General features: G+C 41.6%; 5 protein-coding genes across 11 annotated transcripts; 4 read left to right on the top strand and 1 right to left on the bottom strand.

Annotated features, from left to right (window-relative positions):
* The first annotated feature begins 26,145 nt into the window (after positions 1-26,145).
* On the top strand, positions 26,146-43,097 carry GPRC6A (G protein-coupled receptor class C group 6 member A). 3 transcript variants are annotated; one of them, XM_084624797.1, is made up of 6 exons: positions 26,146-26,361; positions 31,364-31,667; positions 34,523-34,732; positions 37,599-37,811; positions 38,880-39,003; positions 40,957-43,097. In XM_084624797.1, exons 1-6 carry the CDS (start codon positions 26,168-26,170, stop codon positions 42,078-42,080), a joined length of 2,169 nt encoding a protein of 722 aa, XP_084480923.1. In that variant the 5' UTR covers positions 26,146-26,167; the 3' UTR covers positions 42,081-43,097. The 3 variants fall into 3 exon arrangements, with proteins under 3 accessions (XP_084480923.1, XP_084480921.1, XP_084480922.1); XM_084624795.1 differs by having other exon boundaries at positions 34,523-35,350; XM_084624796.1 differs by lacking the exon at positions 31,364-31,667 and having other exon boundaries at positions 34,528-35,350.
* Positions 43,098-53,239: 10,142 nt separating this feature from the next.
* Positions 53,240-61,033, top strand: FAM162B (family with sequence similarity 162 member B). Its single transcript, XM_084623342.1, has 4 exons — positions 53,240-53,583; positions 55,332-55,443; positions 59,537-59,645; positions 59,936-61,033. Exons 1-4 carry the CDS (start codon positions 53,427-53,429, stop codon positions 60,029-60,031), a joined length of 474 nt encoding a protein of 157 aa, XP_084479468.1. The 5' UTR covers positions 53,240-53,426; the 3' UTR covers positions 60,032-61,033.
* A 72-nt stretch (positions 61,034-61,105) lies between these two features.
* Positions 61,106-90,325, bottom strand: KPNA5 (karyopherin subunit alpha 5). Of its 2 annotated transcripts, XR_014710850.1 has the most exons (15): positions 90,184-90,325; positions 88,520-88,653; positions 85,988-86,089; positions 85,806-85,905; positions 85,144-85,238; positions 83,597-83,728; positions 82,387-82,475; positions 80,361-80,460; positions 76,259-76,422; positions 74,635-74,713; positions 72,451-72,576; positions 70,347-70,474; positions 66,615-66,793; positions 64,698-64,994; positions 61,106-63,748 (listed from the first exon to the last, which is right to left on the bottom strand). XR_014710850.1 is itself a non-coding variant. In XM_084623341.1 (14 exons), exons 1-14 carry the CDS (start codon positions 90,185-90,187, stop codon positions 64,807-64,809), a joined length of 1,620 nt encoding a protein of 539 aa, XP_084479467.1. In that variant the 5' UTR covers positions 90,188-90,325; the 3' UTR covers positions 61,106-64,806. The 2 variants fall into 2 exon arrangements, 1 of the variants encoding a protein (XP_084479467.1); XM_084623341.1 differs by having other exon boundaries at positions 61,106-64,994.
* A 187-nt stretch (positions 90,326-90,512) lies between these two features.
* On the top strand, positions 90,513-105,697 carry ZUP1 (zinc finger containing ubiquitin peptidase 1). Of its 4 annotated transcripts, none has more exons than XM_084623481.1 (9): positions 90,516-90,924; positions 93,648-93,758; positions 95,082-95,203; positions 96,711-96,879; positions 98,937-99,125; positions 99,508-99,676; positions 101,736-101,887; positions 102,276-102,496; positions 105,490-105,673. In XM_084623481.1, the coding sequence occupies exons 1-9, from the start codon at positions 90,681-90,683 to the stop codon at positions 105,535-105,537; spliced, it is 1,425 nt and encodes a 474-aa protein (XP_084479607.1). In that variant the 5' UTR covers positions 90,516-90,680; the 3' UTR covers positions 105,538-105,673. The 4 variants fall into 4 exon arrangements, with proteins under 4 accessions (XP_084479608.1, XP_084479605.1, XP_084479607.1 ...); XM_084623480.1 differs by having other exon boundaries at positions 95,079-95,203; XM_084623482.1 differs by lacking the exon at positions 102,276-102,496 and having other exon boundaries at positions 90,513-90,924; positions 95,079-95,203; positions 105,490-105,697.
* A 653-nt stretch (positions 105,698-106,350) lies between these two features.
* Positions 106,351-109,484, top strand: DHRS1 (dehydrogenase/reductase 1). The gene has a single exon (XM_084622984.1). It carries the CDS (start codon positions 107,389-107,391, stop codon positions 108,373-108,375), a length of 987 nt encoding a protein of 328 aa, XP_084479110.1. The 5' UTR covers positions 106,351-107,388; the 3' UTR covers positions 108,376-109,484.
* The last annotated feature ends 368 nt before the right edge of the window (positions 109,485-109,852 follow it).

The following is a 109,852-nucleotide window of genomic DNA, read 5'->3' as shown; positions in this document are numbered from 1 at the left end:
GGTGGGAGATTGAGAATGACTGTTATAGTCCTCAGAAATACACAGCAATGTCTAGGTTAACAGCTTCCTGTGAAGTAATGTAATAACAGACAATGGGGCAACAAGACAGCCTCTTTCTTACTTTCTGTTTATGACACCAGACCACAAGGTACAATATCCCCTTAGTCACAGCCAGCCTCAACTAGTCTATTCCTTTAACTGGAACTCCTTAAGTACCACCTGTTCAGTCTGGAAGTGTTTTGAAAACATCAGAGAGGCCTTTACTGTGTCTCATCAACAGACTAAATGAATGGCAGATTTGTGCCGGATAACAAATTTAACAGTACAGCCTGCTGCAGCTGGAACCTGATGTACTCTGTAGTTATAGGCCATTCGTATCATGTTGTAATTAAAGGTATTTTTGTGCTTCAATCTTCTGAACTGCTGTTCAACTCTGTGCCTCATAACAAAACAGTACATTTAGTGGGGATTTGTTTTGTCTGTCACTGGTAATCACAAGAGCTCCGCAAAATGTTTGACTCAAACCTCAAAATCATAGGTGGCTTGAGTCTGGCCAGTAATTCATCAACATTTTTATCTGTCTGCAAACTGTGTGTCAGAGCTTGCTAGGGACATTTTTTGATTCATAGTGAAGAAGGATGAGCTTGCAGTTAAGGTGCTAAACTGGGAACTCAGTTCCATTCTTGCCCCCACCACGCACATCCTGCTTTCTTTCCGAAAAGTCACTTTATCTCTCTAGTCCCCATTTGTAAAGTGTCGATTTAGTCTCCCTTTTGTCTGTCTAGCTTGTAAGCCTTTTGGGGCAGGAATTGCCTCTCAGGGTATGTCTACACTTTGATAAAAGACCTACAGGACAGCCGTGATTGGCCCAGGTCAGCTGACTTGGACTCACAGGACTTCGGCTGAGGGCTATCAAATTGGAGTGTAGACATTCAAGCTCGGGCTGGAGCCCAGCTCTGGGACCCTCCCCTATTGCAGGGTCTCAGAACCCAGGCTTCAGCTGGTGCCTGAACATCTACAGTGCTGTTTTATGGTCCCACAGCCCAGCCCTGTGAGCCTGAATCAGCTGAGCTGGGCCAGCTGTAGGTCTTCTATTGCAGCATAGACATACCCTTGCTATGTGTATGAACAGTGCCTAGCTTATCCTGGTGGAGGTCTCAAGGTGCTAATGTAATACAAATAATAACCAATTACAATGTTGCTTGATATCTGTGAAAAGGGACCATGACATTTTTTTTGCCCAAGAAAGAGAAAGACCTTTTTCTTTACAAACAAAGGTTAATTGATATAGCGGCTGGAGGCATCAAGGACAGGGGTGTCCTACATGCCAGTCATTATAAAACTAATTGGCAGCAGTATGGGGAGAAAAGGGATGTTAGCAGCAACACTGATCATAACAAAACAAGGTACGTGAAAAGGCATTGGAAGAGCCTGTCCTCACACACGTGGCCCCAGAACTCAAGGAATCTGCAGAAGACAGAGCATTCAGATGTTGGAAATGTATCTTATGGCTCTTCTGTTGCAAAAATGAGCACTCACCGATGTGAGTAAGGGCTGCACAATATAACCCACAATAATTTTATATGAATGATTTAGGCAAGGAGTTCTCAAACTGGGTGTTGTGATCCCCCAGGTGGTCATGAGTTTATAACGTGGGGGTCGTAAGCTGTCAGCCTCCCCCACAAAACCCCTGCAGCACTTATAACAGTGCTAAATATATAAAAATGTGTTTTAATCTATAAGGGGGGGTTGCACTCAGAGACTTGCTGAGTGAAAGGGGTCACCAATACAAAAGCTTGAAAACCACTGATTTAGGCTGACCTAATTGAAATCAGGAAGAGCCCCCCATAATCTCCTTTGTTGTTCACATAAGAACACTCTTCACTTTCCTTCTGGGGATAAGACATAGTAACCAAGATCAGCCATCAGCAAAACCTAATTCATTGATCTTTTTTTTAAAGAGGCAATTATTCAAAAGAAAGCGTTTGATAGCTTTTCCGTCTTATACTTTTTCAGCATTTTTTTCTTATATGTAAACTTGCTGCTAACAAACACTGATTTATATCCTGATTTCTCTAGTTCCAGTTCAATGTCACTTCATTAAAAAGGAGGCATTTCCAAAGTCATTGTTTACCAGTTTAAAAGAATATAAATAAAACAGACTGGACAAGTACTAGGCCTGGCGAACATGAAAGCTGTCATGGGAATGAAGCTCATGGTGGGAAACTCAGAGGATGGGTTCAGCCTCAGACTCTCTGAAAAACTCATAGCACAAGGACTCACACTACCATTTTGACAGTCTGTGAATCTTGATTTTGAAATCTGAGGAAAAAGAGGGTCCCAAGAAAACTGTGTGAGGATTTAAAACGTGGCAAAAGAGCACTGGGAAATCATTGTAGCAAAGTAAAAAGCTGATTGTTTTATGAATTGAATTATACATAATAATATTAGCACTTTACAGCTTCAAAGCAATGCAGATGCTCTAAAAGGTTAATCCTCACCATCTAGTACCATTATCCCATTTTTACAGATCAGGAAGATAACCCATGCCATGGGCTAAATCCCCTCTTAGGCTGTGTTGACACTACAAGCGAGGAGTGTGACTCCTTCTTCGTTTACACATACTCATGCTAGCTCTCATCCAGTTAGCACAAGTATAAATAGCCGTGTAGTTGCAGTAACTCTGGTAATAGCAGTAGAGCCAAAGCTGAGCTGTGCCAAGTACAAACCTGCCTGAAACCAGTGGGTATATACTCAGCATGGTGCTACCTGTGTTATGGTGGCTACTCTGCTATTCCTACTAGCTTGAGGAGAGCTAGTGTGAGTATGTGCCAATGAGCAGAGAAATCACACCCGTAGCTTGGAGTGTGGTCACAGCCTGGGTTACATCTTTGCAATTCCATTGTGATTTTCCCAAGGTCATTCAGCAAGTCAGTGGTAACATTGAGGTTAGCACTGTGGAGTTGTTGATTCTCAGCCACATCCTTAGATCACACTGCCTCTCATTTAGAAAGTATCTAATTGCACTTTGTAGAGATGGGAGTGGGGGAGCCTAGCACTCTTAGTTCCTTTATTTTTAGACGTTGAAATGAACCGAATGCTTAAAAAAATGCTGGATGGATGAGATTAAACATAAGGGAGCCAAATTCAGCCCTAAATGCATAGATGAAGCTCCCACTGAAGACAGGCATGTGCATTTTTGGAAGATTTTGCATGATGTTTTATTTACCACACAACAGGCAGTGATAGATATGGAAATAATAGTCTCCCCATAATTCCCCACCAAGCTCTCTTTAGCCCAGTTCTGGAGAGACACCTCTATGAGTGAGAGAGCTGTCAGTTCTCCAGGGCCCATGTGAAGGCTCTCAACAATGGTGCCAGCTGTATGTGTCTGTGTGTCCATGTGCAGTTACCAGAGAGACAGGGAAAAAGAGACAGTCAAGGTCAAAGCATCTGTGTTGAATCCTATCAATCCAGTTGTCCATTCAAGGGAGCCTCAGCTGAGATGATTTTTTTCCCCCATCCCACGGGATGATGTTAGAACATTGTTTTAAAACAATTGATATTAATTGCAAACTACTTCTTTATCCAGAGCCTCTTTGATTTTGTCTTGTTTCATCTCTGGCTTTTAGAATCATAGGATATCAGGGTTGGAAGGGACCTCAGGAGGTCATCTAGTCCAACCCCCAGCTCAAAGCAGGACCAATCCCCAATTTTTGCCCCAGATCTCTAAAGGATTGAGCTCACAACCCCGGACTTAGCAGGCCAATGCTCAAACCACTGAGCTATCCCTCCCTAACTTAGTGTCTGAGTTGCCTGTGGTTCCAGTGCCAGAGAATTCGGGAGGCAATGCCCAGCCTAAGAGTGTTTGGAGTTGGGAGTTCCCAATGCTACATGCTATTGCAAAATTAATTGGCTCTTAGTGTTGGTAGTAGTGTCCTTGGCACTGATCAGTGCCAAAGAGTCCCAAGTAAAAAGACACTGCAGTTGTGCATTCTAGCAGTGTTACTCATTGTTATGACAGGGTGGTGGTGGGCAGATAGAAACCCAGAGGTGGATTAAGATTTAACAGGTCTCTGTTTGCATCCGATGAAGTGAGCTGTAGCTCACGAAAGCTTATGCTCAAATAAATTGGTTAGTCTCTAAGGTGCCACAAGTCCTCTTTTTCTTTTTGCGAATACAGACTGACACGGCTGCTACTCTGAAACCTGTCTTTCTGCTCAAATATTCCCACAACGGTGTCATGCTATTTGGTTTGCCAACACTGTACTGGAAGGTGTCAATCCAAATAGAAAACTGCTTCAGTGGAATTTAAACATAAAATGTCATGGCAATGTTTCTATTGCTGTTAAGTTTTGTAAAACCCCTTGCTTTTTATAAAAACTACATTTTAGATTTAAATCAACCTGCCAATGACCCTTTGGGTATGTCTATACTACGAAATTAGGTCGAATTTATAGAAGTCAGTTTTTTAGAAATCGTTTTCATATAGTTGATTGTGTGTGTCCCCACAGAAAATGCTCTAAGTGCATTAAGTGCATTAACTTGGCAGAGTGCTTCCACAGTACTGAGGCTAGCGTCGACTTCCGGAGTTTTAGAGTAGCAGCCGTGTTAGTCTGTATTCGCAAAAAGAAAAGGAGTACTTGTGGCACCTTAGAGACTAACACTGTGGGTAGCTATCCCACAGTTCCCGCAGTCTCCACCTCCCATTGGAATTCTGGGTTGAGATCCCAATGCCTGATTGGGCAAAAAACATTGTCATGGGTGGTTCTGGGTACACGTTGTCAGGTCCTCCCTCCGTGAAAGCAATGGCAGAGAATCGTTTTGCGCCTTTTTTCCTGAGTTACCTGTGCAGATGCCATACCACAGCAAGCATGGAGCCCGCTCAGCTCACTGTCACCGTACATCTCCTGGGTGCTGGCAGAAGCGGTACTGCATTGCTACACAGCAGCAGCAATCTATTGCCTTGTGGCAGCAGACGGTGCAGTAGGCCTGATAACCATCGTCATCATGTCCGAGTAGCTCCTGGCCACCTCGGTAAGGTCAGTCAGGAGTGCCTGGGCAGACATGGGCGCAGGGACAAAATTAGGAGTGACTCAACCAGGTCATTCTCTTCAGTCCTGCCGGCAGTCATACTGCACCATCTTCTGGTGAACAGGCAGGAGATGAGGATGGCTAGTAGTCCTACTGCACCATCTTCTGCAGAACAGCCAGGAGATGTGGATGGCTAGCAGTCCTACTGCACCGCCTGCTGCCAGCCAAAGATGTAAAAGATAGATGGAGTGGATCAAAACAAGAAATAGATCATATTTGTTTTGTATTCATTTGCTCCCCCCTCCCTCCCTCCGTGAAATCAACGGCCGACAATCATTTTGGTGAGGTCTGTCAGGGGCACCTTGAAAAGTTTAATGGAGATTCAGTTCTGCCTGAAATACCAGGGGGAGGGATAGCTCGGTGGGTTGAGCATTGGGTTGAGCGTTGGCCTGCTAAATCCAGGGTTTTCAGTTCAATTCTTGAGGGGGCCATTCTGTGTGACAGTTGTTTTTGATTCTCCTTGATAGAAGAGGACAGGACAAGGAGTAATGGTCTCAAGTTGCAGTGGGGGAGGTTTAGGTTGGATATTAGGAAAAACTTTTTCACTAGGAGGGTGGTGAAACACTGGAATGCGTTACCTAGGGAGGTGGTAGAATCTCCTTCCTTAGAAGTTTTTAAGGTCAGGCTTGACAAAGCCCTGGCTGGGATGATTTAATTGGGGATTGGTCCTGCTTTGAGAAAGGGGTTGGACTAGATGACCTCCTGAGGTCCCTTCCAACCCTGGTATTCTATGATTCTATGTAAAGCCACCCCCTTTGTTGATTTTAATTCCCTGTAAGCCAACCCTGTAAGCCATGTCGTCAGTCGCCCCTCCCTCCATCAGAGCAATGGCAGACAATCGTTCCGCGCCTTTTTTCTGTGCAGACACCATATCACGGCGAGCATGGAGCCCACTCAGATCACTTTGGCAATTAGGAGCACATTAAACACCACACGCATTATCCAGCAGTATATGCAGCACCAGAACCTGGCAAAGCAAAACCGGGCGAGTTGGCGACGTCAGCACAGTCACGAGAGTGATGAGGACATGGATACAGACTTCTCTCAAAACACGGGCCCTGGCAATGTGGGCATCATGGTGCTAATGGGGTAGGTTTATGTGGTGGAACACAGATTCTGGGCCCAGGAAACAAGCACAGACTGGTGGGACCACATAGTGTTGCAGGTCTGGGACGATTCCCAGTGGCTGCGAAACTTACGTATGCGTAAGGGCACTTTCATGGAACTTTGTGACTTGCTTTCCCCTGCCCTGAGGTGCAAGAATACCAAGATGAGAGCAGCCCTCACAGTTGAAAAGCAAGTGGCGATAGCCCTGTGGAAGCTTGCAACGCCAGACAGCTACCGGTCAGTTGGGAATCAATTTGGAGTGGGCAAATCTACGGTGGGGGCTGCTGTGATGCAAGTAGCCCACACAATCAAAGATCTGCTGATATCAAGGGTAGTGAGTGTGGGAAATGTGCAGGTCATAGTGGGTGGCTTTGCTGCAATGGGATTCCCTAACTGTGGTGGGGCCATAGATGGAACCCATATCCCTATCTTGGCACCAGAGCACCAAGCCGGCGAGTACATAAACTGCAAGGGGTACTTTTCAATAGTGCTGCAAGCACTGGTGGATCACAAGGGACGTTTCACCAACATCAACGTGGGATGGCCGGGAAAGCTCGCATCTTCAGGAACTCTGGTCTGTTTCAAAAGCTGCAGGAAGGGACTTTACTCCCAGACCAGAAAATAACCATTGGGGATGCTGAAATGCCTTGGGGACCCAGCCTACCCCTTAATGCCATGGCTCATGAAGCCATACACAGGCAGCCTGGACAGTAGTCAGGAGCTGTTCAATTACAGGCTGAGGAAGTGCAGAATGGTGGTGGAATGTGCATTTGGACGTTGAAAAACACGCTGGTGCAGTTTACTGGCTCGCTTAGACCTCAGCGAAACCAATATTCGCACTGTTATTACTGCTTGCTGTGCGCTCCACAATATCTGTGAGAGTTAGGGGGAGACGTTTATAGTGGGGTGGGAGATTGAGGCAAATCGCCTGGCCCCTGGTTACGTGCAGCCAGACACTAGGGGGGTTAGAAGAGCACAGGAGGGTGTGGTGCGCATCAGAGAAGCTTTGAAAACCAGTTTCATGACAGGCCAGGCTATGGTGTGAAAGTTCTGTTTGTTTCTCCTTGATGAAACTCCCCGCCCCTTGGTTCACTCTACTTTCCTGTAAGCTAACCATCCTCCCCTCCTTCCTTCGATCACCGATTGCAGAAGCAATAAAGTCATTGTTGCTTCACATTCATGCATTCTTTATTAATTCATCACACAAATAGGGGGATAACTGCCAAGGTACCCCGGTGAAGGAGGAAACTACCAGTTGGGGTGGTGGAGGAGGGAAGAACAAGGCCACACAGCACTTTAAAAGTTTAAAACTTTAAAACTTATTGAATGCCAGCATTCTGTTGCTTGGGCAATCCTCTAGGGTGGAGTGGCTGGGTGGCCGGAGGCCCCCCCACCGCGTTCTTGGGCGTCTGGGTGAGGAGGCTATGGAACTTGGGGAGGAGGGCGGTTGGTTACACAGGGGCTGTAGTGGTGGTCTGTGCTCCTGCTGCCTTTCCTGCAGCTCAAACATATGCTGGAGCATATTAGTTTGATCCTCCAGCAGCCTCAGCATTGAATCCTGCCTCCTCTCATCACACTGCTGCCACCTATCATCTTCAGCCCACCACTTACTCTCTTCAGCCCGCCACCTCACCTCCCGGTCATTTTGTGCTTTTCTGCACTCTGACATTGTCTGCCTCCATGCATTCATAGAATCATAGAATATCAGGGTTGGAAGGGACCCCAGAAGGTCATCTAGTACAACCCCCTGCTCAAAGCAGGACCAATTCCCAGTTAAATCATCCCAGCCAGGGCTTTGTCAAGCCTGACCTTAAAAACCTCTAAGGAAGGAGATTCTACCACCTCCCTAGGTAACGCATTCCAGTGTTTCACCACCCTCTTAGTGAAAAAGTTTTTCCTAATATCCAATCTAAACCTCCCCCACTGCAACTTGAGACCATTACTCCTCGTTCTGTCATCTGCTGCCATTGAGAACAGTCTAGAGCCATCCTCTTTGGAACCCCCTTTCAGGTAGTTGAAAGCAGCTATCAAATCCCCCCTCATTCTTCTCTTCTGCAGGCTAAACAATCCCAGCTCCCTCAGCCTCTCCTCATAACTCATGTGTTCCAGTCCCCTAATCATTTTTGTTGCCCTTCGCTGGACTCTCTCCAATTTATCCACATCCTTCTTGAAGTGTGGGGCCCAAAACTGGACACAGTACTCCAGATGAGGCCTCACCAATGTCGAATAGAGGGGAACGATCACATCCCTCGATCTGCTTGCTATGCCCCTACTTATACATCCCAAAATGCCATTGGCCTGTGTTCTGTCAGTGTGGGAGGACAGCATGAGCTCAGAGAACATTTCATTGCGAGTGCGGGTTTTATGCCTTCTAATCTTCACTAGCCTCTGGGAAGGAGAAGATCCTGTGATCCTTGAAACACATGCAGCTGGTGGAGAAAAAAAAAGGGACAGTGGTATTTAAAAAGACACATTTTATAGAACAATGTGCACTCTTTCACGGTAAATCTTGCTATTAACATTACATATATAGCACATGTGCTTTCATTACAAGGTCGTATTTTGCCTCCCCCCACCATGTGGCTAGCCCCTCCTCCCTCCCCGACGCTAACAGCGGGGAACATTTCTGTTCAGCCACGGGCAAACAGCCCAGCAGGAATGGGCACCTCTGAACGTCCCCTTAAGAACAGCACCCTATTTCAACCAGATGACCATGAATGATATCACTCTCCTGAGGATAACACAGAAAGACAAAGAACGGATGTTGTTTGAACGCCAGCAAACATACATGGCAATGCTTTGTTCTACTATGATTCCCAACTATGTGCTACTTGCCTGGAATTGTAAAGTGTCCTACCATGGTGGAAGGCTGCCCTTCCCAGAAACCTTTTGCAAATGCTTTGGGTGTACATCTAGGAGAGCCACGAATGCCAGGGCAAATTAATCATTAAACACACTTGCTTTTGAACTATGTATACTATTTAAAAAGGTACACTCACCAGAGGTCACTTCTCCACCTGGCGGGTCCGGGAGGCAGCCTTGGGTGGGTTCGGGGGGTACTGGCCCAGGTCCAGGGTGAGAAACAGTTCCTGGCTGTCGGGAAAACTGGTTTCTCTGCTTGCTTGCTGTGAGCTGTCTACAACCTCCTACTCCTCCTCATCATCATCTTCCTCGTCCCCAAAACCTGCTTCCGTGTTGCCTCCATCTCCATTGAAGGAGTCAAACAACACGGTTGGGGTAGTGGTGGCTGAACCCCCTAAAATGGCTTGCAGCTCATCATAGAAGTGGCATGTTTGGGGCTATGACCCGAGCGGCCATTTTCCCCTCTGGTTTTCTGGTAGGCTTGCCTCAGCTCCTTAATTTTATGCGGCACTGCTTCGGGGCCCTGTTATGGCCTCTGTCCTTCATGCCCTGGGAAATTTTGACAAATGTTTTGGCATTTCAAAAACTGGAACGGAGTTCTGATAGCACGGATTCCTCTCCCCATACAGCGATCAGATCCCGTACCTCCCGTTCAGTCCATGCTGGAGCTCTTTTGCGATTCTGGGACTCCATCATGGTCACCTCTGCTGATGAGCTCTGCATGGTCACCTGCAGCTTGCCACGCTGGCCAAACAGGAAATGAAATTCAAAAGTTCACGGGCCTTTTCCTGTCTACCTGGCCAGTGCATCTGAGTTGAGAGTGCTGTCCAGAGCGGTCACAATGGAGCACTCTGGGATAGCTCCCGGAGGCCAATACCATCTAATTGCGTCCACAGTACCCCAAATTCAACCCGTCAAGGCCGATTTCAGCGCTAATCCCCTTGTCAGGGGTGGAGTAAGGAAATCGATTTTAAGAGCCCTTTAAGTTGAAAAAACTTAAAAACTTTGTCGTGTGGACGGGTGCAGGGTTAAATCGATTTAACGCTGCTAAATTTGACCTCAACTCCTAGTGTAGAACAGGGCTTTGATAGTAGTTTGTGGTTAGTGTATGTGTGTGATTTGGGGGTCAGGGACAGAGTGCGGTAGAGAAACTGCTTGTTGTAAATATACTGAGCCATGCTATAGGGTTATAGAGTACATGACACAACAAGCATGACAAAAGAATTTTGTAATTGTTTTCTTTGCTGCTGCTGAACTAGCCACTTGAAAAAAATGTAATATAATACATCCATGTTGCTCTCTTGCTTTTTATTCTTCCATAGCATTTATATCTTGAAATAATATCAGTGTTATGTCACCATATAATAAAAAGCTATCTTCAAAGTCCATCTTAAATAATTAGATCATATTGTGTTTTGGGTTGCCAACTCTGGCTGGATGAATTCCTGGAGGTTTCATCACATGACATTATCTTTAATTAAAGATTAATCTTCAGTTGCTGGAGATTCACAATCCTGGAGGGTTGGCAATCCTAGTTGTGTTTTGAAGCCTGGTGAGGGAATGTTTGATCTGTTCTGCAATTCACTGAACTGTTTTACCTTCATGATCCCAGTATAAATCTCTCAGGTCCAATGGTGCAAGGTGATAGGCACTCACAACCCCCAGTGATATCAATGAGCATTGAGGATGTGCAATACCTTGCAGGATCAAACCCTCAGTCACTCTGCTGTGACTAAGAGCAGAATTTGGATGGCTGTTTCCTAACTTCCCACTAATTAATGAAATTATGAGCAGTAGCAGACTAGCTGAAGCATAAGTGCTGGTGTTTTCTTAAAGATCCAGCTCCTGGAGTCATGTTGTTATGTGAGAATTTCAGCTTTCATTTTTTTAAAAAAGTAAGTTTCTAGACCTCGTACTTGCAGAGAAAAGCTTGAAAACATGAACTCTGAAGGTTCAAACACCAAAAAGCAAATAAAAGAATCTCAATGTATTATTATTATTATGCATCTCAGGATTCATCTCACCAAAAATTGTGAATGCCACAGCTATTCCCTCCAATGTGATTTCTTTATCACTCGTGATTTGTGCTGGCAATACTAAAGTTAACACTTTTAAAAACACAAACGTTATCGCAGTCAATCCATAAATCTTTTCAATTTATAATGTGTCCACATGCAGGCAACTCAATTCTACCATCAATTTATATGAATTCAGGTAAAAGATCGTTGCACCCATGTAAATGAGAACCAACTTTGGCCGATAATATTTAGGAATCAAAAAATATTCTCATTACAATATATCTGAAGTAGAGGGAAAACTTAGAACCAGTAAAGCCACTCATGATTAGTGTAAAGGCCAACTTGGCTGCCCTTGGTTGTGAAATCATAATTGCAGTTTCATTTAAATCAAAGGGTTTTGTTTCAAGTTAGAATATATTTACAGAGTCTACATACTGCCATATGATGATACTTTCTCCCACCACTGGGAACAAAACAAAAATATGAAGTTCCCAAGTAAGTGTTAGAAATCAATGTAAACAGCCATGAGTGTGAGAAGATGGAAACCATGATGAGCTTAGGAGAACAGATGGCCAAGCACCCGAGTCCAGCAATCACCTCTGTTGTTGGGTCAAGTTACTTATGCCCAGGCCTCTAACTTCCAGATATTTTTTTTCTCAATGCTTCTCTGGTTTATGAATCTGCCTGTGAACTCCATTTGCTGCAAGAGCATGCAAACTCTTTATAGCAAATTGCAAAACAACTGGAGGATGAAAGCTTTTTGCACATAGCTACAAATTGAAAAATGGGCCCATTTTGCAGAAGATATCGTTAAACTAAGTGAATCTTCTGAGAAAAATCAGGGATTAAGAAAATGGGGCTATTTTTATGGGGAAACGACTTTTGCGTTAAAAACATCCAACTTCTTGACATCAGAATAGTGACTATATCTAAATGTCAGGGGTGTGAAGATGCATTAACTGAAATGGTGAAAATTTTCAGCCAAATTTTTGTGGAATGAAAATTGTGAATGCTGCACAGCTATTCCCTCCAATGTGTTTTCTTTATCACTGCAACTCTGTCCATCACTGGTTCTAACTAGTTCTTGTTATCTTTTGGTTAACCTGTCAATACAAGGAATTGCATCTTCTTCCCTGGCTTTGAATTTCACCTTACAGGTTATGAATGTAATGCTGATGGCTCTTCCACATATAATAAACACAGGAGCATGGCTCCAAACAGATGCAATACCAAGCTCCAGAGTAATCCAAAGGTTCCACACCTACAGGTCTGTGACTGAATCTCTAACTAGTATGTGTTTTACCATAACCAGTATATCCTGAATAAAGGAGGATACATTTTCATTAGTGGTTTTATTTATTCCTGTAACTGTGGCTTTGAAGGGAATCTCTTATTAGTTGCTATTTAGTAGAAATTAACTAACTCAACAACCTGTAACTTATACTATGGCTAGCCAGAGGTAATACTGAAATATTTCCTTTGTGTGAGCAATTAGAGCTCGCCAGTACCTGCACTCCAAACAGATGTAGAAAGTTAATGTGTTAATTAATGGCTTAAAATAATCTGTGTTAAGTCAGAGCATTTGAACAGAAGACTATCTACTGATTTTTCCCCATACCTCCCTCTCTTTGTAGTCTCTTAGCAGAATGGTTTCCTGCAGATTCTTTGTTTGTTTTTTTCCAGGAAATGTCTACGTACATTATCTCAAAGGAATTTTTACTGGGGTCACCTGCTCTCGGTGTATGCTGTTTGCAGAAGTGTGTTTATCCTTATAACACAAGCCTTATTACCTCACCTGTGTCTTTTCAGTTCTTTTTAAAAAAAATAGCATAAAGGTAATAATAATGAAGAACTTGGGTCAAATTTTGAGAAGTGCCGAAGTGATTTAGGGGTCTAAATCCCATTCTTCAAAGTGACTTACACAGCCCCAGATTTTTAAAGATATTTAGGCTCCTAACTCACATTGATGTCAACGGGAGTTGGCACCTAAATAACTTTGCGGATCTGGGCCTTAGGATCCTAAGTCTCACTGAAGATCAATATGGATTAATTTGCAGGGTTGGGCCCTCTGTGGATGTTTCAAGGAACAAGCACACTTGGTATTAATTTGTTTTTGTTCTGAGAAGAGAGGAGATAAGGTAAAGTAAATAAAATTGGGTGATTTATTCTAAAAAGAAAACAGTCAAATATCTTGTGTTTGAGTCACATCTGCCACGCCTAGATTTTGTGGGCCATATTTGTAAAAACTGGCTTCCATTTCTCCACCCATTGCTATCTGAAGGTGACTGGTGTCCTCTTAATGTGTCAGGACTCATGCAGAAAAAAATAGAATGTGCAGAAAAAAATAGAATGTGTACCCATGCTTAAAGGCTGTATCACAACACACCTATATTTTGCACAGCATGAAAGCAACCTTAGTTTTGGAGCATCCTAGTTTTTGAGTACTTGACTTTGCCGCTCAGATAACATTATATTAACTTGCTTTTTGTACGTAATACATAGAGAAGAAAAATTACAAATGGCATGTGAACTTATTTAAAACATTGTTTGACCTTCCGTCATATCCTTGGTATAACCTTTCCCTTTTAAAGGGCCAGAATCGTTCCCATTAATGGAAGTTCAAATTGTGCCTCCCTTCGTTAGCGAGGGACACTGCAATTGGTAGAGGTGGGGTTTATTTTTATCACTGTCTTTCCCCCCAGTGGTTCTGTAAAGGGAAAGTTTTAATCTCTCACAGCTTCATAGAAGCCTTATCAGCACTGTATCAGCACATGTCCTGACTGCATCCCTCCCCAGCCAGAGCAGACCACTTTTGAGGCTGCACAGGACAACTACAGGCCCAGCCTCACCCACAAAAAAGAAGATTGACAGCTCATAGCATTATTAGAACCCTCCATTGGGCAGACGTTCCACCAACCCAGCCTTCCACAGAGTCTACTGTAGCAAAAGCATCATGGATCATGGGTGATTCCAGCCCACAGACTGCATTGTGTTAGCATAGATATTACACTACTAAGTCTTCAAGGACAAAAAATATACATTTTCCCATTACGTAACTCATGTGACAGGGGCCAAGAGGACAAAACTAATTACCTTGAAAACTGAGTTTGTTTCTTTAGGAGTTAATGTGTTTGGTTTTCAGCCAAGCTCCATTTGACTGTGGATGATTTTTTACTTTCTATGACTGTGATGACCCTAAGCTTTTTCTGTTGGCACAGTCTAAAAAGCAAAAGAGGAGAGGTGACTCACACACCTCTCCTCTGCTCATGCTAGCTTGATGAGAGCTAACGTGGATATAAATAGTGGTGTAGCTGTGATAATATGGGCAGCAACTGCATGGGTCACCCATGCTGAGTAAAGAGAACAGGAGGACTCGTGGCACCTTAGAGACTAACCAGTTTATTAGAGCATAAGCTCTAATGGCTCCAGCCCACTTCATCAGATGCATAGAATGGAACATATCGTAAGAGGATATTTATACATACAGAAAATATGAAAAGATGGGAGTTGCCAGACCAACTCTAAGAGGCAAATTAGTTAAGGGGAGTGATTATCAGCAGTAGTGATACTCAAGTTGGCCCATTTCAGACAGCGGACAAGAGGTACATGCTGAGTACTTACTTACCCAAGTGGATTTGTACTCAGCATAGCTAAGCCGTGCCACCACTGCCACTCCCTATGTTACTACGGCTACACCACTGTGTCCACTCAAGCTAACCCTCAGCAGGCTCACATGTGAGCTCGTAGTGCAGTAGATACAGCCTTAGACACATATGAACGTTCATGTTTCACCCTGACCTTTTCTCCCTTATCTTCTCTTCACTAGACTCAAGGCTATGACCTTCGGACCTGTATCTGTGAGGTACTGAACACCTTCTGGGAGACCCGGAGTACCCTCAGCTCATAGTGATTTCAGAAAGACCTTGCAAGAGCAGGTCCTTTAACTTTCACTGCTTAGGAGCCTTTCAGGTGAGCTGTTCACTCCTCAGTGATTTCAGAAGGCCCCTGTAAGGAAGACATCTACGCATTGATAGTTTGCTGGCCAGAGAAATGATAGGGACACCAGTGGAGTGAGATGTAGACAACAGCACTCACAAGTTGGCATTTGTATTGAATGAACCTTTAATGGATTAGGGATTATGAAACCACAATATTTACAGTACTCTCAAGATCAAGGGAGTGATGTAAGAAGCTAACACTTTTTTTAAACAGACCCTTTGAAAGGCAAAACATGTAGGGTGGTGGGAAAATAGCCTATCTTTAACCCTGCTCAAATGCAAACATGCATAAAAGAACCATTTAATCTCCGCCCCCCCTTTGCGGCATTGATTTACACCAGGGCCTGGATCAATGTGTATAGTTTCTCTTACCACACTGTTGTTGTTATTATTATTCTTATTTATTATCTTATTAAAATAGATGCTAGAGGCCCCATTTGAGTTGGGGCTTCATTGTACTTTCACATAGTGAGGGACAATCGCTGTCCTCAAAAGCTTGCAATCAAAACGGACAAGACAGATGAAGGGAAGTATTATTATACCATTTTGCAGCTGAGAACTGAGGCACAGAGACACTAGGTTTTTAGTCACCTAACCCCCATTGAGGTCTGGGTCTAAGTAACTTACCCAAGGTCACAAAAGAAGTCTATGGCAGAACTAGGAACTGAACCCAGCTCTCCTGAGGCCCAGTCCAGTGCCTTAATCACAAGACCCTCCTTCCTTTCTTGGGGTGGTAATTTTCGTATAGGAACAGACACAGGAGAGATGTCAGTGGATTTTGATCCCTCTCAACTCAGAAGAACATTAGAGTACAAATACATGACGAGATTTTCTTTTTCAGTGACTGCTGTGTTCCAAAATATGTTAAGGGCTCACCTGGGCCTGGGCAGCACAGCCCTGAATGAGAGATGTCTAACCAGCTCCTTTGGATGGCGAGTAAGGAAAATGATCAAGGGCCTGCCTCCTTTCCCATTCTCCCATATGCACTGAGCATAAGCTTGGCTTAGCTGAGGATCTGGAGCTTTATTGCACATTGTTTTGTAAAGAATGAAATTAAACAGTGATTATGTTTGAAAGAAAACGGTATTAAAACATGTCTTCCCACAAGTCCTACAGTATCTCATAGGGTGGACATTACAGAAAAGAATCCAACATGCTCTGTAGGACTCTCCACTGTTAAAAGCAATTGCAAGGGCAGACAGATACTGCAAACTTATTGTTGTTTGAGCCCCTGCAACATAGTCTCTCTCTTTTTGCTGACACAATGTACCTCCAAAGTTATCGCTAGATAAAATTACCTTCTGTATAAGCACCAGCTCAACCCTGCAGTTGTGGCCATGGACAAGACGGAAGGAGCAGAAGATCAACATGTGGGATCAACATTTTTCAGAGTAAGCTGAGGCTGCATCTAACTGGCACCATATCCAGCTCCTTCTGACTACACAGATACTCTTCAGAGTGAACTCCACATAGTCACTGCCACAGTTTTTGGGAGTGGAGTGCATCTGGACAAAGAGGGTTTAATGGCATTTAATGGCAATGACAATGAAATGGATGCTATGTAAATCTACAAGAAAATATTTTGCAGGAATTAATGCTGATCTTGCCTGCACTATCTCCCATGGGAAACATCTGCCCTTCAAATCCCCTTGGAAAGGAAGTTGGGGCTCAGGCACAGATGGGAATACAAGTGAGGAACCATATTGCTATGGTGATGGAGAACCTTGAGGGTCAGAGAGAGGCTGGCCTTCCACAAATGTTCCAAACCTCAGAATTTTTTTGTGGCCTCACCATGTCTTCAGAATTGGTAAGTCATGTCTTCTGCTCCTCCACAGGCTATTAAACCCAGCCTGCCATGGAGAGTCACGTGGTAAAAACAATGACTTTGGCTCTTGCATAGCTTTTTAAGTACAAGAGCATCATATGACCATGTATTTTTTCTAAGACAAAACAATTACCAAGGAATCCATATTATGCAAATAATGTAGCAAGCCCAGTGATATGACTGGAATGTATCAGAACAACAAATATTTTGCAATATATATTTCATTTTTATTTAAAGAGCAAAGAATCACCTACTCTTAGAACTGCCTTGACCAGCTGAGTCAGCTGCAACCAGTCACAACAGCAGAGCAGGGAAGAACTTGCTCTCTCAGATTTTGGTTTCTGTTGTTCTCCAGTCACTGCTACTTCAGAAGATCATGTTCACAGGACAGATAAAATCTAGCAGAGCTCATGTACAAGGCCACAGTGAGACAAAGCGTACTTGTCATCTTGACCTCCCTGGTTTATTTATGATTGCATGTCCAGACTGCACTCATCCAAAGTGGAAACATTTAACACTGACAGATTGTTGGGGCTGGCATAAAAGAGCAGAGCTAATCACAGCCATGTACAAACATAGAATCTGTGCAGTGACAGTTGAGAGGTGACACAGTCTGAGCTATCAGAGGAATGGGCTGGATCATTGTAGGAATATGCTGAGAGGGGATCAAATGTTCAGGTCAGCCACAGTACCCGCATTTCCCATCCACATGAACACTGACTGGGTTCAGAATGAACCAATATGGATAGAGGAGTTTATAAAACTTGCTAAGAGGTGGTGCAATTGGTCACACTTATGAAATGGTATAGGACCACTTGTGTGTGTGAACATGGAGTGTCTCACAACTGCTCCAGGTGATTGCACCATTACTGGAAATGCCCAAATCCTCTAATTCTACACAAGCAAGAATAAGAGGAGATAATCAAACTGAAGGAAAGCCACTCCTTCATAGACCAGAAAAGCATTTCAAAAGCATTCCATTAATTACTAGCCTGTATCTAAAGCTATTTCTGTCAGAATTACCAACAGACTTTTGGATCACCTAGGAGACATCTGGGTGTCTCTTCACATAACATGGAGAATCCCCTGTGATCATCCCTTTCTTCTTTCAAATAACTCCAAGGAGCAGATGTTTATCTTAAGTTTCCAGCATTTTCTTAGGGTCTGTCAGGTCATTCCAGCTTTCCCTTAACTCTTCTTCTGCCCATCAGTGAGGAAGGGCCCATCTTTTCCCCAAGCACCTTGCTTGAGTCCACGGTTCACAATTCAATTGGCTTCCAGAGTCAGATCACAAAAAAAGGTTCTTTGAATGAGCATCACTTTTGTCGAGGAGATGCAATGAGAACACCTTTACAAATCTTCTAGCTTGTAACTTACACCTTTCTACACCAGAAATGGGCTTGATATTTCTTAAAGAAACCTTTCCTGTTTCTCTGCAAACAAGGAATCTCTTAATGCTATGATACAGAGGGGCTTCATGATCTGATTTTCACCTTGTAAATTTCCAGTTTATAAATATTACAATGCATCAATGAAACAGGGATTTTTCAACTATTTAACTGATTCTACACTAGTAGATTATGTATATTTACCTGGTCTGACAAAGCTCTGTCCTTGCCTCTGTGGGTCCTGCGTTTCCTGGCAGATTTTGCTAGCCTCAGAGATTCACTGTGACCCTCCATGTAACCCTTCTCTCTCTAGAGACAAGGGTCACAGTCTATTGAGCCATTTTCATTATAAGCCAGCGAGGGAGGTGAGGAGAAGTTATCCTTCCTTGCACAGTCTCTGTTGTCTCCCAGTCTCAGTGATTAATCAGGGGGCAAAGGGAGGGTGGGGGGAGCCCAGGCCCACCCTCTACTCCGGGCTCCAGCCCAGGGACCCTAATAGTATCAGCTATGGTAGCTGACCTTTTATAAACATGACATGTACAATTCCCTGGGCTACTTCCCCCACAGCAGCCCTCACTTCCTCAAGCTTCACTTCACCCTTACCTCAGGGCCTCCTTCCTTGTGCCTGATATGGTGTGTACTACTCAGTCTCTCCAACAGCGCAACTTCCTCCCACAGCTCCTGACATGCACACCCACCTGACTGACTGGGAGGCTTTTAACTAGTTTCAGCCAGCCCCTGATTGGCTGCAGATGTCCCAATCAACCTAGCATTCTCCCTGCCTTCTGGAAAGTTCTGAATTGGCTCCAGGTGTCTTAATTGACCTGGAGCAGCTGCCATTTCACTTATCTTGGTACCAGGGATTTGTTTAGCCTGGAGCTAATATATCTATCTCCCACTACTTTTCTATAGCCATCTGGTCTTGCCCCGTCACACTGACTAAGGTATTTTTAAGCACCTAGCACCTTGGTATCCAAGCAGCAACAGATAACCAGTAGTAGGATACAATGCTAGATATAAAAGCTTAACCCAACTATCCACAAAAATGTTTTACACAGTATTGGTCCAAGGGAGGAACTCCAAGCAACTTAGGTTATTGCTCACATCATTTCAGGATATTTTTATAAATAACATCAAATTATGCACAAATTATGTGTAATGTTTATTCTGTCAACTTCCATTTTCCAAAATGAGGCAACAAGGATTTTGTTTTCTAAATCTAATCCTCCTGTGTAAAAATGACTAGCTTGTTGCAGTCAGGGCAGGACAGAAATTCCAGCTCTCACCTGCTTCTAAACCACAAATCATAATCGCTAACAAGTCTTGAATGATCAAAACTGTAATCTCATTGTATCCTTGATGCAATAGTCAATGTTAGGCCCTTGAAAGTTAAATGTGTAAAGTGTCCATGTGTTACACTAGAGACACTTGAATCTTTCTCACTAGCTTCTCAAGGGAATGTCTAGCTTAAATTCCAAGCTGTTTATATCTCAGAGGATATCATTTTGGTAAGAGATTTACAAGAACATGTATATAAAACGAGATGGTGGATGGCATTTGCTGGTGCAAAAGGCTATGTAATGAACAGTGATTGCTCTATGAGTTTGCTTGGGGAAAAAACCTGATAGAAATCTCTATCAGTATGTGCTATGCCATCAATGTTTAATAAGCATGCATGTAGGAACACGGAATATTGCATGGGGTTGGTTAGTCCCAAAGTGGGGGTGGTCCACATGTAAACCAGCATAAGTACACTACCGTCAAACCTGATTGACAAATCCTGCTGTGCACAGCATCTGAGTAAGTTATTCCATTTCTGAGATGGAATTACTAGCAGTGCTAAGTGGATCCACGCCTCCACTTATTTGCATGCTGATATTTGGCTTGATTCTGATCAGATTCTGGTCACAACGCAATATTGTGCTAAGTGGCTATACTTACGTCACTCTTGGTGGGTGAATACCTAAATTGTTACAATAGGTTGCCAGAATTTGGCAAATAATAAAAAAAAATATTCAGCCAATTTATGTTAGACACCCACATACAACCCAGACAAATATAAGATACATCCATATGCAATTTGACCTACAAAATGTATTGAATAAATGCTTGTCCCAAAGAGAAAAAAATTAAGTTAAGATTCACCTTTAACAAAGAGATTTTAATTGGAGAATGCAGTGTACAAAAGCTGCTAGAAGGTAGAGGATAACCAGACACAATATTACCAGGGACACAAAGGTTTCAGCAACTGATGAATATGGAGACATCACCGAGTTATACCTTTTCTTTCTGTCCATCTCCTGGCTTTCTCAGTGCCTAGCTGAAATCAGCAATGGGATGAAGAGTAGTAATCCATGTATCTGTGACCTCCAAGCTTGATTGCTGCAACTCAGAACTAATAATGAATCTACACACCCGCATAAAGCTCCATAAGGATTGTAATCTAAACATCACAGGTGAAAACATCTCTGTGGCTGGTGCTTTCCAGCTTGCAGTACAGACTACCACATCACTGAGGACGGTTGTGGCAAATGGAAACACTCAATCTTGAATCTGTATTGACAAACCGCAACTTGATCACAAGTCCGTGTTGCACGTTTCCCTCTATATATGGAGGTATATATACGTTTCCCTCTATATATGGTACAAAATGTAGAAGTCCATCTGTTTAGAAACATGGGTCACTTCTCTCTCTGCAGTAGCTCCATATTCAATACAGAGTCTAGTTCAGGGTCTTGGTCCTGATATTCAAAGCCCTCCACGAAAATAGTCCTAAATTGTGTTGCTCCACAACCATGTCCTCCCATGATAGCTACATTGCTCTGAAATCGTGAGAGTAACACAGGGGGATTCCTGGGCCTGGAAGACAGAACTTCATGGGCCTGGGAGACAGTGGGACCTAGGCTATAGAACTCGCTAGCTGAAGAGGAAAGAATGACCATAGGTCAAAGAAAGATTCACCAGATGTCAGCAAATATAGAGGGAAACGTGCAACAGGGACTTGTGATCAAGTTGCGGTTTGTCAATACAGATTCAAGATTGAGTGTTTCCATTTGCCACAACCGTCCTCAGTGATGTGGTAGTCTGTACTGCAAGCTGGAAAGCACCAGCCACAGAGATGTTTTCACCTGTGATGTTTAGATTACAGTCCTTATAAACAGAGCAATGGTACTGCATTACACCAAGCAAATGGAGGTGGATCATAATATCATTATTTATGATTAAACACAATTAAAGGCTGCAACAGATATATAAGAATACCTATGCAAAATACCAGGCCAACACAGCTCCTAACTCAGGGCTAGATTCAGATATCACTTAGAGTCATAGAATCATAGAATTCAAGGCCAGAAGGTCCCACCAGATCACCTTGTCTTACCTCCTGTATATCACAGGCCCCCCAACACCACCCAGCACCCACATGCTAAACCCAACACCCAAAATTAAACCCAAATATTGCAGTTCTCAGGAGACTAGACTATTGTGTCCACAGGCAGATAATAGGTGAGACCGAGGTGCACCAGAACTCAGGCCCCTGCAATGGCAGGGAAATGATTGAGTGAGAGACACCCAGAAAGGCACCCAGAAATCCTGGCAAGTGACCTGCACCCACATGCTTCACAGGAAGGCAAAGAATAGTCAAGATCACTGCCAATCTGACCTGGGTGAAAATTCCTTCCTGACTTCACATAACGCGATCAGTTAGACTTGAGCATGTGAGCAAGAACCAGCCAGCCAAGCACCTGAGAGAAAGAATGCTCAGGGCCACCTCAGAGCTGTGGCCTTCCCCATCTAGTGACCCATCTCCAAACATGGCCATCCCTGATGTTTCAGAGGAAGGAGATAAAAACAAACAAACACAAAACAGAATACAATGGGAGTAGGGGAGGAATCCCTTCCTGATCCCTGCAGGTGGGCAGCTGAAACCTTGAAGTCTGAGCTTTTAGAAACATAAGATATAAACAGAGAGTGAGCCCCAAGGCTGTCGAGTGCTAGCCCCTACCATCACAAGCAATCCTGTCATAGAATTGCACTCATAAACTTGTCCATCATTCTTCAAACTAAGTTGTTTGCCTCCACAATGCCTTTTGGGAGGCTGTTCCAGAACCTTACCCCTCGGATGGGTAGAAACCTTCTTCTCATTTACAGCCTGAATTTGTTCAGTTAAACTGTTCCAGTTTAAATTAATGCTTCTTGAACATGAATGATCAGAATTTTACACACTATTTTTAATGAGCCCTTACCAGTGCCTTGTACAATGGTATTATTACTTCTTGCTCTCTCTGGAAATGCCTCACCTGATACATCCTGGGATTGCATTTGCTGTTTTTACAGTTGCATCACACTGTTGGCTCATAGTCACTGATTGACCCACACACCTAGGTCTCTCTCCTTCTCTGTTGCTTAAAATTGATGAGCCTCCTTCTTGGAGCAGAAATTCTTTCTTATTAGACCCTAAGTGCATGATAATTTCATCCCATTTCTGTCAATCTGGTCTTCAAGGTCATCCAGATCTCCCTGAGTAATATTCCGATCCTCCTCTGTGTCGACAATGCCTCCCAACTTTGTATCAGTAGCACATTTCATTACCACACACTCCTTTTTGTGCCAAGGTCATTAATAAAAATATTGACTAAGATTGGTTGCAAGAACGATCCTTGAGGAACTCCACTGGTAACCTCCCTCTAGCCTGATTATACACTTTTCAACACAACCTGTTGCCTCTTCCCCTTTATTCAGTTCCTAGTCCACCTGGCATTTATTCCAGCCTCCAAGACAGGAGCTGTGCCCACCCTCTCCCAGAGGGGGCACTAGAAAGGTATAGCCTACTACTGTATCCCATCACACTGAGGAGTCCAAAAGGAGTCCCCGATAATGTCACGGCAAACCTGGTGGCGGAACTTTGTGACTTTGTCCTCACCCATAACTATTTCACATTTGGGGACAATATATACCTTCAAATCAGCGGCACTGCTATGGGTACCTGCATGGCCCCACAATATGCCAACATTTTTATGGCTGACTTAGAACATCGCTTCCTCAGCTCTAGTCCCCTAATGCCCCTACTCTACTTGCGCTACACTGATGACATCTGGACCCATGGAAAAGCAGCCCTTGAGGAATTCCACCACGATTTCAACAATTTCCATCCCAACGTCAGCCTCAGCCTGGACCAGTCCACACGAGATCCACTTCCTGGACGCTACAGTGCTAATAAGCGATGGCCACATAAACACCACCCTATACCGGAAACCTAATGACTGCTATTCCTACCTACATGCCTCCAGCTTTTACCCAGACCACACCACATGATCCATCGTCCACAGCCAAACTCTATGATACAACAGCATTTGCTCCAATCCCTCAGACAGAGACAAACACCTACAAGATCTCTATCAAGCATTCTTACAACTACAATACCCACCTGCTGAAGTGAAGAAACAAATTGACAGAGCCAGAAGAGTACCCAGAAATCACCTACTACAGGACAGGCCCAACAAAGATAATAACAGAACGCCCTAGCCATCACCTTCAGCTCCCAACTAAAACCTCTCCAACACATCATCAAGGATCTACAACCTATCCTGAAGGACGACCCATCACTCTCACAAATCTGGGGAGACAGGCCAGTCCTAGCTTACAGACAGCCCCCCAACCTGAAGCAAATACTCACCAGCAACCACACACCACACAACAGAACCACTAACCCAGGAACCTATCCTTGCAACAAAGCCCGTTGCCAACTATGTCCACATATCTATTCAGGGGACACCATCATAGGGCCTAATCACACCAGCCACACTATCAGAGGCTCGTTCACCTGCACATCTACAAATGTGATATATGCCATCCTGTGCCAGCAATGCCCCTCTGCCATGTACATTGGTCAAACCGGACAGTCTCTACGTAAAAGAATAAATGGACACAAATCAGATGCAGTAGCATCACTTGGATACTGATCCACAGTAAGTAGGATAATGAGTAGTTGTGATACATTAACAGAGAGCAACCATTGTAGAACACACAGAGAGCAACAGTATGCTAATCATTAATATTTCTTTATCAAAAATAGCTTTTTAAAATAAACTTTCATCAAAAATGATTTTCTAAATTTTATGAGGTTTATGAAAACTGACAATCCAAATTTTGTTTTTTTCCCATCTTAGCCCATTTTTTTCCCTTTTCAGAATGGAAAGGGGGTGGTGAAAAAAGGTGGGGAAAGAGAGAGAAAACTGGAAAACAAAAATTTTAAATAAAAACGTTTTGTGAACTAAACCGAAAAAAAAAATCAGTTCTGTTTCCACAACTTTGAAATGAGCATGTTTTCAAAATTTTCAAAAATTTCATGATTGATTTATTTATTTATTGCCCATCTCTACTAATCATATACAAATGGCCAAAAATTCTAGAAGTGGAGTGTATGTAACTTCCTCCTCCTCTTGACACCCCTTCATCGGGTGCGTAGGACCCACACTACATTTGGGGGTGGGCAGGATCTTGAGGGGATCTACCTGAAGCTGGGTAGAGCCAAGAAACAGCCTTTTTAGGTCTCCTTAATTCATCCCTGTGGTATATGACCTCCTTGGCAACCTGAGGATTTTCTGACAGAAAACCTCTCCAAAATGAATGCTACTGTTTACAGCATACATTTCTCTGTGACTTTTACCACAGAGCAAGGATTAGGGCACAACAACAGACTGAAACCATTGGCAGTGTAACTACTCTGAGAATCATGGTGGGAAAAACAAAATCCAGGCTGCCACTCCAAATATTGGTCCAATAATGCCCTCCTCACACAAAGTCCATGGAAGGAAGGCCCAGAAAATTCAGAACAGAGTTTCAAAATGAACCTTCTAATTTGCGTGGGTTTTTTTTCACAGTCATGGGCAATTATTGATGGTAGCGACATTTACATGGAGGTTCAGTGTCTCTCTGCTGTACATTTGGCTACCCATTGACATGAAGTATTTCATGTGATATAGTTCTGTGGATTTGGCAGAAAGTGTTGTTGGTGAGAGTGGCTATTCCCTGCCATTCACAATCAGAGCCATCATGTTCATGGAGGTTATTTCTGCAGAGTCAAACAGAGAAGAGATGATACGCCCATTCCATCTAACAAAATATAGCTCAGACCAGCTTGTTTTTCACGGATTTATTGCCTTTCAGGCTCAAAAAGCAGAGGGCATGATCTGGCCCTTTACTTACTCAGCACGTGATCCAAAGCCCATTGAAGTCAATGGAAGCCGGGCTTTGGATCAAGCCCATCCAAACACGTATTTTATACCAAGATGTTAAACAGTTCTCAGAAAATGGCTGTGAGGAAATGCAGTCTGGAAACAACTTCTTCTTTCAGGGACTGCTCCAAAGCCCACTGAAGTCAATGGGACTCTTTCCAATATCTTCAATGGGTTTTGAATCAGGCCTTTAAAGCTTTTTGTGACAAAATTTTGGACATGGTATTTCTACTAGTATTTTACATGGTTTGAGATTCATATGCCTTGGGTTAGAAGATATTCAGGATATGCTTTTACAGAGTATTCCAAATTTACATCAAAATATTTGACATATGTTTCATATACAGCCCAATAATATATTACTGTAAGTACACAGAATTTTTGTGCCCAACATCCCATCTATTTTATTAAATCTATTTCAGGGCTCTCTCTCAGCTGTTTGTAAGAGTATTGCATTAGTGGCATCAGGGAAATACCATGAGCCATTTGAACTAAACACAGGCATCTGGTGAGGTGTGACGAGCTTTCAGTGCAGCCCTTTTCTTTTGCTACTGTTTACAGGTGAAATAGGAACAGTGTTGTTGGCACTGTAGCTAGCTTAATTGACTCAAGGCAGCTAGTAAGCAAGTGAAACAGAAACATGGCATTAGTTGCTTTGTTGATCCCCTGCTTTGTGATCAGCTTTGATGTCACCCACTCTTGCCAGAATGCTGACAATTTTGTGGGTGCCAGTTCTCCTGGGGACATTGTCATTGGAGGTTTGTTTGCAGTTCATGGCAAAATGCTACATCCAGAAGAACACCCCATGAGACCAGTGATTCAGAATTGTGCTGGGTGAGTAACACTGCAAATAATACAAATGAAATACCGAGACGATATAACTGAAACTACTCATGAGCAGACACCAAAAATGCTTGATAAATTGCATTTCTGAATAATTATTTCTTAAAAACAGGTTAGTCTTCTGAATCCTCCCAGTAAGGGGGGGGGTGCATAGCACAGTGTAGTGTAATAATATGCTCCCCAGAAGATACTGTGACCAGTTGAACTTGGGGATGACTCTTCCTCTGATCACCTGGATCTATTTACCCCTGGAAGCAAATGGCATTGGAGGTTGGGGATGACTCTTCCTCTGATCACCTGGATCTATTTACCCCTGGAAGCAAATGGCATTGGAGGTTGGGGATGAGCAATCTTTTTCATTTCAATTATAATTTTAGCTCTGATTTGTTTTTATTTGCTTAAACAGTACTCTAATGTATTATTATTTATTATCAGTAGTGCCTAAGAACTCTAGTCCTGGACCAGGACCCACTGTTTTGGGGTCCTGTACAAACACAGAACAAATAGACAGTCCTTGTTCCAAAGAGCTTACAATCCATCGTAGTACCTTGCTGACAACCTATAGTAGTACCTTACATCTTAAGTACTGGCCATATAATAATATATCATTTGAACATGTTGTACTGGCCAGCACTCTAGATTGTATATGTTCTAAATTATAGTATATTCTTTTTAATGAAGGTGGAGAAATTGACTAGGGGAGAGGCTGTGCTAGATTTGATTCTAATAGGGAGGAACTGGTTGAGAATTTGAAGGTGGAAGGCAGCTTGGGTGAAAGTGATCACGAAAGGATAGTGTTCATGATTGTAAAGAATGATGGAGAAGAAAAACAGAGTAAAGAAAATGGACTTTAAGAAGGACAATTTTAGCAAACTCAAAGAATTGATAGGTAAGATACTATGGGAATCAAGTCTAATGGGGAAAAAAACTTTAGAAGAGATGGCAGTTTTTAAAAGAGACATTATTAAAGGCAGAAGAGTAAACTATCCAAATGAGTAGGCAAGATAGGAAGAGACCGCGCTGGCTTATCCAGCTTATCCAGGAGATCTTCAATGACCTGAAACTCAAAAAAGAGTCACACAAAAAGTGGAAACTAAGTCAAATTACAAAGGATGAATATTAAAAAAACAACACAAACATGTAGGGACAAAATGAGAAAGGCCAAGGCACAAAATGAGCTTAAACTAGCTAGAGACATAAAGGGTAATAAAAAAACATTTTACGAATACATTAGAAGCAAGCAGAAGACCAAGGACAAGGTAGACCATTACTCAATGACAAGGGAAAGACAATAACAGAAAACACAGCAATGGCCAAAATGTTAAATGCCTTTTTCTTTTCAGTTTTCACCAAACGGGTTATCAGTGATTGGATGACTAACAAAGTGAATATCAGTGTAAATGGGACAGGATCTGAGGCTCAAATAGGGAAAGAACAAGTAGACAAGTTAGATGTCTTCAACTCGGCAGAGCCTGACAAAATACATTCTAGACTGATTAAGGAACTGGCTGAAGAGATCTGTGAGCCATTAGCAATTATCTTTGAGAGCTCGCAGAGGCTGGGAAAGATCCCAGAGGACTGGAAAATTATCTATCGATAAAAAGGGGAATAAGGACAACACAGGGAATTATAAATCAGCCATCTTAACTTCGGTATGCAGAAAGATAATGGAACAAATAATCAATAGTCAAACAATCAATTTGTAAGCATCTAGAAGATAAGGTAATAAGTAACAGTGAACATGGATTGATCAAGAACAAATCATGTCAAACCAACCTAATAATCTTCTTTGACAGGGTAACAAATCTTGTGGACAGGAGTGGGGGAAAGCAGTAGATAATATGATATTTCTCAACTTTGGTAAGGCTTTTGATACTGTCTTACCTAACCTGTTCATAAGCAACGTAGGGAAATACAGCCTAGACAAACCTACTATAAGATGGGTGCACAACTGGTTGGAAAACCATACTCAGAGAGTAGTTATCAATGGTTCACAGTCAAGCTGGAAGGGCATATCAAGGGGTGTGTGCAGGGAGTGTGGATCCAGTTCTATTCAATATCTTCATTTGGATAATGGCACACAGAGTACACAAATAAAGTTTGCAGATGATACCAAGCTGGGAGGGGTTGCAAGTGCTTTGGAGGACAGGATTAGAATTTAAAATGATCTTGACAAACTAGAGAAATGGTCTGAAATAAATAGGATGAAATTCAATAAAGACAAATGCAAAGTACTACATATCAGAAGGAATAATCAATTACACAAATACAAAATGGGAAATGATTGCCTAGGAAGTAGTACTGCAGAAAAAGATCTGGGGTTATTGTGGGCCACAAACTGAATATGTTGCAACAATGTAATAGTGTTGCAATAAAAGCAAACATCATTCTGGGATGTATTAGCAGGAGTGTAGTAAGACACAAGGAGTAATTCTTCCACTCTACTCAGCACTGATAAGACCTCAGCTGCTGTATTGTGTCCATTTCTGGGCACCACACTTTGGGAAAGATGTGGACAAGTTGGAGAAGAGTCCAGAGGAGAGCAACAAAAATTATTAAAGTGTTAGAAAACATTACTTATGAGGAAAGATTGGGTGGGGGGGAAGGGTTTGTTTAGGCTAGAGAAGAGAAGACTGCGGGGGAGACATGATAAGACGTTTCAAGTACGTAAAAGTTTGTTATAAAGCGGAGGGTGATAAATTGTTTTCCTTATCCACTGAGGGCAGACAAGAAGTAATGGGCTTAAATTGAAGCCAGGGAGATTTAGGATAGATATTAGGAAAAAATTCCTAACTGCAAGGATAATCAAGCACTGGAACAAATTACCTTGGGAGGTTGTGGAATCACCATTGAAGGATTTTAAGAATAGGTAGACAAATACATGACAAGGATGGTCTAGGTCAGGAATCAACAACTTTTGGCATGCAGCCCACCAGGGTAGGCCCCCTGGTGGGCCGGGTTGGTTTGTTTACCTGCTGCATCTGCAGGTTCAGCTGATCGCAGCTCGCACTGGCTGCGGTTTGCCACTCCAGGCCAATGGGGGCTGCGGGAAGTGGCAGCCAGCACATCCCTGGGCCCGTGCCGCTTCCTGCAGCCCCCGTTGGCCTGGAGTGGTGAAGTGGCCAGTGGGAGCTGCGATTGGCCAAACCTATGGACGCGGCAGGTAAACAAACCGGCCCGGCTTGCCAGGGGGCTTACCCTGGTGGACCAAGTGCCAAAGGTTGCCGATCCCTAGTCTAGGTAATACTTAGTCCTGCTTCAGACCAGACTAAATGACCTATTGAGGTCCCTTCCAGTTCTATGATTCTATGATTTTCACTTTTGCAGCCTGAATCTTAATATCCTTGCTCAGTCCTTATTCAGCAAAAGTACCCACTGAGAACTTTGATTAGTGAAGAGCTTCAGTATCTGGCTATAGATTTGGGGCAGAATTTTGAAAAGCACCTGAGGGAGTTAGGAGCACTTGTCCCATTGAAAGCTATTTGCTCCTAATTCATTAGGTACTCTTCAAAATCCCACTCTGGGTCTTTTATGAAATTCAATAAAATACTATTTCAAGGATCTCATTTTGAATATATAAATGATAAAGAAAAACCAGTACTTTATGTTTCAAACACACATTATTTGGGTTTCAAATACATATTTTTTACATGAAAATGGATTATAATTTTACACACTTCAAACACCTACTTAATTTATGCATTTATTTTGCTGTTTGTTAATGTTCTATTCATAATACTCCTAGTGGCTGTTTATGACTACAACTTTGTCAGACCGAGTAGTTTTCCTTCATGCTTTTTTTTTTTTAAATCCTGGTACAAACCCTCAATTTTCACTTTGAGTTCTAGGTTCAAAAGAACACAAAATCTAAAAGTGCAAAGCAGTTGAAATATTCAGGTTTCACCTGGTTTTGCTTCACAGTTATACAACATTTCAAATTTTGATCAATTTTGATGTAAAATCATAAATTGTCCCAGGTCCACTTGAAATTGATTCCAGCTTCACTCAAAGCTTGGCCAAGTGTGGAGATGAGGTAGTGTTATTGTGAATATTTTGTACATCGCTACTTATGATTAAGTGTCTGATCCAATGGGAATCTTTCCACTGACTTCAGTGGGCTTTGGATCAGGCCTTAAGATCATCCACCCAAATGCTATATGGGTTTCAGATTGGGTCTCAGAAATGTTTATTTCCCTAGAGTCTTTTCTCTTTTCTGTTTAAGACCATAAGAACATAACAGCTGACACACTAGGTTAAACCAATGGTCCACCTAGCCCAGTATCCTGTCTCAGACAGTGGCCAGTACCAGAGATTCAGGGGACATGCACAGAACAAGGCAATTTTGGAGAGATCCATCCATCTTCCCCTCCCGGCTTCTAGCTGTCAGAGGTTTAGGGTCACCCAAACATCTCTGACCATCTTGGCTAATAGCCATTGATGAACCTATTCTCCATGAACTTATCTAGCTCTTTTTTAAACAGTTATATTTTTGGCCATCACAACATCCCACAGCAATGAGTTCCACTGGTTAATTGTGCATCGTATGAAAAAATACTTTCTCTTCAGGCGTATGTTTAAGGATAATGCTTCAAATAGAAAATTATGCCCAAATCCTCAGGTGATGTACATTAGCAGAGAGCTCTGAATTCAACAGAGCTCTGCTGATTTACACCAGCTGGGAATCTGGCTGATTAATGTATATAGTTTGACAATTGAGTAGCAAGGTATATTCTGCTTCTCCATGACATGCTAATTCTTATTTACATTGTATTAAAGGTTTTGTGTTGGCTTCCTAAATCTCACATTTGAATGTGAGACAAAACAATCTAAATTTAATATTTTCCTCCCAAACCAAACAAATCACACATAATAACAATTTTGACATTTCATTTTAGTAAATGTCAGGGGCTAAAGACGAGGGTTGGGAACTGCCTTTGTTCCAGCCTTGATTCTGCAAATCTTTACTTAAAGTAACAATTCTGTTTCATGACAGTTTCGAAATTCAAGTGTTTCTTCAGACTCTTGCGATGATACATGCCATTGAAATGATCAACAATTCAACTCTGTTATCTGGAATTATACTGGGCTATGAAATCTATGACACTTGTGCAGAAGTTACAAAAGCCATGGGAGCAGCTTTGAGGTTCCTGGCTAAATTCAATGCTTCCAAGGACACAGTAGAATACAAGTGTAACTATTCAGACTACATACCAAGAATTAAGGCTGTCATAGGATCCAGCTACTCTGAAATAGCAATGGCAGTTTCAAGGATATTGAATTTGCAACTAATCCCACTGGTAAGTTTGGGGCAGTATTTTTTATTTTGAATAGAGGACCAAATGTAGGAGTGGTATAAGTAGGTGCTGCGCCAATTGAAATGAATGATAGTTGCACATGCTTATGCCAGAGTGGGATTTGGCCCAAAGACTATCTGTTGTCTTCAGGAATCAAAGAGGGAAAGTGCTTCAGGGTTCCCTCTAATTTTTCCCATGCATGTTCAAAATGAATTTTGTGATGTGCACTATCACCTCCATATTGGTGCACGTAACAAAGTTCACGTAGTGGGGGTGGGACCGAGGGGTTTGCAGTGTGGGAGGGGGATCAGGGCTGGGGCGTGAGGGCTCAGGCTGGGGGTGTGGACTATGGGGTGGGGACAGGGATGAGAGGTTTGGGGTGCAGGCTGCCCCAGGGCTATGGCGGGGAGAGAGGACTCCCCCCGCTCTCTCTCCCCACCACAGCACCTGGGCTGAGGGGGAGAGGCCCCTTTCCCCACCATGGCAGGTACGGGGCTGGGCTGGGGCCGGGGGGAGGGGCACCTCTTCCCCGTCTGTAGCAGGTCCAGGCTGGGCTGGGCTGGGTTGGGGCACCTCTCCCGCAGCTATGGCAGGTTTGGGGCACCGCGAGCTGAGGTTGGGGGAGGGGCGCCTCTCCCCCCCAGCCGCAGCAGGTCCGGGGGCTGGGGGAGAGCGTCTCTCCCCACCTCTCCCCACCGCAGCAGCTTCAGGTTGGGGCCGCAGGATAGGAGCCTCTCCCCCAGCGCAGGTCCGGGGCGGGGCTGGGCTGCGGCCGGCAGGGAGGGGCGCCTCTCCCCACTGCAGCCCTGAGTGCCTGCGTGGCATTTAATAGGCTGCTACGTGGCGGCATGGCTGCGCAGCTTAGAGGGAACTTGGGTGGCAACCTGCCAGCGCTGACACTGCAGTCACTCTCTTTCAGTCGTTCAATGGAAGGGCATAAAGCCAGAGCTCTGAAGGGAGTTGTTCATTTGCCCTCTAAACCACAGAGCAGTGGCACATGATGATTTGGCCCAATCTGTCTAACTAGAGGGGCTGGGGAAACTGAGGGCCTGATCCAAAGCTCACTGAATCAATGGGTGTCTCACCTGGTCTTGGGTGACTATGTTAGTGTCTTGTCCTGTGCTGGAAAAAGACGAAGACCTAGTTTGGGGATAAATCTGGAAATTCTCCTCTCCCGTTCCGTAGAGCATCCAAGGATTGGTGGAGCACGTGGTGCTCCAGCCACATCCTCCCTGCAGCCAAATATCCTTCTCCGTCCCTGACATGGAATCCATGAAACTGGAATGGAATCACAGAGACTGCTCACATGTTTAAATTTAGGCGCATGCTTCAGTACCTGCCTTTGGGATGCTCCAGTGGTGCAAAAGGGGTGGAGTTGGGGCCAGGATCTAGTCCTGAATGCACTGCTAACAGTACGGAACACATCACTTTGACTATAGGATAGGACATAGTAATTAGAGAGCTAGGAATAAGATATATAAGATCACTAAATCCCTCCTTCTGCAATGATAGGAAGGGATCATGTTCTCCAATTCCCCTATTGGGCACGTAGCATATATTAAATTGATCCTAAACTTGATCTTAATCAATAGGCAGGTTATAGGAAAAAATCATACATTGGCACAGGGGAATGGGAAAGATGACCTAATAGAGGCTTTTCCCATCACTAATTTCTATAATCAGCTAACAATTGTAATAGTTGGTATCAAGCAGCCTGGTCATCCTTCCCTTGTTGGCAAGTTTGGATTTATTGTGACAGTTAAGATGCCAATATTATGTGCAAAGGAATATGTGCAAAGGAAAATCCCAAAAGACAAACGGATTAAAAGCTACTTTGGTTTAAGTTAAACTTTTCCACTCATAGATATCCGAGTTATATTCCATGGCATCAGTGCATCAACCAGTTTTATAAAAGAATTTGTCTCACTCTTTCTGGGACTACACTTTCCAACTATTTGCTACTATTTTCTCAGGGATGTTCCTCCAGTAGATATTGAGATTGTATATATTTTTTAAATTAATTAAAGTTCTGATAAATGAATATGTATCTGTGCAAATTGTTCTGCCAGGCTTGATGATAGTGTTGCCCTACAAAGACTAAGGATACCAAGAGTCTGAAAAGTAACTATTTGAATACTTCCAAAAATTTTGATTAACGTCTTTTAATAGGAGGTTGATGTCATCTGAACAAAGTTTATCTGTAAAATAAAATGACAGTACTAGTGTAGTTGTCATTTCTTCTTTTAAAACCAGATCCTCAGCCATCATTAAGATCCCTTTGTGCTACCAGAATAGGACAAAGGATCAGAACTGCAAAGGTATTTAGATGCCTAAAGATGCAGATAGGTGCCTAGGCACTGTTGAAAATCCCACTAGGCACTTGTCTGCGTCTTTAGTTCTTTAAATACCTTTATGAATCTGGCCCAGAGTCCTCACACCAGCCCTAAATAGTCAGCTCATCTTTCCCCTGACATGGAGGAATCCTCAGCAGGCTTTGTATCACCCACTCCAACTGTCTAGCAGACTGGGAATGTTGGGGACAGGAAAGGGGTAGGGAGGAGGGAGGTCCAGGTTATGACAGGGTGGAGGTGGAGTGTGATGAACTGGGTGATCCTGGGCTGCTGGAAATGTCTCTGAAGCCCCCAGCCAGCCCCAGGATTGGGGGAGGCACAAAGATGGCTTAGAGCCACCTTTGCCTCTCCCATCCTCAGCTGCATCAGGCTCAAACTTGGCACACCTGAGGATTAAACCTTTAGTACAAAGCACATGTTCAAAGAGCAATTTTTATAGCTTTGGATCCCTTGGCATCGACTCAGAATTCACAGTTTCTGTAACCGAAACGTTCTGTCCCTTCCTAGGTTAGTCACGCATCAAGCGCTGAAATCCTCAGTGACAAAATCCGCTTTCCTTCCTTTTTACGCACTGTGCCTAGTGATTTTTATCAGACGCGAGGAATGGTCCGCTTGATCCACAGGTCTGGATGGAACTGGATTGGATTAATAGCCACCGATGATGACTATGGGCGTTCTGCTCTGGAGAGCTTTGGGATACAGGCCATGGCGAACAAGGTCTGTATCGCTTTTAAAGAAATGTTGCCAGCCTATCTCTCTGATGGCACCATTAATGCCAAAGTTAATCAAGCACTCGAGAAGATTGTCAAGGAAACCAGAGTAAATGTAATCGTTGTCTTTCTCAGACAATTCCATGTGACAAAACTATTTAAAAAAGCAATTGAGAGGAACATACATAAAATCTGGATTGCAAGTGATAACTGGTCAGCTGCCGTCAAGATTACTAGCATTCCCAACATCAAGCACCTTGGAACAGTTGTGGGATTTGCATATAAAAGTGAAAACATGTCTACTTTTCATGATTTCTTGAAAACCCTGCATTTGCAACCCACTGAAAACAACATGTTCTTAAAAGAATATAGCATACTTTTGTCAACCTGCGCACATGTGGAGGACCAGGATTTGAACAAGTGCATTTCAAATTATTCTCAGGAGAATCTGATCTACCAGGCTGGGATACGCAGTCAGATCTGGAGAGATGATTTTCTGATGGCCAACATTGAGCCAGGATTTATCCAGAGTACTATGCTCGCAGTCCATGCTATTGCATATGCTGTACGGGAGCAGTGCAAAGACAGAGACTGCAAGAATCCGGTTGCTTTTGCCCCCTGGGAAGTACGTTTATGATACTTCTGCATTTCCTCCTCTATGAACACCATTCATTCCCTAGTTCTTCTTTGTTGCCCATATTCACTAGCTGTGCACTTCTGTCCTCTTGTTACTATGTAACCTACTCTCTCCCACCAGAAATCTGTTCCCTGAATTGAGGTACGTTTAGTCCTTCCTTCACCACTGCTGTGCCAATTTAAACCAAAGTTTGTATACTAGAGATTGGTCAGACATCTTAGATACAACCAGAACGATCTAATCAATTAAATTTTTAAGAAGGTAAACAGCCACTACTTTAGTATCTGAACATCTCCCAGGTACTAAAAACCCAGAGGCTGCATACCAATTTAACAATATGCAGTGGATGCTCTTGACGATTATTAGAGAAGAAGGAAGTTCTTCAAAGCATTTACCACTTCCTCCCAACATTACTTCCATCTTCCCTGGGTTCAGTTGTCTTTCATCTGACATGAACCGTCACCTGAAAGTCAAACTGAAGCGAACCATTCTTTTGTGTGTATGTGTTAATCCTGATTTTACACTGGAGTGAATGGCAGAGAAAGCAGGCCCTGGTGTATTTGGGATGGGTGAAGTATTCTGCCTAATACCCATCTGTTTTGGGGTGTGGGTAGAGTAGGGAAAGAGCAGGAGAAATCAGACAAATAAACCTGACCTGACCTTTTACCTGAAGTGCCTGGTCAGGCCTATTCACTTCTACACACTTTTACTGAGATAGTTAAACAAAGCTCATTTAAAAGGCAAACAAACTCTGAAGCACCCTGACCTGTTGTGACCTGTTATCCCAGGTCAGGGCAGGTCAAACCAAGATAGAGATTGAAGAAAACATCAACTTTTTACATACACTTGTAAACACAAAGGACCTGGTATAAGTGGCTACAACTTTATTAACTGCAGTGGAATTGCATTCATATCAGAGCTGAATTTATAGTCCAAAACCTATATGGCATCTGAATAAACCTGTTTAGAGTCCAAGACATAGAGGGAGTTGCGAGAGTTGACTAAATATGCACTGCTTTGAAAATGTATCCTTCAGGGTTCGTGCTTAAGCCCCACAAGCAGGCATATTCAAAGTTTAGGCTGAAACGGAATCTTTAGCACATCTCCCTGTACTGAGAAACCACAAGGTCAGTGGAGATTCAGTCTTTGCAAGTAACTGGTTCCAGTTGACATATGATCCTAGACAAATCAGAAAGAGATAATTATTCAAAAGTGGTCTCTAATTTGGGATTTCTCTGTTTCTGGGTACCCTGCATAAGACATCAAAGGCCTGATTTTCAGAGGAATTGAGTTCTGATTTCATCTGGATTTCTAGGCACTCAAGTTGGACGTCAAAAAACCCGAGGCACCCAAAGTTAAAGGCTGCTTTTGAAACTTTGCCCTCAGCTTCTTAGTAACTTAGGGCCTGATGCTCCTCTCACACACACCAGTGAAAATTAGGCATAACTCCATTAAAGATAAACTTTGCACTTACACCAGTGTAGCATCAATGAAGTTACAGTTACATTAGTGTAACTGAGAGCAGAAACTGGCCTAACACGTTTGCATTTGAAAGAATGGTTCTTTGATTTTATTCAAGTAGAAGATGTTTGTATAAGAAAATGTAATGACTTGAAAAGTTGTTAACTTCAAAATTCCCTCTCGGCCCCATACTGTAACCATGGCATTAGATGACTGTCTTAATCAGAGTCGCAGTTGAAACATATTAGAATTGGATATGGATCTGAACAATCCCAGAGCTTTGGGAGAGTTTGGATCTGGATCCATATCTGAGTCTAAACTCTGTCCATCTCTACCTCAGATACAGCTGAACAATAATGGCTGGCATCAGCCAGGACAAGCTCTGTACAAGAGGATCATTCTTGAAGGCCTTCTCCATTGCTTGTCAGCAGGATCTTCTCCTTTCCGCATTGTACCAAATTGTCACAAGCTGGACACGCAATAACATGAGCATTTGTGTGACTATATAAAGTAATGATAAGAAAACTGCTTTTTATGTATATAGGTCAAAAGGGACCTGTACGATTGTCTTGTTTGGCCTCCTGCCTAATGTAATTCTGTGGCCTGTGTTATGTATGTCATATGAGATTATCATAATGGCTGCTCCTGATTTTAAGATTTTTATGTTCCTAAAAGCAGTATTTCTTATCTTTATGCAACCATATAAATGATAAACTATATCAATTTTACCAAACTGAAATGATATTGTTGTGTTTTCTTATTTTTACTGCTTCAGCTGCTTGAAGAACTTAAAAAAGTAACATTCACTGACAATGAAAAAGAAGTTCATTTTGATGCCAAAGGAGATCTTAACATGGGATATGATGTGCTCCTCTGGAAGGAAATCAGTGGCCATATGGTGATCACTGAGATAGCAGAATATGACCTGCAGAAAGATGACTTCATCTTCAAGGATGAGGGGAAAGAAATAGAGTTTTTGAATTTTAAGGTATCTGGAGGACACACTGTGTTTGTATTGTAAAATGTGAAACTGTTAGTGAACAAAATATGGTTTGGGAAGTTTGTTCCATGCCCTTGCCCTTCTCCTGCAGGATCTAGCACTTGGGGTATGTATTTAATATTCACCTCTCATGTACTTAGTATTATTAGTGAAGACTCCTCCCGGATGTCAGAGTTCAAATGCTCCATTACTTTAGGGACAAATTCTGTCACCCTTGTTTACTCTAATACCTTGATCTGAGAATGGTCTCAATTATTTCAATTGAAACACTACTGAGATCCAGCTCCTCCTATCGATGCTTTCATATTTCACAGTTTACAAGTTACATCTGTCCTAAAACTTCTGTTGATAGTGTGGTTCTAATTTAAAAAGTAATTATGTAGAAATGTCAACGTCTTATGCAACACATCTATTCCTTTTGTTTATGATCACTCTAGTGACAAAATAATCCTTTGTTGCTCTTTGCTTCTACTAGCCCCAGAGTCAACACAGCTAAAAGAGCGTGTGCTAAAATTATGTTCCCTCTGGTGCCTTATCGATAGAACTGTTGTCCAACCCCATTGCTGTTTTTGGGGATTGTGCGGGAAACAATCCCAATCAGTTACATCTGGACAACATTATTATCTTCAGTGGAGTTGCCAGATGACACGGAGGGCAAAATTTGATTGCCCAGCTGAGACTGAACACCTAATCTGATATAAACCTTTATTACTGATGATGATGATAAAGAAAGTACCCAAAGGTCAGAATCCGGGTCAAATTTTCAAAAGCATCAAAATGACTTAGAAGCCCAAGTCCCATTAAAAAAATGACTTATGGGATTTGCAAGATTATCAGTTAGAAACTCCCCCATCTTTTTACTTCTAAAATGAGTACATATAGAAAGTATGGAGACAATAAACATGGAGCCCTACAATGCAATTTTTACAGAGTCATTCATAGGTTGCATTAAAATGTTGTTTAATAGCAAAGAGTTTGATCAAACTGTAGAATGTTCTAGATGTGTTCTAGATGTGCCTCATTTGTGTTTTGTTTGTTTTCTCCATAACATTGCAGAAAGTTAAATCAACATGCTCCAGGAAATGTAGACCAGGGCAAATGAAGAAGGTTTCAGCCAGTCCACACACATGCTGCTATGAGTGTGTGAACTGCCCAGAAGACCATTACACTAATCAGACGGGTAATTAATTAGGATCCAGATAAAACATTTGTTTTATTCATGTACAATATATGTTTTGGCAACCTGGAAAAGAATTGTAATGAGATAAATATATTTGTCTACATTCAGTGCCATAAATACACAGGGCAGGAGTATTCGGCACACAACTCAGTTTAAATTATTTCTTTTAAATCAGTTCTTCCAAAGCTAAGGTGATTAGATGCCCCAATTCACTGGGTTTGTGAGACAGTCCTGCTATCATAGATGGTTCTATTTAAGGTAGAAATGGCTTGAATCCAAAATCTGGATCCAAACACCCTTGAACTTCAAGAAAATTCAGACCCAGATCTAAACTTACCCTTTATCTAACCCTGACCTCTCTGGACTGAATCAAATCTCCAATCCAAATAGCCCCAAATTTAGGATCTGATTCTACAACTGGATCCATGTAAGTGGATGTCTTTTGACTTCATTAAGGCACCACTTGGGAACAGGGGATTAATCACGTGGATCCAATGATAGGATCAGGGCCTAAGTTTGCATCTCTGGATCACTTCTCCTTAAAACTAGAACAGGGTCCTCCTGGTCGTTCTGCAGTACATCCATGTCAATATAAGTACTGTGGGTATTAGTTTTGGTTACCAAACACATGTTTTGTCTGTAATGGGAGTACTGTCAGGTTAGGGTATAAAATAATATCTCCTAGATGCACGAAGGATGAGGACTTCAGTACCTGCTGTCAGTACCAGTACCTAGTGTTAATAAAGCTTTTAAACATGGGGAGTGAAGAGTAGAAGAGGAAAAGGAAAGAAGTGGGCTTAAGAAAGTGTTCAATACCATACGTTTTGAACATTCTGATAGCAACCAGCAGTAAACTACAATCCACCCTCTTTTTATGCTGTTCATAGAAACCAAAGCATTTGCAAAATTTCTCTGCAAAGAATTTTACAGGTATGTTCAACAGAGCTGTGCCAAAAGGTAGCCCAGTTACAATAAAGTTAGACTTTTAAAGGGCAAACTACAGTAGCATCTGTCTTCACTATTGTATTTTGAAAAGGTGTCTGTAAAATGAAAGTTACTGTAGGTGTAGTGGGGTGGTCAAAGGGGTTAAAAGCAGCCAGGGAGAGGGCTGCTGCTGGGGAAAAGCTGATTGGCCAAGCAGCCACAGCTGTAGCCAGTGCATTCAGGGCTCAGTTGGCCCTTATAAGAGGGCAGTGAGCCAGAAGGAGGAGGGCACTCTCTCTCTGCCTTTAGAGGGAGAAGAGCCTGGCTGCTGGGGAGTGTACCTGAGGTAGAGCAGGGATTGGGGAAAGCTAGAGGAGCTGGGGAGCTCTGGCCTGGAAACCCCCCAGGCTGCAGGCTTAGGATAAGACCACAAAGAGTACTAGGGTTGCAGGGGGCAGCCCACGGGTAGGCAGAGGCAGCAGGTTCAACCCCCCCCCTTGCCTGTGATGAGTGGCTTATAAACTGCAGTCTGACCCAGTGAAAGGGGGCTAGATGGTGACTGGGCAGTAGCCATATACTGAGGCAAGGTGGGATAGGGGGTTCTGGGTTCCCTGGGGAGGGGAGACCCAGACCTGTGGGAGTACTACCAGGGGGCAGCACCCTGACCTGAAAGGGGCACTGGGGTCCAGGAGGGACTTGGGCCCAGCAGCAAGCAAGACACCGGTGCTTGCAGAGGATGCTCTGGAGGCTGGAAGAGCTAATTCCCTCAGAGACCAGCAGGAGGCACTGCAGGGGTGAGTCTCACACCATGACAGCAGGGTATTCAGAAGTTTCCTACACAGAAGAAATAGAATGTCTAAAGGAATGATAGTTCCAAGTATACAGGAGGTAACAGGTTTAATTTAAAGGGTATTATTTTGGGTCCCAGATAAAACATTTGTCCTGTTCTAGAGCTCAGAACAAACCACCTATCTCTGAAAACCAGGCTACTTTGGTCTTGCTCAGTAATCTCCACTTCTCTCCTTTTAGATATGGATTACTGCTTTCTGTGCAACAACAAAACTCACTGGGCACCTGTGAACAGTACTACATGCTACAAAAAGATAGTTGAATACCTCAGCTGGAATGACTGGTTTGCTATTTTGCTAATAATCCTCTCTGGCCTTGGAGTTGTGTTGATTTTTGCAATCAGCACAATATTTACTAGAAACCTGGATACCCCTGTCGTAAAAGCATCAGGTGGTTTAACTGTTTGTTATGTTATTCTCCTCTGCCACTTCTTCATTTTTGCTAGCACCGGCTTTTTCATTGGTGAGCCAAGGGAATTCAAATGCAAAAGCCGGCAAGCTTTCTTTGGCATCAGCTTTGCACTCTGCATCTCGTGTATTTTAATGAAGTCACTGAAAATTTTACTGGCCTTCAGCTTTGATCCCAAATTACAGAATTTTCTGAAGTGTCTCTACAAACCTATTCCTATTGTGGTCACCTGCACTGGAATTCAAGTTGTCATTTGCACTTTTTGGGTAATATTTAGAAGCCCATTTGTTGAGCAAAAATTCTTTATTCGAAGAGTTATTATACTGGAATGTAATGAAGGTTCTATTGTGGCTTTTGGGGTCATATTAAGCTACATAGCTGCTCTGGCCTTCATTTGCTTCATATTTGCCTTTAAAGGCAGGAAATTACCTGAGAATTACAATGAAGCTAAATTCATAACCTTTGGCATGCTCATTTACTTCATAGCTTGGATTACATTCATCCCTGTCTATACAACTACGTTCGGTAAATACCGGCCAGCAGTTGAGATCACTGTTATTTTAATATCAAATTATGGAATTCTATGCTGCAACTTCCTTCCTAAGTGCTACATCATTCTTTATAAGCAAGAAACAAACACAAAATCTGCATTTCTTGAAATAATTTACAATTATTCTTCCAAAAGTGTAGGCAGCCTTACTGTTAACCAAATTTCTTTGGAGTCTAACTGTACAAACCCCCAATATCCCATCACAAACTCTTGTTGTAAATCTGAAAAAAACTCTGTGAATGGCAACTGCCACTTTGAAGTCTCCAAACATAGTCTGATAAGAGAGAAAGTTCCTCCGAAAAATGCTGCTGGACCAATATCAAGGAAGAGATTGTCTAGCATATGACTGTGTAGCACTGGAGTAGCTAGATAAGGAAAGAGTAACTTCAGTAAGCCAGATCTTCTCAAGGTCTCCTGCCCCTTGGCTCTCCCCAAGGCCCTGTCCAGCCCACAGGGGATGTGGTCTTCTAGGATGCATAAACAGCTGCATATTGGTATGACAGTTCAGGAGAAGCTTCCCCCTGCCCCAAACAACAATAATAACCCAACACAAAAACAAAACACCACCAACCATCACATCCTATCCTCAGGCAGAAAGAGGAGAGTGGAAAATGCTCAGACACCAGCGTGATAAGTAACCAAAGTCAAAGAGACAGGCCTGTAGCAAAAATGAAAGCCTTCCCCACAGTTCTCTATCTGCATTTATTGTCAGTCCCCTTCTCTCCCACAAATCCTCCCACACAAGGCTGTAACTCCTATGCATGAGGAGGGAAGACCGTGTCAGGAGAACCTGTCCCAGATTGCTTGTCCAGAGGTGTTGACCTTTTCCAAATAAGGGAAAACACTGTGTTAAAACATGATAATAGCACTTACTTCAACATTAAAGAATTCCCCTATCTCATTTGGATAAATCATTCGATGGCTGGGATCAATGAAAAATGTCATGAAAATTTTAGCTTTTATAATACTAGTAAAGAAGTCAGATCTTGAAAGAAAAACAACAATGAACTCTTTCTGACACCAAGCAATAGCACAAAGTTTGACTGAAATTAAATAAGATTGTAAAGAATACTTAGTTATACCATTAACCTGGAAAATATCACTTTATATTTTAACTTCTACACAATGGTAGTCCAAAATTACACAGATTTTGTAAATATAACTTTTGGATAGTGGGCCTGATTCTCACTTTTACTGCCATAAATCTAAGTAACTTGAAGACAAAGAAGATCAAAATCAAGCCCACTGATTCCAGTGTCATTTTACTTACATCTTTATTCACAATCTACTAAACATGAAAATGAATACTTTTATATTGTACTTTTGTAGTGTTTTAACAGTGTATATTAAAACAAACCTTTGATTTTTGTGCTAAAATAGGTAATGCAGTATGTTATTTTTCTTATTATAGATCCCTTTCAACAATAAGCATATGCTATACAGTGATTTTGACATGAAAATGTACACTCATTTATGAGTGTGAATTATATGGGTGCAATTTATGTACAGGAATGAGCAATTGTGAGTACAATTTGAGCCTGATTAAAAGTATATATGTATATATGATTGTCATGTATGAGCAGCAATGTGTTAAGAGTTCTGTTCTGAATGTAAAACATTTTGTATTGTAAATCTGAAATTGCTGGAGTTTAGCTGCTTCTGCAACAGCAAAACTCATGAAAAAGAGAAAAACAAAGCTCATACTATGCTGGTCATTTTTTAGCATCTGGCCAGTCAAAGGAAGCAATTGGATAGACCACTGTAGGCATATATGTATGTTGCTTTCAGAAATGTTAAGATTAGAATATCTTGAACATATAAGAAAATGATATGATGTAATAAAATGTATTATTTAAAACGGTGTTTGTTTGCTTTATTTCCTTATCTCTCCCGTGGAACTTTTGCTCAGCTTTGAATAAAAATAATATTTAGCTCCAATTTATTATTAATTATTATTAGTTGTATTTCCATAGTGCCATGGGGCCCTAGTCATGGACCAGGACCCTATTATGCAAAGTACTGTACAAACACAAAACAAACATAGAAAGCCCCAATGCTTTCCACATATACATCTCAATGTATTTTATGAAGATAGGCAAAATATCGTATTGTCTAAAACCTGAATGTGGTTGAGGACGAGGCCAGGTGTGGGGGTAGGAACAGGCCATGAGGGAAAAACGCACTGAACCATAGAAAACAGAGAAATGTAGGGCTAGAAGGGATCTTGAGAGGTCATCTAGTCCAGTGTTTTTCAATCTGTGGGTCATGACCCAGTACTGGGTTGCGGCATGTCAGGCGCTGGGTCGCCTTGCTCTGGTCAGCACCGCCAACCGGGCTATTAAAAGTCCCATCGACGGTACTGCCTGGCTAAGGCAGGCTAGTGCCTACCTTTCTCAACACTGCGCTGTACCCTGGAAGCAGCCAGCAGCGGTCCGGCTTTTAAGCAGGGAGGCCAAGGGGCTCCATACGCTACCCCCACCCCGGGCACTGGTTCTGCACTCCCATTGGCTGGCCCATGGGAACTCGGCAGGGGACAGTGCCTGCGTGTGAGAGTCAGGCAGAGCTGCTTGCGTGCCTCTGCCTAGGAGCCAGACCTGCTGCTGGCTGCTTCCATGGCGCAGCGTGGTCCACGGTGCACCCCGGCTATGTCGCTGAGTGGGAGCTGCCGGAGGTGAGTCCGTGCCCGCTTCCTAATCCTCTGCCCCAGCCCTGAGCCCCTCCAAACTGGGAACCCCTTCCTGCACCCCAAACCCCTGTCCAAGCCCTGAGCCCTCCTAAAACCAGGAGTCTCTCCTGCACCTCAACCCCCCTGTCCCAGCCCAGAGCTCCCTCCCACACCCTGCACCACTCATTCCCGGCCCGACCTCACAGCCCTCACCCCTGCATCCCAACCCTCTGCCCCAGCCCTGAGCTCCTCCCAAACCCCTCATCCCCAGCTCCGTTGGGTCCCGGGCATCAACAATTTTCTTCAATTGGGTCCCCAGAAAAAAAAGTTTGAAAACCACTGATCGAGTGCACTGCTCTGAAGCAGGACCAAGTAAAACTAGATCATCCCTGATGGGAGTTTTTCCAACCTAGTCTTAAAAACCTCCAACGATGGGGATTCTTCAACCTCTCTTGGAAATCTATTTCAGAGTTTAACTACCTTAGAGTTTGAAAGTTTTTCCTATTACCTAACTTAAATCTCCCTTGCTGCAGATTAAGCCCATTACTTCTTGTTTGACCTTCAGAGGACATAGAGAACAATTGATTACAGTCCTCTTTAGAACAATCCTTAACTTATTTGAAGACTGTTATCAGGTTCCCCCCACAGTCTTCTTTTCTCAAGACTAAACATGCCCAGTTTTTATACCCTGGTCTTATAGGTCAAGTTTTCTAAGCCTTTTCTCATTTCTGTTGCTTTCCTCTGGACTCTCTCCAATTTATCCATATCTTCCCTAAAGTGTGGGACCCAGAATTGGACACAGTACTATCTCTGAGGCCTCACCAGTGCTGAGTAGAGTGGGACAATTACCTCCCAGGTCTTACATATAGCACTACTGTTAATACATTTCAGAATGATATCAGGCTTTTTTTGCAACTCCATCAAATTGTTGACTCATATTCAATTTGTGATCCACTATAACTCAGATCCTTTTCAGCAGCACCACCTGGCCAGTTATCCCCATTTTCATAAAATCACAGAATATCAGGGTTGGAAGGGACCTCAGGAGGTCATCTAGTCCAACCCCATCTAGCTCAAAGCAGGACCAATCCCCAACTAAATCATCCCAGCCAGGGCTTTGTCAAGCCTGACCTTAAAATTTTCTAAGGAAGGAGATTCCACCACCTCCCTTATTTTGTAGCTGTGCATTTAATTTTTCTTCCTAAGTGAAGTACTTTGCACTTACCTTTATTAAATTTCATCTTGTTGAATTCAGACCACTTTCTCCAATATGTCAAGGTCATTTTGAATTCTAATCCTATCTTCCAAAGTGCACGCAACCCCTCCCTCCCCCCAGCTTGGTGTCATCTGCAATTTTTATAAGCATATTGTCCACTCCATTATGCAAGTCATTAATGAAACTATTCAATAGTACCAGACCCAGGACTGACTCCTGTGTGATCCCACTAAATATGCCCTCCCAGTTAGACAGCAAACCATTGCTAACTACTCTTTGATTACTATCTTTCAACCAGTTTTGCACTTTATAGTAATTCTATTTATACCACATTTCCCTAATTTGCTTATAAGAAGGTCATGTGGGACTGTGTCAAAAGCCTTACTATATCACATCCACCGCTGCCTCCCACCCACTAGGACTATCAAAGAAAGAAATTAGATTGTTTTGGCATGATTTCATCTTGACAAATCCATGTTGGCTGTTCTTTATAACCCTATAATCCTCTAGGTGCTTACAAATTGTTTGTTTAATAATTTGTTCCAGTGTCTTTCCACATATCAAAATTAGGCTGACTGGTCTATAATTCCCCAGGTCCTCTTTGTTCACCTTTTTAAAGATAAGTGCTATGTTTCCCTTCTACGGTCTTCTGGGACCTCACCTGTTCTCCAGGAGTTCTCAAAGATAATTTCTAATGGTTCCAGGACTGCTTCACCTAGTTCCGTAAGTACCCTCGGATGAATTTGATCAGGCCCTGCTGATTTGAACACATCTAATTTATCTCAGTATTCTTTAATGTGTTCCTTTCCCTGGGGGCTGTGGGAGAATTTGGGAGCAATATGTTCTGAGGGGCAGGTCATAGTGGTAATATGTTTGGAGCATGGGGCTGTAGGTGTGGCAAGCATCCATTCTGGGAGGCAAAGGGGTGGATAGGGATGTGGCAGATTTTTATGGGGAGAGCATAAGGGAGATGTGGGGCCTGGGTGGCCAAAGAGGAATGGAGAGGAGTTGTACCCTGATGAACCTCCAGGCCTCAAGCCCATCTACTGCTCCTCACTCCAGGACCATTCTCCCACCACACACATCTCTGTTCCACTCAGGCACTGAATCCCACATCGTGGCCTTCTGCTCCTCAGCCCCATGACTGCCTCCCTGGCTCCCCAGTCCTGTGCAAGGCACCACATGTAAGTCCAACAATGTAGCTGATAAGGCTTGACAATTCTGCTGGCTATTCTTAGCAGAACTAGTAGAGGATATGCCAAATTATGTTAAGTGATATGTAGAAATGTCCCGAAGCAGTATGTCTGGGAAAAGTCATCAGACCCTACTTGTGTGTGCCGTGCAGAGTTTATGGAGACTGTGGTCCCTTAGCTAGGGGGAGCTGAAAAAGGGGGAGATACTGAGGGTCCAATTTCAAAAATGGAGTATTTTTAAATGTTTCCTCTGCCAAGAGCAATGTATAATAATAATTAATAATAATGTGTATTCCCATAGCACCTAGGAACCCCAGTCATGGGCTAAGAGCCCCGTTGTGCTAGGAGCTGAACAAACTCAGAACAGTCTCTGCCCCAAGGAGATTGCAATGTAAGTATAAGACAAAAGACAACCGATGGATACAGATGGATGGGTGAGTACAAGGAAACACTGAGTCAATATTGGGGGTGGGATTAGTTAAGGGGGGATCAGCTAAATGGAAAGAGAAGGGAAGGGAAAAGAAGGGGGTGAGGAGGACAGGGCAGGGGAGAAGACAGTAAGAAGGGCATGTGTGGAGTGAAGCTGAGATGAAGAGACTGGAGGGAGAAGAGAGGGAAGGTTGGAGCAAATAGCCAGTCAGCACAGGGCAGAGAAAGAGAATACTCCACAGTTTTGACTGGAAAGTCTGAAGGTGAAAAAGGTCCCTCCTTCTATGGCTACTGGCTAGATTCTGTGGCTGGCACCTCTTCACAGTTCTCTGCCAAGGCCATGTGGTTGGGGAGGGAAGGGAGGCACCACCTGGATCCCAGAAACAAACAAACAAAAAACCTACAGAACATTCAGTTGTCCTAGGAAGACTTAGTGTGTCAGTTCTGGAGGTGCATTTCCACCACGAAAGTGTGAAAAACAGGGATTTTATTCCTAAATCAAGTCCAGGTCCTCAGCACAACCTTAACTATGGAGTTGTTATCTGTGTGTCCGGCTGTGTGGTACTGAACAGATTGTGCTGTTTATTTTGAAACAACCTCTACTCTCTTAGTGTGGAAGGACCCTGCCATTCATTGTCACAATGAGAGCTGATGTTTTGGGATGCTTTGAAAAACATGAACTTGTAACAGCAGCAGGAGTTACACGCACATACACCCCTGCCCCCACCCCTTAAACATTATAATGACCACAGAAAGCTCCAGCATGGAATTTTCATTGCTTGAAGTTAGCGGGACGTTGTTCTGTTAGGGGAATGAAATAACAGCTAATTTAAAGCAAGTAATTAAATGACAAAAACTCTTTTAGCTTATTATGATAAGCACAAACCATGAAATAATTGTCATTTGGAATCATATATAATCACACAAGATCTCGGGGTGGGAAAATAAAAAACAAACAAAAACCCCTTCAAATATACATAATGTATATTGTATAAGCTACATGCTACCTGACTAAACTCTAATTGGGAAATAAAATTGACTCAGATACTAAGGCATTTCATGTCTCTTTCCCTTAACTATAGATGGATGCAAAAACAGCTGTTCATGTTGACATGTAGGATAGGGGAGGGCAAGTACTCAAGAACTATGACATGATCATTCAAAACACTGCACTGTTATGTCAACAGGACAATACAAGAAAAATTGTACCTTGGAAGCTGTCCATTTTGCTGAAGATCCTAATACCTACTCCAGTCAGCATTTCAGACACAAGGTTCAAATAAAGTTATTAACCTGGAAAACTCATAGAAAAGCTCCATTTAGAGTGGATTTTTGTTGTTTCTGTGGCCCCCATTACTGCAGGATATGAGAACTTCATAATCTTTGATATTTTTATCCTGACAATACCTCTGTGAGGTAGGAAAGTACTAGTATCCCCATTTGACAGATAAGAAAATCAGACACAAAGGTCTACAACCTCAAAGGCATTTAGGCTCTGAATACCTTTGAGGATCTTGACTTAAGTGACTTGTCATAAATCACCCAGGAAGTCTGTGGCAAAACAGGGAACAGACTTGGATTTCCTAGGCTAGTGCCCTAACCACTGCAACATCCTTCCAACAGATGAGTGTTTCAGCATGAGGAATTCAATTTTGTCCAGCCTGGGCCTATCTGAACCATCTAGAGCTTTCTTAGTCAGGGGGAGCCAACCTCCCGCATCTTAGTCTGAAACAGGCCAAACCTGTTGACCTTCCGGGTATGCTACAAAGTACATATTTTGAAGGGAGCTTTTGAGGGAGGCAGATACTCTGGGAAGTGGGGTGACATACTGCAATCTGCATCGTAGAGTCTATTTAATTATGGTTATACTTTATGGGGTTGCTGATAGTTCTTTACTTTTCTTTAGTGCCCATGTTTTCCAGCAATTGTCAGGGCCACAGTGTGTGACTCTTAAACATTTGATTTCAGAAACGGTTAAGATTATGCCTATATTTAGATTTATAAGACTCAGAGAGAGTTGCCTACCTCACCCTCCACCAGTGGAGAAAATTAGTGTGAACTGTTTGGTAGCACTTCAATATTTGTTTTAAAGGCACTAACCCATAATAGCATTCCAGATGCATTTCACCAGTATTGATCCTACTTGCTGAACTAGTGTTCTATGTAATTTTTGTGCTGCTGCCATCTAGTGGTGCATTAATATTTCATTTTTTGTGTGTGTGCTGGCCAAGGAAGTTCTAGTGCTGCCTAATAACTGTTAAAGTGACCTGCCTCTTTGCTGGTGTATTAGAAATATTTTTTATGCAAAATTAAGTTGCATTATTATTAGTGTTGTGCTGCTGTTTGCAGTGATTTCTTTCCCATTTCTTCTAAAATCCACATATATTTGTTTCAGTTGATTAGGGATATTAATTAGTACTACATGTGTAAATTGTAACTTTTAAAAATACAACAGATATTCCATAATTTCACAGAGTTTAAGGACTAAAGGTCCCATTAGACCACGTAGTCTGACTTCCTGTATATCACAGGCCATTAAATTTCACCCAGATACCCCTCAAATGAGCCTAATAGCTTGAGCTAGACCAAATTGGTGCGTCCCACAGGCAAAGAATATAAGAAAGCGAGGTGCTACCACTTGGGCTACCACATAGGGTTGCCAGGCATCTGGCCGGTCGGCGGTGCAGCAGGGATAAGGCAGGCTCCCAGCCTGCCGTGGCTCCGTGCGGCTCATGGAAGCAGTAGCATGTCTCGCTTCCAGCTCCTATGCGTGGAGCAGCCAGGGGGCTCTGCAGGCTGCCTTCCACCCCAAGCACTGGCTCCACAGACCCCCTGCTCCCCTGCCCCCCTCCCCTGCCCCAAACCCCTGCCCTAGTCCTGATCCCCCTCTCACCCGCTGAACCCCTTGGTCCCAGCCCAGAGTACCGACCTGCAGCCCAAACCCCTCATCCCCAGCCCCACCCCAAGTCTGCACCCTCAGCTGGAGCCCTCACACACACCCCCACTCCAACCCCCCATCCCAGCCTGGAGCCTCCTCCCTCACTCTGAACCCCTCAGCCCCGAGCCCCCTCTTGTATCCCAAATCCCTCACCTTGGCCCCACACCAGAGCCCGCACCCCAAGCCAGAGCCCTCACCCCCCCGACACTCCAACCCCCTGAGCAAGCCTAGAGAAAATGAGCAAGTGAGGGTGGGGAAAGCGAGTGATGGGTGGCAGAAAATGGAGTGAGTGGGGGCGGGGCTTCAGAGAAGGGGCAGGACAGGGACTTGGATGAGGGGCGGGGCATGGGGTGAGGCAAGGGTGTTTGGTTTTGTGCAAATAGAAAGTTGGCAACCCTACTACCACTGCCTGAGGTCCCTGCAATTATAGCACACCTCTTTGCTCTGTCAAGCATCGTAAAAGCGGAAAAAGTACTTATCTGGAATAAATTGTGAAGTATTTCATTCGAATTTGCATTTTTGAGCCTTGAGAAACGTGGTGATATCCTAGAAATAGTGATATATGCGATAGTAGCATATGGGACATATTGATTCAGCTTTGTATTGAAAAATGAAAATGGTTTGTTCCACATCTCTTTCTGCTACCAGCACTGGATTCTAATGTAAAAAATGTGAGGAAAGAGATGTAGCATGCAAGTTTGCTAGAGCAAGGGGGCAGATGGAATCAGGGGGGTGGTTTCATTCAGGCACAACTTTCCCGCTCCGCTCTGGCTGCCAGAGGACTTCCCAAATGGAGCCAAATGAATGAAAAATATGCACAGCAGTGGAACATATGATTAATTTGATTCAAGCAACAGAAATTCCTGGTACAAAAGATCCCTGGGCATCTTCCACTGGCAGCTTTTTTAAAAAGAAACAAACAAACAAAAACTTTTGCTGTCAAAATTCCTAGTGGAAGCGATGCACCATCATGGCTGACCAGGAGGTCCTTGGATCTTGCAATGCTGTTCCATTTGCAGCACATCTGAAGAAAAAGTTAGTGTGCCATAAAATGGAGAGAAATAGTTTACTTCTGCAACAAATCGTGAGGAAAACTACATGAGGAAATTCTGCAAGGAACTAAATAATGCCAAAATCCATGTCACTTCCTCAGCTGCATTTTCAACCCATCTCCCATTTTTGCAAAGGGCACTTGGACATACTGGGCTGCTTTTAGGATGTACGTGAGTTTGGACACAAATAATGTAGTCTGTGCATGCCCAGGGAATAAAACAAAAAACTCCTCCTCCCATCCATGATATAGAGCAGATGGTTTTCTGTGCAGGAAGTACTAAACATACTGCTTTCTATGTGGAAACTATTCTCTGTTTTTTTATTAGGTGAAGATACCACAGGAAAGACATGTGAAGCCTTACATTCCCCTATAAACAGCGAAGTGAAGAAAAAGGCTATTTACCGCACCCTGAAGTGTTCAAGAGTTCCCTAAGGTTGCTATCATAAAGCAGCCAGAATTATAACACCCTGGTGTACCAGGGGCTAGATTCTCTAGTCTAGAGAGCTGCACTCACTGAGGAGTAGGGGTGAAAAGGAAAGTGGCTTTGTGCCATCTTTGAGTTCCCCCAATCCTGGGGCAGGCAAGAGGCACTTTGGTCCCTACAGCCTCAGGGCTGCTCTAAACTATGCCAAGCTGCCTGTTGCCCCAAAGGGACTGTCCTGGCAATAGGACTACCAGGATATAGAGAGCTCCCCGCTTTCTCCCAGGAATGCCCCTACACAAGGAATTGCATCAATTCTGCTGGGAGGCTGCATGAAGCAGCAATGTTGCTATTAGTTACAGCATGCATGGTACTACCTCCCTCAGCCACAAACTGGTGGGGTTCCTTCCAATGACTGAGGGACCTGTGACCACGGGATTCATAGAGCGACAAAGGCCAGATGTGGGTGGTAGAAGGGGTACAATGAATAATCCAGGATCTTTAGGAAAAATCCATGACGAGTTTTCCGTCCCTGCAGTCTGTTAACTTTCAGTCACAAGGTCATTTTTACATGGCAAAGGACTAGAAACATAATTTAGCAACATTGAGCTTAGCCCTGATACTTTTTGAAGCTTCTGAAAATTAGCTGTTGGCTTTGCACACTGCACTGGCACAAGAAGGTGATTTATGAGTCCCTTTTAAACAGAACATCTACATTTTCTTGTTGGTCATTTCTGCGTATCGGAACATGATGAGTTCTCATGTTGGCAAACCCTTTATTTGTGCTGGTGTTGGCATTTTCCTAGAATGGCAGCAGTGAGACTATGTGCAGGGACAGGATCCACTGTTATTATTTGAACTGTGGTTGCATCTAACAGCGCCATTCAAGAATCAGGCCTCCATTTTTTCAGGCACTGTGCACACTGGGGCAGCTACATGATACTTCATGACTGACAAGAGGGAAGTCTGATATGCAGGCACTGACTTTATGTCTCCCTTCCTCCCCTCCCCCCACCCCACCCCCGTTTGCTAATTTACAATGGATCTATCCCACCACATTGGTGTGAAGTATTTTCTGACCACACACTTTTACCAGTGTGATGGATGTTTCTCTCTCCTTCACACTTTGCCAGCCTGGATCAGGCCTCTCAGCCCTGGCCCAGCCAGAAGCAAAATCTTCCCTGGCTTCTCGCACCCATCAGATCCAGCTCATCGGAGCAGAAATGAGAGACTCGCTGGGGGCAGCAGTTTGAGGGGGTAGCAGGTAAGAAGTCAGCCTTCCCGGCCCAGGGGGCAGGCAGATGGAGATGGGTCACCATACTGAGCGAAGAGAAGCAGCTCCCTCCCTCCTTCCTGCATAGGAGATGAGAGAAGTCGTAGCGGCATTTCCCAAGGGGGGAGAGGGAAGCACCAGCCACTTGATGCTGGACCAGAGCTGCAGCAGCTGGGACTCGCAGTTTCCCAAGGGGGGGATTATGGGACGGGGGGGCGGAGGGGGAGGCAAGTGCCTGGGAGCCTGGTGAAGTTCGCTGGGCTGGAGGGAGGAGGCAGATCGCGAGGGGGCTGCAGCCCTGAGCTGGGCTAGCGAGCGGTGTGGGGGCAGAGGCTGGGAAGAGCTGCTGGCGCTCCCCGGCCCAGAGGAGGGGGCGGGCGCAGGGAGGCTGCGAGGGGCTGGAGCTGGTACCGGTTGCTCTGGGGACGGCAGGGGTGCGGGGTCCCCTCTTCGCTTTGCCTGCCCTGCCTCAGCCGCCTCAGCCAAGCAGCGGGGTCCTCGCTATGCTGGCGGCAGCTAGGAGCCGGGTCTGCCTGGGCCGGCTCCTGGCCGAAGGGCAGCTGCACGCCCCCCTGCTCCGGCCGGCAGCCCGTGGGATCGCGGCCACTGCAGCTTCCTCCAGCAGCGCCCACAACCGCAGCCCGGGGGCCATCAGCTCGGGTGAGTAAACGGGGAGCCCGGGGCTCCCCTGTGCTGTGACTCACAGAGACCCTCCCTCCCTCCCTCCGGCTGGCAGGCTGCTTGCACCCGCTCCGCTGCACCCCACCCCAGGGCCCTGGCAAGCACCAGGGGCTCCCCGCTGGGACGTGTCCTGGCGGGGCGTTTGCAGCACTCCGGCTCTCCCTTCTCCTTCAGGCCAGTAAGGCGGGGGGGGGGGGGGGTGAATAAACGCTGGAGGCGCCTCGATCCATCCAAGGTTTGGACCCAAGCCCCCAAATTGTACCATTAACACAGAGAACAAGGCTACTCCCCCGCCCCCCGGGTCCCCCATAAAACCACCTCCGACCTGCCCCAGGAGGAAATGGCATAGGGCTACCTTTTCCTGGTGGAGCAGTAGAAGCATTTGTTCTCGAGTTTGAGGGTAACATTTATGGAGTTTGCAAAAAGAAAAGGAGGACGTGTAGCACCTTAGAGACTAACCCATTTATTTGAGCATGAGCTTTCCTGAGCTACAGCTCACTTCATCGGATGCATTCAGTGAGCTGTAGCTCACGAAAGCTTATGCTCAAATAAATGGGTTAGTCTCTAAGGTGCCACAAGTACTCCTTTTCTTTGTGCGAATACAGACTAACACGGCTGCTACTCTGAAACCTGTCATTTATGGAGTTGTGACCAAAATTTGCCAAGATACAGCAGCTTGATCTGAACTTTTAAGGCAGTGGTAGTGGGACCCCAGTGGTTCAGGAGCCAAATTAGCAATAGCAACATTATCCAAGAGCCACTGTAGTGTGAATTCATTGGGTCATTTACCCCCTCGCACGCACATACACACACTTTATTCTCACAGCAAAATGCCTAAGCAAGTATTTTACAGTTGGTTAACAACATATTAAAAGCAGCCTGTTAGGTTAATAATTAAATCATTTTTTTTTAATATGTCCTGCAAAGACAAGAAACACATTAAAGAGCCAATTGTGGCTCCCAAGCCTCAATCTGAATATCTAGTTTAAGGTGCTGATACAGTGGGATGCTACTGGGGCTGGATTTTTAAGATGGAGCAGAAACAGCTGAACATGTTCTCATGTTAAACTGTGGAATTTAGGTGACTGAGGCCAAAGTCTTGCAGGATCCAGTTACCAGATCCAGGTTCAAGCAGCTGTGTCATACACCCAGGCTGAATTAACATCTGGATGGTTTTGTTGGAATGGGAGCACCTAAACTTTTTCTGGGCTGAGGCTGGAGCCAGGTGCGGAAGTGAAGTTTTACAATACTCATGTGTCATGGTGCAGCAGGGTTTAGATTTCTGAGGTACAATAGGAGCAGGCAGACTTGATCTTTAGGTTGATGGTACAATTCAGGGACATGGGTACAAAAATCAGCAGATTCCAGGTAGATCCAGTTTCTACCCAGATCCACAAGTGTGACCCAAAATATGAGAGACAAGCTTTTGAGTTACACTGAACTCTTCCAAGCTCTTTCAGCAACAGCAGTTGGTATAGTAAAAGACATTACCTCACCCATTTTGTGTCTCTAGTATCCTGGGACCTTCTTGGCCACATCACCACTGCAAACATAGAGAACATAGGTGATTTGAGGCACAGGAAAGAAGGTTACTCAAGAGTAAAGGTTAAGGTCTTTACCAGAATCCAGTAATAGAGATGGACCATGGCTAGGGACACTCTTTCCCAATCCCATTACCTCTCCAGTGCACAAAGTGATGAGGTGCTTTTCTCTGGTTCATCTTTCAGCCGAGAAGATGTACAAAGTACCAGGTAGTTACAAACCTTCCAACTTTGACAAAAAAATCCTCATGTGGACAGGACGCTTCAAGACTGAAGAAGAGATTCCCTCAAGGATCCCGTAAGTGCATCATTGGTTCCTACTGAGGCTTACTGGGATGAAAAGAGGGTTCCTCCTTTTCAAACTGACCCAAAAGTTTGAACCTGTCAACGTTTTACATTTGAAAGGTCAATGAAAAATTACAAGACAGACATAAGGGACGATGAGATGCTGTGCCCCCTCTTCCTCTGCTTCCATATCGCCTCCTCTCTCCCACCGACCCAGTGGCTTCTAGTCTCACTATTAGGTCCCAGCTCCATTTTCACCTCAGGTTGCCATTGTATTCTCACTTGCTGGGAGTAAGGTGGCTGCTGAGGGATCGAGTCTTGTATCCTATTGTGGTGGATTCTTGAGACAGAACTGGCTCCTTCACTGAGCAGCCCCTTATTTGTGGCCAGATGCTTGTTAGCATGACCATCATGACAGAATTTCCAAGAGAAGACAAGCACATACTATCAAAAGAGTTAATACTGTACATCCAAACAAGGCTAGGTGTAATCATCAGAGCATGAGAGAAGGGTATTAAACCTTCAACAATATATGATCTCTGGAATTTGGAAAACTCAAAATGCTAAAATATAAAACCAATGGCTAAAAGTTTTCCAGATCTCTCCCTCCCCCATAAGTTTCCCTTGAGGATTTCAGGCATTTTTAGATGATTTTACATTTTACAGTTTAAGAGTCAAGACCTGGTGCTCATCATCATCATCATCAGAAGTAAATAGAACTACGTCCCCGAGCAAGATGGACAGGATTTGGCCCTAAGTGCGGTAGTGGTTTGAGCTTTGGTTATATTTACAGACCAGCTTGTTTATTTGCTTGGTTTATCTAATGTGTAATCAGAGGAAGACTGTATCAGTAAACAGTATTTTCTGTTTACAGACTATATAAACAAAATATATCTTCTAACTTGTTTGATGTTATCATTTAGTGATCATCCATTCAATACACTTTATGACAAGGCAAAGAAGTATTTGAGAAAGAGGGTGGGAGGAGAGAGAGAAATATATACTTACTGCCTGCTTAAAAAAAACAAAACAAAAAGACCAACTTTGGAAGAGGTTACTTCTAGGACAATACTGAATACCCTGAGAGTAAGTCTTGATGCCACAATATTGCTCCCCCTCTAACCACCACCAGCTCAGTTCACGTCACTGACAATTCTTCTCCCTTTTCCCTCCCCAAGTAAATAGAAATGTGAAGTTCATGTAACATTAATGTTTATTCCTCAGCCTCATAGACACAAAATGTAACTCATCCACAGAACTGTACTTTTCATCATCAGCCTTCATCCTTGCTTGGCCATATATAACATATTGAACTTTATCGAGATATAGTTTCAAGGATGACTCCAGGAGGTTTCCTTTGTTCCCTAGTTTCATTCCTATTGCAACTGAGAAAATAAGCAATAGCATCTCTGCAAGCAACTATAGCCCCAACTTTTGTCTAATACTAATCCCATGGCTGTTCCCTACTCATCTTACTCTTGTCAGAATTTCCTCCCTTACTGAGAAATCCTGACCTCTTGAAGTCCATGGCAAAATTTCCATGACTTCAGCAGGGCCAAAGATTCACACTCAGTCTTCAGTACAAGAGAGTTATCCTTTAGAGAGAAATAGGAGAGCAATGTAATAAGTGTTTTCGGAAGATTCAAATGTAAAGCAATGAAAAATGAAAATGATTAGCTATCAAAATGGCCCTTTGCAATGGCAAAGCAAATGTTACATGTGAGTAAAATCTGCTCCTGTAAGATATTTGGCATTAAGGACCAAATCCTGCAGTCCTTATTCAAGATTTGCTTAAACAAATCTCCACTGATTTCAGTAGGAGTTTGACTTGAGTAAGGATTGAGGGATACAGTCCTTAATGAAAGACTACAGAAAATCATAATTAGGTCTGTTTCCTTGAAACAGTGGCAGAAAGCAGGTAGGAACTGGGATTCTGCTTCAGAACAGCTTCAATTAGTGCATTGTGAAATATGATTAAGGAATTAAGGCAGACAAATAATGCATTTATATTTCAGCTTCTGCTGCTTCAAATGGATCCTAGATTAATAGTTTTATGCGCTAGTCTGGTTTTGATCTCTCATACCTAATGTGTTTAGCATTATGAAATACAGCTACAGTATCCTCACACTGATGATCAAACCTCAAGCCCTGACAGCTCCCTTAGAAGTGCATTACACCCTCAACTCATTACTGTAAATGAGGGTTAGCTCAGTTGTTTGTAAGATTTGCCATTGTGTGTGGTGTAGGTTTTATGGGCTGAAGGGAAGCACCGCAGGCCCCACAATTTCACTATACCCTTTCCCTTTTAAAAATGTTCTATATTAAGGTAGATTTTGGCAGAGCTTGTTACCAAATGCTTTGTCTGCTAGTAATGCTGTCAGGTTCTCGTGTTTGTGCACTTCACAGGGTTGTTATTTTTTGCAGGGAACGTCTAATATTGTAGTCTAAGCTCATTAGATGTAGTTTTAAAAAAAGTGTCTTTTCATATGGGATGCCTTTTAGAACTTTTTTTTTTTAAATGAGCCAATTAAAACTAAACTGAATTTTAAGACCATTTAATGCAAAAAGTGAACAGACGGAACTGGATGGTTTAGACACAGCAAATCCTGTATTGTGGCAAGGGGTTAGACTAAATCACAGGTTCTCAAAATGGGGGGGGCGGGCAGGAATGTATTCTGGTGGATGAGGGGGCATGAGAAGCTTTAGAAAAGTGGCAGCTGCTGGATGGGCACCCAGTTCTGAAGGCAGCACCGCGGAAAGCAGCTGCAAAGTAGTAAGTGTGGCATGGTATGGTATTGCCACCCTTAATTCTGTGCAACTGGCAATGGCGTTGCCTTGAGAGCTGGGTGCCCGGCCAGTAGCTGATCTCTGCTCTGCCTTCAAAGCTGGGTGTGGTAAGAGGTGGGAGGGCAGTGGCATAAATTACTACAGACAAAGAGGAGGGTGCTATCAAATAAGTTTGAGAACCACTAGGCTAGATGACATTTATAGTCCTTTCTAACCCTATGATTTCCGATCCTGCAGATGCAAGGGTAATCTTTAGAATACCGTTTCCAGGCCTCGTATCCAGCAGGCAAAAGGGTGAAACCAAGCTTGGGAGATCATTCGTGTGTGGTTTGGAGAGATTCTCTGTTTTTCTGCTTCCCAGCATGTTTAGTTCATGGTCCACTAGTGGTTCCCAATTACTTCAGGAACTAGAAATCAGAGAAAGCTAAAATCAGGAATGCACACATTGAGAACAAGGAGAGAACCAGCAAGTGATAGGGGAGATCTGAAGCAGGGGGTGGGATTGTTGAAAGCCAGCATAAGGATGAAAGAGGGTGCTGGGTTTTTTTGGCAGGTAAAGAGCTGTATTTGAATGTAAGTGTGGCAAACAGCTTTCAAGGAAAGACCTGACTATGCTCTAGACAACAAATCACACTACCTCTGACATGGCCAGCATGGTCTGCTCTTTTTTAGGCATGCAAAACTGTGAAAGCATGTAAATGTTGCCTGTGCTAATTTAATACCAAAATTATCCTTTTAAAAATAAACAGGTGATGCACAAGACTAAAACCCATGATAGTGTGAAACTGATCAGTTTTATTAACATAAGAAATATTGTGAAATCCCAGATCTATAGTAGATTGGATACAGTCAAAACTTTAAGCAGTTTTTGAAGTGCTGTTTAGGTATTACAACTAATATACCTATTTCGGAATAGTCAAGAGAACTCCTCACATCAAGCAATGTCAGTTCCCTTCTAACAGAGTTCTTTCATATCTGTGGAAGTATTTGAAATTCACCACATCACTATCGACCAATAACTTTAAATGTTGTTTACACCCTGCTTATCTCAAACATTGCAAATAGTTCTAGGAAAGATCAAGAATCTCAAATCCATCTTGCATTGTTTACAACTAGAGATGGATTAGGTCCTACAGTGCAAAAAAGAGTCAATAGACAGACAACGCCCAGTAATACATGCCAAGCCCACAATGGTCACGTATTAGCCGCTGGAAATTTCATTTCTGTTAAAAAAAATCAACCAAAGTTATATCTGTGGTGTGCTAAATGAACTTCTTGAGGTTTCATGCTAATTTTGTTCAATGCAATTTTACTTGTAGGCCAGAAATGCTGGACATTGCAAGAAACAAAGCTCGAGTAAAAGCCTGTTATCTAATGATTGGACTCACAATTATCGCTTGCTTTGCTGTGATTGCATCAGCTAGAAGGGTGGGTATATTGCCATGTATTTTTAACAACAAGGAGATAATTAAATATAATATAAAAATCTTGTAAATATTGATGGAACTTATTTTTTTATATATATTTATTTATATATATATAAAAATTGTTGCTAGTGACTAAAATTTAAATCAAATTTATGTATTTTAGGTAACACTCCTTCCACAAACCTGTATTCATAAAGCATAAGAAAAACGTTAGCTGCTACCATGATGCAAGGTTTTTCTTAAGTGTAATTTAGTGATTCACAATCTTAAGCCTATGTTTTATTTTTGCAGGCTGAACACCATGAGTCCCTAACAAGCTGGAACCTAGCAAAGAAAGCCAAGTGGCGTGAAGAGGCTGCAATATCAGCAGAATCTAAGACTAAATAATATTTCTATTAAAAACTGTGGATTTGCTAGTAGGAGCAAACACTACAAAAAACATTACTTGGCATAATTAGTGACGGTCTAACTAGTTAGCAGACTGCTATGTTAAAACATCAACACATTGGAGCCCAACAATGTTGCACTCAAAAAAATGTTGGGAGGGAAGGGAATAGGGTGTCTTTTTCTATGTTACACAGAGATATTTTCAGTCCTTGCAGCAGATGACCAAGGTCAGTTCAAATCTTTAGAAAGTTCTAATAATTCCAGTTTCAAGAGGCTTTATTTTTTTTGCCTCAATTTGATAAAAATATGTAACTGACCACAAAGACAACATACATCACCAACCCTGACCTGAAATCTCTTCCTGCTAGATCTTGATTCTGGACATTTTTCTATAGACACAAAATTAAAGCATACTCAAAAAATTATGCAAGCCACAAGTCATTTAAATACTAGGGAAGCCAGTGACTACGTAGTTGGAAAAATGAATAGCATCACTACAGTATCTCTGTTGAATCTCGTTTACTAGACCAGGCTGAACTGACACAGTTTACTCACTCAACGTTGTACCTGTGTTAGTACCAGATATTAGAGAGACAGGGTCGGAGAGGTAATCTCTTTCATTGGACCAACCTCAAAAGCTTGTCTCTCTCACCAACAGAAGTTGGTCCAATAAAATATATTACCTAACCCACCTTGTCTCACTAAAGTTTACTTAGTTATTTTGCAAACTCAAACAATAGGCAGCATTTTAGTCTCTACAGACTTCTCCTCTGAAAACTCTTGGGAACTCCCATTAAATTAATTTTACAAATGAAGAAAGGATGGTGATGGTCAGAGGCATGTGATGCTTAAGGAGGAGATATTTTCAAGGCTAGTTTTAAAAGTCACTTCATGCAATATTTTGTTTAACCCCTCTCCAAAAGCTGATTTTTCTAGCATGGCACAGTATTCTATAGTATGGAAGTCAGCCACAGTTTTTACTGAATTCAGCTCTTACGTTAGTATAGAGATTGTATTTTGCTATTTTCTAAGAATCAGGACTAATTTTAGAATACTAATGAATACACTCACCACTGTAAAATAGCTTTTATTAGTTTTTGTATAGTTTTCTGAATTGAAACATTCCATAATATTGCATACTTTTCGTGTGTTGGTTTGTATAGATACACAATAATGGGCCTCCAGTCTGGATTAAAAGATGCACCATCACTCTACTTAAAGTCAATATAGGCATTTTAGATTCATACATTACATCAAACCATAATGCCATGAGTGAGAATGAAAAATGTCTCATTTAGATTTCAATTAACTTTTGCACTAGTTTCATGCTAAGCAGCAGGCATTTTACCCTGCATATCAATTTGCACTTTAAAAAAAGTCTCACTTCAATCTTATGATTTAATTTTTGTAAGACAAAAACCCAACGGAGCTAATTTACATGGAGGAAAAAGGATAGTGCATCTTTTACACATAGACCCAATAGAGATCATTTTCCAAACTTGTTCTACAGTCAAGTTATTTCTGCACCAACATTATTACTATTTTTTGTTTTCCTCTTCTGATTGCTGCTAGCAATAGTGTTTAAAGAAAATACTACAAAATTAAACAGCAGTATGAACAAAGTTCTCAAAGACAAAAAGTGCTATGATAAAATTCAGTAGAAAATTAGTTATGATTTAGTGTCAAACAGCTTAAGAAACTAAAACAAACGTGGCATATTTGCATAGATTAACTTGTCAGAATTCAAATTCAAACAGAGCAAATGGTATGCTATTTTGAAAAACACTTGTTTTTTGGAACAAGCTGCATAACTAAAGGGACACTTTAGTACTGTGTCTATTATTTAAACAAACCCCCCAAAACTTGTAATAGCCTTTTGGATAAAACCAGTATGGAAAAAATCTATTTAGCAAACACAGCCCCTGCTCAATCCCCTACTCCTAAATGCTTTCCACAGCGCAGAACTGATTTCTTTCTGTCAGCGTCATTGTATCAGTGATGCTTAGGAAAACAATCAATCAGTGTCAGTTGTGACAACAGGTATTGTTAATTTGTGAGAACATTCTTATTCCATGATCATTCATTAACAATAGCTATTTAAAAAAAATAGTGTTCCCAGTGAGATTGGTGGATTTTAGATGTACACACACATAGCAACATAATAGGAAATGCCAGATTTAACAATTTTAGGATTAACCAAATGTTGAGATTTAATAACTAGTGTCCCTTTTAGTAACCAAAGTCCATCAATTTTAGTTCCTATTTAAACTAAAAGCACTACTTTGAATATACCAGAGGCATGAATTTGTATTTATATACATAAAGTGCAGTCACTTTAACCACTCAGACATGCACAATAATATGTCCAAAAAAAAATGAAGTAATCCTCTCAAATAAGTATAATACTTGGAACCTGCCCCGGTTTCCTCCATTTACAAGTCTTAAGTAGGTTGTTGGGGTTGTTTGTTTTTTTTTTTTAAATTTAGATTCAGCTTAACTGGGAGGCTTATAAATGCAGCATCTATGGGGTCCTCAAAATAAAAGCAGGCACAGCTGGCTTATGTAATATCAAAACAATGTTTGCAAGAAACAGTGGAATACCCTGTAACCTGAATACTTATAGGATTATGCTTGCACTAAAAGAACACTGAAAATCATCATCATCATTTAATTGGTAATCCTGTAAATTTCCAATATAATTACCCTGAACTTTGAAGAGATGATGCCAAAAATGCCAGTATACTAAAGTCTCAAACTATCATAAAAAAGGGCACAAATACAAGTCTCAAACATAAGAAAAATTTGGCTCAGCATTGTGCATAGTATTCAAACCTGCTGTATTCTATACAAATCTAGGTTTAAAAAGTATTTGCTAAATCTTTCATTTATACAGAATTATAGTAACCGCACTCCTATATTCCTCATATCAGACCTTTTATTTCCAGGAGAAAAATTTCAAATGAGGAGGCATTTTTTGAATTGCATCTTGCTACTTATACATACAATAGTCACACTGACTATTAGTCTTATAAAATCTGCTTCAATTCTCACCTTGAAACTACTACACAATATATCGTGCTTTAATAGTCTCAAAGTAAAACAAATTTATGAATTTTAACTGAAAACAGTATTTGCACATTTTATAAACAGTTTAAACCCAGAACACGGAATATAAATGATACCATGCTCTAATTTGGATTTCTCAGGGTATCAACATTTTGTTTAGTGACAAGCACACTACCCTGGAAAGAGTGATTTTAACTGTTGGAATTTCAACTATTGTACATGGTTTAAATAGTTTCATAGCTCAAAGCTTTCACTATTATTTCAACACAATATTTGACTAATATATTTAACCACAATTATACATTTTCATTAATCCAAATTCAGACTGGCTACTGGTAAGTGAGATCAAGCAGTGTGGTATAGACATTTTGAATATTAAAAAAAAAAAAAAATCTAATGTAGATTTTCAAAGCATACAGAAGAACTGTTTCAAATTCTTAGATATATTTCTTTTAGTGAGTAGTAGCAAACAGACATTAAGTGTTTTAGAAATTAAACATTTAGCAGACATCTTCAGATTCATTTTGGTGTTCATATACTTAATATTTACAACAAAGCAAACCTTTTTCCTTCAATCAAATGGAGAAGAGATTGTTTTTCCCCCAATTGCAGCAAGATGGATTATAACAGGGCACATTTCTACAGCCTTGTCTAAAATAAAGAAAATGGAGACATCTGACTTAAAAAAAAAATTCAAAAAGCAGTAGCATATTTGGTTAAAAATACAATACATACATGTAGTCTAAACTTTGTTTAAATAAGTAGTGTTTCAAGAAAGGCAAGTATTGCAAGATTTGTCAAACTTTTATATTGTTACCACATTTTAATACGGAGATAGTCACATAAACCATCTCCCCTATCATTTACAACCGCGCAAATTACCTCCCCTCTCATTTACAATCACAACATCCCTATGGCAACTTCAGCAATTGCTTACACAGCAAAGTATTTTATTTGTAGCTTATCTTTAATGCTGTTTAGCAGCTTGAAATAAGGAGCCAGCATCACCTGATGAGCCAACTCTCTGCTGATTACAACTTGAAAACCACAAAATGCAGAACAGCTTTTTGTCACATATTCAAAGCAACATCTGGTATTTAAACATTATATATTAAACAAAAATCTGCATTATGCTTTTAAATGTCTTACAAATATATTTCACTGGTTTATGCTCTATGCAAAATATAATGCATAAAACTACATTTCACAATAAATATTTTTCACATTCTAAATTTAGCTTTTGACAGGCTCATCTTTATTTCATGCTTTAGTTCTGAAGCAACTTTTTTGCTTCAGTTCAGAGGTAGATTTGATATAGATTGGGCATGTCAAGTTTACTGCCAAAATGCAATTGCCAACAGCTCGACTGCAGTAGCAGAAATTGCATGAAAAATTCAGAACTACCTAAAATCCTACTGAAGTTATTATTCAAACTTAACCATTCTTGTTAAATCACATAATCCTTTATATTAGACTTGATTACTCACAGTTTCTGAACATATGAAGTGCACAGAAATACAAAAAAACCCCAAACCAAAAACAATGAATGAAAAGTTGTATTTAACAGAAAAGTATAAAAGTGCACGGGCTGCTTCTTTACCTGTGTTCTGCAAAACACATTCAAACCTCTCCTCTAACTTTGGCCATGAAGAGGAGACCCCTGAAAAGCTGCAAATGTTTATATTTTTGCCTTGTCTTCACTTTAATAGTTATAGCTGAAATCCTTCCATTGGAGCTTCCTGCTGCTGAAACACAAATTGCTGCTGACTCTCATCCACCTGAGGTGCAATACTGGTATCCTCCTCTTCCACACCAAAGTAATGTTCTATAAGTTCAAAAGCCTTCTGGTAGATCTCTTGGTTTTCATGCCTTTGAAGAAATTCAATTTTATCCAGTCCTAAATTTAAAAGGAAAAAACAAAAACAAAAAGACATGCTCTAAATCCAACAGATCCAAAAGATTTAAAGGTGAAATACAAAGCCAGGATGAAAATAGAGTTAAACACATAAATGTGTTTTGAATACTACCACTTTAAATTGTGTGATGAATAAATCAAAGAATTAGCTTTTAATATGAAATATACTGGAACTTTCGAGAACAACCCAGAATGCATCAATCTGTAAAATCACTGACATACATTAGCCCTGAATATTCCAGGATTATTATTTTAAAAACAAGGTGCATTTCTTCTATGCCAAATACTCCCAACAGCCTGATAAGAGAATGCATCAGTCAGGTACTTACAGACTTAGTTTTAATTTTGCCCTTTCAGTTCAATTTGACAGTTTATAAACAATATGAAATGAATGTGAACAAAGCAAAACAGAAGGAGGCTCAAATATCTACTTACACATAATTAAAAAATATTAGTATGCAATATTGATTCCAAACGCAGGGTGATTTATAAAAAAAATCTGCCAGCAAAGACCCCCCATATCCCTATTTCCATGTTGCAGTTCCAAAGAACTTAACTTCCCTCCTCCAATACTCAACAACTCTGGCTTCTGACTAACTTTATATTTCCCTACCAGAGGTTTATTCTTGCCCTTTTTTAAAGGGGTAAATAAAGAAAGGCTGAAGTCATGGACATGGAACAGGTAGAAAACTTGTAATGTTCTTAGACAAGTTTCAATCTTTGTGTGGTGTGAGGGTGTAGTTATTACATCTTATGGGTTGTGAATAGCTTATTTATTGCTCTCCCATGGTTGACAGGTATGTTCTGGAAGTCAGCCCAGAAGTGCTATTTAATCCAGTTATTTACCTCTCAATAGTAAGGGCTGAAGCTTTTAGGCGCAAGCTTGACAGCCAGGGCAGAACAAATTCATCTTAGATCCCTTTAATTCTCCCCATCTGATTAACATTATGAGACCCAGAAATTATTCTGCTTCCACATTAGATTGGCGAGAGGATTCTGTAAACCAGAGAATTACCCGTTTCATCTTAACAGCCCAATTCCCAACCCAACACCCAGGTTCACTGAAATCAGAAACTTTGCTCTACAGAAAAATGCATAATGGAATATCTAATCAGGTATTCCCCAGTCACTGAAGACAGGAGATCCCCCCTAAGAATTATTAGCCTCCTCCGAAGCACAGAGAAGCCTGCATAGATTTTGTAGTAGAGCAGCTGCAAAGAACTATTTTGGCTAGCCAGGTCCTTATGGAAGAGATTAGTTTTCATAATAATGTTAAATTTATTTTTACCACTAACTTTGTAAAACCAAAAGTAATCTGCCTAAATTTCATAGATATGATCTAATTTTACTTTTGAGTTTCTGGCTTACTAACATTTTGTACCATAAGAACTTGTATGTTCTGCCTTAAATTAGATATTTGCTGAATTTTAACTCCAGCATATTGATTTAGTTTTGTCTGAAATATGGCTAGAAATTGGTATGGCAAATAGTAGGTCTAAGTAACTTGTAACTATCTTAGTGAAATGTTTTACATTATTTTCCCTTTTCAGTTACGAATAAGACAACTTTAAGTGCACAGCTTCACAAGAAATAAGTGCTTACCATATGCTTCCTCTATAAGGGCACAGTAAGGATTAATGCCCATTCCATTTTGTTTGGATTCTTGCTCTCCAAGACGCAGAATATTTTCAAGTCCATTCAAAGCCACCTGCACTATTTTGGAATCCATCACGGTCAGGAGATCACAAAGAGGCTTGGTACAACCTAATGCTACCAAATACCTTTGTAATGATGGAGGAAATAGAGGGGAAAAAAGAAGGATTGATAATCAAATATAAACTTTGATACTGTTTTTAGCAGAATTCTATACCGTAGAAGAATGGTGTAAGTAACCTGCTAAAATAAAAACATTTCTATAACCTATGAAGGTAACCTTACTCTGAAATACAGTCAAACCCTGGTCTTTCCTAATGAGACAGGAATACAGCAGTTAATCTTATAACTGATGTTTGGATTATGTAAACATTTTCAATCCCTTTTATAAATGATTTTACCTTGTTCTAAAAACATGCATTTTAGATGCTTCTAATTATATCAGAATGTTTCTCCTGTATGTAACAGTAACAGCCTCTTTTCTCAAATCAAGAATATGTAATGGACAAAGCTCTAAGCAAGTCTCTAGAAGGAGACAAGAATGTTTTTTTCAATTCAATAGCAATCCATTAAAATACAAACAGAATGCATTTAAATAATTCTGAACATTAGCTACCAGAAAGGGAAGAATGTTGTGACTACAGCAAAGGACTGGGATTCAGAGGATCTGATTTCTATTCCCAATTCTGCCACAAACTTCCTGTGTGACCTTGGGAAGTCACCACCTTTCAGTTTCAGTTCCTCCTGTATCAGTAAAACTAAGACAGTAATGCTTATCTACATCACAGGGTTGCTTGAAGTTTAGTTAATTATGTTCATAAAGCACACTGAAATCCTCAAGGTGCCATTATTTAAGTGCAGAGTACTTAAGAGGTAAGCTCTGTGTGACAGAGATCATATCTTCTTCTGTGTTTTGTAATGTGCCGAGTATTTATGGTACCAAACAAATATTTATCTTACAACCAAAGTTTCAGGAGGAGATCCACATCACATATTGTATCAAATCTGAAAAGTTTTATTTGAAATAAAGGATATTATATTTTTAAATGTTAAGTTATTTTTCTGGCATTCTGATTAGACTATTTAATGGCTGTAGTGGTGCAAAATGGTTTAACTGTTTCCAGGAAATATACAAGTACTTAGCACACTTTTGGTTTCACAAAGACTATTTTTGTGGCACTTGCCATTTTTGCTTAAAAAGGACTGTTTACAGCACAACTATAGAATCAGTTACCAGGGTAGTTGCATATTACCAATAAGTCATTTAAACTAATAAAAATAATCCAAGTATAGGTATTCAGATAAACCAGAAAAATGTTTGGTTTTGTTCGATCACTAAAGAGATCAAAGCTATTTTTCCAAGTCAGACCATCATAATAATATAGATGGTTATCTATGGGAATATCCTAGTAATTACAGGTCCGGCTTGACATGAGTAATTAGAAATGGGTGAGGACTCATTTGTTGGGAGACAAGATTGGGGAGTAAATGAATCAGCAGGCTGGAAACAGGTAGACAGATAAATAGGTCTGTAAGCTAAAACACAGAATGTCTGTAACTTGCTAATATAAGGGGGAGGGAGGGGGAGAACACCCAGGGATCTATTTACAATGGACAAGGTAAGCCTGGAAGGTAAGATGGATATGGACAGCGTGGACAGAGAATGATGCATAGAGACTGGTTATTTTGTAAGAACCAAACCAATCCCAAAAGGTATGCAATATATAGTAAATGCAATGTCATGTGTAACTGTATATAAAGGAAGATATTTTCCATGCAAATTTGGATGCGTGGTACACGCCTCACCCACCCCCTACATTTAAGTCTCATCAACTCAGCATAGCTGAGCATTTCCTGTATGCCAAGTAAAGATACCCAAGTGACAAAAATCTGGAGTTGAACTGAGTCCTTGGAAAGCTGAGTGGAGAGAAGTCTCAGAAAGAATCCCAACAGTAATGTAAAGGAAAATTAAAGTAAAGTAGTCAGAACAGATTCAAAATGATTAAGCTACATTTTGCAGCTGTAATAGGATATTTAAAAATAATATTCTTGTTAAGTTTTATGTAACATGACTGCCTGAACTTGAAGTCAAGATTATATTTTTAAAAATTTTTCCCAACAAATAGGCATGACCCAGTTTCATGCGGCTGTAATTCACCCTAAACACACTTGCTGTTCATAAACAGCTCAAATTTTCTTTGACAATATGACATTAGCAAAACTCTTTGTGGGGGGAGACTGACTTCAGTGTTCAGAGCTTTCACAAGGGTGAATTTCACTGAGTGAAATGACAGTGTTTCAGTTGTGCTGCTAATTCAGTTGTATATTCCGACAATCAGGGTCCAGACACATTAAGGGAAGAATGGGGGTGGAGGGTTGAACCCCAAAGAATAAGCAGTTGAATCAACTGATTATATACAATGTTATTGTGCTATAAAAGTACATTGAGTGAGGTATTTTATGAAAGCTTGTAATGTTCTGAACTTTATAGTCATTATGAATTACATATACAGACTGGTTTTTTGTATTTGTGTATAAATAAAACTATGTTAATAATTTATGCTGCAGCATTCAGCTTCACTTCACAGTGGGCAGTCAAGCAAGGATATGCTACCTCCACAACTAGAGGAGACTAGGTCCAAGCACCTAGCATTATACAACTCAAGAAAAGACAAATGATGGGCCATTAGATTTAATGAGAAGACAATGAGACATCCCAGCTAGAACTTCCCCAATCTGCATAATCCCCAAACTCATAACAACCCTCCCCCCACAAAAACCACTTTTTAAAAAAGAAGGGGTTTGAGGAGAATCCAGAAACTGAGGGACAGTCGTTTGGTAGGTGCTGTCCGTGAAACACGGGATTAAGAGTAGATGGTAAACTGGGAAACTGTTCAGAGGCAACAGGTAATTTGTATTAGAAAAGGGAATCTAATTTGCAAGTCTAAAGCCTGAGGTTGTATCTTTATGTTTACTTTCTGTGTAACTTGTACATGTTTCCTATTCCTAACTATTTTATCCTTGAAATTGTAATTTTTTCTCTCTCTCTATTAGGTATTTCTTTTACTTTTACCCCAAGTAAAAAAATGTGCGTAAACTATGTTGAGTGTGTGAACTAAAGTAAGATATGTCTGGGGGATTGGCGTCACTGATGAAACAGTGAGGAAGAGTTCAAATGGCTGGTACCAAAGAACTCTGAGACAGACCTGGGGAGATTTGAGACTGGAAGGGATGTTAGTGTCACCCTGCAAGGAATAACTAGGTGGTGGAAGCCAGGGTGAGATCTTGTGCTTGTGGGCAGGCTACTGGTGTCAGGAGTCTGAACCAAAGCTGCTCAACATAAAAGCACTCCAGGTTACAGGTCAGGAGGTGACAGAGCCCTGTACTGGTCTGGGTGATCCCCAAAACTTCACACATACTTTATACAACCCATTTTCTAAGTTGCAATACAAAAAAATCACTATATAAAGACAACTAGTTCCAAGAAAACAGCTTTCTTTTTAGGAATTTGTTGTGAATTTTGCCAGAATCCAATTATGGGACTAAGAATTTTCTCTTTAAGGTCAAAGAGAAACGTAAGTGGCAAAATACCTGTGTCTCAATTCGTTAGGTTATTTTCAGATGAATAGTAAGTGAATTCACATACTAATTCTCCTCTGAATCAAACTTCTAATTCATTACCTTATCTGTTCAGGAGTACCTCCTGATGTTGCATTAGTGATGGCCCATGCTGCTTCTTTTCTGGTGCGAAATTCAGCTTTCTGAAGAATGTCAATCAATATTGGAAAAATATTTGCATCTATAACAGCCTAAAACAAGAAACAGTGACATTATACAATAGGCTTTAAATGGTAACAAAAACAACCAAGTTAATATAAATCGAGAAAAAACATTAAAGATGTTTCCAGAATAGAGAATACCATGATTCGGTAGAATGTGTCAGCCAATTCTTGTTTATTTTGAAATTATTTGTTAAAGCTATTCATTCTTTAAGAGTGTACCAATCAGCAATTGTCTATTAACTTGTGAAGATTCCAGTCCACACTAGTTTATATTCAGGAAGGTCACAAAGTATCTTTCTAAATAATATTTTACTTATAGATTTGCCTCATGATGAGAATCTCAAAAGTTATAGTACAAAGAATATTACCTTTTGAATAAGGATATTTAGATTGGGTCAACATATTTAAGATCCTGATACAGTCCTGACAAAGTTGCTGAAAATCTAGGATTGCGATTTGAAATTAAAACTTTGAATAAAATCAGTTAGCCTCACCCAGACTGGGAGAACTTTTGTGACAAAAAGGGCTTGTGTTCTCTTCAAAAGCCATTTCTACAAATGGAATACCACTATTTAAAAAACAAAAAACCTTAGAATATGCACAACTACACTCAGTCCCCACATTAGGGCCACTCAAATAATTACAGAAAGCCACTGAAGGAACGTTGACTGTAAGTTGTAAGTGAAAATTTGACAATTTAAAATGGTGTATTGTCATAATACTATCTGAACACTCAGGCTAGATGTCTGGGGGATTAAAAACATGCAAATATATACCAGGCTGATTACCATAGTGCAAAATAAGAAAAACAAGTCTTTCACAGGTTTGCTAGTTAGTAAAGATTGCACTGCATACTGTTCACCAATCTGTTTTTTGAAGTTATACTAAAATTCCAATATCTTAATCTGTAATTACCAGGCTTTTTCATGGCGAGAACTAGAGCTGCTAGAAAAAAAATTCCATTTCCCAGTGGGGAATTTTGAGTTTTTGAAATTAAATTTCCATATCAAAGCAAAACAGGAAGTAAAAATACTGAAACACTTCACAAAACAACAAAACCCCAGAAATTTCAAATCAATAAGGTTTATGTTAAAAATGTTGTTTTGAATCACAATCTACTTGAAACAACAAAACTGTTTTTGATTGTGCCAAAAAGAAAAAATAAAATATCAAAAGAGACATCTTCCCACAGAAAATTTTGATTTAAATGAAGTTAAATTTAAGTCTCTCACTGAAGTGAATTATCTACATCTTATAATGCACTGTCTGCCACATCAAGCTATTTTAACATGTATTCAGTTGACAGAATTCATGTATTATGTTAATGGAGAGTAACACAGTAACTTGGGAAAAATTGTTGTATTAATACTGTTGAAAAAATATTTTATGCATCCTTTGTATCTTTCATGTTTGTCGAATTTAATCATTTCCTTTTAATACAAAAATAGCATTTCAATTCAATTTGCTTTTCAATAACTAGGAACAACACACCCAGTATATAATTCTGAATGTTGCATATAAAGATCCTGTACATCCCCAGAAGATTTCCCTACTCCAAATCCATTCTGTAATATACACTTTGTATATTTTTTTGCAAAGCTCCATAAACATTTTTAAGCACTGGTCATTTAAAACTTTGTAAGCAAGAACTTGCACGTAAATATTCTTTACAAACAATAATACTTAGAACTTTTAAGTCTTCAATTCATTTTATAATCATTAACTAGTTGTCAGTCCCTTTAAAAAGTCAAAACAGGAATCTGCCTCTTTAGCACAAAAAAAAACCCGGATATTTACGTAGTTTTATTTTTATATAATTAGTTGTAAACTTGGATTAGAATTTCTAATAAGCACCCCAAAAGCTGGAAAAAACAAATAAAACTCCAACTAGAACGAAAACCAAAATGGAAGGGTAAAATATGTTATACATATTTTTCCTTCCAAGAGAAAAGCACTAAGTTCTAGTTCAGAAGAAGATGGCTATATTACTAACATTTCATTACCTGAATCTGAGCTCGGTTTCCTGCAGTAATATTAGAAACAGTCCAGCATGCTTCTTTTCGAATGGATTCCTTAGGACTACTCAGCAAATGAAGGAGACAGGGTAATGCAGAGCAATTTAGAATTACCTAAAATAATTTGAAAGTTGAAAATTTCTGCCTGTACAACATAAAAAAGGTACAGTTCACAGTTGACAGCAGAATTCAAGACAGACAGGCTTTATAAGAATATACTTTACATCTATCAGATACTGCATTCCAAAATGAAGGTATTTAAATGGCAGCATAGTGACACAGAAAGAGAAACAGACAATTTGGTGATTTGGGGAGAGGTGCAGTTGATTAGGCCAAAACAGGAAAGTTGTTATGGAGGGGGGGAAAAAGGAGCAGTTGGACCACAAGTTATTTAACAATTTGTATACTAAGGCGGGCAACTGTATGCCTACTTTACACTAAAGTTACTGAAGCTAGATCCAAAAACCAAATAAATGCACATGCCAATGACAAAAAAAAAAGGGGGGGGGGAGAAATAATGGCGGGATCATTCCCCCCCCCCCATAATAATGGTCAACGCACAATTAGCTAACTATTATGGGCCATACTCTGCACTCAGTTATGCAAATGAAACTCCTACAGAACCACTCTCCTCAACTTTTGTGGCCTTATCCCGTCCTGATTCTCCTTCTGTGGCACACTGCTGCTTCAGTCTCTTAGCAATTTATCTTTCCCTCCAGCCTTGTGTGTGCATTTCCCTCTTTTACTTATCCTTTGGTGAAGGAATGTACTCCACAGATTCAATATCTATATGATGGCGACTCAAAATCATAAGAACGTTACGAATGGCCACACTGGGTCAGACCAAAGGTCCATCAAGCCCAGTATTCTGTCCTCTGACAGTGGCCAATGGTAGGTGCCGAATGAACAGACAGGTTATCATCAAGTGATACATGTCCTGTCACCCAATCCCAGCTTCTGGCAAAGAGAGGTTAGGGACACCATTCCTGCCCATCCTGGCTAACAGCTATTGATAGACCTATCTTCCATGAATTTATCTAGCTCCCTTTTGAATGCCGTTATAGTACTGGCCTTCACAACATCCTCTCCACCAGCTCTTTCTTGTCCTCAGTATCAAATTTAAGCACTTTGTACAACCACCGAATGCCTGCACAATTCTGCTGCAGTCTACATCCCAAACTTCATTTTATATTACCTCTCCCTTTTTCATGCCTTCTTCCACGCTACCTTTACACATGCAATGCTCTCTTAATCCATAGTGCATTAGAGGACCTTGCCATTCTATTTGAATCCCTTTTAAAAATTTACTTCTGTGAGGCCCAATAAAAAAATCACATAACTATTTAAATCAACCCCCTCTTCTCTAAGTCTTTTAGATAGTAAGCTATTTACTAGCTATTTAAAGCAGTCTTTATCTGCACAGCCTCAAATTCAATGTACAAGGTTTCCTAAAGATTAGTCAAGTGAGGACAAGTGGAACCACAGGTTCATGGACAAATAATTAAACGTACCACCTAACTGCAACCGATAAATACAAGAATGGAGTACAGTTCCCATACAGGAAACTAAAGCCATTCTATACGTATTGGTTAATATAAAACATTAATCTATTGCTTGTGATTTATAAGGTTCATACTGAAGTAGAAACCATAATTACAGTCCACTTTGATACTTCTGTATGACTGAAGTTTTTATGGAGAAAGAGAGGAAGTTTTGAATCAGTTCGCATGTGTCTAAAAAAACCAACTAGAATGGCTACTAAAGACACTTTGTCCAAGTGGGTTATTATATAGTTGACTCCTGTTAATAATTACTGAAAATGTATTATGTTAATATCTGGGAAGAACAAAAAAGAGTAAAATTCAAAAATGTAATACAGTATTTTTCCCATAGAATTGGAATGACTAAATTAACCTTATCCTCACAGCAATTACATGTAGAAGTCATTGGCCAAAATTATTAATATCTTGTCAGACTAGTAATACAGAATCTGTCTAAATTCTTACATGGCCCCTTTCACTACGGTATCTGAACACCTGTTGCTAGACAAATATGTGAATACAACTAACAGCCTTAATCAGTTCCCTAAATAGCACAATTCATTCCTACACCAAAAATTTCTATATGCTTTTCCAAATTAGCTATATTTCTCAAGTTAAAAGTTGGTCTTACCTGTGTTTGAATATCATCACCGGTCACAATATTTCCAACTGCTCTTAATGCAGGAGACACCACCTTGTAATCATTATGCCTAGAGACAGTACAAATGTTAAACTGCTTGAGGCTGCCAAACTTTATACAATAACTACAGTTGGAGGGTTTTAGGCTTCTGATAGGATTTAAACTTATGGCCATGGCAACAGAAAGCCATCTCTTGAAATCTTCCACTGTTTGGCCAAATTCTCCCCAATAGCTCTTAAGTCCAGTTGACTATTTTAAAGGAAGGATTTCCCTTTCGAAGTTGCAACAGTGATTGTCTGTCACAGAGAAAGCTATGTCTACAAATCAAGGACGTGAATGACTTCACCCTGCCTGAATTTCACAGAATAACTGGGCCTTTGGGAATGACGTAATCCAGTGAGCAAAATTCCTGAAGTAGCCATCCAGCCTAAAAAGAGAGGCAGTGAAACTGAAGATATTTCCCTTCCTCCAACTAGTTTTTTGGGAGGCAGACTCCATTCCTTTCTCACAAATCAGTAACATGGAGACACCCCCACAATTATCAATTAGGACAAGAGTCTACTGAACTGTCCTTCATCAACCATGAAAGAAAAAAAAAAAAAACATGTCTAACACTCTCTCCCTAAACGTATCCTAGCCATCTATTCATAGGGAGTAGTGCTGACTGAGCAGCTCAGGGATCCATACTCTGCTATTCTGCAGACTCATAGTGCAGAGTGTTTTTTTGTTTTTCCTCTTCCTCTTGGCAGTTTATGAAATGTCCACCTAGTAAACTGGGAAAATGTGAAAAAATAGCACAAAACTGTTTCTGGGACTTATGCTCCCATTAACTGTCCATGTTTCTGCTAGGGGACCCCTTAAGTTTAATATTACCAGCAAGAAAACAAATACAACAAAACTCAAAAACCTGAAGTTTTCAGGCCAGTTTGTGTCTCAAGCACAATCCCTTGCTTTCCAGGTTAGAAGTGCTGTGGATGAAGCATCTTTCGCTAGCAACCTAGGAAAAATTCAAGGAGCTGACCAAGCCAGAAGCAGCACTGAAAGGCTTCAGACTGAAGCGCTTTACAGTCCTCCTCCGCCAAAGGGACAGGCACTTTACATGGGCCATAAGAGACGACTGAAAAAAAACGGAGTAACCCTAAAATAGTGGCTCTCAACTTTTCCAGACTAGTGTACCCCTTTCAAGAGTCTGATTTGTCTTGTATACCTGAAGTTTCACCTCCTAAACTACTTGGACAAAAGTGTCACAGCACACTATTACTGAAAAAATAGCTTATTTTCTCATGTTTATCATATAATTATAAAATAAATCAATTGGAATATAAATATTGTACTTATATTTCAATGTACAGTATATAGAGTAGTATAAACAAGTCACCGTCCGTATGAAATTTTAGTTTGTACTGACTTTGCCAGTGCTTTTTATGTAGTCTGTTGTAAAACTAGGCAAATACAATATCTAGATGAGTTGATGTACCCCCTGGAAGATCTCTGCATTCCCCTGGTTGAGAACCCCTGCCCTGGAGGACAGCCCATCAGTACTGTAGGCCCACAGTTTGAGCCCATGTTCATGTTGGCAACACCCTAAAATAGAGATCTGACTAAAGGCACTTACATAAGAAGTTCCACCAATCTTCGACAGACTCCAGAATCAATAACTGCTTGGATTTTATCATTGGGTCCATCTGAAAGGTAAGAGAGGGCCCAACAAGCATCTGCTAATACATCTGGGTCACTGTTAAACAACAGTCTTGATAAAACATTTAAGCAAGGAGCAACCTAGGTTAAAAAAAAATTATACATGATTAGATGTTTCCTCTATTTTTTGTTTTAAATTTGTTTCTTCATGGGCTAATAGAAAAATGTGAATTAAGTTACATGCACCGTATGGCGAGTAGTGTTGGCTGACAATCTCAGAATGGATTGTTTCATGGTCGAGGCTAAGGATGATTGATAGCCCAAATCAGAACCCTGTAAGAATTACCTTTACTTTATCACACAGTCTGCTACGAAGACATTGCAACCATGTAGTAATGCTAGTCTTTCCTTTTCATGTAAAGGATTTATTGTGTGTTTCAGAATTTATCAAGTAAGGTTTGCTTTTCAGCCTACCCACTTGAAGGAATTACATTATTATAATCACTTTACAAAAAGGGATCATACGTTTCTCAGCTGCCCATATACTACTGAGTTTTACAGAGCCAAACTAGGAAAATTCGACTCCCTCAGGGAATGGATGGGTAGGATCCCCTGGGGGACTAACATGAAGGGGAAAGGAGTCCAGGAGAGCTGGCTGTATTTCAAGGAATCCCTGTTGAGGTTACAGGGACAAACCATCCCGATGTGTCGAAAGAATAGTAAATATGGCAGGCGACCAGCTTGGCTTAATGGTGAAATCCTAGCGGATCTTAAACATAAAAAAGAAGCTCACAAGAAGTGGAAGGTTGGACATATGACCAGGGAAGAGTATAAAAATATTGCTCGGGCATGTAGGAATGAAATCAGGAGGGCCAAATCGCACCTAGAGCTGCAGCTAGCGAGAGATGTCAAGAGTAACAAGAAGGGTTTCTTCAGGTATGTTGGCAACAAGAAGAAAGCCAAGGAAAGTGTGGGCCCCTTAATGAATGAGGGAGGCAACCTAGTGACAGAGGATGTAGAAAAAGCTAATGTACTCAATGCTTTTTTTGCCTCTGTCTTCATTAACAAGGTCAGCTCCCAGACTGCTGTGCTGGGCATCACAACATGGGGAATAGATGGCCAGCCCTCTGTGGAGAAAGAGGTGGTTAGGGACTATTTAGAAAAGCTGGATGTGCAGAAGTCCATGGGGCTGGACGAGTTGTATCCGAGAGTGCTAAAGGAATTGGCGGCTGTGATTGCAGAGCCATTGGCCATTATTTTTGAAAACTCGTGGCGAATGGGGGAAGTCCCGGATGACTGCAAAAAGGCCAATGTACTGCCAATCTTTAAAAAAGGGAAGGAGGAGGATCCTGGGAACTACAGGCCAGTCAGCCTCACCTCAGTCCCCGGAAAAATCATGGAGCAGGTCCTCAAAGAATCAATCCTGAAGCACTTACAGGAGAGGAAAGTGATCAGGAACAGTCAGCATGGATTCACCAAGGGAAGGTCATGTCTGACTAATCTAATCGCCTTCTATGATGAGATTACTGGTTCTGTGGATGAAGGGAAAGCAGTGGATGTATTGTTTCTTGACTTTAGCAAAGCTTTTGACACTGTCTCACAGTATTCTTGCCAGCAAGTTAAAGCAGTATGGGCTGGATGAATGCACTATAAGGTGGGTAGAAAGTTGGCTAGATTGTCGGGCTCAACGGGTAGTGATCAATGGCTCCATGTCTAGTTGGCAGCCGGTGTCAAGTGGAGTGCCCAGGGGTCGGTCCTGGGGCTGGTTTTGTTCAATATCTTCATAAATGATCTGGAGGATGGTGTGGATTGCACTCTCAGCAAATTTGCGGATGATACTAAACTAGGAGGAGTGGTAGATACGCTGGAGGGCAGGGATAGGATACAGAGGGACCTAGACAAATTGGAGGATTGGGCCAAAAGAAATCTGATGAGGTTCAATAAGGATAAGTGCAGGGTCCTGCACTTAGGACGGAAGAATCCAATGCACCGCTACAGACTAGGGACCGAATGGCTAGGCAGCAGTTCTGCAGAAAAGGACCTAGGGGTCACAGTGGACGAGAAGCTGGATATGAGTCAGCAGTGTGCCCTTGTTGCCAAGAAGGCCAATGGCATTTTGGGATGTATAAGTAGGGGCACAGTGAGCAGATCGAGGGACACGATCGTCCCCCTCTATTCGACATTGGTGAGGCCTCATCTGGAGTACTGTGTCCAGTTTTGGGCCCCACACTACAAGAAGGATGTGGATAAATTGGAGAGAGTCCAGCAAAGGGCAACAAAAATGATTAGGGGTCTGGAACACATGACTTATGAGGAGAGGCTGAGGGAACTGGGATTGTTTAGTCTGCAGAAGAGAAGAATGAGGGGGGATTTGATAGCTGCTTTCAACTACCTGAGAGGTGGTTCCAGAGAGGATGGTACTAAACTATTCTCAGTGGTAGAAGAGGACAGGACAAGGAGTAATGGTCTCAAGTTGCAGTGGGGGAGGTTTAGGTTGGATATTAGGAAAAAATTTTTCACTAGGAGGGTGGTGAAACACTGGAATGCGTTACCTAGAGAGGTGGTAGAATCTCCTTCCTTAGAGGTTTTTAAGGTCAGGCTTGATAAAGCCCTGGATGGGATGATTTAATTGGGGATTGGTCCTGCTTTGAGCAGGGGGTTGGACTAGATGACCTCCTGAGGTCCCTTCCAACCCTGATATTCTAGGATTCTATAATTCTATGAAATTCCTTCTAATCTCAGTTCCCATTCACTTGCAGTCTCTCTGGGCAGAGCTTGGAACCCAATCTCTTCCTATCACCTCTACGTGGACAGTAGTTTGTCTGATGAAGCTGCCAGTTTTAGCCCCACCTCACCCCTCAGTTTTCCCCTCAAACGTCAATGTTGGGAATACTGGGTTCTTTGCAGGGATTAAGAGTCCTTTTCTCTTCAGCTGACAGTTGCTACACAATTCTGCTTCCCCTACCTCCTTTTAGTGCTGCTACTGTGAAAGGCAAAGGAACTACTCCGAGTAGCAGTTGCCCAGAGAAGGGAATATGTAAGTAGCAAAGAGCATCCTTGTTCCACACTACCAGAAAGGGCTATTACTGAAGGCAGCAGTTTATAAACTAGAACAGCAAGATGGGGAAACTACTCACCATTTTGTTAACATCCCCCCACAAGAATAAAATTAAAGTAGCATATTAATAAATAATTAATCTCATACTCTATGAGAAAAGTTTTGCTGAAGGGAAAATTGAGCGAGGCTGAGCAATTCACTTACCCAAGGTCACAACAGCCAATAGCAGAAATGAGACTAAAATTCAGGAGTCCTGACCTCACTCCCCTGCCCTCTTCCAGAATACCCAATTTACTTCAATTAAATAAACTATTTAAAAGCTTTAGGATAATGATACAAAAATGTTCCAGATTTACAAACAAATATTTACATTACAAAGATGGATTGCTTTTTCGAAGTTAAAACATCACCACATTAATACTATTCTGCTGAAGAGCTATAGCAAAATACAAGAACCTTGTTTCCTAGCAAGATACTGCAGACCAAGCTGATGAAAAGTGACACTTTTTAACTACTTTAATAGTTTATTCTCTTGTTTATAGAAAGCATCAAAAAAGATTAACATAGTTTATTTAGGTTTCAGAGTAGCAGCCGTGTTAGTCTGTATTCGCAAAAAGAAAAGGAGTACTTATGGCACCTTAGAGACTAAAATTTATTTAGACACACTGGATTTGGTTTGGTTTTCAGATAGTGAATGAATCAATATCCTTCGCACTAGCATTAAGGTCAGCAGAAACACACAAAGCTCTGCATATAATATGGTAACATCTACATTTTCTATTGTGTCACACAAAATGGTGACTATTTATTAGTGAAGACTTAATTTACCTCAGAATGAGAATAGATCATATGGATCTACAGCAACATGTCTTCTCAAACAAAAAAAATTCTTTATCCCGGAGACTGACTGGGTTGACTACAAGAAGATTCTTCTCTGTATGAGAACACCCCATTACAAGGATAGTGCCCCTTCACATTTTGTAAATTCCTTAAAAGCGAAATATTTTGATTCCTTACATACCTTACTAAAGTCTGGAGGTGGATTCTTGCCTCTACAGAGGTTTGAGAGAGCCCAGACTGCATTTCTAGTTGTTGTAAGTCTATTTGAATTTGACAACAATCTGCCAAGCAAGAGAACAAATATCACATTACATTCATTACCAAGGAGTGGTATTCCCTTGTTTTCCTAGGATTCTTATTATTGTCAGAAGTCTAGAAATAATTCCTAATTCCTTTCCTCTTGCAAATACTGATTTTTTGCCTGTTCTGAAATATTCTCATGGCACAGACCGGTTTAATAGAGTACGTGGTTCACAAGAGACACTTTCCCTTACACTATTGTATAGCTACTCCTCATTCACAATCACATAACATTGCGGTGTCAAGTACAGCAACTGCTTACACGAAAAATATTAGGAAAGTAATTAATTGAGTTTCTTGTAATGCAATATAGCAGTCGGTAAAAGGAGGAGCCAGGAACAGCAAGTGGGAACCTTCCTTATTAACATAGGTTTCAGAGTAACAGCCGTGTTAGTCTGTATTTGCAAAAAGAAAAGGAGTAGTTGTGGCACCTTAGAGACTCTAAGGTGCCACAAGTACTCCTTTTCTTCTTATTAACATAGGTATTTTCATTTAAAGGAACACATTCAGACTAAGCTATTTTTAAAAAGATTGCTGGCTATGTTACTAGAAGAATTTTTTAAATCTAAATTTACTTTTTAAGCATTTAAGTTTGAAAATGGTAAACAATGCTGCAATATTTGGGCTGCAAAAACTGCGAAGGAATGGATACACATTGTTCAGTGTTTGAAATTTTCAAGTTGTTTGTAAAGCGCTGAGGTTATTTATTTTAAAAAAATCTTTAGAGCTCCTCTACACTTGAAAGTTTATTTGGACCAAAGTAGTGTACAAATTTAAAGCACAAACAGCTATTCCTGAATAACTCTGTCATCCAGGAACCTCTTGGTGCAGGGGGCACAGTTTTACAGGGACCTCCTATGTTGCATATATTCATAGTAAGAACTTAAGGGTGGCATATGATGTCTCTACTGAGAAGCAGTAGCTCACCAGTTATCATAATCACAAGATTTATGTATGGATATATTTGAGGAGTTACATGTAGGGTCCTACCAAATTCACGACCATGAAAAACGTGTCATGGACTGTGAAATCTGGTCTTGTGTGCTTTTACTCCATACAATTCAGATTTCACAGAGGAGACCAGCATTTCTCAAATTGGGGGTCCTGACCCAAAAGGGAGTTGCACGGGGGTTGTAAGATTTTTGGGGGGGGGGGGGGGGGAAGGGAGAAGAAGGGTCACAATATTGCCACCCTTATTTCTGCAGTGCCTTCAGCGATGGGCAGCCAGAGAGCGGCGGCTGTTGGCGAGGCACCCAGCTCTGAAAGCAGCGCCCTTACAGCAGCAGCGCGGAAGTAAGAGTGGCAATACCATACCATGCCACCCGTAAATCAATTACAAAATCCAACCAAATTAAGCCTAGATATTCCAAGTGTTAGAACTGATATAGTTTTTTTTATTTTTGGTGTTATTGGTCTAAGACAGGGGTCAGCAACCTCTCAGAAGTGGTGTGCCGAGTCTTCATTTATTCACTCTAATTTAAGGTTTTGCGTGCCAGGAATGCATTTTAACGTTTTTAGAAGGTCTCTTTCTATAAGCCTATAATATATAACTAAACTATTGTTGTATGTAAAGTAAATAAGGTTTTAAAAACGTTTAAGAAGCTTCATTTAAAATTAAATTAAAACGCAGAGCCCCCCGGACTGGTGACCAGGACCCAGGCAGTGAGAGTGCCACTGAAAATCAGCTCGTGTGCCGCCTTTGGCACGCGTGCCATAGGTTGCTTACCCCGGTCTAAGAGCTAGTAAAGCAAAAATGACAATCTACATTAAAGTATTTCCTATAAAAAATACAAAAGCCTATGTACATTTTTTTTAAATGTATACACATACACACAATAACTTGTAGTGTATGGTTCCCATTCTCTAGAACAGTATGTTTTACTTACAATATTAACCTAAATACTTACTCCAAGAGTGGTGGGAGTATTCCACAGTTTAAGACAAAGTCTCTGCATTCTGCGTTGTCACCAGCAATATTACCAAGAGCCCACACTGCCTTTAGAAAGCAAAGAGCTAAAGTAAGCTAATATAAACACAATAAAAGTTTATCTAAAATAATATTATAGCGTAGACTACACATCATGTATTCCTCCCATGACAAATTCCTATGATGGAGTCAAAACAGCTCATGATTATAATTACGTGAACATTCCAGAAAAGAAAATCCTCTCATTGTGCAGCTTTCACAAATCAAACTTGCATATTTGATTAAGTTACATCCTACCCAAGAAAGGGCTTGCCAGCCTTTTAGCCAAGCTTTATAAAGGCCATATCTTTGTACAAAGAAGTCAAATACTTGAATAATTATATCCGTAATGAATGGTACTTTAGAATGTGAATATGCTTCCACCAAAAAAAGATATCTGCATTTTCTCTGCAACAATAAAAATTTTGTATCCACATCAGATCCGCGATCTACAAAAATGGTCCGCAGATATCTGCATCCGTGCACATAAAATGGATATCAGCGAATTTGCAGGGCTCTCTCTCTCTCTCTCTCTATATATGCAATTAAGGATAAAGTTCCCTTTGGCTAAGCAACTCAATTGCAAACAGCTATTTAAAATAGAGTCATTACAAAGGATGTATTAGATCAGGAACTATTATTGCTTATTTTTCAGTCACTCCAAAATGAGCTAGGCACTTTACAAACAAGTAAATGACAGTCCCTGCTCTGAAATGCCACACCCTAAGTTCAGTAAGATACACCATGGGGCAGAGGGAAGAAATTAAGAGGAAAGATAAGGGAAACAACAAGATCATGTGGTAACTCAAGAAAGTATATGGATATCTTAGTGGTAAAGCTATTTTAATTTTCTCTATTGCTATGCCTTAGATCCCCTCGCTTCTTGCGAACATCACAACAGAAAATGAGTTTTTAGGAGGAAACAGAAAGAGATAAAAGAGGTAGGCTGGCAAAGAGGAAGCATAAGGGGCAGCACAGAAAAAAGGCAGATATTTGAGAGACGGAAAAAAGGAGCACACTGTGTGGAGCCTTATTTTTGTAGTCATAATAAACTAGTACACAAATTCTACCACTCGAAACTTTTTAAACCATACACAGAGTAAACAGGAAAAGGACAGTTATTTAGAAATTACAAAAACACAAATATGTACCTGCTCCTGTACATCTTCATGTTCTGAATTAAGCAATTTAATAAAAACTGGAACAGCTCCAGTCTCAATTACTACTTTGGTGTGTAGGAAAGTTCCAGATGCTATATTTGTCAAAGCCCAAGCTGCTTCAAACTGTTGAAGGAGAAAGACAAACAGAAGTCATTCATGGGAAATCAAACACATTAAACAGAACAGATTTTACGTATTTGGAATTTTTATCAGATTATCCACTTAGATGTTTCTTCTTTGATACTAAAATAAATCTCTCCATTACTATGCTTTTACGAAGAAGAAAGTCACTGGCATTAACTAAATCTAGTACCTATTAAGCATCTTAGTAAAGGAAGTTGTTGGCTTGATTACATTATTAGGGCTTTTCTATACACGGAGTTATGCCTGATTCACTGTTCCTAATTTAATTCATGCGTGGACAATCCTATTCTGGAATAAGACTGTCCATACATGGAGTTAATTAGTAACAACTCCATGTGTAGAGAAGCTCTTCGGTTTTGACTACACAAGAAAGTTGCACTGATTTAACTGAAGGTGTTATTTTAAACCTATTTAGTTCTACTGATGCAAACCCCTGAATGGACACTAATTTCAGTTTAAACCAAGTTTAGCTTAAAATTAATTCTGGTGCTATTTTCTTGGTTAGATAAAGCCTTAGGCCTGGTCTATGCTACAGAGTTAGGTTGACATACGGAAGCTTATGTTGACCTGTGTATGCGTCTATGCTACAATGTTCCTCCCACTGATTTAACTTGCCCGCTACACCAACCAAATAACTCCACATCCGTGAGAGGCGTAGTGCTTAGGTCAATATAGTTAGGTCAACACAGCATCCTCATACACACTGCATTGCTTACATCGCCTGTTGCTGTCTTTGACAGCCTAAGCCCCCCACAATGCCCCACTTAAGTCAGCGTAAGTGCTCCAGGTGAGGACACGCACTGCCGATAGACAAGCATAGCGCAGACACGAAGAGCCGATTACTGCGGTGGCTGTAGGTTGACCTATCTTAAGTTGACTTAATTTTGTAGCGTAGACATGCCCTTAGTCTGGCTTTCCATGTGGCAAGAAGTGTTGGGTAGAACTAGGTGTATTCTTATTGTTTGTTGAAAGATTTTCTGGACGGGTCAAAGACATTTTTTGATTTACAATGTTTTCCTAATTTTCTTTTACAAGATTTGTGAATGAAGTTGATGTTCACAAAAACATTTTCAAATTAGACAGTGTGGGCAGATGCTGTGACAGCTTGCTTACACATCTATCTCAATGCCTTGGATATTCCAGTTTGAGGGCTCTCTTGAACTGAATGCCATTCACACAGAAGCAGGATTTGATAAAATGAATATAGGGAGACTAGCATGGAAGTCTCTTGAGGACCAAGTGGCAACAAGCTGACATCTCATGCAACTGGAATACAAATCTCTGATGGCCACATATTACTAAATGCAATTCTAAAACCATATTCTCCCCAGTTTTGTTTTCTGAGTTTTTTTCCCATTCCCAAACCTAAGTCAATATCAGTAATATTCACTCACTTGGAGAGTGCCATTCTCATTCCTCTCTAGAAATTTCACAAACCTCTGCACAACTCCTTGTTTCTGTATCACTTCATCTATAGGTGGATTAGGTTCTAGGGGAAAAAAGAAGGTTATTTGCACTAATGAAAATGAAAGCCAACAGCTTAAATTACACCATAAATATAAAATATACTACTGAGCACAGTTCTCAAGAAATTCCTACCATAATTGTAACTTCAAATAAAATTAGTTTCCTCATTCAGGGAACAAATCATGATTAGAGACAGAGGCCATTATGGTATCTGCCACAATCCCAACTACAATAAACTGGAAGTGTATTTTACATTAGCAGCTGAATCAAAATTGTTCAAGGAATTCAAGCACTGCAATGAGCACTGGTAAGTGTGCAATCACTGCCCTAGCCCCCTTTAATCAAAGTCCTTGCTTTTGTTGCTTTATCTGAAAGACTTAACATTACTGTAATGAATCTTTTTGTGTTTAGCCATTATGTCCAAATGAATGTGACTACTCATCTGATTTAAACATAGTTAGAAGCTCCAGCAAGATCGGTTTGTTTTTTTTTAAAGTTGCAAATTTAAGACATATAAATTCAATGTGACTAATACTTGTTATATGAACACAAAGCAAGTACCATAAAAAAAAGTAAAATGCTGATTTACCTTTAGAAAGCAGTTTTCTAAATTTTTGTGTTGCTGTGAGCTGTTGATCAGGATCATCTGAGAAAATCATCTGCACCATATCTGCTGTAATAACTTCTTCCTAAAAATGTACAAATGGCATCTTGTTTGCAGTTTTAAGCACATTTTTAAAAATACTTTAATTGTATTTATGTAGTACTTACTTCTGGAATAGGTACAGTAGAGCTGACATCAGGATCCTGGATGGGGCTTTCTACCATAGACTCTTCATTTCCCAGGAGAGAAACATTTCTGCGCTTAAATAACTAAACAAAGAAAAATGTGTCAAATTTTACATTGTTTTGTGGTTTTTTTTTTTTAATATATGGGATAGATATACAAAGCATATAGAGGTATGAGCTGCTACAGATTTTTTTTTTGTAAGTTTGAAGAAAAGAAGACGTTTCCAAAAGCAGTCATCAGAACCTCTCAACAATTCTCAGAAAACTTCACAGAAAACGTGGATCATATGAAACAGTAAGGCATATACATTAGGATGAGTGATAGTAATGTCTCAATTTTCAAAAAAACCTGAATTTTAACAATGGACTATATACTGACTCCCTTCTTCTCCCCAATCACCCATGAAACTGGGGATCTTAAAATAAAGTTTTAGGAATTTAAAAGGAAAAATCCAAACACCCCTGCAGTATTTGTAATCCAGAAAGAGCTAATGTGCCTTTGAGGCTTCACCTTGGAAGTTTCTTGTTTATTAAATTAGAAAAAAACATTTAAAAATATGTATGGGGATAAGAACAGATGACTGATTCCACGTCTTCGATTCCATACTTAAGCAATTCAGGAAGAATGCTGTCAACCAGGTGCCTTGCTGTTTTTCAGCTTCCGCAATGCTTTTTTTACTTCTTCGATTTTTACCTCAGATACATCTATATCTAGGTCTAACGGTTTATCATTGTTAAATTCCAGTCTTATAATTGGTTCTGGTTGGTTTAGCACTTCTTTGAAGTGTTCCACCCATCTATTTTCTTGTTCCTCCTGTGTTTTCAAAATTTCTCCTTGTTTCCCTTTCACTGGGACACTTCTTGAAACCGTTAACAGGATATGGATCAAAATTCAGATCACGTAGACTGTTCTTGTATGGTTTCTTTCCCATGCTTCTTCAGCTTCACTAGCCTTACTTTCTATCCAATTTTACTTATATTTTTTGCATTGTTTCTTTACTGCTTTGTCAAGGTTCCTGTAGGTTTGTTTGGTTTCTTCAGTCGCATGTTGTAGTACTAGAGTCTTGTTTTCTTCTTTTGTCTATAATTTTCCATGTTTCTTCTGAGATCCACTCTTCTTTATTGCTTCCTCTCTTTCTTATCTTTTCAGCTTCTTCTAGCATAGCTGTTTTGAAAAGATCCCAGTATTTTTCCACTTTGTTTTCTTCAAGATCTTTAAGGGCCTCAAACCTATTCTTGACCTCTATCTGGTACTCTTTTCGTATTCTGCAATCTTGTAGTTTCTGTGTATTGAATAATCTCAGTCTGTGTTCTTTCTTTTTAAGCACTTTAAACTTCAATTTGATGTTTGCTTTCAGTGAATACTGATCGCTCCCTATATCGGCTCCTCCGAATACTTGTGTCTAACACTGATGTCTTCCACCTCTGACTAACACAGATATCGTAAATCTCATTTTGTATATGGCTATCTGGTGAAATCCATGTCTTTTTGTGTATGTTTTTATGTTGGAAGAAAAAATTGCAGATGCGAAGATTGTTTTCAGCACAAAATTCAAGAAGTCTTGTGCCATTGTCTGTCGTTGTTCCAGATGTATGTGGGCTGATGACTGTTTCCCAACCTCTTCTTTCATTTCAAAGATCTGGGAATTAAAATCTCCCATAACCAGGACAAGATTGTGGTTTGGTATTTCTTTCATTACATCGTTCAATTTTGTATAGAATCTCTCTTTGTCCTCTTCATCTACATCGTTTGTTGGAGCATATGCCTGAACTATGGTGCCCTTAATGTGCTGAAAGTGGAATCTAGCTGCCAGTAGCTTATTTGATATTAGCTGCCAATTCATAAGTGATTTCTTTGCAGCACTATTCATGATGATTTCTACACCTCTCTCATGTTTGGTTCCACTGGAATATAACATTGTTTTTTCTCCAGATGTTATCATACCTTGATCTTTCCATCTAACTTCACAAAGTCCTAGGATGTCAATTTTATATCTACCCATTTCTTTGATTAGCTGTGCTAGTTTTCCTGCACTATTTAGAGTTCACACATTTCAGGTAGCTATGGATGTACTCTTTTTGGCCATTACTTTTTAATTACAAATTAACTGACAAAAATTCATATACATTATTTTAATACAGTTCACTGAGAAACTTTAAGAAAAAAATTCATTTCCAAACTGACATCACAACAGGTCACTACCATAATATAAATATTAACCATCGCCACCTGAATATACCTAGCCACCTACTTTACTATTAGCTTCCTGTATCTATTTATATGTTGGAGATACACCACCCTCAACTGTAATATTTATGCTTTAGCAGACTGCTCCTAATTTTTTACACGTAAACAAAATGTCTGCTACTGCCTTGATTTTCTTCTAGAAACCAAACTACTGTTACTGAAAAAATCAGCCTGTTTATATGATTATTATATAGAAATAAATCTTTATGAATGGAAAGCTCTCAATTGACAACCATGCTTATTACATTTAATTGTTAGAAACCTACTTGTTCTTCTCTTTTTTGTTTCCGAAGCTGGATTCCATCCTCTTCTCTCCGTCTGCGCATTTCTTGAGGATTGAGTGCATTGTTCTTGTAACTTTTCATTCTATAATTATCTTTTCCTGGGCTCGCCATCGTGTCTATAAAACAAAACAAACAAACAATGGGATTTTTACCTTCCAAAAACCTGTATGGGTTGTGAACCTTTGGGGCACAGGCTGTGTCTTCCCACCAACAATAAAGCCCAAGTTTCTCAAGAAGAGGTGTAAAAACCTCTTTGCCTAGGCTTTTGCTAATTAATGTATTCAGGCCACTATCAAGTTTCCATTTTTCTGCTGAACTCTGTTCATTTTGTAACTTCATCCCTCCACCAACCTGGCTGTTTTGTCTGTCTGTTGCATCCTGACACCTAGATAATAAACTCTTTGAGACAGACACACAAACTGGGTGAGGCAACATCTTTTATTAGACAAACTTCTGCTGATGAAAGAGACAAGCTTTCTAGCTACACAAAGCTCTTCTTCAGCTCAAAAAGAACAGGAGTACTTGTGGTACCTTAGAGACTAACAAATTTATTCGAGCATATATACAGAGAAGGTGGAAGTTGCCATACAAACTGTAAGAGGCTAATTAATTAAGATGAGCGATTATCAGCAGGAGAAAAAAAAAACTTTTGTAGCGATAATCAAGATGGCCCATTTAGACAGTTGACAATAAGGTCTGAGGATACTTAACGTGGAAATAGATTCAATATGTTCAACAGAAGTTGGTCCAATAAAAGATATTACCTCACACACCTTGACTCTCCAATATCCTGGAGACAACACAGCTCTAACAACACTGCATAGATCTTTGAGACAGACACTATCATCTTTGCTATTTGGCTGTACAGCTCCTGGCAAAATGACACACAGAATGGGGTTTCTAGGTATACAGTTATCCCATGATTTCCCCATCTCAGTCCTGCACGTTTGTGGCATTATATGGGTTTGACTGGAGACGTTTCAGAAATATAGCTTCTAACCCAAACCATATGAAGTCCACCCAAACCCTCTGGTGAGGGAAAGTGACTCGAGAAAGAAGGCAGCAAAGAGGCCATATAACTGAAATAAGACGGGGCAGTGATGTTACATTCCTTAGGCTTGCAAAGCCCCTTGATTGAGGAACAGACAATATTGCAAACAGGCCTAGAAAGGGTTTATCATTCCGGAACTGAAGCGCCATATCTGACCTGGGATGAGGGACCATCCAAACGCGGGGGCTGGGGGGGAGGTGGAAGAGACCACGCTCCGGCTCAGGGCCGGGTCTCAGGTGCCGGCCGGCCCAAGCACGGCCCCAAGAAACAAGCAGCTACGACCAATGCGGGGCCGCACCGGCTGCCCAGCCACTTCCCCGGCCCGGGTCGCCCTCGTGTCACCTGCCCGAGACCCAGCTGCTAGGGCCTGCCGGGGACGCCAGCTCTTGCTCCGCTGAGCGCCCTCGACGGCCAAAGAAGGGCGAGAGCCCCGCGGGGGCGTGACGCTGCCGGTCCCAGCGCCGGGGCGCTGCCCGGGAAACGATGGGAAGGGCCCGATCCGCCGCCTGGGGGAAGGTGACAGACGCCACCGAGCTCCGTGACTGGCCCCGGGCCGGGGCGGGCGAAACACCCCGCTCCCCCATCGTCCTCTCACCCATCGAGGCGGCGGCGGTGGTTCCCGCTGCCTCAGAAAGGCCCGCTCCGCTTCGCCGGAGCGCGGAGCAGCGCCCGCAGAGGTTCGCAATTCAAAATGGCGGCCTCAGCCCCGCTGCCGAGTCCCTCCTCCCCAGCAAGCCTTGCGCGCCGAGCTTAAGCGAGGTTGAGTCAATGACGAGACGGCGGCGCCTCAAAAACACTACAAATCCCATCATGCTCCTCGAGGGGAGGGGGCAGGCAGGCGCCCGTTGAGAGGGGCGGGCCTTGGTAGCAGGCGGGAGGGGAAAAAACAAATTGACCCTTCCAAACCGGAAGTTCTGGGGTTGGGCGATGGTTCTAGTGATGTCATGACGACAGCGCTTACCTTGACGCTGAAGCGGAAACGAAACCCCCGGGTGAAGAGGGGAAGCGGATACCAACGGCAGCCGGCCCGGGGGGCAGTTGCTGATCCGGTCCCTGGCCTGCCCGCGCCAGGCGCTGCGCACGGAGCCGGAGATGCGGCGCCACCTGCTGCGCGCGCACCAGGAGCGCGAGCCCCGTTGCCCGCTCTGCCCGTTCTCCGCGCCCGGCTACGACGAGCTCCGCGGTCACGTGGACAGCGCGCACCCCGAGCCGGGCCCTGCCCCCGCGGGCGGCCGGCCCCAGTGCCCCTTCTGCGGGGAGACCGGCGCCTCGGGCCGCCAGGTGGAGGCGCACTTGAGGTCCCGGCACGGCCGCCTCCTGGACCCGCCGGCCCCGGGTGAGTGCGGCTCCCGCGGCTCCGCCGTGTCTCCTCTCGGGTAGATCTGCACCGAGCCCGGCTCCGCACGCCCCAGCACGCCTGTGAGCAGCCAGCGGGGGCGGAGAGCCCCAAACACCTGAGCCCTCCTGGTCTTTCGCCGCGTCGGGCCCCCCTGTCTTAAGCCTTTTCCCTGCGGCTCGGGCAAGTGTGGACGTAGCCTGCCTTTCCGTGCCGGGTGCAGCTACCTGCACCTACACGCCGCCCCAAGCGTAGACCAGCGTTTAGCAATTAGTCAGTTCAGGCAAGACGGGCTCCCCTGCCCTGTGCTCTTGCATCTGCTTAACTATGGCTGAAGGCACCGTGGTGCCAAAAGCTTCGCCTGGGCGTGACTGTTCGAGGGCCCTGGGTGGTGTGTATGGATCCGAATACTAAGTACAACACTTACTGGGGTTACGGTACTGTTTAGCCATACAAAAATATGATATACATAATAGTGGTAACTAAGGATTTTTGTGTGTGTGACAGATTCAATTACCTCTCTATTTGATGTATAAACTAATGACCAAAAAAAAAAATCGAGAGGTTGACAGGGTCAAGTGACATATTTGACTGGAAACTATCAAGCTATTTGTGCACACTTAATGTGTGAGAAGGAAAAAGGCATTCAGCTTGAGGAAGAGAGCTCAGAAAGCCATAGAAGCTGAAGTGGATGCAGTGCCCAGCATGAGCCTGGGAAAGAAGAGGGACAAAGGTGGAGAAGACAATGAGCATCTAGGAACCCAAGTCTTAATTTCAGTGTAGTCAAAGTGTTATGCTGTAGTTAAAAGTTGATATGGAGTTCTATTCTGAACACTAATATTCAGGTTCTTGTAGCTTCAAATATGTTTAGTCCCCACATCTCAGCCAGGAAATGATTCTTTTAAGAGTGTCTAGAGTGACTACAATACATTATTGTCTTCAGTGTTAGAATTCTGTCCTAATGGAACAGTGAGATGTTTGTGTTATAAAGTCACATTTTACATATGTTCCAATGTCCAGTCAATAGCTCCAACTGTGTATATTTCAAACTGATGTTTGAGAGTATAGTGAGCAGTGGGAGCTGTAAGCATTTCAAGATCTTATGTAGCCTGGAGCATTGCTGTTGATCATGGCTGCAGGATTTGTCATATAATCCATCCCTTGATGTAGATATGAGCTTTAGAATCCAGCTTTCATTTTTGTCTTTTTTTCTAAGTTATTTTTAGCCTTTATAGAAGCACAGATTGCCTTGAAAAATGAACTGAGTGTAAATCAATGCTCTCTTGACTGCCTGAATGTTCAGGTAGCCAAAATGCTACTTCTGAAAGACATGAACTGTCCCATCTATCTTAGTGTCTTTCTCACACCTGAAGATGACTATTCAAATTTCAACATTAACTATTACATTGCAGATCATTCTAGCAGAAACATTCCTCTAATGTGCATATCTCACAGTCCCGAACTGTATTCTATGCTTCCACAAGTGTTAACAGCCCCTTCTAAACTGTCAAAACCTGCAGCTTCACTCCTGACAAATTCTACAGTACCATTTTGTACCATTACTACAAAAATTTGTGGCATAGAAAAAAAAATGAAAACATAATGACAGCATTAAATACTAGAATTTAATAAAAATAGAATGTGGAGGAGCTGCTATGCTGATTGTGCATAAAATAATTACATATTCAATTAATTTTACACACACACACACAGCCCGTGCAGAATTTTGTTGCTGAATGTAGGTCCATGGACCATAAGAGGCCTTGACTCTAATCATTATTAATTTTTACTCATGGTGAGCATCACTCATCGCCATTTTCCTGCAACAGCAATGCTCCATTTGTTAATCCTCATATACATTGTGTATGTCCCAAGAAACGAAATTGAGTAATTGAGAAAGGAAAGTGAATTTTTGTCACTCTGTAAAACTATTTTTGGTTTTAACAACACATTAAAATAAAAAAGAGTGATAAGAAAAGGTCTTTGTTAAAGATACATAGACAGGATACTGTGATGAAAATGGAATAAGCAATTCCCCATTCCAGTCTTCTGGTCCTCCAAGGAAACCTTTAGCAAAAACAGTAGACAGACTTAATATATTTTATATTTCTAAGCTTAAAAAAAATTAAGCAGGAAAAATCTCTTTTGGGTGGCGGTAGGACAAACTTCCCACCTCTTTTATATATAATAAAGCAGAAAAATTACCAACTGATTGTTTTTCCTTTGCATGTTGGTTTCACAACTGTGAGGGCTGGACACCTGTTCTTTCGGAAACATGGGTTCGTCTCTTGACAGTAGACATTTCTTTCTTTTGCTTTTGAGTGTATGTTTCAAGCTAAACATCTGCTCTCTGAAGTGAAGAATTGGTAACAAGTTCTGATCATTAAGTTAAATGGGGCAGGATATTATACTTGATGAACAGTTATTTGATAGAAAAAAAGAGAATCCCTCCACCAACAGACTTGTCATAGCTTAAGTGGGAAGAGTTTAATTTTCTTAACATACAAGCTATATATAAATCCGTTTTAAGAGTATAATTACTCTGTACAGTTCATTGGGTTATCCAGTAGGAAATTCTTTTGTTGTCAATACAAAATTAACCACTGTTGTCAGCTTGAACACCCCTCTCAGAATATATACTGTCAACTGCTTTTTTTCCTCATATGAAATACCGAATAATAGCATTGTTCATCACATTTAAATCAGTTCTTCTTTAAATACAGGAAATGGTCAACAGCTATATGAATGTCCAATGTGTGATCTTGTCTGTGCAAACTGTCAGATTCTCCAGGAACATGTTGACTTGCACTTAGAAGAGCACCGTTTTTCAGAAGGTACATGAAAAGATCAAAACTTGGTATTGATCAAAAGTATTTTAAATTAGTGTGTTTCTTTTATATTTATGTATCGGTACCAAAACAAATCAAGAAAAAGATACTATGAATTTTTCAAGCATTTGTCTAGGTTTGTGAAAGAAAAATTAGTACTTAACTTTATTAGGCAGATGTCACTATTAACTCTGTACTTAAGCTTACATTAAACTTGAGTCAGTAAGTGAGAGGTAAAACCCTGTAATTCCCTTTTACAGGTCACTTTCACAAATTACAATTACTGCAAACCATCACAATTTATCTTTTTATGAAACCACTAAGCAGATGTAGTGTACATATTAGGCAAAATTAAAGCATTTATAATGAGACACTTTAAAAAACCTAGCCCTGCTCACCTCATGTTTTTTCCAGCTTCCTAAAACATATCAGTCCAAATGCACACACTCTCTAAATTTCACATACGTAGGTTTCCTATGGTAAAGTCACAGTTCTTTTCTGCCAAGAGTACGTGCTGGTGCTGGTTGACCAGTTATTTGTGTCCTTTTATATGGGCCTCTCTGGTTCCCTAGCTCTGTACCCTTCTAACAGATTCCCATTCAGTCCCTGACCTCAGGTTTCTTGTGTCTCACTTTCAGTCCATGCCACCCAACCTGTCATGGATCTGATAAAGTTTGTCTGTGGGAGTCCTGCTCTTTTGGAACTAGTAAGGTCCAACAGACTGGGGCTCCTCTCAAGCAAACTAAAGGAGATTCTTTTCAGACACAGAAGATGCCTCCTTGGTAGCATTTACCAGTGCTGCTTGTCAGGTAACAGTGCCCATTATGCTCCATAGTATTAGATTACACCTACACCAATTCTGTTCAATTTTTTTTTGTTAACAACTTAGTAAAATAGGGGAATTCCTTCCCAAAAAGACTTATCCTACAGTTAAGTTCACTCAAATGTATTTCCTGTCAATGCAATCACTAAAAACACGGAAACACTAGTTAACTTCCAGATAAATTCAGTTCACATGCTTTGTCGTCCAGACATAACCCAAATCCACAGATGCCTTAGCTTCACAAGAGTCCCTTACAGTTCAATATACAGCTGTCCAGGGCATACCCATCCAGGTCCTCAAAATTGAACTCTACACACAGCCTAACATCTGCTTTAATTCTTTTGTTGTCAGTATACAGAAAGCAAACATTTTAACCTTAGCATTCACCATTTCATCCTCTACCCAGCTGTGTGTATGCAAACACATTGCTATAGGTAGATGTATATTTTATGTCAACCTATTGAAACGTGCATACATCTTCTTTTCTTTTAAAATGATACTAGTAGATATAAATGTAGGTGGAAATTTAAGTGATCTGGAACTGGCTCAGCAGCTCCAGAATGAAGAAGACAGACAGCAAGGATTAGAAGAAGCAAGACAAGAGAGAGAAGAATTCCAAAAACTGCAGGTACTGTAAATTTTGCCATGGCATCCAAATGGTACCACTGAAAATTTTTGCAACCACAAACTGAGTATCTTGGAGCTGTGTTTGTGCATTCTCAGTTTAGTTTCTCACATAACTCTTTATTTGTATCTTGCTATTTTTCACATTTTTTGTCTAGTAATTTCCTGACACAATTTGCTAGCAATTTAGTAATAACAAACTGAACAACTATAATAGAAACTTATATTGTTTTAATAACTTCATATTATAACTCAGATTAATTTGAGTAAGGTGGGACTTGGAGCCCTTCTCCATGAGTGATAAAATTGTCTGTCTTTTCATAGTTATATAGCTCTGTAATTAAATATTATGCAGGCAGAGCTGAACCTGAAATGATTAAATTTGGTAGTGTCCCAGATGTGATGTACTATAGGTGCAATGTATTTTGTACCATATGAAGAGAAAGTCATGCTTTTCTTATCTATAGTGTAAGAATAAATTCTAATACGTGGCTAGTGATATAATAAAAAGCAGTCAAGCTCTGGCTTGGAGTAGGCTGAACATAGCTACTGTGTATCTAACTCAAGAAACTCTAGTCAAGCAGCTCTATCAGCAGGTCATACTTCATTGCTTCAATCATTACTGCATCACTGTTAACAAATTTTTGACCAATGAAATTTGAGTATATAAAAAGAAAAAACTCAACTGTTTTGATTGGCTGAGTGACCTTTGTCAGAATCTCACTACAAAACAATAAGCTGGTGAAAATGCTTTGTTAGGAAGTCTCTAATTTGCGTGTCATGATGAGACTCAGGGCTGCTTTTGTGGGAAGGTAGTGTGGTCTTGGAGAAAAGGGCACAGTTTGGGAGTCAGTAGGTACTGGGTTCTAAATTTGGCTTTGCTACTGACTTGGTGTGTGGCCTTTGGGCAGGTCATTTCACTTTTGTCTCATTTTACTCAACTGTGAAATGTGAATCATCTCCCAAGGATGTTTTGAAAATTAATTAGTCAAATGTCTATACAGTGCTTTGATTATGCAAAGCACTAGATACATGTTAAGTATTATTGTTTAATTTTATTTATTTGCATTAAGTAGCTGTCATGTCTGGGTATAGTAGCTGTCACATAATAAAGTATGAATGTAAAATTAATTCCTTTGAGAATGGGAGTTTGAGAGGTCCACATACAGTGAAAACTCATTAAAATGGTAGGCTTTATTAATTTAAATCATCATAAAAATTTCAGTAATTATGTTCATATGTTGCAATTTATTTTTGTATGCTAGAAACCAATAGTCACCAAACACTTTCCTCAGAAGGGCGCTTTGTGGCAGTCTGTTGGCAGTTCTAGCTTGACATAGCTGCAGTAGAGCACAAAATGCCACATGGCAGAATCAGTTCCACGTTTAGAGCATTTCCAAATCATTGTTAATTTGTTCACAACAATACCTGTTAATTGCATTGTTTTTCATTCACAATGATAATCAGCAGGAAGAAACACATTAAAATTATTCTTATTTTGTGCTCAACAGAGACAATATGGCTTGGATAGTTCTGGAGGCTACAAGCAGCAGTCACTAAAGAACATGGAAAGGGAAGTAGCTAAGGGAAGGATGCCGCCTTCTGAATATCATAAGAGAAAAGCTGACATGATGGAATCTTTGGCTTTTGGTGTAGATGATGGGAAAACAAAGACCTCAGGTCAGTATTTAACCTGTGTTGCTGGAGGAGCATGGATCCTTTCATCTGTTCAGCTCAGATTGATAGAGACCAAAAGTCATCATGATGGCATTGCTATGAATGCTGTTGTGTCAAATATGTTCTTGTTATTACTCATGTAGTTGGTCTTCTCGCTCTGTCTAGTTATTACTGTGTAGCTCACCTCAGTTTCTGTACCATGTATTTAGTTAGATCGGTGGCTCTCAACCTATTTACCATTGTGGACCGCATCTGATAGTACCTGTATGACCCTGAGGATGTCACGTGGGTCGCACTCTGTGCTGGTTGAGCTGCAGGTTGAGAACCTGAGCTAGATAGTTTAGAGAGGGGTTTAGTCTTAATTCAGGGCTGTGAGATATCCCTAAATACTTGTATTATCTATTAATGTAGTAGAGCCCAGCATACGCCTGACTACTTGTTTATTCCCACCTTTCTGCTATCGATGGCCCTAAAAATTAGGAATCTAACTGTCTGATCTGTCCATTTGACCCTCTGCCTGCTTGTCTGTATTACACATGATCTAATAGAGTTTCCCCTACATTTTCAGGTCTTTTTTTGCAGTTGAGTCACTTACATTTCTGTTTGTGTTCAGCTAATTCCATAAGGTTCTTTATTTAACCGTCCGTCACCAGTAACATTCACTTTCTCCTGAAGACAGTGTACTGCTTGCTCAGGAGCACGGATATAGTATGTACCAATGATAGCAATAAGACAGCAGTATGGTACCAGAATGTCTTATTATATACTCAGCTATATTTTTTTCGTTAACGCTTCCCTGCATTTTATGCCACTGAAAGTTTATCATACTGTCCACTTTTGTTTTCTAGCAATGATTCTTTTGGTGACAACTTCAATACAAACTGTTCCTAGTTAAATACAGCCCTCTTCCTACTTGGAGAGCCCAGGAAAAGATTCTTCAGTGGTAGACATTTACTTAGTACATAATTCAGATAGCATTTAGTATGCTAAAGTTTAGATACCAAGCTACTTCCAATGTGTTAAGTGTACTAAAAATTACCAATGCCTTTTTAAAAAAAAGGAATTGAAAATCCATTCATTTTATTTGCTGGCCAAAACCAGAGTTCAAGGTTTTGTTACCTTAGCTATAGTTAGCAACTACTGCTTACAGAAACTTCAATTCAGGCCTTGATAGTTAAAATTTAGCTTTTAATTCCACCTGTATTAATTGGAATTAACAAATTGGTACTTAAAAAGATTTGAGATCTTAAAGGTGAACTGCAATGCTTTTTAAACTTTAAGGGTAATGTTTATGGCAGAACAACAAATTAGTCTGTGTATGGCCTTTGGGCACTTAAATGCACCGATGAATGCAAAGCTACTTCCAAGAATATTATTGTCATGCAGAAAGAAAAGACTTGACACACCACAATGAGTGGCTTTTCTAGTTTTTGAAAGTTTGAGTTCTATGCCACTGTTTTCTTGGCCATTACTTTGGGGAATGTTGCTTCGTGAGTAATTGTTCAAGGACTGCCTTAAAAAGTGAGGGTCTGAAAGAAGTGTGAGAGGATTACTGATAGTATCCATAAGGGTGTTCGTGGTTGAAAGGGATATAGTGGTAGCATTGGAACATAATGGGGATATAGTGGTAGCATTATCTGTGGAATTACTTGTCACACAATTAGTGGTAATTAGTCACATCCCTTGTATCACTTCTGTAGTTCACAATAGACCAATTAACAGCATATGTATATATTTTCAGGCAGTGATGCTATATTGATCTTAGAAAAGACACTTGATGTGGCTGCAACAGAAAAGCTCAGGTGGATTTTTAGACTATATCAGAAATATATTGAGTCATCAAGTTACGATGTATGTGGGAGAGAAATGAAATGGCCAGATTGTCTAATGTCTGTACATGACCTAAGTTCATGGTTTAACTTACTGCTATACGCTCATTCATCAGTTCTGACCTGTGTTGTCTTTTATTTCTCAACCTGCTCCTAGATAGAGAGAATCTGCCCCTTCAGAATATTAACTTATGCATTGTGTAGTCTTAAAATTTATATTTTATCTTTTAGGAGTCATTGAAGCACTGTGCAGGTACTATCAAAATGAAATCAAAGATGTAAGGCGTGTATGGCTTTCTACAGGAGTGGATCACTTCCACTCATCTTTGGGAGACAGAGGTTGGGGTTGTGGCTACAGGAACTTTCAAATGCTGCTTTCTTCGTTATTGCAGAATGGCATGTATAATGACTGTTTGAGAGGTATGTACAGTGAGTTACCATTTTGAATGTTAACTTCTGTATACAACATTCTGATTAATTAGAAATCAGGGAGTGTAAACTTTGTGATACTTAATGGGTTAGTGATATCTATGAAATACTTTATTGTTAGCAGGTATTCTACAAATTTTCAGGAACAAATTTGAGACGAGATGACTGGATACTGAAGGAGACACAACTGAAATTAATATTTTAGAGTTGAGAGCTAGAAATAGAACTATATTTTTGTAATACATTAAAGCTTTTGTCTGACATTCCTGTTTTTATAAATGAAACACTGATTAAGACTTAGTTACACTTTCAGCAGTAAGAGACTGCTTCAGTTGATGGTATCAGCAACATAAAAGTTGCTTTTTTATTTCAGATATTACTTTAATTCCTTGTATTCCAAAAATTCAGTCCATGATTGAAGATGCTTGGAAAGAAGGTTTTGATCCTCAAGGAGCATCTCACTTCTGCAATAGATTACATGGTACCAAGGCATGGATAGGAGCATGTGAAATTTATTCTCTGTTAACCAGTCTCAGATTAAAGTACGTGAAGATTTTCAATAATCTCTTAAGAATAAGGGATGTTTTAGGTTCCAAACTAAACATATTGAGCAGTAACACATGATAGTACACTATACTGTTTGTCTAATTTTATAATTATAGCGCTAATAATTGACCATAGTTATGTCTCTTCTCTTCACATCAACTTTGAAGGTGTTCGAGGCGCCAAAATTCTTAATATGCTATGTTTTGTATATCAGCACACCCAAACCAATTTAGACTGTTGGTTTCTTATTTTAAATTCCTTTTCGTGAGAATGAGAACCAGGCACTCTGCTTTTGGAGCTGTATAACTTATGCAACTTCATGGCTTTAAACTTGACTGATCTTTAAACACACATAAGACTGAAGCTTGGTCTACACTACAGAGTAAGGGTGACATAAAGCAGCTTAAGTTGACCTAATTATGTCAGCGTACACACTACAGCCTTGCTCCTGCCGATGTAAGTGCCCTACTACACCGACATAATAACCCCACCTCCACGAGAGGCGTAGCCCTTCTGTTGGTGTAGTTAGGACTACACAGTGTCCCTGTAGACACTGTGTTACTTACAGTGGCTGTTGGGGTTCACAGCTGTAGCTGTGAAATTGCCAAGAATGTCAATTTCATGGTTGGTAGGCTCCATGCTGTGAAATTGAGCCCAGTGGAGGGCTTACATTTGTCAGTTTCACAGCTACAGCTGTGAGCCCAGCTTACCTGCACTGAGAGCCCAAGCTCCTTGCACAGCTCCCAGCTGGAAACCAGGCTGTCCAAGCTGAGAGCCCTGTAGAGCAGAGACAATAACAGCGTGAAATTGGTGAGAGTGTCAATTTTATGGCTGTGAAATTGAGCCCAGTACTAAGCTCATAGCTGGGGCTGTCAGCCTGAGGTGTATGGGCGCTCAAGGTGTGAGCCCCTTGAGGCTGTCAGTGCCCCTCACTTGGCTATCAGTGCCCCAATTCAGTTGGTGCAAGTGCTCCTGATGAGGATGTGCTTCACCAGCAGAAGGAGGGTAGTATGGACACCAACGGATGATTGAATTACTGAGGTGCCTGTAGGGTGACCTTAGTTAAGTTGACCTAATTTTGTAGTGTAAACAAGCTCTTAGTTAAAGCACCACACAATTTGTGAATCTGCATAGATCTGCAGGCAGTTATTCAGTTTAAAACTTAGGGCATGTCTTCACTACGGCACTAAATCGGCACCACTGTCAATGCAGCTGTGTCGATTTAGCGGTCTGGTGAAGATACAATAAGTCGATGGGAGAGCACTCTCCCATCAATGCAGTTAATCCACCTCAATGAGAGATGGAAGCTATGTTGACATGAGAGCTTCTTCTGCCGACATAGCACAGTGTAGACGCTGCATTAAGTCTGTGTGAGTTACGTCGCTCAGGGGTGTATGTTTTTTATACCCCTGAGCAGCATAACTTATGTTGATTTAAGTGGCAGGGTAGACAAGGCCTTAGTAAAATTCCGTACTGCCTATGCATAAAAGTCACTTTAATTAAAGCTTCACATTCAATAAAAATTTCACAGCCATACTTCCTAATTGAGGTCTAGTCTTACGAAAAAAGTTCGAAGTGCAGCTATTGATTTGCATGTCTCTCACTGCTCAAACTTAAAGTGTGATGTTGTCCTGCCACTTTGTATAACTCAGGGTGAAGGTGAAAGGATTTTCATAAACTCCCTAAATTATCTTTCAGCTGAGACCAAGAATGGAACACTTGTAACCAAAGGGATAATTTTTTTTTCTGGTTTTGGGCAATATAAATCACATTGCTTCTTAAGTATAGCTTTTGCTCTAGTTTTAATTTTTTTTTAACCATAATATGATGGTATCTGGCTGTACTGTCATCAGGCCATTCCAGACGAGCAGGGTCTGTCTCTTTCTGGTTCCACACAATTATGAAACTACTGCTAGTGCTATTTTTGTAAAGGCAGTGATAAGTGTATCTGACATTACAAAATAAAGACTAGGCACTACAAACCATTATTTTCAAACGGACAAAAAACCTGGACTTACTATAATACTCTGGCTTTTTATCTTCCATCTCCTGTAGGTGTCAAATCATTGACTTTCACAAGTCAACTGGCCCCTTGGGTACCCACCCTCGTTTATTTGAATGGGTTTTGAGCTATTATTCTTCAAACAGAGAAGGTAGTACAAAGGTTGTGTGTACCCCCAAACCACCTATCTACATGCAGCACCAAGGTCAGCATAATCTGTACTAGTTTCTTGATCTCTTGTACTGAATTTTATTACATTTGTATAACATGGTATTATTTCAAATGACATTTCATATTCTCTGCCTCCTTCATCCCTATATGCAGGAAGTTTTCCAATTTATTTCCTGTTAATCTTATTTGTTATAAGAAAAGAGAAATATATAAAATAAGATTCCCATCAGATTAAAATTGTTACAGTCCACTGAAGGCCAGTTTTGGGGTTTGAACTGGTTGATATCTACTTTTCATTGGCAAATAGCTTGTTAAATAAAATATTCTCATTCTTGGCCAAAGGACTTGTAGCAATAAAGTGATAAAGTAAGTCCTAGTCCCTGATGCGAGATTTTACTGTCATTATTTTGTTTTGAAATTAGGGCATAGCCGTACTATTGTTGGAATAGAAGAGAGGAAGAATAGAACATTATGTTTACTAATATTTGACCCAGGATGTCCATCGCATGAAATGCAGAAACTGCTAAAACAAAGCAGTGATGATACCAGTCTCAAACTACTTCGGAAATTTGTGGGTAGCTTAAAAGATAAGCAGTACCAAATAGTGGCTATAGATGGCGAGCTCTCACCAGAGGAGAAAGTTGTAAGTATTCCAGAAAAGTTTCTGAGTGGTAGCCCTGTTAGTCTGTATCAGCAGAAAGAACGAGGAGTACTTGTGGCACCTTAGAGACTAACAAATTTATTTGAGCATAAGATTTCATAGGCTAAAGCCCACTTCATCAGATGCATGCAGTGGAAAATACAGTAGGAAGAGAGAGACAGATAGATATAAGATACAAGATATCTATCTATATCGCATGCGCGCATGTATATATGTATACACACACACTACACAGAGAATATATACAGAGAATATGAAAAAATGGGGGTTGCCATACCAACTCTTAACTCTGTACACAGAAACGTAATAGAATTACCCGTTTGTCTTTATCAATTGTGCATAAGCACTCTGGATATCTGGGTGTGTTGTGATCTTTTTTCGTTTCCACGCCCCACACTCCAGCAAAAACACCACAAAACAAAACTCTCCTCTGTTTATTCTTCACTAATAAAAGTAAGATCTTTAAAACACTTTAGTACACATTCTTGTACTCATGTGGTTCAAGTTCTTGTAATTCTAATTAAAGGAATATTCAAGACCAAAATATATATACTAATTCTACCATTCTTAAAAACAGTTTCCTAACTCAGTTTTGTGAAGCTTGCAGCTTTATGTTTATGTACATAATACTTTACATGTGTACAGCATTTTCTCCAAAAGAATACTGAGTGCTTCTCAGAAACAAAGACTAGCATACCCAATTTAAACTGTTAAGAGAATTTAATTAGATTTTATCTGCACTAAGATTAAGGCTGTAGCAATAGGTTATTGTTTTATGTGTAAACCAGTGGGGGATGACCCACACCTCACCAGCATGATTCACACTGGTATTGGCTGACAGCAGAGAAAGTCTCATGACTCCTAGGTTCACTTCCTGGTTCTTGAGGGGAGTGTACTCAGTGGTTAGAATAGACCAGGGATCGGCAGTCTTCGACATGCGGCCCATCAGGGAAATCCATTGGCGGGCCTGGCCGGTTTGCTTACCTGCAGCATCCGCAGGTTTGGCTGATCACAGCTCCCACTGGCTGCTGTTTGCCGTTCCAGGCCAATGGGGGCTGCGGGAAGCGGCGTGGGTTGAGGGATGTGCTGGTCGCCATTTCCTGCAACCCCCATTGGCCTGGAGTGGTGAATGGCGGCCAGTGGGAGCTAGGATCGGCCGAACCTGCAGACACTGCAGATAACCAGCTCAGCCCACCAGCAAATTTCCCTGATGGGCCGCATGCTAAAGGTTGCCGATCCCTGGAGTAGACTGTTTTTCCCCTGTATCTCTGTCTGTCCCTTTCCCCCTCCCCCTCTGCTGTTCTTCACTCTTTAGGTCCTACCATTCCCCTGCCCCTCTGTATTCCAGTCAGATTGCTTTCTCATCCATCCTGCCCAACAGTGGCAATATTGATAGCTTAGGAGAGACTGTCTCTCTGCTCAGTTCTGTTGCCAGCCACAGCAGTTCTCAGAAGTGTTGAAGGAGCAATTACAGGGAAAGTTCTGTTCGATCCATGCAGACGTGGGCTGAAGCATGATCAGTACAGATCATAGAATCATAGAATATCAGGGTTGGAAGAGACCTCAGGAGATCATCTAGTCCAACTCCCTGCTCAAAGCAGGACCAACACCAACTAAATCATCCCAGCGAGGGCTTTGTCAAGCCAGGCCTTAAAAATCTCTAAGGTTGGAGATTCCACCACCTCCCTAGGTAACCCATTCCAATGCTTCACCATTCTCCTAGTGAAATAGTTTTTCCTAATATCCAACCTAGACCTCTCCCACTGCAACTTGAGACCATTGCTCCTTCTTCTGTCATCTGCCACCACTGAAAACAGCCTAACTCCATCCTGTTTGGAACCCCCTTTCAGGTAGTTGAAGGTTGCTATCAAATTCCCCCTCACGCTTCTCTTCTGCAAACTAAATAAGCCCAGTTCCCTCAGCCTCTCCTCATAAATCATGTGCCCCAGCCCCCTAATCATTTTTGTTGCCCTCTGCTGGACTCTCTCCAATTTGTCCACATCCTTTCTCTAGTGGGGGGCCCAAAACTGGATGCAGTACTCCATATGTGGCCTCACCAGTGCCAAATAGAGGGGAATTATCACTTCCCTAGATCTGCTGACAAGGCTCTTACTAATGCAGTCCAATATGCCGTTATCCTTCTTGGCAACGAGAGCACACTGTTGACTCATATCCAGCTTCTCATCCACTGTAATCCCCAGGTCCTTTTCTGCAGAACTGCTGCTTAGCAGTCAGTCCCCAGCCTGCAGCAGTGCCTGGGATTCTTCCATCCTAAATGAAGGACTCTGCACCTGTCCTTGTTGAACCTCATCAGGTTTCTTTTGGGCCAATCCTCCAATTTGTGTAGGTCCCTCTGGACCCTATCTATACCCTCCAACATATCCACCTCTCCTCCCAGCTTAGTGTCATCCGCAAACTTGCTGAGGGTGCAATCCATCCCATCATCCAGACCATTAATGATGCAGTGCTCCATATATTTAGAACTCTAATAGGTCTCTGCTGAGCACTTGCAAACAAATTTTTCAGAGGTTTATAATTTGGCTAAATTTGGAGTGAACTTTTTGATCCCTAACAAAAGACACATTGTTGGTGTACCAGGTACCCCCCTCCACATGGAGGTGCTAGAGCTTCTCAACAAAATGGTTATATGAATTTTGTAATATGGGCAAAATAACTACTTCACTAATCTCATTTTTTCAGCTGAAATTTAAACCTTAGTTTAAGGTAGACACCCAGCATGGAAAAACTTCAGCATGAATGTCTAAAGTTTGGTAACGTTATAAGCAACTGCAAACAAGGTTTATAATGGAAGGAAATAGGTAACTATAACTCTAGGTTAAAGTTATTTAATACTTTTTAAAAAAAATATAACTAATTTATAATACTATTTTGAAATTACTTAATGCTCACAATTACATAAGGTATATTCTGAGTGATATTTTTGTTCTCTGAACGCATCTAATTTTCTTTTTAAGGCTCGCTGCCAGGCTTCTCAAGTGTTCACAGCAGAACGGATTCCTTAACAGATTGCCTATTTGCTACTTTTCTCTGGAACTCAGTGGATGTGAAACTTTAAATGCATTTAGGCAGCTTTTCAATCACTGTATTTATAATGCGTTAATATTTTCAGAATTTTTAATTATACCTTGCCAAAAAATGTTTGTCATGCTAATTTTTTAATAAATATTTATGGGCTTCATGGTTGTGTACTCTATACTCTGTAGGAATATAAGGTTAGGCATTATGTTAGCCATGTAGCATAATAAAGGGGGGAATCGGTCAGTTTACTGGCGTATGGAAGATTATGTTTACTTGCTTCTGAGTGGCAACAGTACCACAAGGTTGTAACTGTAATGTGCCACTGCTGTATAGATCACCAAGGCTCTTATTTACTCTTCCACCAGTTTTTATTAGTATCTATTCTAGTATACCACCTTTTCTGTATAGGAGAAACCCTATGGGGCTAGTGCAGGGGTAGACAACCTATGGCACGTGTGCCAAAGGCGGCAGGTGACCTGATTTTCAGTGGCCCTCACACTGCCTGGGTCGTGGCCACTAGGCTGGGGGGCTCTGCATTTTAATTTAATTTTAAATGAAGCTTCTTAAATATTTTAAAAACCTTATTTACTTTACATACAACAATAGTTTAGTTATATCTTATAGACTTATAGAAAGAGACCTTCTAAAAACGTTAAAATGTATTCCTGGCACGCAAAACCTTAAATTAGAGTGAATGAATGAAGACTCGGCACACCACTTCTGAAAGGTTGCTGACGCCTGGGCTAGTGTAGCTGTTTTATTGATAACTGCCTTAACAGTTGCAAAGTTCTTGTTCTCCTATATCCATAATGTTGTCTTAGAGGTGAGGAGTTGTGCCATGTGGTGATGGTCATGCACTAAATGTATAATGACAGGTTTCACAGTAGCAGCTATGTTAGTCTGTATCCGCAAAAAGAACAGGAGTACTTGTGGCACCTTAGAGACTAACAAATTTATTTGAGCATAAGCGTTTGTGGGCTACAGCCCACTTCATCGGATGCACAGAATGGAACATATAGTAAGAAGATTTTATATATTACAGATAACATGAAAAGGTGGAAGTTGCCATACTAACTGTAAGAGGCTAATTAATTAAGAGGAGCTATTATCAGCAGGGGGAAAAACTTTTAAAGTGATAATCAAAATGACCCATTTCAGACAGTTGACCTTGGTGGAACTGCTGCTTCTGTTTCCTCTACAGCGTGATCACATGAATCAATGTTGCAGAAAAACTTTTCAAAGAAGCTGTAGTAAAATTGTAGTACAGCTGTAACTCAAAACTGTCACTCCCTTCACAACACGTGTTGGAGGGGTTCCAGTCCTGGCTATCGAGCGAAAATGCAAGTATTTCAGGGTCTAGTGTAGTCATTCTTGGTGTGAGGGCGCAGCTGGCGGCGTGCCGACGGGAGGGGCAGCGCTCCTGCAAAGTGCTCTGGGTGGCTGGACTCCGACTTGGGTCCATATTGTCACGTCCCCGTGCAGAGACAAGGGGAGGTCGCAGCGGGCGGACAGTGCTGGTGGAGAGGCGTGATCCCAGCATCCCCCGCCGCTCGGGCGCCTGGGGGAACGGGCCTAGCCTGAGCCAAGCAGTTGTCTCCAGCGCAGGGGCCGCTCCCCTTGTGCAAGCGGAGCTGGGCGGCGTCTAGCTGCAGGAGGTGGGGGAGGTTCGTCCCGGCAGGAAACTTCCAGCGTGTCCCCCTGGCTGCATCGCGGGAGAGGAAGAGGTGGGGCCGGGATTTTGCCGGGCTGCAGCCCCGCGGCTCTCCCCGGCTCGTAGGGCAGCCGCACCGCCTCTCGGCCGACGCTGGGCAGTGCCCTCCCACGCCGGCAGCGGCATGTCCGGCGGCGGGCGGCTGGCGGGCCGCGTGTGCCTGGTGACCGGCGCCTCGCGGGGCATAGGGAAGGGTATCGCGCTGCAGCTGTCGGAGGCGGGCGCCACCGTGTACATCACGGGCCGGCAGCGGGAGCCGCTGGCCCGGGCGGCGGCGGAGGTGTCGGCCCGGGGCGGGCGCTGCGTGCCGGTGGTGTGCGACTCGTCGCGGGAGGAGGAGGTGGCGGCGCTGTTCGAGCGGCTGCAGCAGGCGGAGGGCGGGCGGCTGGACGTGCTGGTGAACAACGCCTTCTCCGGGGTGGGCGCCATCGCTGCCCAGCAGGGGCTGCCCTTCTGGGAGAGCCCAGCCGCCCTCTGGGACCAGATCAACGACACGGGCCTGCGCGGCCACTACCTCTGCGCCCGCTACGCCGCCCGTCTCATGGTGCCGGCCGGGCGCGGCCTCATCGTCATCATCTCCTCGCCTGGCGGCCTGCGCTACACCTTCAATGTGCCCTATGGCGTGGGCAAGGCCGCCTGCGACCGTCTGGCCGCCGACTGCGCTGTCGAGCTGCGCCCCTACGGAGTGGCCTGCGTGACGCTGTGGCCCGGCGTCGTCCGCACCGAGGCTGTGCTTAAGGAGGCCGTGGGCTCGGGACCGTGGGGTGTGCTGCTGCAGAAGGTGATTGGTAATTCAGAGAGCCCCGAAGTGAGCGGCAAGTGCGTGGTGGGCCTGGCATCCGATCCCGCCGTCATGTGCCACAGCGGCAAGGTGCTGCTCACCCCAGACCTCGCCCGCCGCTACCGCATCCGTGATGTGGACGGGAGACCCATCTACAACTACATATCGGTGCGCAATGTGCTCGTGATGCTGATGCCAAGGCTGGCCTGCCTCTTCCGCCTCATCCCAGAGTGCGTCAGCATACCCAAATGGGCTCTCGCACTTTACTCCAGCAAATTCAGTGTCTACCCGCCCCTGCAACCAGCCCCCAAACCTGGAAAAAATGTTTGATGAATTAATAACAAAAAATGTGCCCGTGATGTTTTTGAATTTTCTGTTTCTTCATTCCTTTCTGAAAATGTGTCTTGGGGGTTGAAACTTCCCCTTTGATGCCCAGCAAGTCTTCAGAAATCTTCAAAGCTGCCTTTCCCTAGAACTTATTCCTTTTTGGTGAGGGATGCTCCCTGATTTACATATTAATTTTTCCCTTGGGGAAGAAGGGTTTGGCTGAGTGTTTCAGTGAGCCTTTGAAGTCATCTTCAAAGTTTTGCAATAATTGCTGCCTTTGTTTGTTCCTCATAGCCAAAGAGCAGCTATTCATCCTAGTTCCCCATAATGTGAAGACTTTAGAACTTTTATTAAGTGTACAACTGCTCATCCATTTCCTGGAAGATTTTTAAATTCAGATTTAATCCTTTGCTGTATAAGAGTTTCTCATTAGAATGCTTTGGATACCCATAGATTTTGGAACAAATTTATCAGCTGTAACCCATGTGGTTCCATGACATCTTGGTTTAGAAGAGGAGTTCTTTCTGTATATAATAAAACTGGGATAATGTCCTGGTTTCAGTATAATTGGCTGATTTACCTTCTTACTGCCCCAGAGCCCCTACTTTAGGTCCTGATGCATCTTCCAGGTATAGGCTGTTATGATGAAAGGAAATATCATTTACAAAAATTGTAAAATCACTCAAGAGAATTTCTGGGAGAAGCTCTTTACTGTAAATTTATTCTGATGATGCTACAAGCTGATGTCTGAGTTTGAGATTGCAGTTTTACTCAGAAAAGTGACTAAAAAATAGCATTGTGGGAGTTTATTTGTCTCAATTATTTTTATTCATATACTCAGTTTACAAATAAAGTTCTGCTTTATGTTTTAATAACTGCTACCACTATAAACTCAGCCTGAGAATTAAGCACAAAACTGTATTTATTAGCTTTCAACTGGAATGAAGTTTCTTCAAAACAAATTATGATCTCCCACACCCCTGTGTAATCTCCTGTTATCAGTGGGATTGCACAAATGTGACTGACTGGAACTTTGATAACAATTCTGTTGATGATGCACATGTAATCCTTCTGTCAGGTAGAGTTGGCAACAAGAAGGGGTGGGTTCATTATCTAGGAGTTCCTCTTAACAATAAAAGGAGAACGGACTTCAGCTGCCATCCAGTAATCTGGGGAAATTTACCACCAGCCCTGGGCGTGTCTAAGAAACATTACTTCACTACTTCCAAGCACTGAGGATTTATCTACACTATAAAATTAGGTCAACTTTAGTTAGGTTGACCTACAGCCACCAGAGCAATTAAATCAGCTGTCAGTGTCCACACTAGCCTCCATGGTCAGCGCGTGACTCCTCCATTTGGGGAGGCTGTGCATGCCCTGACCATGACTCTGCCTCGAGGCCCACCGCTGTTCATTCTCTTCCCCCAGAAGCCCTGCCCATGCTCCACCCCAGTCCCACTTGGCCCCCTGTGCCTGCCGC

The sequence above is a fragment of the Lepidochelys olivacea genome (assembly GCF_965140295.1).
Source record: "Lepidochelys olivacea isolate rLepOli2 genome assembly, chromosome: 3".
In the NCBI taxonomy this organism is placed as follows: Eukaryota; Metazoa; Chordata; order Testudines; family Cheloniidae; genus Lepidochelys; species Lepidochelys olivacea.
This window is presented reverse-complemented; position numbering and strand designations above follow the sequence as displayed.

Bases quoted from the DNA above. Each gene is read 5' to 3' on its own strand.
- FAM162B (XM_084623342.1), top strand. From the start codon at position 53,427: ATGCTGGCGGCAGCTAGGAGCCGGGTCTGCCTGGGCCGGCTCCTGGCC. The intron at 53,584-55,331 runs GTGAGTAAACGG...TTCATCTTTCAG, and splicing joins CCCGGGGGCCATCAGCTCGG to CCGAGAAGATGTACAAAGTA. The intron at 55,444-59,536 runs GTAAGTGCATCA...TTTTACTTGTAG, and splicing joins GAGATTCCCTCAAGGATCCC to GCCAGAAATGCTGGACATTG.
- GPRC6A (XM_084624795.1), top strand. From the start codon at position 26,168: ATGGCATTAGTTGCTTTGTTGATCCCCTGCTTTGTGATCAGCTTTGAT. The intron at 37,812-38,879 runs GTATCTGGAGGA...ATAACATTGCAG, and splicing joins TAGAGTTTTTGAATTTTAAG to AAAGTTAAATCAACATGCTC. The intron at 39,004-40,956 runs GTAATTAATTAG...CTCTCCTTTTAG, and splicing joins CCATTACACTAATCAGACGG to ATATGGATTACTGCTTTCTG.
- KPNA5 (XM_084623341.1), bottom strand. The intron at 83,729-85,143 runs GTGAGTGAATAT...CTCCTTCAACAG, and splicing joins ATGAGAATGGCACTCTCCAA to TTTGAAGCAGCTTGGGCTTT. The intron at 72,577-74,634 runs GTAAGACCAACT...AAATTATTTTAG, and splicing joins GTGATGATATTCAAACACAG to GTAATTCTAAATTGCTCTGC.
- DHRS1 (XM_084622984.1), top strand. From the start codon at position 107,389: ATGTCCGGCGGCGGGCGGCTGGCGGGCCGCGTGTGCCTGGTGACCGGC.
- ZUP1 (XM_084623479.1), top strand. From the start codon at position 90,681: ATGCGGCGCCACCTGCTGCGCGCGCACCAGGAGCGCGAGCCCCGTTGC. The intron at 93,759-95,078 runs GTACATGAAAAG...AAATGATACTAG, and splicing joins AGAGCACCGTTTTTCAGAAG to TAGATATAAATGTAGGTGGA. The intron at 95,204-96,710 runs GTACTGTAAATT...TGTGCTCAACAG, and splicing joins AAGAATTCCAAAAACTGCAG to AGACAATATGGCTTGGATAG.